This window comes from Gallinula chloropus, assembly GCF_964237585.1.
Source record: "Gallinula chloropus genome assembly, chromosome: 2".
Lineage (NCBI taxonomy): Eukaryota > Metazoa > Chordata > Aves > Gruiformes > Rallidae > Gallinula > Gallinula chloropus.
In genome coordinates this window covers 154,654,756-154,798,934 of record NC_140086.1, presented here as the reverse complement: position 1 = coordinate 154,798,934, position 144,179 = coordinate 154,654,756, and the positions used below count along the sequence as shown (strand labels likewise).

The following is a 144,179-nucleotide window of genomic DNA, read 5'->3' as shown; positions in this document are numbered from 1 at the left end:
GAACTGGTATCGGATTTATTTTCACTGGAAAGCAAAAGGTCTCCCTGCTCTCACAGCACTACTCCCATCACACGGGTGGCAGCACTCAGCGGTGTTCCCAGCGAAGCTGCTGTCCTCCGGGAAGACCCAAGGCAGCAGCAGGAGCAGCAAAGTGGCTCTCTGAGGATGAGGAAGCACTTCTGAAGCTGGTGGACATACCAGAGTCTGTCTGAAATCTAAACCCCCAAAAAGGTAGTTTTTCCCACCAATGTCAGAAGATCTTCCCTCTCTGCCCCCAGCACCGCTCTCAGCTGTGTTTGGTACTCGGCCCTTATGCAAACCTGCTTTCCAAGCTCAGCCCTGGGATGCTGCCTTGGGAGGCAGCATTTTGGGGTAGCAGTGCACATCACTTCTTAGAAAAGCCTGGTTGGCCTCAGCGAACACAGTTCCCCAACTGAGCCCCTCACCTCTGCAAAGCTCCACAGCATCCTGCTCCCCATGCCCACTGTGGTTGGGCTCCATGGACCAGCAGATACAGGTGAGGTGGCCCCAGCTTCAGGAGGACCAGGCAGCAGCCCTAGGAGCCACTGGGGTCTTGGAGGTGCCACTGAGAAGTTTGGGGGCACCAAATGACTAACACTTGCCCATCCTGGATTTTTATAACCAAACACAACTTTTGACTGATGTCCAGCTCATACAGCCAGAAGGCTGATGCTCTATGCACCGATTTCAGTGGTACTTACTATAGGCTCCTTCCTCCCGTCTCACACTGTAGGATTGGGACTTTATTTACCAAGTGATGTAACCAAATAAACAATTTAAAGCACTTTAATACAGCGTGACCAATGGAAAGCATACCTTAATTTACAGATACCTCCTCTACTTCTGCCATAATTTCAGTTTGCTCATGCCCATGAGAAAAGCCAACAATGCTTTGTGCAACAATTCCCAAATAAACAGATATATTATGCACAGAAGATCTCTGAGGCATGTACAACCTTGTACCTAAAGCAACCTCCAGCGGAGCTCTGCCTGTCACGAACTCTCAGCAGGGACTGCCCGCGTGCATTTATTTTGAGTGTCCATGTATAACACCTGCATCTCTGATGGCACAGAAAGGAGACAGCTGGCAGGCTTAGGGATGATTCAGCCATGGACCAAGTTCATCAGCCCTGAAAAAGAAGACTGAGAGGGGTTCTGATCAATGTTTATAAATATCTGAAGTGTGGGACACAGGGGAGAATGGCCAGCCTCTTTTCAATGGTCTGTGGGGACAGGACAAGGGGCAATGGCTTCAAGTTGGAGCACAGGAAGTTCCGCACCAATATGGGGAAGAACTTTTTCACAGTGAGGGTGACAGAGCCCTGGGACAGGCTGCCCGGGAGGGTTGTGGAGTCTCCTTCTCTGGAGATATTCAAGACCTGTCTGGATGCTTCCCCATGCAACCTGTCCTAGGGAACCTGCTTTGTCAGGGGGGTTGGACTTGATGATCTCTTGAGGTCCCTTCCAACCCCTACTGTTCTGTGATTCTGTGATTTCTTGAGGTCCCTTCCAACCCTTACAATTCCATGATTCTGTGATTATGTGGAGCTCCATGTAGCCAAAATTTTTCTCCACGTCTCTTACAACTGGGAGGCTGCCAGTGCTACATCTGCCTCTACAAGTTACGAGTCCTGCAACAAATATTTGGACTCAAAAAACAGGGCCCCAGGAGAGAAAGGATTAGCCACAACCCTTAAAAAAAAAAAGAAGTCTTTGTGTTTTAATATCCGCATTCATATCTCAACCTCTGTCAAGCTTTTCACACAGTGCTTTGGGTGGGGGGCAGCCAAGAGTCATGGCACCTTGGAGGGATCTGCTGGTTGAGGGAGCGTGTCCTTAGGCACCAGGAAGGGCAGTAACAATGCAGACCTTCGAGAGGAGAAACACTTGCTCCTTTCTGCACCTGTATAATTCCCCAGATGGACACCCACTAGGGTTGACAGATTTAAAATCTGAAAATACAAGATGCAGCCGCCGCAGCAGCTGGAGGAAGCTGTAGGGAACTATTTTTCCATCATGTCAGTGGGAAAAAAATATAATGAAAAAATGGGAAATGGAAGAGAAGATGGACTAGAAATAGGAAAAAAAATAGAAAGGAAAAGTAAAAGCTGTGGGGAGGCCAGAATGGAAAGGACTAGAAGGGAAAAAAAACAACTGCTGGAATACTGAAAATGAACAAATTTGGAGAGATAACAATTCCACTTTTACAGAAAATTGCAAAAAAAACCCAACCCCAAACACGAACTCCTGAATGAATAAAAGTGGCCCAAATAAAACCTCAGGATTTCCTCAATGTTTTAGGCAAATGACCAACAACATGGCAACTTTTGTGCATCGATCCTTAGGAAACAGCACTCCCCCCGACTCCTGTCAAGAAGGACAAGGGATTAACTCAGGCACTGAGGAGCTGACATAGTTAAACACTGCTGCTGGCAGATACAATCCAGTTTATGACTGAGGTTGTAAAAACACACATGAAAGCAAATTTGTAAGAAAGATACTCTAATGAAGATGTATAGAAGGGCTGTAATGCCGTGTAGCCTCTTGATAGCTAAGGCCCTGATCCTGCAAATTAAACTAAGCGGTGAAGTTAATCAGATGCATAAGTGTTTGCAACATCAGTGGGTTTTTTTTTTTTCCCTTCCCCAAATGAGCTACATTCAAAAAGCCTTGGTTTAAATTACACGAAGATATTAGCAACATTGGTTCTTTATTAGAAGCAGTTTATTCATTCAGGGTGTACAGTACGGAGCAACACGCCTGGCATGGTTAGTGATGCGTGAACCTGAAGGGGAAGAAATCCCTTTGCATTCCCTTCACAGCCAAGTTGCACAACAATTCAGGCTGCTGCCTCAGCAGCCAAATGGGCAATTTTCCAAACCGAAAAGTCAGCAACGAACCCAAGTGTTAAAGCAGCTTTGTTCTCCCTTAAAGCTGACCAGATACCCTTGGAAAGCTCCCTCGGATCATTCTTCCTCCTCCCCATCTTCTCCCTGACAGCCTCTTTCACTAGGAGAATACAACCCTAATGTTGCGCTTCCCAGCCCTCTGCTCCGAAGCAAGGGATGAAAACCTCACGTGGCTTCACAGGGTCAACAGCAAAGCCTTTGGCTCGTGGCAGAGCTCTAAACGTGCTGATGAGGATGACAAAATGAGCACAACACACCTGAGGGAAAGGGAAAAGAAAAAAAATCCAGGCTTTCCAACAGCTCATCTCCTATCTCGGAGGTAAGTCTAACGCTGTGGCAAACGTGTGTTAGCGGCAGGCATGGCAGGGTAACCCTCAGGAGCTGTCTTGCGCTTGTCTTCATGGCAGGCAATGCAATACTAACTCAAAGCAGCAAATCCTGCTTACAATTTGCTCACCTCAAAGACATTGCTAAAGTAATCTCTTTTTTTACAATGCAGGATGTCACATTCAATGAGAGACAAACACTGTGGGAAGCTGAATAGGCGAAGGAGAGTGAGAAGCCATCCCCACAAGCAGAGCATCTTTGGGATCATAATATAATGTGACCCAAGGCTGGGAGGCCAGGGGGGGACCTTGTCATCCTCTCAGCACACTCATCAGCATCTCACTAAGATGTTTTTGAGTTGATCAGTTGAGCACTAGCAGTTTCTCATCACAAAGCACCCAAGCAGCAGCCATCAGGTACACTCATGAGATATGGGGCTGTGGGTGGTCAGCGAAGAACACGTGATGTCAGGATGGGATGTTTAAGCTTTGCAGTAACATACCACAATGCTGCATGAAGGGGAAAATGGTATAAAACCTTTTAGAAAGAAATTCCTTTCTTCAGGGAGAAATACAACACCGAGGGGAAAGAGGGACACAAAAAGAACAAGTGAACAAATGGCTTTTGCTTTTCTCCAACATTTTTAAGAAGCTTCAGTGAAAATTTCTAAACATATTTTTGAGTTCATTTCCAATTTTTCTCACACACCAGCCATTATCTGTCTCTAATAAAATTAATTTCTCATCCAAGCATTCCAGCAAACTCCTTGACTAACACTGTCTGTCTGACAAATATTTCCATCCCACACCATGGCTGTATTCAGGTCTTTCATAGCCAGTCTGTGCTGAGTAGCCACCACACATTTAGAAACCTACAACATCTACAAATACTCTACTGTGCATGACTTGAAATTTCAGGGGATGTCTGTCCCACCAGTTCGATGGTCACTTGTGGTTGTTCATGACTTCAGTTTTGCAAAGGAGCAAAGGATCTAACCTTGTCTTTGAACCTTGGTCCAAGTGAAAAGGTAGAAGGCCATGACAAGAGTGAGACAGTATTATAGGCCAAGGCCTCATTTCTAGTCCCCCAGCCACAAATATCTAGAAATATACGTTGAGTACATGTAACTGTTCTTGCTCCCTTTTTTGCTCTTGGCTCTGCATACCTCTTACTGATCATTCTTGGAGATAAATACTGTGCCAGGTCAACTTTGGTTTGGACCTGGTACACAAATTCTTAACATGGTTGCAGGATCAAGACCCAGATTTTCTAAATTTCACAGGTTTGGAAGTGTTTCAAAGGGAAAAAGAGAATAGAAAAAGAAATGCCATCAATCTAGTTACACTTTTTAACGTGTGGGTTTTTTCCGTTCTTCCCTGCACCACTTGAAATAACCAGACAATATTAAATACTTACAGAAAAGCAGATGGAAAAGGAAAAAGAAAAGTCCCTAGTATCTCTTGTTAATTCCTACAAGGCAAAAAGAGATGAAGCAAGTATTAAAATTACCTTCAGAAGTGAAAACAAATGCTAAGAATGATTAGAAAACCAAAAAGTTGCTTAATTTCAAATCTGCAAGAGAAAATCTGCACCCTTTTTTGTTGGTTTATTTACTTCATTTAAAATGAATTAAATTAATTCAGTTAATTCATGAGGTAACCTCTTCATTTCAGTCTAACCCCTCCACATCAGAGTGCCGGATGAAGGGGACATGGAAGGAAAAGAAGAGGGGGCTTCCTGGAGTGCTTTGTGCTGAGGCCATTTTGGGTTGCATAGCAGCTGGTGGGCAACTGTGGGCAGCATCTATAAGCTATAGCAACGCTTGGGGTGATGGCTGGAAGCTGTGCCAGCCCTTGGATCAGTCCCGAGGCCCAGAAATGCAAAGACATCATGAAGCCATTTTCCTCTCTTGTCTTGTGTCGAGCCTCCTGGGAGGCACAAGACAAAACCTGGCGTCGACATTCCTCTTGATTTCTATCAGCCAGTGCTTCCACACCCAGAACCTGCAGACATCCACCCTGTGTGCATCTGCAGAATCTGTCCAATGTGTTCCAGAGATCTCCCTTTTCTTACAGTCCGAGTGGTAACAAACCAGATACACGTCAGCTCTTTGGAGTAAGTGCTGGAACAAGATCAAATTGGTAGGCGGGATGTTTAGTCCAGCAAAGCATGGCTTTCAAGCCAGAAACATTTCGTAACAGCGCTCCCTTTGCCTGCTGCAGAAGATCCCTTTAGCTAAACTCAGGCATTAACCAGCACTTAACCTCTTCTGTTTATGGAATACCTGGCGTGGTGCAAAAGCACTTTCTGGAATAATCAGTCTAACACAACTCCACAGCTGCTGTGTAAATTTAAGGACTGAACACGAGCTTGTGCAACCGCTGACCAAGACATTTGCTCCTGAGCTGATTCACACTGAAGATGTAAATCAAACAGGCTCTGGGAGGTACCATTCAAAGTCAATGCAATCAGTACAGGAGCAAGCAGCATTGGTTCCTGGCTGTAAGCAAACATGCATTTGATGTAGCTTCTGCTGGAAACAGAGGAACACGACTGTTAATCCTTGGCTTCTGAATAATTAAACATAAAATGCTCATTAAAAAACCCCCAAACAACAAAATTAATCTTTTCTCCAGGTGGTTGCTAAACCTGACAGAGAGAAAGCATCATGCAGGTGAAAGATGCTGCAGTTCTCCCTTCAAATCTCTAACTGCAGAAAGCACTTGGCCACGGCTCTCTCCCAGATTAGCGAGAAGGTCATCGGCTCCCATCAAAGAGCAGCCTTTGCTCTGCAGCTGCAGCCTGACACCTGTCAGCTTCATCAGCTGGAATTGAAACCTTTCCCAAACCCTCTGGCTCTGCCTGGGAGCAGACAGCCCGACCTGAGCTCAGCCTGGACTCATTCAGAGTCCAATGGCGATCGATAAGTGTCCTTCCTCCCACTGGCATCTGCAATCTGGTGCCTAGGCTGGAGAGAAACACCACGTGCAGGCATGTCACAGGTCTGCTCCAAGGGCTATCAGCTACTGCCGCCACCCCAGGAGGTGACACCAGGGACATAAATGAATGGAGAACTGGGGACCCTCAGTGGCAGAGCCTTCTGCTTTGCTGGCACAAAGCTCCAGCCAGGTAGCCCAAGTGCGAGGCTGGAATTGGAGTCACTGTGGTGACCCACTCGGCATGAAATGACCCACTGGGGATTTGCTCCTTACAGGATTCTGGGGAATGCAGTAAAGCTGACTGTAATGCTAATTTTCTTACAGGACTGCAGTACTGTGCTTATGTTGGGTGCTAAACATTGCTGGTTGCAGGAGTGGTCCCCTCCTCCTCAGGGACTGGGAATTCTGCTCTGTGTCATCAGTAAAAACACAGTTTCACTAATCCCCAGATGGTTGCATCACACACAGAGTATCACACACAGAGAGCAGTGTGTGCCAGAGAGACCCAAAGTGAAGATTTTAGGGCTGTAGGGAGGTTTGGGCTGCAGCCTGAAATGGCTTCAGCACTGGTGGCTCAAGTCAACTCCCTGTTCTTCAAGATAAAGTTCATACAAATGCTCTCATATGAAGCTGTGTCTCCTCACCCCATGGCAGAGGTGAAAGCTGCTTCCAAAGTGTGTGTGTGAAGGGATGTATATGGCACATATATAGTCTCTGCCTCCCCTCAAGGTACTTAGGATTTAGACTTCTGCTCGTGAGGAAGCCCCCCACATTTCTAGGTATAGGCACATATGTATGTCTATGTGCACACACACTTCTCTTTGAGATGACAGCATTTACAGATTTTCCCAACAGGAATGAGCCAAGAAGGTCCAATCCAGGAAAGAACTGTGAGATAAGCTTCTATAGTTAACTGAAATACAGATATGCAATCTATAGTGAAAGCCCACTTCTGATGTTGCTCACTAAGTAATGGGTGGAATGAGTGAGTGGGGTCCCATTTGTTAGGAACGGTGTCTCTGGCACACAGCTATCAGCAGGGCTCCCTCTTCTCCAATGGTGGATGCAGAACTGCTTCCTATCATGAAAAAACAATTCAGTTCAAATGAGCTACATTATCCAGAACAATCATAGAGTTACAGAGGAGCAAGGAAAAAAATAATCTATTGAATTTACTTGACATAATCTAGCAATTTAGACTATCTAAAAATCTTGTTCCTGGAACCAAGAGCGAGATCCAAGAGATACGCAAAGACGTCAAAGCTGTTTTTTACTTGAAAAGTAAATCACCTGCATCCATGGGAAGGCTAAGTGAGAGCTCACAGCTCATCCAGGGAGAAGCTGGACATAGTATCTAAGCAGGTGCATAACTACCAAATTGGCTGGATTGCACAAGCTGTAGCATTTCTTGGAGAAAATAAATCTTACGTTAGCCAGGTGGATTTGGTTGGGAAAATATTATACATTTTGGCTTCCAGAAAATCTTGAGTTCATGCACCTAGGTTGAGACCTCTGTTAACCTGTTCACGTGGTCCATGTTTAGATCACTCTGTTATCTTATTTGGGAGGATTACTCATTTAGATCTACACAGAAGATCCTTACAGCACCCTCAGTTTATCTGCAAACATGACCATACCACACGTAGGGTACCTTCAAATTCTCCCACAAATCCTCATAGTATCTACACCAAGGCACCTTCACCTCTTGCTACTCCCTCAGGTCATCCACTTCACTCTCCAGACCTGCTACTTTGCTCATGTATTTATATCTCCCTGTGATTGCATCATCCAGCAGCACCGTGCAGAGCTGCAGCTCATCAGAGCAAGGGACAGAGCAAGTGTCCTGACAGCTCCACACACTGCACAGGAAGCCAGTCACTGTATTTCTCAGCGCTACAACCTGTGCTAGTATGCCACTCTTCAGGATTCCAAGAGGATATTTCAACAGGACATGATGCAAATCTCCAGCACACATTGGTAAGACATCCTTCCCCTTCTGACACCAGGGGGCTGCTGATATCAGGCTGTAAGATGCCTTCCCTGTCATACAGTTTTAGATGTCTGCTTAGTACAGACTGGAAGAGCTCTACTGGCTCAGAACAAACCACCTCCAGATGTTCCTTACAGTGAAAAGCATGGAGAGTGCTGGGTGAATCTGGCTTATATTTTGTCATAGATGTTAGTGCTACTTAGCCCTACATGTTTGTTGCTTCAAGGGTGTTTCACCTTTAATATTTAACAGACTACTCAGTCCTGGTGGGGTCACATGTGGACTGTCACGTCCAGTTCTGGCTCCCCAGTACAAGAGACACGGGGAACTACTGGACAGAGTCCAATGAAGGGCTGTGAAGATGATGAAGGGGCTGTAGCATCTCCTATGAGGAAAGGCTGAGAAAGCTGGGACTGCTTAGCCTGGAGGAAAGAAGGCTCAGGGGAGACCTTACCAATGTCTGTCATCTGCAGGACAAAGAGGTGAGAGCCAGGCTCTTTTCAGTGACACCCAGTGACAGGGGCACAGGCAATGAGCACAGACTGAAACTAGAGAAAGGTCTGCTATCATCAGGAAACATTTCTTACTACGGAGGTAACTGAGTGCTGGAGCAGGTTGCTCGGGGAGGTTGTGGAGTCTCTATCCTTGGGGACATCCAAAAGTGGTCTGGACATGCTCCTGGGTAACTTGATCTTGAGTTATCTTTTAGACTGTCCTGTTGTTGGGACAGGAGGTACCTTATCCTGAGCATGTGCAGCACCCAATCATCTTTGTAGCCCTTCACTGGACTCTTTCCAGGAGATCCCTGTCTTTTTTTATACCAGGGAGCCCAGAACTGGACATACTGGCCTGACCAGGGCAGAGTAGAAGGGGAGGATCACCTCCTTTGACCTGCTGGCCATGCTCCTTTTGATGCACCCCAGGATCCCATTGGCTCTCTTAGGCACCAGGGCACACTGCTGGCTCATTGCCAACCTGTCATCCACCAGGATCCCCAGGTCCTTCTCCCCAGAGCTCCTCTTCTGCAGGTCACCCCCCAGCCTGTACTGATTCAAGCAGTTATTCCTTCCCAGGTGCAAGTTGCTATGCTTGCTTTTATTAAATCTCATCTGGTTTCCTAAAATGGTGTGTGTGGAGAGTTGTTGTTTTTTCTAACAGGTAAAAATCAAGCTTGTTCCATGCTGTTAGAAGAATTTTTAACTGTCATGTAGCTATTGAAAAGAACATTCAACGTATTTTAACATTTGAGGTTGAAAAGTGTTCTTGTCTTGAAATATTTTGTCTAAGCTTAGTTTCTTTGTCTAACTGAATCAGTAAACTGATGTGTGACCCAAACATAATGACTGCATTTTTACATCAGTGAAAACTTCAAAGGAGCATGTTCACTGCAGACTACAAAACCGTCCTAGAATATTTACTGGCATACTCTACATCAGGAAACATATACATATTCATTAGCAGTTTTTATTTATCTTCAAAACACTGCAGTTCTGAAAGAGCAAATCAAGCAGAAGTCTAAAAAGCCTTTGTATTTAGCCAAGATTCTTTCACAGCTTCTCAGGCAATGATTAGTATTACTGCAGTTGTACTGAGTAGACAGGATTATTAAGACATATTGGTTTGCTCTGGTGTGCTTTATCCTCAGCAGAAGATATGTCAAGTTACTGTAGTTTGTAGGAAAGTTTTCTCCCTGTACCATTTCTTATGTTTTCTAAAATGAAAACTCACTCGAGGTCTCCACGCTTTCTGACTTCTCAGGGCTATATTCACTAAAAATAATGGCAAAATTCCTACAGACTCAATCTAGAAATATATTTGTTACAGATTTAAAAGTATCTTGCTGTCCCCCCCAGTAGATAACCACAGAATTTATTTTATGGGCCTTCAAGTCTGGGAACAACCGCCAGCAGTTGTGGAACAATGGCCTGCTGGAGACTTGTGTTTGATTTGCTACAGAAATGAAATCTCATCATCTAAGGAGAGGAACAATGAGGCAACAGTCCTGTAAAAGGCTGAGCTCTAGGGCAGAGGGTTCAATTTTGCCACAATGTCAAACTTCTGGTGTGATCTTGGACAGCGCCCTTGTGAAGGTCTATACTGCAGTGTCTGGGAAGTAGTCTGACTGTGATGAGCTGGTGTACCTGGAGCCTCACGCTGTTGTGGCTGTCACCCTATTTCTGGGTCCGTAAATCTGCAGTCACAGACCTGAGAAGACAAGAATTAGCCAACATTGAGTCTTGAGACATTAGACATCTAGCAATAGCCGAGGTAGCTCAAATACCTCTGTAGACCAATTAGTTTTCCTGTAAAATTTTATTCTTCATTTAAAAATGGGGATGGTAGGGCTGAGTGGTGAGGTGAGAATAAGTACCCTGACATGTGTCAAGTAACAGGGCAATGTAAAGCAGATCCAAAGCATTACAAGTGACTTTTTGTGCACAAGCTACTTCTCAGGTAGGACTTTCCTTGCAATGATGTCAGGTACTGAGAGCTTCAGGTGCACTATTACGTATGTGTATGTACAGATAGGGACAAGGAAGAGCGTATTTGGAAACGTGGGTCTTCAGCATCTCTTCTATCTGTCTCAGTTTCCTTGTCCATTGACTAGATATAATAGCTTGCCTGTGTCATAACATTCAAAATATTTAAATTAAAAGAGGGGTTTTTGTTCCCTGAGTGAGAATGAGCTGCATTTTTAAAACAGACACTGCAGAATCACCAGATCTATCTACACTTACAAAATGAATGGGGCCAACACTGGAGCCTGGGCCTGTCCCTGGTATTTCTTACGGTCTCTGTTGACCAGTCCTCACCCAAACACTGCCCAGGCACCACTGGGAAGTTAGCAGATGCCAAACACCACTCACACAAGGTTGCATGAGTCTGGCCACCCTGTTTTGGGGGTTATGGAGTTCAGGGAGCTGGACCAGAGTGTTACCTCTGATCTCTTTACTGATAGACTGTTCATTCTAGAACTCATTTGCTTTTTAAATAATGATCCTACAGTAAATGGGGTGAAGCAGGATCACATTAACTGAATAAATGGCCTGGGCACGTATCACAATTTCAACACTTCCTGACAGTATTAATGCCTAACAGACTCTATTTTCCCTAAGCCAAAACAGCAATGAACTGGAAGAGGCCTACTTGTAATATAAGTAAATTTGACCCAGACTTCACCAAAATGCAGTAAGCAAGGTATTTCAGCTGATTCTCAAGCTTTTTCAGGAGCTGCTCAGAGCAGCTCTGCATACTGATTCCTGATCTCCTTCAAGTTCTGATGAAACTGATGCTCTTGAGGCTTCTGTGTGTCATTACACCTGGAGTTACTGAGAGCGGGGCCTGCCTTTTCCTAGCCTTTCTGACTGTCCCCACCTCAAAGACCTCACAAAGCAAACGTACAAAGCAGAACAACTAATACATGTTAAAAAAAACAGTCCTGAGGATCATAAAGGAACAGAGGGGCAACTACGAGAAGCAAAACAGCCACTGTCACAGCAGGCAAACTCCACATACAGCAAGCTGCATGGCTGCATGCCACTTCAGTATTGTGCAAAGGTGCCCTTCTCAGATGAGCACAGGTCACAGCAGCTCGTCTTCTACCCACCAGTGCTCAATCCACAGTCCTCGTCATGTTCAAGGCTGCAGACTGCATTAGCAAAACCTTCCTGCAACTGCCAATTAAAACTGGTTTTCTTAAAAAGTATTCCACGTGGAAATTTCACAGATAATATTTTCTCAAGAAGATGAGCATCAAATGCCTTTAAGAGGATTTTTTTTCATTCTTCCCTCAAAATTAAGAAGAACATTTTGGTCTCAATGGCAAATATCAAAGTGTTTAATTAATATTCTTATCCTTTCTCTGTCAAGTAGACATTGCTGGATTCAGCCCAAATCCCTGTGTCCAGCAAAGCCTGAATTATCATCAACAACCTGACATGACTATCTATGGCTTTAGTTCTGTTGTGCTTAGCCAGACTTCTCTTCATTTTACAGTTTTTATAGTTCTTTCTATACATTTTTTCCCTGCCAACTCTCCTTACTCCACAGGTCTTGTAGGCATATTTTCCTTCCTTTATTTTCTCTCTGAGACATACGGAGACTCATACCCTGCAGTGGGACAACATACACACAGAACTGTTACACTTCCAGCTCCTCTGAGTCTGCCAGCATGGAAGCTCACTCTGTGATACAGGTCATCTCTGAAACAGGGAAAGCTTGAGCCTAGATGGATGCTGTGAATCATTCCACGGAAAATCCCATGACTTTTCTATTAAGATATGTATTCTTCATACTTGAGCTAGCAGAAGGAGTGAGACTTGAATTTTGGCTTTATTGAAAGGCTCTTTGCAGATATTAGGGGCTTGTTTGTGCTGAGGTAATGTAAAATTCTTTTCTACTTCAGCAGATGGGGAGTTGAGCTGTAAAAGCAAAGTGATACCTGCAGTGATGAGGAGCTTAATGCAGAGCTTCCTACAGTGAACAGTCTTGGGGACTCCTCTGGTGATGGGTTGCATGGCTGGTGCTAAAGATTTGCACCAAACAAAAAATAATCATTGCTTTGAAAGGATGAAAGCATTTAAAATTCTTTTGGATAATAATATTAAGAGTTCACAACATATGCACACACAAGGATGGGAAGGAAACGCAAGCAGAGGAAGGTGATGTGTCATGAGGAAGGTCACAGTAATGATGGGTCACAAGACCCACCTGGCAGCGTTGTGACTGGGGCTGCCGTAACACGACAAAGCTGAAGTAACTGCTGGGGGGCCCTGTAAAGCCAAGCATCACCCAGCCACCTTTTCCAGTAAGGAAACTCGTAGAAATTTTGGCAGGCACCTACCATGGTGTGAAACGACCTCCACCCCAGAGCACAGCACAAACATATGGTTGTGACACATGCAACACCGCGGCGTTGTATCGGCAATACCTGGCAATGTCCTTTGAAAGATTAGCTCGTGTAAGATGGCACAGTCAGAGCCACACAACTTCAAAAGCAGCAGTTACAACAGCAACAACTGTACATCAGCCCTGATGGACCGGGCATTTCCTACAGAACTCTTTTACCTATTGCCAGCGTTTTTTCTTTAGTACTTGTTTAAAGACTAAAGGACTTTCCCCTCATTATTTTCTCATATTGTACAAGGTATTCTAACAGCTGCTGGAAGCCCAATACCATGTTAACAATACGTAATTTAGTAAATATATGCCCATATTGACACCGAAAGAAAACCTGAGATTGCACCACCGTACTGTGTGTTTTTATTATACTGTAAGTACAGTTTCAAACATAATAGGATTTATTCATAGCATATTTACTCCGCTGAAGTGAGCATAAATATGTAAATGTCTGAGGCTTAGGCTGGGAATTGCCTACTGCTGCTTTCAAGTCATGCAGCCCTCTCCACACTCTAAATGCAGGCTGACAGCAGAAACGGCAGAACTGTACTTCCAAGGAAAGTATTACAGAAGGATCAAGCTTGCATATCATTACCTTACCCCTGACTTCTAATACAGAATGACAGTGGACACACAGTTGTAGCTTTCACACTACTTTAATGGAACAACTACACAGAGCGAGGGAGAGAGCACACGTTGCTGGCTGGGGCAGCTCCCTCCGGAGTGTGATGTGAGGGAAGAAAAATCCCTTTTTGTAAGATATCATTCAGATGTACAAAGCAAAATAATTTCGTGTTGAGGTACATGTAAGAGAAAGGGGCTGATTTTGTTCCCAAGTTGTCAGGGAAGGGGAGGACAGGAGAGTGCCAGCTAGCAGCATGCAGCAAAAAGCCTTTTTCTGAGAGAAAGAAGCATGAAGTACAAGTATGTGGTGGGCAAGTTACTCTGCTGAAGCCAGTGGATGCAGCTCTGTTGGCTTCTCTGGAGTACGAACCATGAGAGACCTGCTTCAAAGGCTTGCAGGCAGGAGAGGCTACACCAAGGTGAGGGAACTCTATATGGGGTATATTAAGGTGAGGGACCATGCTTATAGCTTTCTCTGAGGCAGAAACCTCAATCAGTTTTCAAAGCTGCAAATAAATAAGTAAAAAGACACAGCAGAAGAATTGCTCACGAGGCAATTACCGAAGGGCAGCTGGAGCAGGAGAGAATAATCCCAGCTTCGCAGTTGGGATTTCAGGCCTATCTGAGTCTTTAGGTGTGTACCTTTTCATTCACACCTTTCCACTCACTCACTGATCCTGTGCCAGGTACTTTTTTAAAAAAGAAGTGAATCAATTGCCCACGAAAGGTGTCAGATCATTAACAATGGAAATGAAATCCCCTGGTTACCCAACAAACGGGCCAGGAGCCGCACTACAAACTTCCGCTCACCGCAGAGGCAATTTGCCTCTCGTGTAACCTGGAGGGTATCTCTCATTATAATTGCTACTCGGTCCTGGCTTGAATTGCTCCAAGCACTTCTAATACAATCTGATCCCTTCAGACCCTGCTTTACTGCCCTTGTTCAAGCATGAAGAATTCAAGCTGGAACAGGTGCAGAGCAGGATGATTAATACAGGCTGGGGAACAGGGAGCCTTTCACAAGCAGAGCTGCCAACGCTATCAATTTATGTGGTAGACAACTGCTTTGGGCAGTAACCTACTGGATTTCCAGTATCTGGCAGCTTAGGTTCTTGGGTGCCTGGAAATTCAGGAGAATTTCACAGAGAACACACAAAGCAACTTGAGGTGGAATGAACGGTGAGTCTGATACGTTCCCGGTCCCCAAAGCGTTACAGAGTCAATTTGTGGTTGTTACTTCTGGACCTGCAAAGACAGAACAGTACGAGGGGGGCTGGGTTTACGTAGTGCAGTGAAGGCTGACATGGGGACAGAATGTCCAGGAAGGAAAAACACTGGGAAGGAAGAAATGTGACTTATGCTAAAAGATAATATCAGCACGTAAGAACAAACACGTATGGACTGGCCTGGGATACAGCCCCACTGTAAACTGGAACATCTCAGGTAACTATTTGCATAAGGACATTGCACAACAGCCGCCTTCTAAGGGAGCAGGAGGGAACAGCCCAGCTTCTCCTAAAAAAAAAAAGCTTGATCCTTTATGGAAGGATACTATTAAAACAAGTAATTTTAGCATTAGGGATTAAATCTGCTAAATCCAAATATCCTGTCCTGTTTTCCATCTTATAGAAGCCCTTATGTGCCTTTCTCATAAAATCCATATGATCTTCTCTTCTTTCTCTGGAATTTCCTCTGTGTTCTTCTCCACTGAGCATTAGCAGCAGTATTGTTTTCTGTTTTCCAGTGTGTTCATCCTACATTAAGTGCCAGTTCTTAGCCTTAATTTCTTTGCATGTTTTCAGCTTACATGTCTTTATATCACACAGATAAATTACTAGAGATTTTGGCATCATTTAGCTTAGCTGACAACACAGTCATTAAAAGAACTGTCCGGAAATTATCTGCCTCCTTCATTTTCTTCTATTGTATAATCCCATTTTTCTAAACTTTACAACATAATCACAATTGTAGCCCTCTGAGATTGGCAATGAAATAATCTCTTTTATGGCCATGGCATCATGGAGTCACTGGAAAATCTCCTGCAGATCAGAGGCTAAATTTCTGCTTGAGCTGAGAGCTGGTGCATTGTGAATAAAAACTATATAAATCCTATTAATTTCACCCAGTGAAAGCCACTGGTGACATTCTTCCTGCTATAACCTCCCTTATAAAAGTGCATCTGAATCTTTAATGCTAAGGCATGAGGAAAAGACAACAACCTAGAACTTAAAAAATAAGGTCTTTTCAATTAACGATTTAAAAACAGGGGAAGGCACCTTATGTACATTTTTCTTATCTCCCAGATAAAGACCTCCTGGGTAAGCTTGGCAAATCCTTATCTGCTAGATAAAGGACCACTATGATGGGCCTTATCGCTTAATTAAATCCTAGTACTATGTACAATGAAGTCAATAATTTGTTATACAAGATAGCACTTCAAGCTGGGGCTGCATTGGCTAATGCATCTCTATCCGTTCCCTGCACCATGGCACGCTGTAACGGGTCGTGTTCCATAACCCGCTCCTGGGCTGCAAGGAACTCATTACAGCAAAGGTGCCCAGATTCATGTGGAGGGGCTGTGATAAATAAATCTGTTGGATCGACTAGATAAACTAAGGTCCCTGGATGACACTGGCTTGATACGTAGGGTCTAATTCTGTCAGTCTTCCTTGTAAGGAAATGAGGTGAATGTGAAAGGTTTGTGGATTTTGGCCCAAATAATACACTGATGTTGTCAATCACTATGATGGAAAAATAGTATAACCAAACTTAATGTTAGAAGATGTTGTGAAACCCGTGGAATAAAGACAACTACTGAAAAAAAATACATGATAAGGTCTATATTTTACTCATTAAGGTTCATGTCACTCAATACATTTACATCCACGTGTATTAGGGTGAAAAAAGAAACTGGTCAACAATAGCTATAGCAGCTATCACCAGGTATCATGCTGGCACAAGGTCTTCCTGAATACTAAACCCAGTCCAAATTATTCTCTTTCCACACAGACAAACATATTAGCATAAAGAAGTCTAATAATTGCAATGCTTCATTTCACTAATTGGCTTATTGGTAATGTGCTAGAGTGATCTGTTCCTGAGTTTGTTTGGCAACAACACTTTTGTACAGATGGATAATCCATAAAATCAGGTGCATTGTATCTCTGAGTCTCTGAGGGACACCATCAGAGCCTAAACCCGTTACCTATTAGGCTCAGCCAACACAGAAGTGGCTTGATCCTGCAATATGCACTGAAGCTGTAAAAGCCAGGAGTCTTTTCCTGGTAAACGCCTTAGACTTGAGATCCGCTACCGGCTCCAATCTTGCTCAGCACTATCAAAATAAACTCTGTGGTAGTGATTTATTTCCTTTCACTTTTATAAAGACAGCTGTCCCTTAGCTAAGAGCCACTCTTCAGCCCATCTAATAAAACTAAAGGGAGGAGGGTCACACAATGAGTTTAGATTAAATATTTAATCTTTTGGCCAACCAGAGCTTGAGAACATTTATTATTTCCTTAGAAAGACTCCCTGAGGAGTGTCTGAGCAGTGCTACAACACTGCTGTCTGTCCGCGTAGGATGCAGCATCAAAACTCTTGGCTGCTCAGTAAGACAAAAGGTCCAGATGCAGATCTTGCTTGTACTGAAGATGGTGATTCCTTTGAAGTGTGTTATCTTTACTTGTTTATGCTAATAATAAGCAGAGACAACACCTGGCCACCAGGATAAACAGAAGTAACCATAAAATGATTCTAGATTATGCCAACCAAAGTCATCCTTGTTAGGGCTATTCTATAAACTCAGCATTTCCACACCATTTCCTGGGTTTGTTACAACCACATTCATGTTTTCATAAAGCTGAGGGCACAAAAACTGCTCCCAGGAACCACTGGTATCAAGGCCGGGCTATATAGTCTCTAAGTTGCTAGAGCTGTGTGCAGGAGTTCCTGGATTTCACAGCTGGGTACTTCGAGCAAATTGTACTCCTTTCTGTGCGTGGTCCCCAAGGATTTCCCCATAAATGCATAGAACTACTTCTCACATGTCTGGCAAACTCCTCCTGTACACTTGCCAAGTTTTAAAGGGCAAGGAATCAACAGCTGATAATTTATGCCAGGAACCTACAATGATCCAAATGCACCCCTTGTGTAATTCTGGTAAAGCCAGCAGAGTTCCAGGGGAGAAGTTGTTGGCTTAGCAAAGTAAATTTTCACTGACATTTGAGGAATGCACAGTATCAATTAAAGCAGAGCTAATTATTGCTACTATTATTTGCATTGCAGTAGTTCCCAGAGGCTTTTAACAGGATTATAGCCTTCTGGTACAAGAAGTTCTTAGGAACGTAAGCTCTGGACTGGAAGTCCACATACAATAGCTGACATTTGCTACCTGTGCCCAACGGATCTCTGGTCAGTGTGGCTCCACAGAGCATGGGGCTTTGCTTGCAGGTGTGGGGCACAAGCTCTGCTTGTGATGCTCTGAGGTTTTCCAAGAGCCATCATATGACTCTCTGCTCTTTATAGAGCGGAAAGGGCCAGCCTGGCCTGTGTCCAGAGCGCAAGTTCTTCCCAAAACTCAGCATTCAGGCAAGGCCAACGATGCTGTGCATCGGTTCCTTGTGAGGAGACCTTGGGAAACACTCCTAACTTTTACTTATTCTGATATGTTTATCATGGGGTACCCTTTGCCTAAGAATGGGCATCTTAGACATTTACCACTATATTCTGAGATATCCATGACAGGAAGGATTGCCTGACATTTGTCAGCTTCACCGCGATTCCCCTGCTGCCCCACGCTAGATGGGCTTCCTGGTGAAACAAAGCAAATCTCAGACAATAAGACTTCCAGCATTCATCCTGGAAAACAAGTAATTACATAGAAAATGCTTTAAAACTTGGATTCCTCTGGTGTTTCTTGATTTCTTTCCCCTAGACCCCTAAATTACATCGCAAGGACCGGCATCCAGGGCAAAACCCAGACTTCTGCTTGCATTAAAGCTACAGCCCAAACCTCCCTGAAGCCAGTTGGAGCTGGTAATAGTTTATGTATTCTACTCTATAGTTCAACAATACAAACATTCTGTTGAGATTTTGGTCTTTGGTGGGTGACCAGCTTTGTAGGGACTCCCCATGTGACACATTGCTAGTTTAGCCCATTTCCCAGCACAGAAGTTCTCCTGTTCTCCACCCCAGCAGCTGTTCCCGGGGTCCTTAGGTCAGGTTGCTCTAGAGAAATTAGAGCTGTAATAAGATGCATCAAGTGGATTGCAGACAACAAGGCAGATCAGCTGCAATAAGTGGATAAATAAGTAATAAGAACGACAAAGGAAACAGAAAGAAAAAAATACGGTCATAAAAGTTGATACACATAACCATTGCCTGCAGCTCTGAAAATGTAGTTAGAACTCAGGCTATAAAACACTGTTCCAAGTTTATCACACCAGTGGTTTTCATATATTTTAATTGTTTTACTCTCATATCGTTCTCTTTCCTGAAGTAAGATATTTATTAGTCCTTAAAGTCTTTCTCATTTCCTCTGCCTTTGCCTTTCTGAGGAACATGGCAGAGAAAGCGCCTTTCACCTGTTGATGCCTTTAAGAGCTACTGCTGCTCCTAAGATGTCTGCCACTCTCAACAGGTCGTATAAATCAGACCAAGTGACAGCTGCAAAAACATGAATTTGCTTTTGCACCCCTCACTTATACACTTTAATTCCAGATTTTCCTATCATCAGGTGTGACAGAACATTTGCTGCATCACAGGATAATGCTGAAACAACCCAAGATCTGTTTAGTGTCTGATTTGGAGGCACTTGGCCGAAGACAGGCTTAACTTTGAATGTAAGACAATGCCTTGGAGTTAGCTGACACTTTGAGAGGAACCCACACTGGAGCAGGTGGATGCCATGAAGGAGTCTGTGACCCCATGGGAAGCCTGTGCTGGAGCAGGCTCCTGGCAGGACCTGCAGCCCATGGAGAGAGGAGCTCTTGTAGTTTTGCATGGTTGGGTTCTGGAGGAGGAGGGGGGCTGCCGGGGTGGCTTCTGCAAGAAGCAGCCAGAAGCTCTCTGCAGGCCCCACAGAGCAACCACCAGCTGGCTCAAGTCTGGAATTGTTGCTGATCAAGGCTGAGCCCATCAGCGATGGTCACAGCGCCTCTGGGAATTCCATTTAAAAGAAAAAAACTGCAAGCAGCTGCTTTTTGCCCCCAGAGATGGGAGTGAGATGTAAGAAACTGTGCAGACACCAAGGCCAGGGAAGGGGGGAGGAGGTGCTCCAGGTGCTGTAGAGAAAGATGCCCCTGAAGCCTGTGGAGAGACCCGTGGTGGAGCGGATGTTCCCCTGCAGCCCATGGAAAAGGCCGAGACCCCCACCTGCAGTTTGTGGAGAGGCCCCATGCTGGAGCAGGTGGGGACATACAGGAGACGCTGTGACCCGTGTTGGAGCAAGACTCTGCCAGCACTTGCAGCCCGTGGAGACCCAGAGATGAGCAAGAGAGAGGTCTCTGCTGGAGCAGGTTTGCGGCGGGGGCTGGGAAGGGTCCTTGTGACTCCACGAAGGACCAGGCTGGAGCAGTCTGGGCCTGAGAGACTGAGAGACATTTTATCCTTTCTGATTGCACCCCGTAGAAGTGCCCCACGCTGGGGCAGCTGGTGAAGAGCTGAAACCCCGTGGGAAAGGACTCACATTGGAGAAGTTTGTGGAGGACTGTCTCCTGTGGGTGGGACCCCACGGTGCAGCAGGGGAAGGGTGTGAGGAATGCTCCCCCTGGGCCAGAAGGAAACCCCCATTCCCCCAGTCCCTGCCCCTTCCTGTGCCACGGGGCGGGGGAGGGAGAAGGGAGCAAAATCTTAACTGCAGTGAGGTCCGCGAAAGAGGGAGGGGTGAGGTGAGGTGTTTTAAGGTCTGGTCACACTTCTCATTACCCGACCCTAGTGTCACTGGATGTGCAGGGCAGTGTCATAAATCAGAGAGTTTTCTTTCCTTTATTCTGTGTTGAGTCTGTTTTGCCCATGACACTAGTTGTGGAATGGTCTCTCCCTGTCCTTATCTTGACACTTGCCTCTTGATATATATTTTCTCCCCTGTCCAGCTGTAAAGGTGTGATGGAGCAACTTTAGTGGGCATCTGGACTCCAGCCAGGGCCAAACCACCACAGGAGCCAATGTTGGAGCAGGTTTGCTGGGAGGACTTGTAACCTCATCAGGGACCCACTCCAGAGCAGTCTGGTCGTGAAGGTCTGCACCTTGTGGAAGGGTCCCATGCTGGAGCAGTTAAGGAAGAACTGCAGCCCATGGGAAGGACTCACTTTGGAGAAGTTCATGGAGGACTTTCTGCCGTGGGAGGGACCCCAGGCTGGAGCAGGGGCAGAGTGTGAGGAGTCCTCCCCTGAGGAGGAAGGAGTGGCAGAGACAATGTGTGATGAACTGATCTCAACCCCCATTCCTGTCTGTTTGGGAAGATGGGAAGGGTGGGGGGTTAAGATTTAGTTTTGATTTCTCATTATCCCACTCTGAATTGATAGGTAATAGATTAATTTTCCCCAAGTTGAGTCTGTTTTGCCCATGATGGTAATTGGTGAGTGATCTCTCCTTGTCCTTATCTCAACCCAGGAGCCTCTTGTTATATTTTCTCTCCATGGAATCAAGAGTATTATCTATTAAAGAGCAGGGGAGAGTTGTTAATGAGAATGTATAAATCTTGGGTAAATGTTGGATATAAATATGCAGTTTAAGCTGTAAGTGTTGGTATGAAGGGATTTCAGAAATGAGAATTAAAAAAATAGAAAATATATACATGTATTAAATTATATGGATCCTGAGCATGTAGCATTGAGTACAGGTTGGGAGTTTTTACTACAGAATCCAGAGCATCCATAGTTTCTGGAATTTGAAAACTCATGGAAAATCCTAAGTGCTGGCAAGCAGTCACTGTACCTGTCTCTGTCATCATGGTTTAGGTTCCTGTTCCACAGCTGCTGATGTTCAGGATGCTATGCTAAGTGGCTGAAGGGTCTGTACATTAACAGAGCAATAGGGGACTATCCTGCTATTCCTCTTTGGCATCGGATCGCTGTTTAAGCAAATGGTGACTTGATTTGTGTTTGGACTGTCAGTCATAGAAATCAAATCACCTATTAAAATGAGCAAAACCATAAAGCATAAAGTACCCATAAAACAGTCTCCTACATATCCAAATGCCACAAAGATGCTCATTGTGAATAATGCTTAGGTTTCATGTGTTGTTTCCCAGCCTCGAAGAGAAAGGATACAGAGAACCATGACAAGAGAGCTGTGAATTGTAACAGGCTGCTTCCGAGACTGGCTGAGACTCACCCCACACACTTCTGCTCCATCCAGCTTTGAAGAGTCCAGAAAACTCCCTCCCTTGCTCGGAAATCCTTCTGTGTGTCAAACCAGCTACCAAAACCAGAGACTGGTACCAAGGAGCAATGGCTGAAGACCTGGTCCCGCTGGTATCATCAACAGTAATAGCGTTCACTCTACTTACCACCTCCACATAAGGCAATCAGAGCTGGACTGATGGACCAGGTATTAAATTACCAGCGAGCATCGTCTACTGATGGTCTGTTCCCTAAATTCAAGTCTGAATTTGGCTGCGAGTTTGTAGGAATATGCAAAGAATAAATCTCTAGCTGTACAGTTGTGAAGAAAACCTAAAAAATGAGACCAAATGCAATGCAGAGATAAGTCTGCAGGGAGCGGGGAACAAAGTGACATGAGAACTTCCCTATTCTCATAGCGAGGGTTTAATCAGATAACGCTGATAATTTAAATACTAACATTGTTAATTATTTCCATGAGGACTTGTCCACTTGGGAAAGTTTTGCCGTTTACTTGAACTAGTCTCGTTATAGTAGGCTCTGTTAAACTGTTTCAGATTAGATTGTGCTTCTTCCCAAGTAGCATAACCTAAAAGCTTGTTTTGAATCAAGGCACAATTTCATCCCATGTTTAACCCGGTCTGTGCAGAACTGCCAAAGTCCTGATTCCTCTGGTAAAAGCAAAACTAGGAAAAGGTGAGAAGGAAACTCCAAAGGAAATCTTTTTTTTTTTTTTGTGAATTACTTATCTGTGGTATAAGCAGTCTAAACGGACCTACTGTGCAGCCACAGGTCACCTGAAAAGGAGACGGGGACACAGATCTAAGCAGCCAGGAGTGAAATGCTTAGAGAAGGGGCTAGCAAAAGACTTTTAGCTTTCAGAAAAAAAATGATTTAGCACATTATGGTAGTGATCCTGTCATGTATGCACTGAGGTCAAGTTTGAGTGGGGAAGCGAGAACCACACAGCCTCAACAGTTTCATTTAAGATTATGCATGTGTAAGCCCCCTACAAAGTCAAGCCTTAAAAGATGGGGGACTCCAGACCCAACACAGCCCAAAACATCCCTTTCACAGTCTATTTTGATGAGGGAATAGTGTCCAGCCTCAGCAGGTCCACCAATGATACAAAGCTGGGAGGAGTAGCTGACACATGGGAATACTGCACTGCAATTCAGTGAGACCTGGACAGGCTGGGGAGCTGGGCAGTAAGAAGCCAGATGAGGTTTAATAAAAGCAAGTGTAGAGTCTTGCACATGGGAAGAAATAACTGCTTGAATCAGTACAGGCTGGGGGATGACCTGTTGGAGAACAGCTCTGTGGAGAAGGACCTGGGGGTCCTGGTAGATGACAGGTTGGCAATGAGCCAGCAGTGTGCCTTGGTAGCTAAGAGAGCCAATGGGATCCTGGAATGCATCAGGAGTGTGGCCAGCAGGTCAAAGGAGGTGATCCTCCCCCTCTACTCTGCCCTGCTCAGGCCCCACCTGGAGTATTGTGTCCAATTCTGGGCTCCCTGGTACAAAAAAGACAGGGATCTCCTGGAGAGAGTCCTAGAGAGAGGGCTACAAAGATGATTAAAAGACTGGAGCATCTCCCCTATGAGAAAAGGCTGAGTGAGCTGGGACTGTTCAGCCTTGAGAAAAGAAAACTGAGAGGGGATCTGATCAGTGTTTGTAAGTATCTCAAGCGTGGGATACAGAGGGAAATGGCCAACCTTTTTTCAGTGGTCTGTGGGGACAGGACAAGGGGCAATGGCCTCAAGCTGGAGCACAGGAAGTTCCGCACCAACATGCAGAACTTTTTCCCAGTGAGGGTGACAGAGCCCTGGGACAGGCTGCCCAGGGGTGATGTGGAGTCTCCTCTGGAGACATTCAAGACCTGTCTGGATGCCTCCCTGTGTGATTTGTCCTAAGGAACCTGCTTTGTCAGGGGGGTTGGACTCGATGCTCTCTGGAGGTCCCTTCCAACCTGTACAACTCCATGACTGTGTGATTTTAACAGCGCTAACTCATGGGATTTTGTTTCTCCCATACACGGGGCAGCTGAACTCGGGGGTTTAAGCCAGACTCGGGGCCTACTGAAGCCTCAATGCAGCCCAGGGCGAGCATTTCAAGTGGTGTGAGCTGCTTTCCGCTTTGCCAAGGGACATCTGCGGATCCCTGCCAGGGAGGGGCGGGAGCGCTGAACAGCAGCGCCGCCTCCTCCCCACTGCGTGCCCGGCCAAGCCAAAGCACCGCAGTCGGCTCGGCCGCCTGCGCACGCAGCCAGGCCGGAGCAGCGGCCTCCTTCAGGGCTGGAATATCTGTTTCCCTGCCAAGGGAAGGCAAGGCCCAGGCACCCCGGACACTCGCAGCGGCAAGAGAGGGCCACTCGGGAGCAACTCCGCGGCTCTCGCCCAAGGCGGCCCCGCGCTGCCATTGCTCCCGCCCGGCGCTGCTGCCTTGGCGCGCTCTGCGCGTGTGGGTCCCCGCCCCTTCGCTGGAGCACATGCGCACTCCCTCTCGGCCCGCCCCGCAGGCACGAGCGGGCGGAGGCCTTTCGGCGCATGCGCAGAGGGCGCTGACGTTGGCCGGCGTGCGGTGCGGCTGGGCCCTGGCTGGCCAACCAGCGGCGCCCGCTGCCCGCCCTCCCTCGCGGGGAGGGACCGGTCCTCCGCCATCCCATGATGCAACGCGGGGGCGGCGGCGACGACAGCGACGGTGGTGGCGGCGGCGGTAGCCGCCATGTTGTGATAGTTTGTTGTTCTCCTGCGGCGGGTGCGAGCGGAGGGGCGGCGGGAGGGCGAGCAGTCGGGCGCTGAATCCGAGCCTTTCCCCGTCCCCCCGCTCCCCGCCGGTCCTAGGGGCGGCACGGGGTCGCTGCTGGGAGCCGCCGCCGCCTGGGCGAGACGAAGAGCCATGGCTGCCGCCTTGGGTGGAGGCGCAGGTGGGTGCCGCGGCTCCGAAGGGCCCCGCTTGGGATCATGCGGGGGACTCGGGGTTCCTCGGCCTCGCCCGAGTGAGCGGGGCCGGTTGTAGCCGCAGCGCGGGGCCTGGTTGGGGGCGGAGCAGCTGGTGGGGCTGAGGGGGGCCGTGGCCTTGCCGGGCCTTCCTGGGGCGGTGCCGCTGCCGACCCCCGCCGCCTCCGTTTCCTGCCTGGGCGGGGGTAGCGGGTTCTGCCTGCACGGGGCTGCCGGCGGGGCGCGGAGTGGTTGGGCCCTGGCCTCCCGGGGGGGAGCAGGGAGCTCCCCTGGCACCGCAAGACCCCAGGGGCTTCTCTATTGCTCCTGGGAGCCGGCGTCGTGCGGCCCTTGGAATTCTTATCTCCCCTTTATCGGGACAAGGCCGGGAAGGGGCAGTAGCTTCATCACTCACTGTGGGTGTGGGACCTCCGTGTGGGTATTTAGAGACACTAATTCCTGTATTTTTTGCGGCTACAGTATGTGCCCTGTTTGAATAACTTATCTTTCATCTGGGGAGTAGTTCTAATTTATTTTACAGACTGCCCAGAAGCAGAAGGTCTTACTTGGAAAATCTAAATTGAAGTTAGTGCTTGACCCCAGGACTCTCAGGCGTGCCACTGCTCCTCTTCTTGACTAAGGACACTTCTCTCACAGCATTTTAAATGACAAGCTAAACTCCTCTGTAATTCTAAATGGTATATTAATCAAACTTTAAAATGACAATATTTGGTTGAGTGATTAAAAGAAAGACTTGCAGGGGTCATACGGTGGTGTTTGAGAGAGATGCAGTTAAGAAAAGATTTTTTTTCTGGTGCTCTGGGCCTTGCTTTCACTAGGAATAACAAGCTTATCTGATAAAGACTGGTCCGAGTTGTCAGTTGACCCACTTGTCCTTTTCTTTACAAAAGCTTGTGATGATTTTAGTCAGTGTTTGTTCTGTAAGTGTCACAGAGAAGAGTGTGACTTGACCTTGGTTATAACTCACCTGAGTGGTCAGGCTGTTCACCTTTGCTAGCTGAATTGGTAACGCAGTATGTAAACACAAGTGTCTTAGTGAAGTTAGATGTTACAAAGACTTTCCAAGTTTAGGAGTTGAAAGGTTTGGTATGATGGCTAGGAAGGAGAGCACTGATTGATAACATAATAAATATATTAATATTTCAGACATTGTTGTAATGGTGTTGAATATATTGTACCATTTAAATGACTTACAGAAACCTTGCTGACAGTTTCTGTGGTTCAGATCAGTTATTTGTGATGCAGAAGTAAACTTTGCACGCATGTTCTATCTGGAAGTTTTCCTCCAGTATGAGGATGGAGTCATTTAAAGAAAGTGACAGACAGCCTTCAACTAAGTGATGAAATCACAGTTTCAAGACTAGTGTTTTGTTGTGGGGTGCTGTTTTGTGTCTAGCTGTGTACTGCTATGTGGGCACAGGCAGTTGTTTGTTCAGCATTAACACTGTGATCGCCCATAAATGATCCTTGCCACGTATGAACAGTGTTTGCTCAGTCTAGATGATAACTGGGTAGCACGTGCCTGAATGAAGAAACCCAGAGGTGTCACACACTTGTGTTGGTACGAATAGCCAAGGACAATTCCTGGTTGAAGCTGTTGGATACACTTCTAAAACCCAGTAGAAAAGCCTGGAACTTACAGGAATGTTGTATGCAACTCCCTTTAGAAGGGGACTACTATCCAAAGTCAATAGCTGTAACAGATGGGAAAGGAGGCATACAGGGTGAAAAGTCCAGGACTAAGTGGTTGTTTGGTTTAAATGTTTTTTGCCAATTAAAAGTTTTAAACTGTTGGGACTTAGATTTTGGATCTTTTGGGGGGAGGAGAAAACAGCTGTAAAATATGGAGGTAACAGCACCCCAGTGTTTTCTTGAAGGTGAGGGGAGGCTGTAATGCTTGGTAAAGTAGTATGAGTAGGTCTTGGAAAAATAAATGGAGTGTTAATTTGATGGCATTGCAGGGTAGCAGTTGTCAGTGCAAGAGTTTTGACTTTGAAAGTTTAAATATTCTGTGAGGATCTGACACAGGGCTGAAAAATGAAATGTGAAATGTCTGTGTCGACTGATGTTTTACATATATTCCACAGGATGGAAGGAAGCTGATTTGTTTGTTGGACAGTTTGTGTGGTCTCATCACTCACATAATATTTTAGATTCTGGGGAAATACTGGCTTGAATCATAAGAGTAAAATATTCATATGTGCTTTTGTGACCAGGTACTTGAGTTGGTGCAGCTAAGCTTCCTAAGGATGAAGGTAAAGGCTCTTTTAATGATGGGCTCCACAAACATAAACTGCAAAGTTTTCAAGTGGTGGTCAGTGAGGTCTCTCAGGAAGTGATTCACAGCTTCATATTACTTCACTAATTCCTATGCATCCTGATTCAACTTTCTTCTAATTCTGGAGTGGCTGTATTGAAACACAGAAGTTAAAGGTGGCTGTGCTAGTGATTATGAGGGACTGTGAGGGCTTGTAGTTGCTCCTTAGTCCATTGACGTGGTTAGGACAATGGTTCCCAAAGTTTGAATCAAACTCTCATGCAAAAACAAAACCAGAGCAAGCACACTGAATGTTAAATTGATTTTACTTAGAGGGCAGCTTCAAGGAGGACAGAGGCCCTTCCTTCACAGGGAACCCCATGGACAAGACAAGGGGCAGTAGCTACAAGTTTCACCAGGAGAGGCTTCTGTGATCATCTGCTTGTAATGTAAAGTAACAACTGTGTTGTACAGATGCTGATTTTTATTTTACTGGTATTTTAAAATCTAGCTGTAAATTCATTATAGTAATCTCATTTAGGGAGAAATGGTTACAGGGTAGACAGCAGACCATGACTAAAACAAAGCAAGGAGCAGTTCTAGTCTTGATTGTCTACCATACTGAAGTACTACAAGTTTTTGGTCAGATCATTTCAGACCTCTGGTGAATTTGGTGGTCTAGAAGATTTTGAATGTAGATATCCATGGGGTGTGAATCACGACAGTGGATGGGTGGAGGAGGAGGAGCCAAAGAGGGTCCTATCTGTACGTGTCTACCCCGTGTTCCTGTCCTGTGCCGAGAGCAGCCAGATGGGTGTTTCTCTACCTCTGAGACTGTTACTTCTCCAGTTTGAACTTAAGTTCTCTCAATTTAATTTCATTTGCAGTAATCTGATGGCCACTGTTGTGCTCTCAGCAGTGTAGTGGCTTTAAAAAGTTCTAAAATTGTTGATAAAAAAATTGAAAACGTATACTTCTGTAACACCTGGACTCATATTACTGGTCACTGTAACTTATGTTGGAATACATACTGCAACTCCTCTTAAATATCGAAGTCCTGTGGAGTCTGCAGTATATCATCGTGGGCTATTGTACCAGCTAAGGACGTGCCAGAAAACATTATTACTTGAATGTGCTCATGACAGGCAGGTTTGCTCTAAAGCATAGCAGTTCTTAATCTCTTTGTGCTTCTTTGACAAGCTTTCACTGAAAGTCGCATTATTCTGAATGTTCTTTTCATTTCAGGTCCTCTAAATTAAACATAACCTGAGTATTGTTTGTTTTTACAAAAGCCAAACCATGCTTTATTTATGCTTTTAGGTCACATAGATCTACTTATCCAGAATAACTTAAGATGATGGTTGTCACTGACTTGACTGAAAAGCCTCCATATAAATAATGTGATTTGTCCTGTGATATAGTCTGTAGTAATGCCGACCTCAGTTTTACCTGTAACATTTGGTGGCTGTGGAAGATGGTGGAGAATTTCTGGAGAGATGTTTTCTCGTTGGTGTCCAAAGGCATTTGGGAACTGAGTTTATATGTATTTCCTTTAAAGCCTTGGCCTTCATTCACTGCTCAGCATTTCTATGAGGCAAGGACTATGACATTTGAAAAATACTTTTACAAAGCAATTATATTTTCAAATACAAGCAGACTTTGGAAATGTTTGGGCTTCTTTGTGGCTTGGTGGTTTGGTGTTTAGATTGAGGTTATATATAGATATATATAAAGATGGTATTTCTTTCAAGCACTGATTAGAGAGAGAACTGCAGTTCCTGACAGAATATAGTAATTAGATCTGTTCTTGGTTAAAAACTTCTGAGACGGTAAAAATAACTCCTGTAGAAATTAATTTCTGTATTTCTTTGAAGAAACTAAACAGTATCCTGTGGGAGTAATTTGGAAAGAAAACATGAAATACAGTAGTTGAGGGGCATGTTATGCAATTGTTACATTGTTCTAAGTACTTACTCACTGCTTAAGTCTTCTATGAGTAATTGTTTACGAATATAAGACTCCCATGATGTCTGTCCTTGAACTAAACTGTTCATGTTTGAGAGTGGTGTATTTCTGCATGTGTTTTCTTGTGCATAATGTAGCAGGAGTGAAAGTGATTTTTATGATGGGGTAGAGAGCTTCATTACTTGTAATAAAAGAGACTGGATTTGAAGTATGCTTCATGATGCTAGGTTTAAATCACAGACTTGTTTTCAGGAGTTCCTGTTGACCTTGTCCTTTCTTCCCTAGATGTTGTGTGATTTGTTACCACAGGTTTTCATTCAACTGGTGTTAATTCAACAGTTCTGTTGCCAGACTGTGTCTTAGGCATGGCTGCCTGTCATGAAACCTGTTACTGTTCTGTATCACGTAGCAAGAGATACTGAAATTCAGTTCACTTTTGGGTAGAAACGTAGGTCTCCTTTGAATTGTATGACATACCTATGTGTCCTATAACCTTTTGCAATGGAGTATGAGGAAAAATACTCCATAGAAATTAACTACTGCATGCAGATAAACTGGTAAGCTGTTTTTAATCTTGGGACTTGTGCTTGAAATTCTGTCAAGTTGTCACGTTGAGTGCTTTACATATGATGCCGGCGAATGAGATAGATCAAGATGGGCTTGTTATGTTCAGTATTAAATCTGTGCATAGAGAAGGGGTTTTTTTATGTAGTAAATGACACTCAAGTTTTTTTAATTTTTGTTTGTGGGTTTTTTGTTTGTTTTTTAAATAGCTCCCTTACCTGTTCTTCCCAAAAGCAATGAAGGTTGGTTACTTTGGGAAAAGACCTATTGAGCAAACAGTGTGTAATAATTTATTTTAATCCCTTGAACTATTGGATCATTGTGGAATCTCCATCTTGGCTTGGATAAGATGAAACCTTCGATGCTTTTCCGATGCCTGAAACAGTATGTTTGATATTCATGATAGTGTAATATTGAAGCAAACCCAGATGCAAGATTTTGAACTGTTAGGGTTTATAAGGCAGCCTGTGGTTAGTGGTCCAGAAAGTGTGCAGGTGCAATTGCAGGAAGACAAATGATGCAGTCATCAAATGTTTTTCCTAGTCAAGAAGTCTTGGCTATCTCACTGCAGTAAAATACTCCCTCTTAGCAACAGTTGCTATGTAGGGACTACCTTTTTAGGCTACGTTGGTACCATTTTAAGATGTTAAGAGCTCTGCAGTGTTCCTGCTGATTCACCTCCTACGTGTGTGAGACTTGACTGTAGCTTAGGACTTCCATTTTACATAGAAAATAATCAGTGGAGGTTTTATTGAAAGGGTATCCACAGAGTCCACAGAGTTAGAAACGGCCATCAGCACGGCCAAAGAGGAAATGTGGGTTGTATCTTGTGGGTTTCTAGTAGGGGTGATCTGTTCTTATTAAACAGGAAAAAAGATAACAGCTCTGGGTATATATCATAAAACTAAAAAATAAGCTGCATAGAACAGCTTATGGCCCTACTTGTGCTACACCAGGGTACACATAAAGTAAATAGGAACCCTTTACTGTGTGGAACCAAGCGTGACTGTCCTTATTCTGATTCACTGTTAGCAGAACAACCAGCATTAATCTCTGCAGCATCCTGCACTGTTTCTGTGGCTTTGGTAATGGCTGTTTTCATAGAGCTGCAGTAGGAAGAGCCAAGTCGTGGAATATTTGTTTTCCTGTATAACTGGTCTGTCCTGCTTCCTTATTCAGTTAGTGCTTTTTTGGTATTTGATCTACCTGTTGATACCCAGCTACGGGGCACATGTCTTGGTGAGCTTTGCGGTGAGAGCCTTGAATTGGAACAAGGAGCCATAGCCCTTGTGTTTCCAGTGCTAGCAACAGTTGCTATGTATGACTACCTTTCTGGCTGCACTGATGCTGCTGGAAGAAACACAAAACCTCTTCCAGCTCCTATAACGAACATTTTCCTGCTTAAAAAGCTTATGTTCATGGATTTCCACCCTCCCCCTTTTTCTGTTCTCACCTCCCACACAGTAGTACTGAGAACTATAAAAAAAATACTCTTGGGCTGTTGCTCTTCGTGGTTGTGTGCTGATGCTGAGTGTGCCTCTTTCTGTACAAATTAATGTTTTACAGACACTTAACCACACAAACATTGACTGATGAGCATTTCTCAAGGAGAAACATCCATAAATGTTGTACTGATTCTTGTTTACTTGTATTTTCCAATGTGCCAAGACAGGGAGAAGAAAAATAGAAATATGTGTAGTTTCAGAAATGGAAAGAAAACATGTTTCACTGAGGTTTGCTAGGTATCACATCACACTGCAGGTGTAAGGCCTGTTGCTGTTTCAGTGCTTGCTCTCTCACAAACAGTGAAGCTGCCAATGAATGCTGCTTGGAGATGTGTGATTCTTGTTGACCTCCTTTTCTAAAGGAGAACTGCAACCTGCGTTGGGCTCTGACAGCATTTAATATGTCAAAATTTGTAATGCTCATTGTCAGTGTCAGCTATCACTGAACAATCAAGCATAAAAAAGAATGTCTGGTTCCTTGTGTCCCAAAGATCTTTGTATCATGAGTGTGTTATGAGACAAGAGGAGAGGAGATGAGAACAAGGAGGTGGTGAGGACCAGTGGAAGCAGTTCTTAGAAGCTGCAGTCACCACGCATAGTTTGACCAGTCATTTCTGAGAGGCTTTTACAGAATGTCAGATTCACAGAACAGTAGGGCTTGGAAGGGACCTCTGAAGATCATTTGGTCCACCCCCTGGCTAAAGCAGGATCACCTGCAGCAGGTTGCACAGTATTGTTTGTGTCCATGTGGGTCTTGAATCCAGAGAAGGACACTCCACAACCTCTCAGGGCAGCCAGTCCCAGTGCTGCATCACCCTCAGAGTGAAAAAGGTGGAGGTTTTCTTCATGTTCAGACAGAACTTCCTGTGTTCCAGCTTGTGCCCATTACCCCTTGTCCTGTCACTGGGCACCATTGAAAAGAGTCTGGCTCCATCCTCTTGATGCTTGTTCTCTATATATTTTTTAATACTGATGAGATTCTACACCCACACCCACCCACCCACCCGCCCAACCCCCTTCCCTGGTCTTGTCTTCTCCAGACTAAACAGTCCCAGCTTTCTCAGCCATCTCCCTTGACCTGCTGGCTATGCATCCCAGGTTACAATTGGCCTTCTTGGCCATGAGGGCAGATTGCTGGCTCGTGGAGAACTTGTCCACCAGGAATCATTCAACTGGAGGAGGCTGTTGAAAAGTGCTTTGCATGGTTGTAGTTCAACTTTGGATTTTGGTAGGAGTTGCTCACAGATAAGGAATAGGATGTGAGAAATTTGGAGGGGTTTGAAGAGCTGGAGAGTTGAGGTTCAGGGCTACACTAGAAACTTGGACTTTCTTTTGGTATTCAGTGGCAGTAGTATTAGGTTAAAGCACTTTTATGGCCTGGAAAAGTACTGTGAAATACACTGAACAGCGTTTTCTTTTTCCTCTACAAGAGATCTCAACAGAGCAAAAGGATTTGGCATGTAGCTTTGTGTTTTCTGGATTAAAACCTAGCTGACATGAAGGTTTGTATGTGTAAGAATTGTGTGCTGAAGAGCTATGGTTTTGTCTTCAAGTGGTGCTGACTTGTTTACAGCTCTCTGGAGTTCTAAAAGTGGTGACCAGCATGAAAGGATGTATTGCATGTGAGCAGGCGCAATTTATAAAGAAGCCACTGTTTTCCTGATGATGGTCGCTGTCTTGACCTGTGTTAGTATGTGGACACTCAGAATTTGGGTTGCTGCAGAACCAGTGGCATCACCTTAAAAAAACCCGAACAAACCAAATGATGTTAGATTTGATTACATCAAGTTAGTGGATGACTGCAGTCATGCTCTGATATGTGTGCCCTTAAAATCACAGTGCGCTAAGATATCACTGCAGCCAGGTTTTGAATGACCATAAGGAGAGCAATGTTGGGGTTATTCTTTAATTAATTTTTTTTCCAGAGACCACAAAATTGGGTAATTTAGTGTTCAGGAGGAAGATAGTAAACAATTTGGCTTTCCCTTGTGGGTTAAATAGGAATTTGAACCGAAGAAGGTTGCAATATGTAGAAGTTTAAGCAGAGAAATGTAAGCCATCTGTTTGTTTCAATGGCATTGGCTCATGTAACTAGTTAAAATACAGAAGATTAAATATAAAAGTATCTGTTAGACATAAAGGGAGGAACCTGGTCAAGGGGAATTGTTTTTACCCACTGTTTCAGAACAAGACTTGTCAGGCTTGACTTGTGCTACACTGTGATTTATGCTGAACAGTCTTATTTTCATAGCTATTTATGGTGGAAATTTCTGGCTTGAAAGCTCTTAATTTAGTGACATTGCAAGAACTGAATTTCTTTTAATGTTTTTACCTCCTTTAACACCTGTATTTTGTTTCTATGAGGTAAGAAGTGAATTTGTCATTGCATGTGGGGAATATTCACTTGGTTGAGTTTAAAGAGCTGAAGACAGATTTGGTTTGAAGGTTCATTTTAAAAAAAACCCAACCAAACAACCACAAAGCAAAACAGCCACAACTAACACACCCCCACCCCACCCGATTTGATCTTTGGCATTGTACATGGTCAAAGAGTTGTATGCATGTAGGTCAGGAGAATGATCGGATATATGGCGTCTTGGTGATCACAGATTTGGACTGTAAGCCCTGGATTGCTCAACCTCCCGCGTTTGGCAGAGTCTCAAGCTGCAACCAGTTTCCCTGTGTCTTGACCCCACTTGTTTGACTCTTTCACATATTTTAATAACTTTTGTTAAAAACACTAATTCCAGGTGAGAATTCTCTGTTAGGCTGTAGCCACAGGTGGGAGAGTGAGCACTGAGTATTTCTGAAGGCATGTGCTTCCAGTTTACAGATGATCAGTTCTGGATGTTTGAACAAAGCATCTGAGCTTTGCATTTCTTTTGTAGATATATGGAAGTTTGAATTTTTTAAGTAGTGAAATTGTCATTTATACGCTGTGTTACGCAAGAGAAATTTGTCATTTAATAGGCAAATTGAGGGTATGTGTTGAGAGAATTGTACTGAGCACCAGTTTTATCTTGGAAGGGATATGCATACTCAGGTACACAGTGTAACCTGTCTCAATGATTTCTGGTGTGTTTAATGCCCTGGTTGAGGTAATTGAGGGTGGATTACACCTGACTTCTCTCTTTGTTCTGGGTTGTTGGTATCATCCTGCCTTGTGCTGACCTGTGGTTTACTCCTGTTTTTTGAAGTGCCTTTCCTGATTCAGTATGGGGTAGATAAACTTGTGGCCCCCAGGGCAAGCAGAGGTCTGGCAGATGCAGTTCCCTTCACCTCCATTGGGCCTCAGTTTCATGTATGTCTAGGGAGCTCCTGTCTCTGGATGACCTTCTTTGGCAACATTTCCCAGTGATTTATCTCATCCTCTTAGCTGTTTTCCTCAGGTCATCCTCACCTCAACAGTAAAAAGCGGGAAAACTGTGTAGTACATTGTTATTATTGTTGAAGCATGTTGGTGTTTACCAGTTTTCATCATGTTAAAATGGGAAGTAGAAAAAGATCTTTTTGCATCTTCTAAAAAACAATACCCTCCAAAATTTCCACCTAAATGGTTGCTTCAGAAAGCTTTCGCTCATTTCAGTATGAATTATTTAATATAGTCACCTTCTTTACAGATGACGACTTTGATCAGTTTGATAAGCCCGGTGCAGAAAGGTCTTGGAGAAGAAGAGCAGGAGATGACGACTGGGACAGGTAGGTGGGATATTTTCATGTTCAGTTTCTGTATGTTGAATTAACATTGCTCTGTTTTCCCATTCTGCATTTTGTATTCTAACCTTGAGTAGCGCACATGTAGATACTAATGAAGATGTTGGTTGTTACGTGTGTGTCAGCCGATGCTAGATTGTGCCAAACATACTTGCCTTGAGGAATATAGAGCGCTCTGTGAAGAGCTACCATTTAAAATTGAATAAATACAAAGTGTTTGTGGTGTGTAATTACCTTTGCAATTAACGTCCTGGTTTTCCTTGTAAATATTTAGAAGATCTCAATTGTTTAAGTAGTTAGCTTTTACTAGTACTTGAATTTGCTCTACTTAAATTTTTTTAACTGGATATGTAAATTCTTATCCTCAAAGTCTTACTTCACATTGCATTGGAGCTTAGGCTCCAATTAGGCTTCTGATGAAAAACTATGACTCCGGTAAAGATGTAGAAGTATGTCTGAATTTTGTTATGTTGGGGGAGAATAAGAGTGTGTTCTTGCCTGCAAAGGCACTCTAGTTGGGAAAGACTTGAATTGAGCTGATAGCTATGCTTGGCTGTTCTTTCTGGGTGGAAAATTTTCACTTTCTTGTGGGATTGCTTTTTTAAATTTTTTACTAACAGAGATAGTTGTTCAGACTTTGACAGTAGTTTTCACTGTAAAAATGGGAAAAAACATTCCAGACATATCTTTGTCTTTTCTAATAAACATTCAAGTGATTGTAGTAAACAAATTTTACCCTAAGTAGTTTTCCACTGAGCTGAGCCCTCAGAGTGAATCATCAACATTTATCATCATTCCAGAGGGATTAGTTTCTTCCTCTATGCTTTTCTGCTAGGCTAAGCAGGTAGTTTTCATTGCTCTAGGAGATGAGTAAGAGTTAATAAGGAATTTGGACAATAGCTTTAGTATACAGGGTGTTTTGCTGTATACTGGAGAGGGGTGTCTGTGCTCTCTCATGCCAGCGCATCTCTGTGTGGGTTGGTTGAACTGCATCAAGGGACTGATGTGGTTTGAGAGTAATTAAAATAACTTGTTAGGCTGCGTCACTACCGTGCTGCCTCCCAGCCCCAGCTCTGGGCATTCAGAAAAACAGAAGCTGATATTACAGGCAAATGGTTAGTATTAGAATATTTCCTGACCTTTTTACTGTGTTGTGGTGTGCATGATGTGAATAGGTGGGCTCTTAGATGCTGGCCAATCACAGGTGTTTTTAGCTGTCCTACTCTTACCACTTCAGAAAATTCAGAAGTCACAAACAGCTGTTGAATGGGAGGTTACAAGCTTATTGCTAATGGTAAACTCTCTGTGGCAAAGTTATTTTTATTGGACTTGAGAAAGGGTGCAGAGTATTGTGGTGTTTTGGCCCTGGCTGGAGGCCAGATGCCTACCAAAGTCATGCAATTACTCTCCTTTTCAGCTGGACAGGGAAGAAAATATATATTGAGAGGCTTAGGATTTGAGGTAAAGATGGGGCTTCAGCTCCTCACCAGCTGCCCCAGTGTGGGTTACTTTTATGGGGTGCAGTCATAAATCATAGGATGTCTCTCAGGGCCAGACGGCTCCAGCCTGATCTCACACAGAGTCACAAGCCCCCCTCAAACCTGCTCTGGCCTGGATAGCGCTCTCTGTGTCTCTTAGCTCTCTCCATGTGCTGCAGGTGCTTGCAAGTATACCTCAAGTATTTTCATTGAGACTTAGGATTGCATAAGGGTTTGCATTTAGAAAAAAGTTTTTGTTTATGTTTATTGTTAACTGTATGTAACTTAAGATGATTTAAAAAATTAATTTGTTTCCTCTTTAGTGGAATTGTATGGGAAGTAGCTTCAGGTGCAGAGCTGGACATTCCAGAGTTTCATCTTGATTATTTAAAAAAAGTTTTGGTTTGTTTTTTTCAACTGTATCTGATAGAATTTTATTTTCTTTGCCTATAGGTCTTCTCTTTGTTGTTCTTATATTCTTAATTCTTTTTAGATTGCCAAGCTGACTTTGGAATTGTTAAGACCTGTGGCTGGCTGGGCAACTACAAATGCTGTGCAAATGTGCTAAGTTGTTGCCTAGTAAATGCTTGATCTCACTACTGGCCTAATTCAGTATAGAACAGTTTCTTGAAGATGGAAATAAAGCTGAATTAACACAGTAGACTTGTTTTTTTATTAACCTTCGTGCTTTGTTTTGCAACCTAAATAACTTTTTTATGGAGAAGGGTGAAGGAGTTATGCTGCTAGTCATGCATTTTGATCTACCATCAGTTCTTACTGTGGTGCTACTTAACTGAGTCTCCAGTAATTTCAATAATTTTGAATGTCCAGATCTCTTTCCTATCTCAATTGCTGGAGGGTGATAACTGAGCATTGGAAGGTCCCTGTTATTTGGGAGTACAACGATAACATTGTTCTTGGAGAATTTTTCCCATTACTTTTTTTTAAAACAAATTCTTTTCCTGAAACACTTGTGTCCTTGCTACTGCTCATGTTTAATGAGGCATGCTTGTGAAATTGGAGGCCAGAAAGGGCCAGTCTGACGTCTTTATCACGGACGGTTAATTTATACATTTATATCTGTAAATAGCTCAAAGCTTGGCTTTGGGAAAAACATGCAGATCTGGTGCTACCCTGTGATATGACAGGGCAGATTTAGCCATTGACTTTTTCTGAAATTTGATTGTTCTGACCCTTCTCTGAATTTAGTTGTTTCTTTACACTGGCAGAGAACTTGCAATTTTTTGTTGTTCTTTTTCATGGTTAATTTCTCTTCCTCATTTGGTGAGCTGAATATATTCCATTTGGGGGATGTTGGGGATTGGGAGGTGAGGAATGAGAGGAAATGGCTCCATCTCTTCAGAGAGCAGTGAACTCTTAGGTTATCTTAATCCTAGTTTCCTAGAATTGTAATTTTGGAAAGACCTTTGTGTCTTGCTGCTAGTGAGGATGAGTTGCTTTTGGAACTATTACAGATGTGTACTTTTATTCCAGTTGATTTTGTGTAGCTTTGTGTGGTATCAGATTGCAACCATTCATTTTTGTCTGTTTTTCTCAGCCTGAGATCTTTTATTATCTGGGGTTTTATCTTTTTTTATATTTTTTTTCTTCTGTGTTCAGGTTTGGGTTTTTTTTTAATCGTTACCTTTAGTACTTCTGATCCCTCTTCTTTCTGACAGATAAATTCAGATTTGGCTTTTAAAGAAATGCAAGCTTTCCACTGTTACTTTTTTTTTTATTCAAGAATTTACCAACTGTGACTGCTTTTAATTTTATCAATGAAAATGTTGAATGGCATTGACTATTTAATAGGTTTCGAGGGGCATTCTGTGAAACACTTTTGTTTGCTTCATTTATATGTTAACGCTGGTTTTTTGACTGTCAAGTAATAAGCCAAAGCTTTTAAAAATCTAGAGTGTGTAATGCAATTACTTCTATTGTGTAAATATTTAATATTTTTATTTTAAAAAAATCACATTGAGGATTGTTTTAGTAATGTGTTGAGTAGCCCTGTGTTTAGATAATTAACTTTATCTTTTGCTTTCTTTTCCATTCATTTTTGATCACAGTTTCTTACTATCTGAGCCTTATTTTTGTCTTCAGATGCTGCTGTAACACACTCTTGCTGCCCTCCGGAATTTCTCTAGTACAGTTCCATTAAAAGCTGTCAGTGTTGGGAAATATTTTCAAATCTTGTGGTGCACTTGTCAGATTACTGGCAGCTGAAGAGATTAGTGACTTTTTCCTACTTCAGTTCTTACTCTAAATTCTTCTGAAACAATTTCTGTTACGTAAAGCTTTCTGTGTCTCGAAAAAGGGATTAAATTCTGGTTATAGAACCACAGACTGGTTTGGGTTGGAAGGGTCCGCAAAGCCCATCTGGTCTCACCCCCTGCCATGGGTAGGGATACTCTCCACTAGCCCAGGTTGCCCAAAGCCCCATCAAGCCTGGCCTTGAACACTTCTCTGGGTAGCCTGTGCCAGGGCCTTGCCTCCCTAACAGGGAGGAGTTTTTTTTTTTCTTTTAATATCTAACCTAAATCAATCCTTTTTCAGCCTAAAGCCATTACCCCTTGTCCTATCACTGGTCAGTTTGCTCTTTGAGTTTATGATGAGTCATGTCCCAATTTTTGTTTAATATTGCAGTGAGCCTGAAAAACTGCTATTTGTTAATGTTCAGCCATTCTTGGAACTGGTTGAGATTAGTAACTATGGACAAATACTGTGTACTGATGATAACGTCCTGTTTAGTGCCCACAAGATTTTAATTCCCCCCTGCATTATGTGTACAGTAACCAGCTCTGCAATAGATGTATCAATCAGCAAAACCAACTTGGAGCTCTGATTTATGTCTTGGCATTTGCTTCCCCATTTTTAAGTATTTGCAGCGTAGCCCTAAGAAATTCATATACCTATTCCCATTCTATTCATATAGTGCATTCTCATGTGGGGGTGTTTATTTTTTATGTAATATCTAAGGCGTGGGGGTTTCAGTGTTTTAAGGTGTGGAGGTAGAAATAGGTTCACATTCTTGAAACACAGTTTGTCTCTGATCTGTGCCATGTCACGTGAGTATTAGGATGTGCATGTTCTAATACAGCCATTTGTCAGTAACGAGTGTTTATTATGGAAGGAGGAATCTGTTTATTCCTGTCACTGAAGGAAGAATAAGATTAAGCAGTTGTCTTAAATCTTAACTAATCAGGACTAGCTCTTTGTGTTGCATCCTATTTATAGGGCACATACTATGTAATGGCAGAAATTTTGTAAGGCAGTCGTTTCTATGCTTCCTGAATTCTTAGCCACACTTACAAAGATGGGGAAACATTCACTTGATTTTTATCATCCCACAAAATATCTATTTGACTTATTCCCTCCTCAAGTTGAGGGTAAGGTGTTTATGGAAGATCTAAGCTGAAGTGGCTCCCAAATCAGCTGGCCTCCCAGTGCCTCCTCACTGTGGTGACCTGTAGACTGAGTCTTGCCCACAAGACATTACTGATTCACTTCTTCCCTGGGGAGGTGGGAAACAGCAGTTTGGACAATATGGCCAAACAGCCTTGAAGGATCTAGAGTGGAGACCTAGCTAACTGTTTAAAATGCCTGTGTGTTGTCTAGGCTTATCTGCTGTGTTACAGTTGGAGGGATATGGAAAGGAGAGCATGTGGAAGTGAAATGACTGTGCAACAACGGTCGTACTTAATATGCACCGTCTGTTGTATCGTTTAAAACATCTCCTTTTTCAACTTGCTAAGTGCTTTGCTAAAAAGAGAGCTTTGTGCAGACATGGGGACGGTTCTCAAGTTAGTTTTCTTCAGTGTACACCCTATGGAGTGTTTGTTTCTATCTCCTAATAAGGTTCAGCTTTTAAAATTTGTTATTGTTTTCCAGTGAACTTGATGATGACTTGCTTGGAGAGGATTTGCTAACTGGCAAAAAGGTAAGATACATGTGTTAAACTGAATCATTATAGATAATAGAAAGTGAATATTGTTCAACTTGCCATCCCCATTTTTTTGGTGTGGCCTTCTGTGTATTTTACAGTCACCTCCCCAGACCCTGGCAGCCATGGGTACCTGATGTCTACCCTGTTGCCAGAGTGCTTGGCACCCAAAACTGTTTCATTTCATGAAGTACCTCCAAGCATTGTAAAATAAAACTTGTAGAAAAATTTTTTTTTCTAAGATAATATTTCTTCTCATAACTCCCTGTTCAAAATGGAGATGGTTCTTAAATCAGTTTCTCTGTAGCTCCTATTGATTTAACAATTAAATAAAACAAAAGGACAAAAAAACCCAGTTATGCCTCCTGAGTGCTGATTAGCATTCTGGAGAATTCACTTCAACTGCCAGTTTCCTGGCTATTAAAAGTTACTCATCAAAATACCAGCAGTATTTATTAGAGAGTAAATAAAAAAGCAATCAGTGGTGTCTATTAAAGATCCACTCACTGCACACAATCCGTTACTCCTTTGTCTAATGAGAAGGCAGATGATTTCTCCTTCTGCAGTGAGCTAAGAATATGGGAGCAGCTAGCACTGGAGAACATAACCAAGTCCCCTACAAGACTCCTCACTCCAATACACGTTTCCAAAATTGAACATTATGAAAAGAATTAAATGTATGTTTGGGTTTGCCGGATATCTGCAGAAGGCAGAGCTTCCGTTTTGAAATCTTTCTTCACTTGATCTGCTAAATGAATTAATTTAGAAAATAGTTTTTAAAGTTTTAGTTGGAGGTGAATAGGTTTGTTAAGAAACCCAGATCAGGTAAAAGCCGAGTTTTAGTTGGTGTAGGTTTGTTTGTAATCACACTCTAAAGGTTAGAAGTTAGCTTCCTGAAATTACTCTGTAGGTGATCACTGTTAAAGAAAGGAAGTTCCTTTGTCTTGTGTACTGATTTTTAAAAAAAAATTGCCACTAAGATGGGAACTGCAGATGTGCATTATGCAGTTAGCAAAAATATAAGCCGTTTTTGTGGTTGAAAAGTGAGTTGATAAAGCTACTTGATGATCTGTTTATAAAAATTGATTACCTGAATACTAACTGATCCTAGATTTCTCCAATGCATTATGTGGTCTTGTGCTTTTTCTATGCCTGTTTTCAGTTTTCCCTTTACAGGGAACTGAGCAGTGTCTGTGGGTGTGGACTCATGTGGTGGAGTAACAATAGATTTCTCAGGAAGTTTTCCCTGAGCTATTTAGGCTAAACTTGTTTCTGCTTAATCACATCCCAGTACTTTTAGATAAATCTACCCTTGTATAACCTTTCTGCCCCTATTACTTTAGGGGATGGAAATAATGTTGCTGAGCAAAACTGCAGATATCTCTTCCTAGTGGGTAATTATGGAAAAAAAAAAGGGGGGGGGGTCAGGGGGAAGAAACAACTGAAAGTATGACAGACAAATTAAGAGGAGTTTGGGAAAGGCATGATATTTTCTTCTCTTTTTTCTATACTTGCAAACTAATAATGTGTTTTCAATTTTCATCATATCCTTTCCTCTGGTCTCCTAAGTATCTGCTGTATAGAAATTACATAGGTTTTTCTTGACTTGCCTAATGCATCAAGGTCACAGTGCAGTTAATTAAGAGCTAACAAAGCTAACCTTTCTTACTGGTATTTAAGTGAGTTATTTTCTTTGGCTATATTTGGGAATGCATCAGTGGGAAGTGTTGATAGCTAGGCAAATCTGAGCCTTTTTAGGTTCTGTAAGACTGTCACAACATTTATTTTCCAGTGCTGTCTTGCATAGTGTGGGATTCTTTTCCTGGAATCAAGTACTGATGATACTACCTAGTCTGGAATGCATTCTTCATAAAAAATACTCAGAAGTTTCAGTACCTGGTTAATTAAAAGTTTATATCCTTTTTTATGTTCATGATTGACTTTTTCTGAAACCTAGAATCAGTCAGACTTGTCAGATGAAGAGCTGAATGATGATCTTCTGCAGAGTGACAATGAAGAGGAACAAGAATTTCGGTATCTCTTTTTAAAATTTTGTTTTTTGGATATCTCAAAGCTATTAATGACTGCTACTACTGATAACTGCTAGTCTAAAACTATTGCTATATACTTAAAATAGTTTTGCTCTTTACTTAGTCACCTTCTTAATATGCATTCATAGTGTGTTCAGTAGCGTTGTTAGCATTTCAGTAAAATGATTTTTATTTTAATCTAATAAATGTAACTCAGTCTATTACAAAAACTTATAAAGAAGAAACCATGTTGACTCCTGTGCATTTAGACTGATAACACAAATGCTTAGACCTTGTTATTCTATAAAGTCCTTTTCTGCCATCTTTCTTTTAAAAATATACCTTAAATCTGAAGAACCTGCAGAAGGGAGCCTCATAGCTGGCAAGGCTGGATTTGGGGCTTAACTATTCGTGCAGAGTTACATGGCAGAAAAGTTTGGACAGAGTTTATAGGTTTGAGCAGATGCTTCCATGGGAATTTACCGAGGATCCTGCCCAGTGAATACTGTGGTGATACAGCTCCTCAACTAAATTATGGGCATTACAGGTCAAAATGAGTCTTGACATTTTTTGCTTTTCAAAAGCTGGACAGAAGGGGGAATCAATCTGCCTGTGATGCAGAAGTGATGTGGTACCACAGCTGCTTTTAAATGGCATGTATGTTTTGCTAGCTTTCCCTTTACTTGTGGCATGCTACACAAGCATGTCATCTGAAGGGGTAAGAATATATATGTGTAACATGAGTATGACATGTATATGTGCATATATATGTGTGTGTGCTGCTCTCAGATCTCCTTTCTGTCCTTGGCTGGAATTAGGAGAGAGTCCTGTCTCTGTGTTGGACTGATGAGGGTGTGGTGAAATACCTCAGACCATCAGTCTCTCCTTTGGCTGGAGGAGTGAGGGCTGGATTGTTCCCCTCAAAATCCCAGATACAATCCTTGCTGTTCCTTCTCTGGATTCCCTCCTCCTGAGCCCTGGGTAGCAGGGATGGCAGTGTGACTGCATGAGTGATGAGAAGGTGTCTGAAGTGTGATTGTAGTCCTCAGTGGAAGCAGGTTTCTGTCCTCAAGTTTTGCATTTTTAGCAGTTTTTTTGCCAGGGAGTGAGAGCTGTGCTTGACTGTTTTCCTCTTCTTCCTTTATTTCCATTCAAACTCATGTATGCCTCTGTAGTTGGGATGATAATGACAATCCTGCATAATGACTTTGTTTCATGTTAAATCTGCTCTGCCTTATAGATGTGTATACCTCAAGCTGTATGGATCTTGTTCCTCCAAATTTAGGAAAATAGTGAATAATAGGAATATAATTAAAACAATAAATAAAATTTTTGTTACCCTTGTACCCAGTGTCCTCAAATCAAGAAGGCCTTCCCCCCCTTCTTTTTTAACTAGTTTGCTGTTGGTTGGTCAGGTTTTTATGTGTTGATGACACTAGCTGTTGTAAATAGTGTTTTGCTTTTTGTCCAGAGGATAAACTTGGGATTTCTATTGATTGTTTCAGTGTTGGTGCCAGTGCTATTACTGAGTTAGAATAAGTCTTAGCATTTAAATAATAGTTCTTGAGTATATCAGTTACACTATTTTAAGTGGAACATTAGATCTGTCATAAAAATGTAAGTTTGAATTCAGGATCATCAAGAAGGAACAATATTAATACACAATACAAATCCGATTTACTAGCTTATTCTGCAAATAACAGATGCAGTTATAGTAATTTTGTGTATATTTCTGTTAGTCTTTGAATCTAAATTGAATCCAGTCTGCTTTGGTTACCGAGCAGGACTTTTGCCAGTTTGACCTGCTAAACCATCTGGTTGGTTTGATTCCCCTGGTCAAATAGCCTGCAGCTGGTGATAAGCTGCAGTACAGTATGCATTATGAGAGTATGGCATGGATTCAGATAGCGTGTGAGGTGTAATTTTGTCCACCAAGTTAGAGAATTTGTATTTTCTGGCTTTGTTTTGTAAATCTCTGCAAATAGTTGACTGTTATGCTTCAACCCCTGAATTTTCCCCCCTCTGTACTGTAGCTCCCAAGGTGTCACAGTTAGCCTCAATGCTTCATCGGGCATTCTTACATCATATGAACTCTCTGAGACCATCAACAATCGATCAATAGAACATGAGTCAGAGTATGACCAAGGGGAAGATGAAATTATTTATGACAAATCTGAAGCACCTGAAGTATATGCTTCAGAGTATGCAGAGGAAGGACATTATGAAGGCAATGATCCTGAACTGACAGAAGACCAAATAGAATATGGGGAAGAGCCTGGAGAAGAAGATGAAGTGCTAGACCTCGAAATCAATGAACCCCTAGATGAATTTCCAGTGAGTTTCTTTCTATTGTATCTTCAAAGATAACATTGCTTCACTTGCATAGGGTTTTAGACTGATTTGAAATCTGTTTACCTCCCTAGGGAGGAGGGGAAATTAGACCTATTATCACTGTCTGCCAGTTTCTTTATCTAGGCTGTGACAAAGTTTGTGTTGACAGCTTGTTTGGCGGTAGGTAATGCTCCTTTGTCATGCTGGAAGGCAGTTGAGAATCATGACCTTGAGGATTGTATCCTTAAGGAAGAAAACAGCTTTGTGTGGTGGAGATACACTGCCAATTGTTAGAAGTACTTAATGCAAAAGCTTTTATCCAGGCTTTAGACAAGATCTGATAAAGTCCTTCGAAGGTGAAAAGATTATTGACCTGCTAAAGACATCTTTAAGGTGCTAATATCCGAAAGTGATTGATGTCCTGCTTGTTCATCCTTTTTGTAACTGAGAACTGTCTAAACCTGAATAAAGAGATTGGAGGTTAGTTCAGAAAATGTCACCTGCATAATTCGATATAATTTAAGCAGTGTACTAGAAAACATGCACTGGCTTTAATTGCTACTGAAATGATTTAATCTTAATTACAAGTGTATATGATCAGTGAGATGTTTTAAAATACAAGCGAATTTAGGAAATGTTTTGTTCTCAGTTTTTGTTCATAATTGTTCATAATTGAACCCATTCATATGTAAGCATTTGCAGACTGTTTTAAAAATGTTACTGGTTTTGTTGGGGTAAAGTATGTTAGTGTTTGTGTGCTAAGGGTGCACGTTTCCTTTAGTAGGAAAGTACTGCAGTGTTTGCTTTGTGAATTTGTAACAAAAGCATGTAGAAGGACAGTAGTATATCTTCATGATGATGTTGTTGGAATCTGAATAGAAACTGTTCTGATTATGGTTTTGATAATACTGAAATTACTGTCTAGTTAAAAGCCCTACTAATTGTGCGTCACATGATATGTCACTTACAATTAACGGTTCTGATAGATACAATACTTGTCTTCCAGTTCTGGAGGCAGTAATGATGTATGCACACCCAATCTCGTAACTGGTTTATGATTCTGTAAAGTCGGCGTGTGTCTTTTCACCACCTTTTGTTACTGTTTTAGGATGAAGATTACATGCAGTCATACAATGAGCAAGGAATGGATGAACAAGAAGAATACACAGCTGATGAGGAGCTGGAAGAATCTCAGACAATAGCAAATGAATCTGAAGAGGTATGATGTGAATTTAATGGCAATGTAAAATGGCTGGTTGTTTCACAATTTGAATGGTGGTGTCCATCTTGCTGGGTGAGGTCTGATGCAGCTTTGCCAGTGGTGATATTGGTGTTACTATTTCTGTAAGACGAATTGTAATAAAGTCTATATTATCAGGTATTTCAGATCTCCTCTCCCCTTTGGGATGATTGTCATAAGGTAGAGCTCAAAATGTCTGTATTTAATCTTAAGTGTTAAAAACTGCAGGGGCCTTTTTGGCTAGGAGAATGATTGTAATACTGTGTGCTGCCTGTCTGATAGCTGTTACCTCACTTTCCAGATGGATAGTTTGATGCTGTTGGGAGTGTAGATGTGGTTCTTGGGTATCCTACTTCTAGAGATGTGAGCATGGAAGGTTCTGTATGTTAGAAAGCCAAAGGCCAGGTGGTTGTTTTGAAAGAAGTTGCCTTGGGACTGAAATTTCCATGAAGTTTATCCTAATTCTTCAATTAGGAAAATAATTAGTTTGTTTGTTTTTCAGAAGAAAGCTTATGCCAAACACTCTCAAGTATAGTTCACTAGTTACTGCCTGGACCAGTGGTATCATACCTGTTAGTAATTTGCAGCAAGTTTTTGATGTGGTATTTTTTCCTTTCCCCACCAGGAATCTACTTTAATATTACTTTTATTCCAGTTCTTAATTAAATAGGATTGAATGGATTACCTGCTGAGAAGTGTAGTCAGAGTGTGCTCCCTCATCGGAGCTTTAACTCATCAGGAAATGAGTTCCTCAGAGACACAGCAGTGGTGTTCTATGAAACTTCTGACAAGTGGGTGTGCTGTGATACTCTCATATCAAACTTATGGTAATACAACATTCATTGGTGGGTGAAGAGAGATGCACTGAAAGAGGCCACCTGTATTATTCAATTTTTGCTGTTACAGGCATGACATCTTATATTAACGTAGTTAACTTCTTCCTATTTCTTCCAAAGTATTGCATCCACCTTCCCAAACAACTGTGAAACACTTCCAAAGCTTTTTTTTTTTTTTTTTTATTCATTGAATTATATATCCTGCCCTTCTGGTGTTTTAAAAGACTGATTCATTTTTGTGTTCTGCAGCGACAGTCTGTATGGGAGGACAAAAGCACTGTACATCATTTACCACTTAAACATAGTTGAGATTCATTGTCAAACTTGCCACTCTAAAAAAGCACAGCTTCATTTCTAGAGTGTGAACTAGTGAGAATTCTGTAATAATCATGTTGTCTGTAATTGTCCAATTCAGAATTGAATTCCCTTCATCCAAAAGATGACAATGCAAGTTTTTAATGGATTTTGTTAATTTAGCTTTTAAGGACTTTGCTTGTCATGTAATGTGAACATTTTGGCCACATGTTTATTCAGTTAATCTACATTCTGGCTTTATTCTGGTGGCTTGCAGATTGCCACAGGTTTGTTTTTTCCAAAACAGCTCCATCTTTTTTGTTTCTTTATATGTAGCTTGTTTGTAGATAGACTCATAACTGCACTCTCCAAATGAGAATACCACCAAGAGAGATAACCTTTGTAGAGTATATACTTCAGTTTATTATGTGGTTAGATGTGTACTTCCAGCTCCTGAGTAGCTTTGCACTTTATTCCAGTATTTTATAACAGCACTTCTCCTTAAATTCAGTAACACTCACTGCTTGTAAACAAGGGTAGTTGTTGGCATTCTCCTGTAGAAAATGCAAGACAAGAACAGAGCTGTAATATATATGGTACAAATTAATAACAGTATTTCTTGACTGAAATTTGGCATGAGTAACTGAGAGCAAGCTGATACAGAAAATTGGTTGTGTTTATTCAGAGCAGTTTCCAAAGTAAATAAAGCCTCTTATATTGCATGAAGAAATTTGGTAAACCAAAAGAAAAGGTGACTGGTTTGGAACATGATGAGGGGAACTTGGTGAAAAAGGGAAGTGAGAGACCTCTTAAGAGTAACCACCCGCTCAGGTGGGAGATGTGAAGAAGAGATGTGAAGAAAAGTTGTTTGTCCTGGGACAGATTGGGTTCAGGGAATGCCTTTTCACTTGATCCTCAATTTGAAACGGCGCTTAGAACTTGGATTTTGAATAAATAACACTTTTTGTGGAGCTTCTTTGAAAAATGTAGCAATGATTCAGAAAATATTTTTGCCTTCCTAAGGTACAAAGCATGACCCAATACCCAGAAGTTTCAGCAGCAAGTAATACACTTACTTGTGTAACACTATCAGTTACATGAGTTACCATGCCCTAAATATTTTTGGGAGATGTTTCTATAAAGTGTTAAAATGTAACCTTCTAAAATTAGAATTTAAATTTTATTTATTTTATATTGGAACTAATCTCCCATGAATTCTTTAACAGGGGGGTTCCTCATTGCATACACTTCAATCATGTTTCAGGTTATGCTGATGAAAACTGGAGAGTATTTTAGTCAAGAACACATTTCATGAAGTGCTGCATGCTGGTTTTTCTTTGAAAAACCCCACGCTTGGGGGTGGAAAGGCCAGTTTGTCTGAAACATTGTTCCATCTGTGTTTAGCCATTTTACTTCTTCAGTTCAAGTCTGAAGACACAACCTCTCAGCCTAGAGAAAAATGATGAAAAGAGTGCAGATCTAAACAGTCAAGTTTTAAATGTATTTATAAGCTCTTAGATTTATTTTTATTCCCTTTTTTCATCTGTGGAGTGGAGATGCCCTTAGAGTAGATGTAACATTCTCTTACTTGCCTCTTTTTTTCCTTGATCCCTTAGGATTGAGCAATTGCTGCTGCTTCAGTGTTAGCCTCTGGTAGAAACCTCCACTGCTTATTTTCTAGCTAGTTAATAAAAGTTCTTTGTTTCATCTTCGTAATGTTTACATGGATGAGATCTGATTTAGCCTTTGCAGTGCTTACCTATTCTGTACATCTGAGCAATCTCTGGCACGGAGCTCTGCAGAATGCCTGACAGTCCCGTGTTTAGGAGGATCCTGTGCCAGAATCAGTGTTTATCATGCTGACTACTGTTTTCTCCTGCCTTCCTTGGGCTATGTCTGTTATCAGTTCTGCAACTGCCTGGTAAGCTGTTCGGGGCAGGAGCACTCGCTTTTGCTCTATAGCAGATCATAACCCAGCATGGGGAGTTCTGGTCAGTGACTGGGATTTCTGCCATAATTATTTAACGAGGATGATAGAAAACTCTGACCTTGTGATAGAAGAAAGGTCGTTATTTTTCTTTGTAAGGAAGAGTCAACAAAGCTCTTCGGTAGTTTTGAGCAAGGTGTCATAATGGGAACTAGTAAGCTCCCTTTGAGGAGAGCTGCCAGGAAGCCTTGGCTGGCTTACCCAGTCAGGTGACCTCAGGTGATTGTTCACGGACTGTTTATGTGTATTAGTATTAAATAGAACCTTGAAAGTATTAATAGTTTGCAATTGTCTTTTCCTGTATAAATTTCTTTAAGACTCTCTTCATATACTGTAATCTTGGCAAAACAACTCAGCCTGGTGGGCTGGAAGTTGGAAAAGATGTTTCTAAAGAAGCTTTGCATGCTACAACTGTGGAACATATTGAGGGGGAGGGTGTATGCTCCTACGCAGCTCAGATAACCTTTCCTGGAGCTACACGTAGAGAAGAGCATGGCTTGGCTGTCAGACATGGTTGTTTCTCCATCACAACTAATACAGATTCCTCAATCATGTGAGAAGAGTTAGACCTGGGTCAGTCAGCATTCTCATGCTCTGCCTTTCCTTGGTGCCTGCTTTGTCATTAGTTACTTTGATTTATTTTATTTTTGTCTTTATTTAATGCTTTTACAGCTGTTTTCAATAGGTGGCATGAGCATTATACTGAGGAATAAAGTGAGTTAAACCCAAAATACTGCAGAAGTGGTATAAGTGGCTAAGAGGAAGATACTGCTGATGTAGAAAAGTTTGGGAAGTACTTTTTATTGCTACATAGGAAAGTAGATTTTTTTTCCCAGAATAATTACCAAAGGAAACAAAGCCTCCACGTGTGTTTTTTTTTGTAGCATTTCATTAAAGCATTGCAAAATTTTTCAGGACAATGCAGACTGCATTAGTCATTCCGGTCCTGATTCTGCAGTCTGAGTCACATACAGCCTTGCACGATTAGGTTTTGCATTCACATATGAGATAACATGGCTGAGATCAGTATGTGATGAATAAAACCTGAAACTTCAATGTAGCTTTTAAGGGCTATGGACATAGAGAGCCAATGTGCCTGGCGTTTATGCCAGAGGCTCAGTGTAGTGAGAGAACACGTCTCACAGAACAGCCACTCCACTCTTTTGAGAGTCCCTCTTTTGAAAGTAAAATGCTAACTATCTTTCTCCCCTGTTTTTATTTGTTAAACCATCTGAGCATCTTTTTCCTTGCTAAAGCCCCTCCTCTGTTTCATGAGTCTCAACTGCCTTTCTTCAGAGGTGCTTTCATTGTATGTCCGTATGTTAATCAGACCAGTTGTGCTCCATTTGGGTTGCTTTTGAGGTTTCGATTTCTTTTGGTCTTGAAGGTTGTTGGGTTTTTTTGGTGTATGGTGTTTTGGGTTTTTTTTTTTTTTTTTGAGTTTTATGTTGTGGGGTTTTTTGCCTGCTATCCTGTCTGTTGTTTTTAGCTGTATTTTTGTAAAGTTGTTATGTAACAAGTAAATACCTTCAAAAAATATAAGTCTTAAAGCTTTTATAAAATTTAGCTAATCTCATAGCTCTATCTTTAAGCATTTGTTTAAGGTTGGGACATCTAGCACTTGAATGTTTGCCTGGAATGGATAAAGTTTGTTCTGAGACAGGGATGATAGATGATAAAATGACAATAACTTGGGATCAGTAGACCGTTAAAGCCCAGTAACTGTATACAGATCATTTATTCACCAAAGTGGGAGTTGCTCTGAGCTTGAGTTCATACAATGTGTTGTCTTTTAAAGTAGAAACCTTCTTGCCAAATCCTGTCTTGATTCCTATGTCTGTCTTTGATTTTGGCTGAAGTTGGGCTCCTGGAAAATGAACTTTGTCATCTCTTACACGATTCAACCACTAGTTCTTTATCTTGTTTTGTGATTTCTACCAGGTGGACAGATACTACTTGCTGTGCCTTTTTCATATAAATCACTACACCAATATAGTTAATTAGAAGATTAAACTATGTTATTTCACTAACCTTTTAACTGTCCTCAATCATCTAAAAGTTTTGATGTACTCAGTAGCTTTGCCAAAAATTGAAATGCATGTGCAGGCTCTAAGAAATGAGCAAGTAGGGTTGTACAAAAAATAACCAAATACACAGTAACCAGATAGTTCATGGGAAATCTTACTATATTAGAACAATTCTAATTCTCAACTCTAGAAATAAAATATAACTTCTGTAATGCTCTGAACATCAACTTTATCATGTCAGCATAGGAAAATGAAATTGATTTTTTTTTTTTTAATTTGAAGGAGGGTGATCCAGCGTTTTCATTTGGGCCATTGCCTTAGCTAAATAAATGTTCTCTTTTAGAGAAAGAATGGGAAAGTAAACAAGGACAAGGGAGTAACATTCCTAGATACAGTTTTAATATATTGACATTTTTTCCAATCCTGTTTTCCATTCTCTTTATCAGTTGCTGAATTGAAATTGGGAAATATTTAAGGAATAGGAATAAAGCTGAGATGTAAGGTTGTCTCATTTTTTTATTGTTAGTTTTATAAAAAATCATGCTACTGGCAGTTGCTAACAAACATGGGGGGAAAAAATGTAATGTTTGTTTTACTTGGAAGCCTGACATACTACCAGATTCATCTCAGCCAATTCAGTGGTAAATTATCACTACATGTGCAAAAGCAGCTACTAATCAGATGGTGGTTCTAACTGAGGTTTCCATATTCTCTTAAATATTGCAGCAAAATGGGTTTTCTCAATAATTTTGCTATATAGTTTATTATTAATTCATGCCTTTATATTAAAAAAAACCTCACACCAAGCTCTTAAAAGTGTGCAGAGTTATTTATGGAAATAACATGTAATGTTATTACATGTAATAACATGTAATGCCAGCAACATTTGCAGAAAGGGACCTTTAAAGAAAGCTTTATCTCTTTGCACTCACTGATCAGAAGAAAGTAGATTTCAGTTTGCATGTCCTCTATTTTGTGATTCAGGCAGCTATTGAATCTCTGGAACTTCAAGAAGAAACAAAAGAAGAATCTGATGAAGAGGAGGATGATGACGAAGAGTCTGGACGATTACGTTTCAAAACTGAGCGGAAAGAAGGAACAATAATTAGGCTCTCGGATGTGACAAGAGAAAGGAGAAACATTCCAGAAACTTTGGGTGAGGTTTTATGGCAGTAGCCCATTTTTAAGAGCTATAGTAAATGAAAGTGAAACACAGGCATGCCAAAACTTCTAGAAAACAGTTTAATGTCAAAAGATACTACAGTTGCCTTCTAACCTAGACTGGCCTACGTCCCAGTTGTCCAAAGTCATATGTAGTCTGTGTAGTGTCTGTCTCCTTGGGAATAATGTTTAAGCATATCATGTTTTGAGAACCAGCACATTTGTTCATTGAGATTTTTGTGATGTCCTTAAAGGCTTTCCTGTTTTCAAGCAGCAGCAATCTGATCTGTGTTTCACTACGTGTTGTGGTGGAATACATTTCAAGGAATTCCTTTGAACTTCTATCCTTGGAAGATTTTCAATTGATAACACAAATCTTGTTACTTGTGTTCTGTTCTGAAATGCCTGCATGTTTGCTCTTTTCCCCTAGGAACATAAATGTGCTGTGAACCTGTTGTGCTCTTACTGTTGGATTGGTCTAGAGAAATTGTAGTTTGCTGGGGAGTGTGTTAGAAAAAGATGAAAATTCTTATTTTCTGGGTTCAGATTTTCTAATGTGGAATAATTGTGATCTCTTAGAGCACCATGATTCTTTAGACAGTGTCTAAAAGGGTGTATTAACTTCCTGTTTGAGTAGCCTAACACAAGTGTCCACTGTTTCATGTAGTTAAGGAATTTGCCACTGCTAGTTCAGAAGAAGCAGTTGATTTGCAATATACCCACAGCCTCTCTGTTTTAATCTTGAAATAAAATCATATTTTCTGGTTTTCAGAGTTAACTTCAAGAGCCCTCAGGTGCCATGGGTACTTGGGTATCTGATACTGTTGTGTTGTACCTGTCCCACTGGGGATAACTGGTGCCTCTTCATAGAATCATAGAATGGTCTGGGTTGGAAGGGACCCCAAGGATCACAGAGTTTCAACCCCCCTGCCACAGGCAGGGCCACCAATCTCCAGGCATGATCTAGACAAGGTTGCCCAGGGCTCCATCCAACCTGGCTTTGAACACCCCCAGGGATGGGGCATCCACCACCTCTCTGGGCAGCCTGTTCCAGCACCTCACCACTCTCTCTGTAAAGAACTCCCACCTAATATCTAATCTAAACTTTCCCTCCTTTAGCTTCAATCCATTCCCCATTGTCCTGCCAGTGTCTACCCTTCTAAAAAGTTATTTCCCTTCATGTTTCTCTGCTCCCTTCAGGTACTGGAAGGCTGCAATGAGGTCTTCCCGCAGCCTTCTCTTCTCTAGGCTGAACAAGCCCAGCTCTCTCAACCTCTCTTCATAGGCGAGGTGTTCCAGCCCTTTGATAATCTTCATGGCTTCCTCTGAACACTCTCCAACGCTTCTACATCTTTCTTGTATTGGGGACCCCAGCTCTGGACACAGGACTCCATCTGGGGCCTCACAAGGGCAGAGTAGAGAGGGACAATCCCCTCCCTGTCCCTGCTGGTCACCCCTTTTCTGATGGAGCCCAGGACACCATTGACCTTCCAAGCTGCAAGAGCACACTGCTGGGTCATATTAAGTTTCTCATCTGCCATGAGTTTCTCTTCATGTTGGGCTTGTGGTGGTAATAACAATAAGTCAAACTTAAAAGGTGGCATTAGGGAGAGGGGCTCACAAAATTTTTGCTTTCAGAAAGGTGTACCATTCTCATAGTTCTGATACCAAAATATCAATTCAAACCGTGGTGAAAACATCCTGATCTTTAGAAGAGTCAAGATATTCAAGAGAGGTGAGCTGGTAATGAAGACAAATTGTCAGATACTGTTGGCTAATTGTCAGATACCACTGGGTGAAGATGTATGTTTTGATGATACTTCAAATTTTCCTAGGCTGTAAGGATGGATTCTTCACATGGGATTGCTGTTAAGATGGATACCATGCAGTGTGAGCTGGGAAACTGGGTCTTTCTGCTTTCCTTCCAGACAAGTCAGTGTCTTTGGTACAACAGGGCATTTTAGAATTACATTCCCAGAGCATGTACCTAGATTGCCAGAAGCTGTCCTGATGAAATTTCTCTTTAGCTTAAAAACCTTGCTTTGCAAAGGACATCAGTTTTAAGGACTTCTCTCTTGAGTTGCGTAGCCTGTTAATATTTTAAGTCAGTTGCAAGAAATTTGGGCTTTCGCTGTGCCTGCAGAAATTGAGAAGCCTTATTTCCATCACACAAACATTATGGCCTAAGAGGACTTGTTTGTGAGCAGTGAGGAGTTGGCTGTAGAGGCTGAACCAGCTGTTCACAGTGGAATTCATGTAGGCCATGTTGTGCGGCCAGAGAAGTGTCAGCACAATATTTTGAATCAAGCTCTCTTCTCATCTTTTGGTCGTGTTTAGCAAATAGCTCTTTGTACTTGCAACTTCGGGCAGAGGGTGTATTAGGGGCCTTTATTTAGCGTTGGTTTAATGATCAGGGATTGGTTTTGATTAGAATAAATCTGAAGGGAACACTCTAGAGGCACAGTGCAGTCTGTACAGGCAAGGAATATTTTAGCTGAGATGCATTTCAAATGTGTTTTCAATCCTAAGACCGTATTTTACATACCACATACAGATCTGATCTTAGTGATACAGAAGGTGCTGGTGGCATTATAAACCAGGCTATTTTAAAGCAGGAGTGTATGGGGATAGTTAAATCTCTGCATGTAATTGCAAGCTAAATGACAGTTGCATCTGTTTTCATTCGTCTATAGTTTAATGTAAAGACAAAACCAGCCAATGAGGAGAAAACATGGGGAGCTTGACTGTTAAAGGATCAGTGGTTTGAATTAGATTAATTTAAAAGTGTAATTCTAAGTAATTTGGGATGTAGCTTTGAGATACAAAGAAAATGTGATGCAAATGTGGATTTATCTACAAACTAAGGAGGTTTTTTTTTTAAACTAAACTAAAAGTACAATCTTGATGAGAAGCGCTTTTTGTTCATACTAATTTTTCATGTTAATTTTTTGATAGAGACCCAATGATTGACCATATGGTGGAAAGTTAAACAGCAAAAAATACTTGTTTGCATATAAATATCTGCTTGTTTTTGAGATGATAGAGCAACTTTTTACAGATGCTACTGGTTTAAAAAAGAAATTTCATTGCAGAGCTACATCTCCTTACTTTAAAATCTGAACATAGTTGAGGAAATACTTAAAAAGGAATTAACATTTCAGTTGAAGTTACAAACGTAATTTCCATCCTGTCACATTTTGGTGACCTTTTGTGACAGCTTGTCTCTATTGGATGAGTGCATTCTTACTTGCTGATTAAAGATGTCATTTGAAACCATTTTATTACCAGCGATAGTGAAATTAATCTTGACACTTAGAGACACTAGAAAAATAATTGCTGATTCACTGCATTAACTGTGTGTGTGAGAACTGTACCTTCAAGATGAGAGCGTGGTGATAAAAATATGTAAAAATATGGAGTATTGCTATGAACGTAGCTGAGATCATTCCTAAACGTTTCATTATCCAAGATAATCTAAGTAGTGGGTTTCAGAAGTTCAGAGGAGGGGTGTTGTAAGACAACTATGCAGTTGATTTTGAGCGAGATTTCTAGTTTGTCACCTTCTTTCAGTGCATGTGGTTGAAGTCTTCCCAGAGCTGGACTTGTCATTATGTTCTGGATTTAGGTACCTGTTTCCCTGTTGTCCTGTTGCAGTATGTGTGGAAGCATGTAGTGTTGCCAGGTTCAAGTCTGGATGATGGGGAGAAGTTAGACCAAAGGATAACATTTGCTCTCGCAGTTTAGAGTGCATATGTATGTAAATGCATATGTATATTTTTTATAGCTGTTCTGGAATGTGACTTATGTTGTAAATAATAGGGATTCTGGGCTTCTCAGACCTGGGGATTTGAAGTGCTGGTGCTCTCAGGAGCTGCAGAGGCCTGTGCTCAGGGGTGGTGTAAGGCAGGAGCCAGTGGGTGTGTGCTGCAGCAGCCTGTGCACATTGTCTGAGGCATGGCAGCATCCAGTCTGGCTCAGGGTGCTTTGGTCACAACACACAGAAGCAGTGGAGAAGCAGTGGGTATGTGAATACCTGTTTGTGCCTTGTAGGAGTCATGGGAGGGAAAGATGATCACTTCAGCTGCTCATCACCTCTTTTCCAGTTAGCAGCCTGATTCAGCTTTCAGAGAAGGGAGGAAATACTTCCCTTGCTCCCCTCCCTGCAAAACCACCTTCTGTGCTATTTCTCCTTCATCTGTGTGGCACGATGCTCTCAAGTTCAATGAACCTAATACTCGAGCTGACTATATTTTGCTACGTGATGACTGATAGAAGTGTAGAGCACTTGAAGTATTTGAGTTTAGTTCCCTGTCTCTGAGGCTCTGAACCTGCAGTTACGTGTGTGAGCAAAGTTCTGCACAAGTAGGACACCATTGCCTTCAGTGGCATGTTGTATGAAATATGTTTGTTTAGTCTAATCTTACTTACATTCTTAATTTTAAATCAAATGTTTATATTGTACTTCTGTGGCCATAGATGTGGTATGAATGTAATGATGCTTTCTGAAGTGCCGATGTGGGGGTTCTTGTATCGGTTAGGGTATTTGTTCTAAGGTTGGTGTTACACACAGTTTCATTTTTCAGTTTGAAAAACTGAATATGCAGACTGTGCCTTTAAGGACACGGTCTCTAAAGTTTGAGGACTTCTGTGTACAGTGAGTAGGAAAGCAATTCCTTGGTTTTTGTTTTAGAGAGAGTGAAAATAACCTGCATATCAAAGATTGTCAGGACTGACTTTGGCCTGGATGCTATCAACCCTTCCCAAGCTTAATCAGCAGAGCCCTCTGAAGTAATTTTGTTTTGAGCAGCCTATTCGTTCTTATAAAGTTGTTTCTACTCAGTGCCCTTCAATACGTGCTGAAGATGCTGAGGGACTCAGACAAGATCTTGCCTTGTAGGAAGCCTAGTTCTATTGACTTCTGGTCTGTTTTAATAGGAAATAGCTTCTTATCTTGAATGAATATCAGTGGTAGGTACTTGTTGCAGTGACTGAATTCTGCTTTCCAAGTTACCTTCCTGAATTCAGGGTTGCATGTGGAGGATGGCAGAAAAATTTCCCTGCCTGTCCAACTCCCCACAAAATCTTTCCAACTAGGAGTGTACCCAGGATGCCCTCCAGGATTTGGGCTCTCTTTGATTAGAGGGAGGAGAGCTTGGCTTTACAATCTGACAACACCATTTCTTCACATGAGTATATGGGAGTTAGTGGTCTGTCTTTCCTGCATGCCAGCTAAAAGCCCATGTTAGCTGGTCCGCACTTGCAAGCCTGTGAAGAAACTGAACGTGCTGCAGCTGTGAACAGGAAGGCGGCTTGACATCAGAGCTCTGGTTTTCATCTGAAACCAGCTTTTTACATCCCTGACAGCTAAGCATGGATAAGGTGGTTTGTTTAGTCATATCTAATGCTTTTGATTGCTGCAGACAAGAGTTGATTTGTCTTAATTTTCTGCAGAAATGCATACTGTGCACACTTAATACCATACTAAGACTTGAGGGAGTGTGATTCCTTTCTAAGCATGCAGTGAGGTTTTCTTGATGAAGCCTGATTGTCTTGGACCCTGTCAGTCTCATGAGGCAGGTGCTGGGGCAAAGGTAGGATTTCATAAGAATATCTAGTGTGGCTGTAAATTTAGGCCTTATGCCACGTAATTGCGGTGTCAGAGAGGAGGGAGAAAAGGAGGTAGAGAAACTTGTCTCATCACCGTCATGCAAAAAACAGAATAGGAAACTATACAACAGATCCTGGATTTTGTCATATTTTCTGTGTTCTGAAGACAGCAATTTCTTTTAAAAATGACACGCACACCCCACACACCTTTCTGGAGGTGCTGAGTACCTCTGAAACCTGGGACATGCAAATTTATGGTCTTTGCAGTTGTGCAGGTGCTTTCCTGTAGCCCAGTAAGTGCAACTGCTGCAGTGGGAATACACGGCGCTCACCCTTTTCTGCCCTTATGTCGATCCTCAACTTCAAAGACTAATTGAGATTACTTATGAAGATGTTTAAGATGGTGGTTTAAGTAGCTTCTGCTATTAGACTTGCAAGAAATGAAGTCTTTTAATTGCTTTAGTTATCTATTCATGATGGAGGTTATGAAGTGATGTGGAGATGTAGCAGGGTCTCAGCTGCCAGGTGCAAACTATTTTGTTCTGATCTTCAGATATTATAGCCACCATGTGTATATAATATTAACAGGTAAAATCACTTAGTCCTGAAAAGCAGTCTCTGTGTCCAGTCTCCTTTAAGAGCAGACTTTTTAAATGGAAAAATGCAATTCTTGCACTAATTGCCATTTACATAAACTTGAAATATGCTTTTGTTTGTCAGGAGTGTGCTTCCTGTGCCCTGTTAGGGGCAGAAGTCACTTCTAGAGGTACCAAGGGATCTGACTGGCACATGGCAAGATTCTCAGCTGCACATTTGGTTTAAAGTTTTATCCCTTTAAGCAACTGAAACCTGTTGGAAGGCACTGCTCATACTGTCACAGTGTGTTCTCTGGAGGTTGTTGTAGACTTTTCTCTGTATTTCCAAGTGATTGGATTACCTGGGCCTGTTCCTACACGAGCTTCTCTGTTACCAGCATTGTCCCAGATTTTTAAGCAAATTTGGCACTCTTCGTTGAGTACCATCTGTTCTCTGGTGTTTAGTTGCTATGTAAACTGGGTGGGTGTTATCAGTGTCTGTGTATTTGACTTGAGTAACACATTTTCAAGTATGCTCTCTTAGGTGTAATTATTGTATGTAAAGTACAGCTGGTACTTAAACCACATACACTAGAATAAATATTAAATAGTTCCATGCTGGACAAACACTTTAGTGACCAGAAGGTCCTCCTTTGGAATGGACTGATATGCAAGAGAGTGTAGGGGGTAAAACTTGTTTACATGGAAAAAATCATATATATGATCTGCTTTACTGTGAAGTTCACTGGGGGTTTCATTACACTGCCTGACATCTCTGCAGATAAGTGAGATGTTGCTTAAGATAACACAGCATGAGAGAATCCACAGTCTCCATAAGGCTAACTTCAATAACATAATAAACCAAACCTTTTTGTTCATGTTTGTTTCGTGTACCTGCTGCTTTTTGCCTGTGCAACAGACACAAGTATCTGTGTGCCTTTTCCTTTTAAAGATGTCTTTAATGAAATGTTAACATGCCACCTAAAGGACATCAAAGTGCCTGCAAATTTTATATTAGTTATGGGATGTTTCTGTCGTTCTAGTGACTGTTCTTTAAATGATGTTTTTCATCTTTTCAGCACGAAGCTAATTTTTTTTCCCCCTCCACATTTTCTTAACAGAACTTTCTGCAGAAGCCAAAGCAGCATTACTTGAATTTGAAGAGAGGGAAAGACAGCTCAAACAGGGACGTTATGGCTCAAGGAGAGGGGGCCGAAGAGGAGGCTCAGTTATGTGCCACGGAATGGGAGAACAAAGGCGAGACAATAACGATAGGGGAAGAATGAAGGATCACAGGTCTGCACTGCTGCCAAACCAGCCATCGACAATGGTACCTGTAATCCTTAGTATTCTTTGAACATACTTTGAGGAAATTACAGCAAAATGCATTCTAAACTGTGAATCTCTACAAAGGTGGAATATATTCCAACATAGGCTTTTTGATCTTGCAGGGCATTGCGCAAAGCCCATCTTGCTTAACAATGTGGTGATTGTGAAAGTATGTGCATAGTCCTGTTACCGACCTCAACCTGAGGAATCTTTAGGCCTCTGAATGAAAAACAAATTTCAATTCACGCAATGCAGTCAGGCTTACCTACTGGTTTGCATAGGGAGGAAAAAGTCCCTCTGAGAAGTCCTCTGCATGCAACATGGAAGCATGTTGAGTCCTGCATCATTAATAGTAATTCAGTGTATTTTCTTAATTTGATTTTTTAAAAAAACTAATGGTTTGTTGTTACTTAAAAAAAAATCTATTTGTGTACCTGCCATGCTACTATGGAGACAATTAAAACACTAGAAAGGTAATCGCCACTAAACTAGTAATCTGAGATTTCAGGTGAAATTTAGCTTTGTTGCCTTTTTTTTTCTCTTCTGTTATTGTATCACAAATTACTTTTTTTTTTTTTTTAAAAAAAAAGGCAAAACAACAAACCAGCAAGTGTGTGATCAAGACTAAGCCCACATTTATTTTTCTTAACTCATGAAGTGTTCTGGAAGCTGAGACTGTAGAACAAAGCCTGTGTATGTCTTTGCAGGACAAGGTCATCTGTATTAAACAAAGGGGCTTTTTACCAACAGCAGTGACTCTAGGTGCTGAGCACTAGCAGGAGTCGGTGGATATCTCAGCGGTTGAGAGCCAGCCCTGCAGTAGAATATTTCGTGCTTTTAAAACAGTGAAGGTGGAATAATATATATTTTTCCCTGTATTGCTGCAGTCTTTGCTAGTTATTTTGATCTTAAATGTTGTAAATATATTGTGGTCATTACAATATTCTGTGCACATGTAGCTGCTTTGCTTTATGTATATGGCTGCTGAAAAATATGACATGTCACGTCCTTGTTACTAAAGGTTGCCTGTTAGGGACTGCTCTTGTACTACTGTTTGGAAGTTACTGGGCTAGGACTGATGTCTAGTATCAGTGAATTCCAGAAGCAGGCGAATGTCTGAAGAGAAATGTGGGTTTTGTTTTTTGGGTTTTTTTTTTGTTGTTTTTTTTTTTAATTAAAACTGGTTTTAGCCAAATGACTTCTAAAGTGTTGAGCAGCAGGACGCTTTCTTCTATGTTACAATAGGTATGAAGTAGTTTTTTCTTCAAGCAGTATGAATAGATGGGCTGCTCTGATTATCTTAGGAGTGTAGCTTAATATTTTGATTTCTGTTGCTAGTCAGGTATGGGTTGTTTTCAGAGAAGCTCTTTATATGTGAGACAAAACATAGTGGGTTTGTTTTGATACTGGGATTCAGATGTCTAGTGATCATTGCACACATATGCAGATGATGGTTTCCAGTGACATATGCAGAGCCCTACACATGAAACTAGACAGTTTCACTGTTAAAAATAAGTGAATGAATGTCTGCATTCCCTCTGTGCTGCTTTGCCATCCTTTCCTTCACGTGACTGTCTTGGATTGTTCCTTTGCTTTCCTGTGCTGATGGTCCTTAACAGTTCTAGTTGATGATATGGAAAAGCAGATTTTATGTTCAATTTTATGAGTTTTTTGGCTTAAATTGTTCTCCAAATGTGTCTTAGTTTTGTGCTTTTTTATGTTTATTTTAATTTTAAAGCCTATTGACTTTATTTTTTTGTCTGACTTTAGACTCATTCACAGAGGTTAATTCCAACACACCAGCAACCTGTTAGGAGTCTGTTCCAGCAGCAACACCAACAGCAGCAGCAACAGCAGCAACAACAACAACAGCAGCAGCAACAGCAGCAACAACAGCAGCAGCAGCAACAGTTACAATCTCTGCTTCCTTTACAGCATCAGCATCATTCTTCTCCTCCTCCAGGGCTACATATGCCCCCTCAGATAGAAACGCCTAGAATAATGATGACTCCACCTCCAGTGACACCTCAACAACCGAAGAACATACACATAAATCCGCATTTCAAGGGGACAGTAGTGACGCCTGTACAAGGTGAGCTTTCTGAACACCTTCCCAGTCATGCGAGCGTGACTCATCTTACTCTTTGCCAGGGATGCCACAGTTTGTTTATCGCTTCATGGAGATATGCTTCAGGCTGATATTTTCTTCCTTAAACTCGAAACAAATGTTTTGCCTAAAGTAAGACATAATGTTGTTGGACTGTGGCCAGCTGAAATAGCAAAGCTGTTTCAGCTGCTTTGTCATCTTTGTAACTCTACTGTAAAGCTTGCAAAAAGCAGTAAAATGGAAACTGAAAAGAGAATGTGTTTTTTAAAAGTAGCAAATATCAGTTTTCAAAATTAGGTAAGTACTGCAGTTTATTGTAATTTCCCACATCATTCCAGCCTCAGCCAGCCATTCAGAGAATGACCACCCAGCTATTTCAGAGAGTATACTGAGGCAGTCCTTACCCTGTAATTATTCTCTGAAAGGTACCAGCTGCTCCCCTTACTTGACAAGATACATACCTTCAGTTCTCCTTTCAGTGCCACTTTATGATTGTTTGATCACAGCCTGCAAGTACACTTTTTCTGTAACTTAACAAAAGCATTCTTTAGGCTGCACTTTTAAGGGTGGCTCTCAGTTAGCGTTACTGCTCATTTGGAAAGTGTTAAATCCCTAAGAGGATTAAAAAAAATACAGCTCTGATTTGTGATTCTGTTGGAACTAGACAAATTAAAGAAATATGTATATATTTATATGTATTCACTGTTAGGCTTTCTGTATTTTCTCCCTTCAAATCAGCAGAAATCCAAGCCAGTGCTATCTTTGCTTCATTTATTTGACTACTGAAAGGTAGGAATTTGGCAGGGATCGGATATTGCCAGCTGATAGAGACCTGTTAAGTTTCTCACAGATGGCTTTGTAGTAACTGCTGTATAAAGACTATTTTGCTTTTTCCTGTCTAATAAAATCAGTGCTTCCTACCAAATTATGCATCAGGACAAATTATCTGGAAGCAATCCAAAAGGTCCTTTATTCTTGGATGTATGCCTTCTGGGCATTTTCCTAACATTTCTGAAGCAACTGTTATTGTTGTGAAAAGCAAAAATTGGTTTTAGTCTATTCTGGATGCCTCTCTCCTCATAAGACAGTCAACACATCTTCTACATCTAGGTGAACAAGTTTCCTCCTAGTGCCAGCAGTGCTTACTGAGGACTTTTGCCTAATGTTGGAAGTATACCAGTGTAACTTCTTTTTTTCTGAGGATTTGGGTTTTTTTCCTTGCATTATCAAGTGGCTTCAGGCTTGTCTTAGCCTTACTGCCAGATCTGTGGCACTGTGGGTGTTCTAGTCTGTAAGACCTTTATTGCAGTGAGGAAGATCTTTGCTGCGTGTATTGGTGGCAACTAGCTCATATGAAATACCTTTGTGCTGTCCATTTTACTGAAGGAATGCTCAGCAAAGCTAATGATAGTTTCTAGCAATAGGTGTGTGATGTACTATTAAATGCAGTCTTTTACATCACTGTAGAATTTCAGTCGTCTTGTTTAGATAATGTGTATGGGAAGCTGACTCTTCTGTGGCTGAGAGTAGTGACCATCTCTGTCTTAGTCTTCATCAGTGCAGTTATGTTATATGAAAATACACATTTGCACACCTAAGGAAAATGTGTAGGAACTCAGTCTTCTTCAGGGAAGATGAACGTAATTCTAAAATATTTAATGGCATTTACATATTAAGATGAATTTTTAAACAGTTGCTGCAGGCAAACAGTAGACAGAAGTTCCAGAGGAGGGAGAGCTCTTCTGAACTTCGTCTTAAAATGTGTCTTCGGTTTAATCTGTCTGCTTGAGGCCTCAGTAAGGAGAGCCTTGTAGTTGACTTCATGTTCTTGATGTCCTGCCCCTTTTTGGCTGAGTGTGTTTCCAGATGCATGAGATTTTTTGCATGTTTGAGAATACAGTCAGATAAGTGCAAAGTTTATTGGGATTCTGTTGTTGAAAATGTGATGCCTGGAAGCTAAAAATGCCATGTCTGGGAGTGCATGATATGCACACTTAGGTTCTGGTAATTGTAATGGTGTGCTGTCATGTTTTAGTGTAGACTGGCGTTTTTTCCCCTCTCTAATTTTATGGCAGGATTAAGCTCACATACTTCTAATTGTCAGCACCAGGGACACTTTTTCTAACTGCAAATCACTGAAATATAGTTTCTCAACATATTTTTTGTTTAGCTAGTCGAAATGCGTCGAGTATATCTATATTTTCTAGAATAGACTCAAATCTGTGTTTTAAAATTTACATGTGAATGAAATGACATGTATAAGAGCTCTAGTGGCCAGCTACCTGGAAATAAGTTGAAGCACTCTGGAAAAATCCTGTCATTGGCTTATTCCTTTGGTATCTGAAAGACAGTTCTATTACAGTGGCCACCATCTCCCTGCCCAGCATTGAATCTTGGTTCCAAAAAATAGCTCAATTCCCTTCTGTGATTCTGTGAGAAGTGGAAGGACCTCAAAGCCCATCTAGTTCTGCTCTCCTGCCATGGGCAGGGGCACTCTGCTAGCCCAAGGTGCCCCAAGGCCCATCCAGCCTGGCCTTGAACACTGCCAGGGAGGGGTCAGTCCTTTGTGAGCCTCTGTGCAAACCTGCTGCAGGGGCTGTTCCGTTCAGCTGTGTCTTTTGTGGCATTTGAACCCAATGTCTTTTAATTTCATTTTCATAGTTTTCTCTCTTCTTTATGTCCTATTCTGTAAATTAATTTTGAGTTGCAAGTAGGAATTATTGGCCGAATGCATGTCCAACTTGAGTGTAATCAGTTTACAAATATTGGAGGACTGTACATAGTTTATACCACAAATAACTATTTCAGGGATACTGTGGTGCTGCCAAAAGTGAAGTGGTGAGTAGTTTATGGCCACTTGGTAGATTAGTATGCTATTTACTTTTCAAAAACTGTTCGGTGTCTTGGGAAAAATTGTGTTATAATATTCCTAAATAATAAATATGGGAATTGCTTCTCCATCTTTTCAGGTATAGCATTGGAATTACAGCCAAAAGCAATTTAACCTTCTTAAAATAGTGTATAATAACTTACTGTGTATTATGTTTGAAACATACTTTCATACCCATGGATGACTGGACATCAGGAAAATGAATGCTTACTTGAGACTTCTTTGCTGCTTCAGCAAGTGCCCAAAGATTGAAAGGGCACAGAGTTTGAACTACTATCTTTGAGTATTAAATGGGTTTGCTTAATATATATATATCTCTCTATACATTACTGCCAGAGGCAGGATACTGAAATAGAAGCGAGTGCCCTGTTCAGTTGACATTTCTCTCCATTTCCCACCTTACGCGATTTTTCTCAGTGCCTCTCTGACCCGTGATACCTGAGCTATTTTAGTCCTCAGTCTGTCAGGAGCACCCTGTCAATTTTTTCCAGGTGGCTGTGGCTGTTCGATATCGACAGATGTTCATTAGAAGCCAAGAGGAGAATTATTCAACGAATTTTCTTGTGTAACCTGATATAAAATTTGCACGCTGTTCTTCGGTGCTGAAAGACTGGTGCAATTAGTTTACCCCATCAGTCCCTGAGCTACTAAACCACAAGTACTTAACAAAAGTGGATAGAAGCCAGGCGTGGATGTGAACTAAAAATAACCACTAATGCATTAGTTCTTGTGCCTCGGTTACCAAGGAAAAAGAGATTTTTGAAGCATCTCAGCAAATGCCCGTGTTGGGAAATGCATCTGAGTTCTCCCGTAAGCTAGCTGCATTTCTTGACATCTTTCCTGCTCTGAAGTGTAATACAGTGGTTGTTTACAGAGTTGATGTTTAACCCTGTGTGGGAAGTGTTTTCCTGTCACTTTCAGAAGTGCTAAAACCAGACAGAAGCAAAGCAACCTTATCCCAAGTTTTTAGTAAATGAGCAAGCATGTTCAGTGCTGTTTGAAGTGCTTTATTTAATTTTTTTAAAGGCTTTCCTTTAATACTGAAACATTTGTATTTTGAACCATTTAGACAACTCAGGAAATAAAGTGCACTGGAAAATGGAAAATGTGTATTGGTGGTTCAAATACAAATTTGGTCCCCAGGTGATCCAGCTGTAGGAGATTTGGGCATTTTGCCATAATATTAAATGAATATTTTTGGAATATATTTTTTTGAAATGCAGGTGTATGGATGATTTGCCCCTGGTAATCCTCCTGAAATCCTAATTTTGGAGGTTATTTTTCAGGAAGAGTGTCTCCTAATTCTTCTTGGTACCCTTGATGAAATGGCAGTCATCCACCTGAGATCAGCAGTGTTGCAGTTACGCAGTGATCACAGTTGCACAGTCAGATTAAGTAGTTTTTGCTTACTGTTAATTGCCACTACCTGCCTCATGTTTCCCTCCAAAGAGCAGTGATTTATACTGCCCATGCTTCTTGAGGGAAGTTGGTGGCAAGACTGGGAGATGTCTAGGGAATCTTGAGGGATGTGAAGTTGAGAAGGCAAATTAATCATGTATCCTTCTATTTGAAACGTGAAATTATTGTTAGAGTCTGTCAGCTTTGTCTAAGAGAGATCGTTGGCTGAATAAGTATTCTAGTTTTCCTTCCTGCAACAAGGATCAATTTGATTCTAGAAAATGTGGAATTAAATTATGTAAATTAACTAGGGGAATCCTAATTGCCCTGTTGCATGTTGCAAGGGAGGGAATGGTTGCTTAAAGTGAATTGTAGGAACTGTGACATGCGAGGGTAAGTGTAGCAGATATTTAATCATTGCTTCTTACTGCAACTGCTTTTGGAAATAACAGCAACAACTGTTAGTTAAAACAAATGGTGTTAAAAGGTGCTTCTTGTTTCAGTGCCCTTGCTGCCAGTTCCAGCCCAGCCAAGACCTGCTGTAGGACCCCAGAGGTTTCCCGTGAGTAGCAGCTGTTTCTTCTTCTCTGATATGGATAAGCATACATTTGCAAGGAAATATTAATATAGCAAATAAAAGCTGTTCTAGTGAAATATAATTTTAAGGATTTGTAAATATTGACAATACACTCTGCAGTTGAAAATGTTTGTTAAAAGCTTAAGGTCAATGGATTTTTGAGAGTAGAATTAATTCTGTTTAACTGTAAAATTGTTGAACCAGTCTCTCCAGTGGGAGAGGCGTGAATGCATCTTGTCTTAAGGAATATGGGCTTCATTTTATTACTTGACTCTTTCTGTATAAATAAAATCCTTATTTTATTTGATATGATAAAAGGCTATTGGAAATAATCCCTAAGCTTAAAAAGCAGTAACACACATATATATTGTAAAAATCAGCAATCATTTTTATCACTTTGGGCATTTAAATGCCCTTGTGTTTTCTGTATAAAGAATTGGAATGGCATCTGTGACCTTGCTTTCTCTGATGTTTCTAACTTGTGAAACAAACAAGGCACTTAGCTGCTTCACTAGGCTAATTTCTCTTTATTTTAATTCTGTGAACAGAGAGATTGTGTGCTTCGAGACCTTTTCTCATCGTTTCAGTTTTGTTGTCCTAAATTTTTAGTTCACATTGTTTGCAATGTATCAAAATAAGTAAAAGGAAAAACAGTTCATGCAATATTTTCAAATAAAGACCCCTGTATGATCTTTTGCACACAATAATTATCTGCTGTTAATATATGCACAGTATTGAAGGAGAGAAGTAGATGTGTGAGTATCTGTGTGTTACCACACAGTAGATTTGTGTAGAGATCAGATGTATTTGAAAGAAGTGGATTTCAGGAATCTGCTGTGACTTCTGCCATGTGTATACCTGGTTGGTTTTGACATATATTTTTTGTATGGAATATACAGCCAAGGAATTGTGATGTTGGTATTTTGTGCAGTAGCTGAGTTGTTAAATTGCTGTTTCTTCTGTGAAGTATAGAAAGGTTAAGCAATAAAACCATAGTTTCATTAAGTAAATTCATGTTCTATAATTTTATCAACACTAATGAGATTTTTCTATTAAAAATACAGCATTTTTCAGGGAAAATAGCTTTCTTCAGCAGCCTTTACTATTTTGTGGAGGCTTTATTAACCTTTTAAAAGTAATTCTAAAATTTTTAAAGAAAACAAGTCTCTCGCACTTGTTTCCCTTTGACAGTAAGTTGCTTTGCCAATAAGCACAATTTGGGGTGGAAAGGAAATTGGAGGACAAGGAGCATCTGTAAAGGCATTGTAATTGACATCTTTGAAGTGTGTTTACACCAGTGTAGAAAAATTAGAAATTAATTTTTTTTAAATTGACTGTGAAATTAGATTTTAATTCTGTTCACTTTTGGTTTTGCAAGTTGAGAAGTACTGCAAACCCTGCTACTCTTGTATGCAGCAGTTTTTAAAAAGAAATAAAATAGATTGAATGTTTCTGGTAGGACCCTTGCTGCTTTTGCCTGAAGGAAAACACTTGACTGGATGTTGTCTTTTTATGTGAGCAACGCACTACCAAAAAGTCAGAGCAATTCTTTTCCCATCAAGAGGAGAATGGCTAGTTGAACTAAGAGGATCCAGTACTGTGATTTGCTTGCCCTGAGTGTGTGGGCTTTTTTTCCTACTTCAGCTAGTAACGTGCTGTACGACCCTGAGAAAGTTACTTCATCTTTCCATGACTTGCTGAGTTATAAAACGTGTATAATAGGGACTTCCCTTATGAAGTACTTTATAAATTTTGCATAGGTTATCAGTCATATTAGGATTAGGAATTAAGTGTCACTGTGTACATATCTCCTGTTTGTTTTATTAAATGTAGTATGTTAGCTCTTGAGCTGAAGACAAATTTACTTTGACTTGAATGTTTTATCTTGCAGAGCTACCTTTTTGCTCTGTTACATGTCAAATGCTTTTGGGCCATTAAAATTCACTTGTTTATGTATAAATGTTGACTTATAGCAATACAGCAATGGCTAGACAACTTTGACAAGCCATTTGAAAAGGATCAAAGAAATATTTGAGACTAGAGTCTGTTTATTCTTTTCCTTGCTGTAGAAAGAATCTCTGGATATGTAATAACTTGAAGTTTCTCAGGTTTAGAGTTGCCTAATCAAAGGATAATACTAAAGTGTTTTTTCTAATAGTTTTATTTCTGAAAACCTGTGGGGTTAGAATTAAGTATTTTATAGCCTCTTTTCCCCTTTAACTTTGAACTGGATGGTATATTTTGATTGTGGCAGAGGTGGAAACATTAAAAGTACTGAAATTATTGCAAGGAGAGACCTAAAAGGGGCCAGTGCCCTAAATGAAGGGCAGATTGTGTTCTTACCTTCTCTAGAAGGGAAACCTCTCGACACAGAGAGCCTGTGTGTGCTCTGAACACAGGAATAGCTTCAATCAGAGCTAATCAATTGCAAGCCATAAATCCATTGGAAACCAGGTGTTATTAATTTAGGGCTAATGAAGGGACTTGTAACCATGTAATGGTTAATTCCTACAACCTTCTGCAGAAGGATGTAATTGAGGAGTTGAACAAAGTTGTAATGAGTGTGTTAGCATATTGGTGTGAGTTTGAAGTTAGGAGAAATAACATGGTACTAAGTCTGGGTTGATCAAGGTTGAACCTGGAGTTGGGACTGATTAAATGAATTTATCCTAGAACCTGAATTTTATTATTTCAGGGTAGGGCCCAATGTTCAATTATTTCTTACCTAAAGCTTACCTGAAATGTTTAGAGAGGAAGTATTAGTGGAATAACATGATGGAATGAATCTATGTTCCCTACTTAGAGTTTTTTTTAACATTTACAGTAATCTTGAATCAAGTGGGGATGTTTTAGGTCTCTTAGCCTGTAAGGTCTCTTAGCCTGTAAGGGTTTGAGGGCCATATTCAGCTGATGAGGACTGAATAAGCCAGTGGATCCTGAGGCATGTTACAGCTGAGAAACATGGTGTGAACTCATGGCAAGTGGGAGTTAAGGGACAGAGTTCTGTGGAGGTTTCTGTGCTTATATAAATTGAGCAGTACTCTTTGGGTGGCTGTAGGTGATGATAATCCTATCTTAAGCATAGCCAGTCCTAGTATTTTCCCAGATATTTGAATTAATCTGGACCTGTGCAAGTGCCAACTGCATGCTTTCTTTAAACTGTTCAAAGAACAGCTTAGATAACCTCTTTGGCAGAGTCCTTCTGGAGATCGAGCTTTATCATCTGCCTTTGCTTTAAAATGGGTGGGAGGCCTTTTCTGAGCACCTGTGTCAGCATGACAGTTGGTATTTCACAGGTGTCTGCTTTGGGGACTGATCTGGTTAAAGGAAGGTGACAGAAAACTATTCCTAGACTAGTTGTATGGATTGCCTGAATTTCTCACATGTTTTCTGGCCAAATTATTAATTCTTGAGGATGCCCCAGTGCAGATACGGAGCCTGTGACTTTTCTCGTTACACAAAAGAGGGACCATTGTGGTTTCTTCCCTCTGGTGTTTGTCTTGGCTAATTTCTCTTTCAACCATTGTCTTCAAAGAACGATGGGGTGAAACAAGGGAAGAAGAAAATGAATATATAATTGAAGAGGTGTTTGTAGACATTGTGTGTTGTTACTGACTGACTACTTAATAGGGATCTAGGAGCTAAGTTGATGGTCCAGATCTTTTAATCACTTACTTGAGTTCACCAACATATTCTGTGTCTGAAATATTTCAGTGTTTGCCTGAAGAAAAATGTATAAAGACCTCTTGCTTCAAACATGTACTTCAGTGTTAAGTTAAATAATACTCCGGTGTGCAACTTCTTAAGGAGGTGTGGAAAAGGAAAGAGAGTTGTTATGCCTACTTCAAAATGGAGCTTTGCAGAGGAAAAGTGTTGTCACTGTCAGCATTCTTCAGCCAGAAATTGCGAGAGGTGCCTAGCTTCAAAATTTGGGACTGGAGTGGAGCATTTGGAGAGAGGAGGAAGTCAGGGATGCCTCACACTGCTCAAGGCAGAAGTGGAGTCATTCGGATCTGAGGCCATTCCCCCTCTGCCTCTGCCCTGGATCCTTCTGTGAAGCCTCTGCAGAGAGCAGAGTCTGTTAAGGCAGCTTTATACCTTATGCCAGGAGAATTTTCAGGAAATAGGTATAAATTCCGATTCAGCCACTGTCCTTAATGTGACACTGTGGGTGTGGTGCAAGCTGGGCTGGTGGCCATCCCACAGATGTGTTTGATTAACTTCGGTCAACTTGCGTTTCAGAGCTGAAGTTAGGAATGGGCTGAAGTGGCTCGAAGCACCAGAGGAGCTGGCACTGTCTGCCTGACTGATTTATGCCAGGAATGCTTGGATTTTTTTTTTTTTAAAGCAAAAACCGTTTTCTCTTTTGGTAAGACACCTTAGTGCACTGGGTGTATAAGATAAAGTATGTTTTACTCAGCATAAAAATAATACTTTAATAGGGCAACTTGTCCTCAGGCCCCTGTGAATATTCTACATAACATGTCTTTTTGGTTCCCCGGGGTTTTGACATGAATCGATTTGGGAACATGCCTTACAATTCCTTTCAAAAGCATCTTTATTCCAAAGAACACTTTACTTTTATTTTTACTCCTTAAACTGCAAGAATCTTTGTAAACTTTCTTTATATTCTCATTCCACATTTCTCCATTTCATCACCAGGACATCATACGTTGTCTTAAATAGATGCTGTGAAGGGCAGCTAAGTTGTTATTAATTTTTTTCACCTTTTAAAACTCTAGTTCAAATTCTGACCTTTGGAGTGCTGTGTGCATGTTTCTGATCACTTCTTCTTACTTTATTCTGTGAGATTTTTAAACAGGTGCCCAGTCATTGCTGAAAGCAGAGGTTGCTGTCCTTCATTGCCACTTGCTTGATAAATTTATTTATTTACATTATTTAAGCAGTATATTCATGCTGTACAAATTAATTTTAAAAGGTAAATGAGAATGCAGTTTACTACTTTTGTTTTTTCTTGAAAGCAGGCTGCCTTGGATCAGCTACAACACCATTTTAGCAAACTTGGGTTGATTTAGTGGAGATGAGTGTACCTGGGGCTGTGGGTTGCCTTCATGTAAAGACCTCTTACAGCGTGTAGAAATTTTCTGTGCTTTTGAAAACAAAACTTGTTACAGTGTTTGCTGTTTGTGGGAAATGCAAATAGGGAGTTAAACTTTTTTCCATCATTTCAAATTCAGTGGTGAGTTACTACCTGTGAAGAAGGGTTTAGTAACTGTTCTAAGGTCATGGCTCATAATCCGCTAGTACTCATAGAACGGACAATTTAGTCTTAAATCTCAAGAACAGACAATTGTTTTAAACTGATATTTAGTAAGTAATGATATTTAGTAACTAGTACATGTTTGCAACAATATGTAGTAGGACATAAACTGTTAATGGAAATAAAAAGCCACTGGTGCAAATGATTCTACTGCCTCACAATTATTCTGCTTTAGCTATGGATTTACTATAATGAGTAACAGTAAATGAAATTTTCACTCTATTACTGTGTAGCAGTGGCAGATCACAGGTAGTGTAGAAAGCATTTTGTTTTCCTTTAATAGGATACATGGTATCAGGTGGTGTTGATTGACATTTCTTGGATACTGCTTTATACAGCATTTCATGCAAATCATGTTTGAATGAGACTGCTGCATCAAATTACATTTCTTTCAGATTATGGCCCTTGCAGATCTGAGGCAGAGCTTGTTCAGCAGCTAGCAAAAAGCTTTCGTTTTTAACAGTGTTTTCACAACTTGACTGCAAAGCCCTATAATTACAGCACTTAAGATAGTGAAGGAATGATGGGCACTTTCTCGGATCAGATCTATAAGTAGTAGCAAGCAGATGCAGCATGAGATCCCTCCAGCTGTCAAATATTGTCAGGCTGGCATAGAGGGAATGCAGTTTAAAATGCAGGTGACATAATACCCAACATCCTCCATTTGCTAGTGGGCTTCTGATTAATCACGATTACCATACATTATCATACCATCAAATTTAATCATATCAGTGAATTCCCATCTGCAGGAGGAGCAGCAGCAGCTAAACATGATGGTAACAGCTATTAAATAAGGGAGAAATAGATGGTTTCTAAATGCAGTAACCCTTTAACGTGTCATGCCAGCTCCAGTGTGCACATGCTCTGTAGATAGGAAAATTAAGCAGAAAACTTGTGCATTTATATTTTATAGTTATTTACCTTTCTGTTAAGCAATTGCTTTTTAGTGTTGCCAGTAAGACCGGAGTTGTAGAATTTGTAATCATTGTTTTTTCCTCTCATAATGATGCCAAATTGTCTTCAGTCTCAGCTTTAGTACAAGATAAATAAAGGATCACAGCATAGTTGAGATTGGTAGGGGTCTCTGGAGGTCATCTTGTGCCCTCCCTCCCTGGTTCAAGCTGGGACACCTAGAGCCAGTTGCCCAGGATGTGTGTCCAGACGGCTTTTGAGTGTCTTCAAGGATGCAGTTTCTGCAGCCTCTGTGGACAACCTGTGCCAGTCCTCACTCACCCTCATAGTAAAAAAGTTTTGATTTAGATATATTTGTAATAAATGTGGGCATATACGTTGGTTTTTATATATTTGTATGAATGAGGATTATTTTTTTTAAGCGTTGTAAACAGAGGACTATGTTTTACTGGGACAAAGAGGAAGTAGTATTGTGTCTGTAGCTATGTAGCCATTAATTAGGCATTGCTAAAGAGATGCTTTGCAGAAGTGGAGACTCATAAAGCAATCTAATTAAAATATACAATTGGCCTCCTACTACAATGCAGTAAGAGTAATCTAGTGCTTGAATATTGAATGGAGAAGTAAAATATATTTATCACAATAGTATAGAGTCCCAGGTGATGGTGTAGTTCTCTTAAGCTGTTTTCACTGAGCTGAGAAAATGTCCTGTTAAAAGGTAACTCAGTAAATTTGTGTCATCACAATGCAGAGGAAAATCTATAAACTGTTTTTATTAACCTTCTGCATCTTCAGTTCTTCCGAATTCTGTAGAATATGAAAGGATAAAAATGCTTCATTGTAGAACAGCAAGAAATATAACTGTTTGCAGTGAAATGAGGTAATTTAGAGGCTGTAGGATACTCAAAAAGGGAAAAACGTTCAGGCCTTCACACACAGCATGAGAGTAGTGCCTGCAGGCACAGTGGGAGCTTGGGGTATGTAAGGTTCTTGCATCAGTGTGTTTGCAAGGTCAGAGATATGTAAAACATCTCAAAAATGAGATTTCCTTACAGAATTAAAAACCAGGGATCAAATAATTAACTACTAAATAGTCAGGTGTTTCCTAATACAGATAAAAGTTGCAGTTTAGGAGCAGTTTAATATTAGCCTTCTATAAAGCTGGTGGCTTCTTGACTTTTTGTAGCAAAAAGTCATTTGAGCCGTTGTTTTTGTTGAAGGGAGAAGTACCATCCATAAAGTCACATGTATTTATCTTTGATGTTCTCGGTTTCTAAATTAACCATAACTGCACCTTCAAGCTTGGAGTGTAATGTAGAAATTCTGACTTTTGATATTCAATGGCCCAGTTTAGTTCTGACCTCAGAGTTATTTCTAATTGTCAGTGACTTGCAGGTCACCAGATGCTGTAGGAGTTTTTGTGTGGAGCAGTCTCTGGTCAAAGTCCAGGGATAAGGTATGGGTTTTGTTACATGTTTTATCTTAGCAGTGCTGAAAGCAGAGGATATCCAAAACTTCTCCGTCCCTAATTCTTTTACACATCCCTAGAACGTAGCTTTCAGCACAAAAAAAAAGTAAAGAGAAAAAAGCAGAAGTATTTTAGTGTCTTTTAAAATGATTATGAAATTCTCGACTTCTAGGGAGAGTCCGCCGTTCTACATGGTGCTAATGTCCCTTATACTCTTTCTCCAATCTCTATTTGTATTGAACTTAATCTTAAAAAGTTAGAGGGCACCAAACAAAAACACTGCACCCCTGAGAAGGATTACAAACTAAAGTGAAACTGAATCTTCCAGATGAATTAGTTGAAAACATCTGTTTAAGGAAAACACTTAGCTTTGGGTTTACTCTTCCTTCAGGCAGCCCAGGCTGCTACAGCTCATCTGTCACACTATTCCATATCACAGCCTGCCTCTGCTTGCTGGGCACACTCTGTCTTCATCCATACCAAACAGATGGACAGGAGCATGGCTTTGCTGCACATCAGCACTGTTAAACATTTAAAGCTGGACTTGGGATTTAGATAATAATACCTTCCCTGTGGCCATGTTTCACCTAGGAGTATTTTCTGAGAGCTGCTCTTAGATGGGACTGCTTGTCCTGCAGATTTTCCAACACCCAACCCTTGATGGTATAGGCAGATGGAGGTTCAAGAAACGCATCTGTGAAGCAGTCCTCCTGGCTAGAACTGGTTGGCTGTGGGCTGTTCTGATTTGTTTCTTCTCTTACAAAAACATGCTGAAGATGGGAGTATTTACAAGAAGAACGTGCCCCTGCTTAATGTATTACCCTGATTGATGTATGTGGGGGATGTCCTGAACCTTGCTGAAAAGGGGTAACTTTACTATACAGTGAATCATCTAATTTTTAGCTGTAGTCCCCTGAACTGTTTGGGACTGTGTTAGTATACTGGGAGTATCCTTCTTTTTCTTTGCCTGTGTCCCTCCTTTAGCTATTTGATCATGGGTTGACTTAAATAACAAGGGATTTTGTTATTCTTTCTATCCTTGTAATGGTTTTTCATGATGGTTGAATTCTGTTTTGGGACCTTAAACTGTGAAATCAGGCATTGGTGATTTCTCCTGGACTTGTTCCTTAACCCCATCCCAACACACTTCCTTATTTCTTGGAGATGTGTAGTATCAGAGAGAAACCTGTCCACCTTGGGTGGTGCACTTCAACATTGAAAAAATCACTTTTGCCTTAGTTGAGGAAAATAACAACCCATTCTCTCTTGGACTTGATCTGTCACACTAGGATCTGTGCAGTCCATGTACTTCAACCAACACTTGCCATCTCCTTGCATTCTCCCCTCAGAAAATATATTCCAGAAGCTTTGAAAAGATAAGAACCATGCAATAGGTACCTTGTTTTATGATCACTCTGAACTTTAATTTTTGTCCTTGAACAAAATGTACTTAAAGCATGAATTTTTATATAAGGTCATCTCAATACTAAATCTTTTAGGAAAATCATGGTGCTTGCTAGGTTTCAGTTCACCTTAATGGAATTACATGATTGTCATGTCACATCACAGGGACACCACTGAGCTATTTAGGGAAATATCAAAGTAAGTTTTATTATAATACTTGAGTGAATCATTCCCTTTCTGTATGCTGTGCACAGTAAATGAGAATATTATGAAACTTGAATGTGAAGTGCCATGGTTTGGGGGATATATACATTTCTACTTGGAGATTTTTGAGCCATATATAAGATACATGAAGCAGAGATTCCTACACAAGAGGATGAAAAGTCAATTCTTTGCACTGGAAAGGTAGGCATTTTAGGAAAGCTTTTCAAAAAGTCTAGTAGCTGATGAAATAAGAGGATTAACATCTTGTGACAGATGGCTATAGTTTTAATTGTCGTAGGTTATAGTGGTCATTATTCTTTGCATTTAAACCATATAAGAAGAATTAACTGAGTGGCCCTGCTTAACTGTCAATGGGGTTCTACTGTCTCTTTGCATTTTAAGTGAGATTAATAAATGAAAACATGTTGTAGAGGCAGGGTGTATTTTATTGAAAGATTCATGAAGTTTCAACGACATTGTTAAGGTATTTAATTAGTCTCATGAAAAAAAAAGTAGAGTGACCCTTTTAGAGAAGCCGGTAAGTCATATAATAGCTGTTAGATCCTCTTTATTCCTTGCTTTATAAGATTAACTTTGTGCTAAGCAATTTATGCTAAGTTTTCCCTTTTATTGGTAACCAAAGTTATCTGTGCTTCATGAATAGATTATTGGAGATAACATCATGTAATTAACCAGAGATGCAGAAAAGTAAAAGTACAATTTGTGTAAGAATTGTATGAGAGAGAATGTTAATTTCTTAACTAGGAAGGATATTTAAAGGGATAAAAGGAAGGCAAAATAGTGCAGTTCTTTGAAAGGATTAAAGTAACCTTATCTCGTGTTCTTTCAGAAGGTGGGATTGCCAGAGTGTGTGAAAGTCATGTTCAATGAGCTATTCACAACTCTAATGAATTGTAGACACAAGTTTGCATTGCTCTCCCCCCAACCCCCCCAAAATAAAGATTGATAAGGTGTTATTATGCCTTAGCTATATTGAATAATGGCAGTTGGTAAAAGGGGAAATTGTACAACCTGCAGGCATGAGGAATTGTATGAAATGCCATTCTGAGATGCTGTAAATTTATAGTGCAAGGAGGGGAGAAAGAGTAGGATATTCTTTTTTTTGGTAGACTTCAGAAATTTAAGACAATAAAAAGCCTGTCAGGACCTCCTTTGAAGTGGACTCTTCGGAAACCCACACAGAACCCTTTCAAATGTAATTTCATTCTGGACTCTATTTCTTGTATTAAAAAAAAAAAGCTATATAAGGATTTTCAAAGTGAAAATTCCCTGAGGATATATTAAATTCTACAGTTCCACATGTAACTTAAAAGCAGGAAAAAGTACAGACCAAAACTGACCAACTTTCTTTGGTAGTTAAAGAAAAATGTTATGTCCAGTACCTTGCTTTGATTAGGTGCTGATGTGTTTTGGTTTTCAGGGTAGAAAGAATGGCCAGAGCTCTGTCATCTTGTAGCCCACAAAGCCCAAAGCCTCGCAGTTAGCTTTAAATGTAGCTTCAAAACTCTATTTTAGGAGTATTTCTTTGCAGTTTGTTGCACGACTTCTAAGTAATCAATCTGATAATGATACTAAATCATCAGTAATGATACTATATAATCCAATAACAGTGAGAAGGGAGGAAAACACCTCTAGAAAGCTGCTGTATGTGCTCTGCTGGGTATTTCTCATATGGATATTTGGGAACTCAGTCTTTGTAAACCAGCCTTGTGAGATCTCTCTGGAAAGGCACATAAATGTTTTATATGTTCCCCTGGTGTCAGAGTTGGCCACGGTGTTGGACTGAAATGTAGAACCTCGCAGCCTTGGCTGATGGCATGAATTTAGAATTCTCCCTTTTGTTAGTTGAAACCTGTTAACTTCAAAATAGGTATTTTCAAGACTGATTTTTTTTTTTTAAATAGGGATGTTTCCTAGAGGGTTTAATAATGGTGAACCCAGAGTTAAAATTATTTGTCTCAGGGATTTTTGGTTGATGTATGTCCTGAATAGTTGGTTGTAACTTGAAACTGTCTGGATAGCAAAACCATGAAAAATGGGAGTAACCACTGGGCATATAAAGATTTATAGTGCATCTATGTTACAATATGCTTATTTTATCAAAACAGGACTGTTAGGAAAACTGCCGGTTTGCACCTGCTCTTCATTAATTTTTCCAGTTAAATCATTTTGCTTGGTCTTTTCTTCAAAATACCAGTGGGTGCTTGGGGGTTATTAGCACCAAATACTTGCTGAATGTAGAGTTTAACACTAATGGTCAAGTAATCCACTCCTAGTATTATAGTTTACTGTTAAGCAAAACAACCATCCAAAACACCAGCCCCAAAAACCTCAAGTAATGGAGAACTGTTACATTAATTTGTATCATTTTTAACACAATTAGAATTCTGCTTAAGTAAAAGTTGAAGTTGTGGTATTAGTGTATTCCTGTGAAATTTGAAAAGTCACAAAAATATAATGGTATTTCAGAATAATACACAAGCACCTTGTAACTTAGAAAAATATCCACCATGGTTTACATATTTTATTATTGAAGAAAAGTGAATTTGTGACTGTAATTAGCAGCTATGGCCAAACCTTAGAGTTTTAGTCTCACATGTAGTAGATGACATTAATCCATCCACAACCAAATTCCTGGTGGAATTGCCCCGAAAGCTTTTTCAGAAGAAAAAAATAACAGCAGTGTAAATTTTGAAAATACAAGTTAGCCCCCACCTGTGTTACTGTAACTTTGGTTGACAATTGTATTTCTTTTTTTAGAGATAGTGGAAGTAAAGCTAGTTTAGGAAAAAAGTGAAGGTCAGTCTTTCATGGAAATTAGAAGGAAAAGAATCAGTCTAATTTATTATATATATTTTTAGAAGCAAATATTGGTTTTCCAGTTTTTGGCAAATAACAAATGTCTTTGCAATTAATTTTGCATGATTGGCCTTTGGTTATCAGCCAAGAAATGTGATCAGTCATATTTTAGTAGTTCTTCAGAATGTCACATACATAAAGTTAAAATCTGTTCAATGGTCAAATAAGTAGGTATTTCTTAGTGATACTCACTTATCTTCATGGCTTGCAGCTTTACTGTGATGTGGTTTGTATCAGCTGTGCTTGTGCAGTTTAGCCATATTTTAAACATTTTGGTTTCAAAAATCCCAACCCTTCTGTTCCTTCGTGTGTGGAGTAAGTGTCTTTTCAGCACTAATGAATCCTTAGATTCATGGACAACTCGTGTTCCTTGTGTGATGTAAAAAGGATCTTTTATTTACTTTAAATGCAAGCAGGAGGGTTGGCATTAGGATTGGAAAATATTTCTTATCTATAAACCTTGAGGTTGTCAAGTTTTTAACTGGAATCTTACTTAAAAAGTGTGTGGGGGGGAAAAACCCCAAACACAAATTTTAACCCAGAGGAGTGGGGAAAAGAAGGGAAGAGGTCTAAACTTTAAATTCTTCCTTCTTGCTCTGATTGTCTTGGAGTGTTTTGGAGTTATTTTCACCCAAACTTGGGGGAGATACTTGTATGACATACACAGCTCATAAAACTAGAGAAAAAAAAAAAACACAACACATTTTCTCATTGTATCTTGGTGGGCATTTGTTGGGATTTTGGGGTATCATCTTTTGCATAAGAGATGGATACCTGTCTTCAAATCCAGTAAAAATATTTGGAGGACAGTAAACGTCTGCTTCTTAAACTAAGCCAGTTGGTTGGTACCAAAAGGAGCTTGAAATCAGTATTGCTTGTATTTTTAAGAGTAAAATATCTTGCTGGTTATTTGTTTCTGTAAGTATTTATATAGGTTTTTACATAAGACTATAGTTTATAACCTTGTATTACTCAGTTCTAAAGCTTTTTTTGTAAGGGTTTAAAGTTTCCTTATGAAGGGGAATACAAAGCTGCTGTCAGGATGTATTAGTACCACCAGACTACTGTGGCCTGGACCAAGATGTGCTGGTTGCCTGCCTCATTTTTAAATCATTCTGGTTGAAATTTTGCAAATTCCTTTCATTCCGAGATTAGAGCAGTGGAAAAATACTGTTATGCCCAAGTGAGTTATTTAGAAATGTTTTTATTATTGCTCCATTTTTCAAGGAAGAAAATTGACTGCACAATACGTTAGAAGTGTGTGAAATTCAATATTTTCCATGTGTTTGCAGTTCAGGGTTGCTTTGGGATGAAGTAGGTTTGGGCTTAATAACAGGGGTATGGCTTGGCAGGAGAGGGAGAGCTGGTACAAAGAAGTGTTAATTTTAAATACAAGTAGATGGACTTTTTCAACTTGTTCTTTCATTTGTTTCTCCTTCCCTGGCAGGAAAAAGATGGGGAATTGTATGTACTAAGTGTATGGACAAGAAGGGCAGGGTCTGGGGGTGTAAATGGGGGCTCCTGATCAGCTGACACAAGACAAGACCACTATCTTTCTGTCAAGGAGCTGGGAGGCTGGATCCATGCTGGGATTAGGAGCTACTGAGTGGATTGAAATACATGGTGGAGATGAGAGAATGTGTCTGAAGAGCAAACAGGGACAGAACAGCAAGATTAATTGGGCAAAGAATTAATACTGGGGACAGGTGCTTGAGACTAGGGTACAAATTTTGGGGTATAGGAGAGAAACATACTTATTTTGTGGCCTAAGCCTGTATTTTGTAGCCTATCCTTAAAGCCAAAGTTTGGAAGTGAGGGGAGAAACTGATGGATCTGTTGACTAGACCAGTGCAGAATATGTTGAGTTTGAGTTTGTTTTTCTGCTGGCTGTGTTTAGTACTGAGATACCTGTAAACACGTATCCTGTCTGGAGAAAAATTCTGGGAGAATTTCAGAGCTTCCATGTCAAGCTCTGTGGAATTAGGGAAAAGCAGGGTGTCTGTTGAGATTTCTTTTTCTCCCCAGCTGCAGTATGCTCAGGTGATTATATGCTGTAAATAAGATGTAAGATAAAAACCATCTTGTGTGAACAGTGCCCTGATAAACTAGTTTTTCCCCTGCCTCCGTTGCAGTGACCTTCTGAGTTATCTAGTGATAAACTAAACACCCAACAGTGAAATACCAGTTGTTTTGCTAGGTGCCTCCCTTGAGGCCTCTCTGTGTTCCCCAGGGTGACCTATGACTGTACGAGCGATGTTTTGAGAAATGCCCTTTTATCTCCAAGGCTCCCACGATGAGGGAGCGCATTTAACCTTAGTTTGAAAGTACCTCTGGCAGCTCCTGCGTGCGGTGATGGTAGAGGTGCATTTTGGGAGCGAAGGGTCAGGATCCTCGAGGTCTGTGCTCAGTTGCTCTTCTGGCAGGCAGCCAGCACTGTCCTGTTCAACACAAGGGAAGGGCAATGCAGCTTAACAGCCTCATTCAGCTAAACCAGAACAGATTTTGATGGGACAAATAAATGTCACTTTCTCCATCAGATATTGCTCCCTCTTCTTCCAGCTGCTGCTGTCTGCAGATGGCCTGTGAAATTTAGAGGTGTTTGTATCTTCTGAGGTGGTGAGACTGTTTTATGTTGGTAACTGTTCACTTGGAGAAGTGTAGCAGCTCCTCCTCCAAAAGAGTATGTGTGTTATGAGGGCTGTCATGCTTGAGCGCAATAGATGTCTTTCCACTGAATGAAATGCCCCCAGGCTGACTAGGAGCACTGGCAATGGGATGCAGCCCCTTTCATCTCTGGGAATGGTGAAGTGTTTACAGTTGATGGCTGTATAATGGCATGAAATAAGTAGTAACAGTCAAACTTCCATATGAGAGGTCCTAGTAACTCGTATATCCCCACAGGAAAACCCCAGATTTAATAATGGCTGTGATCCTCAGTGCCTCTCATGGACTTGTTTGGGCCTTGCTAGTCCCAGTTGTAGCCTGCTAGTAGAAGGCTGTGAAGCAGCTTACTCTCATGCTACTTCAGTTGCAAGTAGACTTCCGTTTCCAGGGCAAATAGCTGTTTTTTCTGTGTGAGAAGTTCTTTTGCAGAAATGCAAATAGCTGTGCCATACAGGCAAGGTGGGGTGAGACTGTGTGTACTGCTGGTGAGGGCAGCTCAGTGAGTGGTGTGGTCCTTCACTGGTGACTGACCATGTTTCAGTCTGTGGTCTGAAAGCTGTTTAGAAAAGCCTCTTTTGAGCAGTGGCAGATTTTAAGCTTTAAGGTGAGTGCCAGGTGTAGGCAGAACAAATGCCATCACTAATTTCAGAATTTGTATGAGGAGGAAAACAAGGATGTTCTTAGATTATTTTTATTACTGATTTGACTTCCTCATAATAAAGAAATGCTTGTGAGTATAATGATTTCTGTGAGGCAGAGCTGCTTCAAGTTACCAGGGGTTGTTAACGTATTTTGTTAACTTTTGATAGAAAGGAAAAAATGATAATAGGGCAAATTACTTCATTAATGTGGCTTCTGCAAAGATCTGCTTTTGGATTAACATCATGCTTTCTGAAGTATGTAAAGGCTCACTTCACATTTCAAAAAAAAACCCAACTTAGTGGAGGAAAGATAATGTTGCCCTCCTCTTCAGATGCAAAGTTGTAAATGTGACTGTTAGTCCTGTGTTACTTCTTTTGAAAGATGATTTCTTTAATTTTCTGGATGCCATAAACTCTATTTCCCCCCACCCTCCCAACCCAGCTGCCTTTTATAAGTAAAGCTGCTTCACTTCTGTAGCTTACCTTGTACTAAATTGATGGTGAAGAATAGTACAGTTTAAGAAGATAAATGTCAGGAATGTCTCCTAAAGTAGACATTCAGATTTTTTTGGATTAATGGGAAAGAAGGTCAATAATTGCATGGATTTCAATAAGCTTGAGAAGAAATGGCATTCCTGCGGTGCTAGTGATTATTAAAACATTGTGAATTCATTTCAATATACTGTACTGAGGTTTAATAGATCTTCCATTGTGAAAGAACGACTCTGTAAGGGCTGCCAGTCTGTACAGGTGATAGGAAATAATTCATAAAGCAATTGTATTTTTAAAAGAAAAAAGTTAACAGCAGGCAATAACTGAATTCCTGTGTGGTAGTATTAATCTTAGTTCTGCCTTATTAAATAGGGCCCTCCAGACTTCCAGCAGCATACACCTGGACCAGTTCCTACTAACTTCTCCCAAGCCCCAAGGCTGCCAATCCAGGACCAGTGGAGAGGGCCACCACCACCGCCACCACCACTCCCTCCTCCGCCTCCTCAGGACAGAGATCCTTTCTTTATAGCAGGTAAGTATTTTCATCTCCATTAACAGAAAATGCTCTTTTTGTTAAGTGGCTGTGCAGTCCCAAGTGTGTATCATGACATGTTTGGAAAAGCCTGAAAGGCCACAAGAGCCTGTTTGAGGTAGCCAGGTCAACATAGGTCAAAAATTCCAGTGGTCTGGTATTTTTGTCCCTCTGTAACTACCATCAACCTGTTTATTTTGATAAGTACAAAATAAAATCAGTATCTTAACGTGTTTGTTGCAATGAAAGTTGTAAATTTGTTGCATTTTAGATAACTGGCACTCTCCATCCACTTGGGTTTCAACTATTAAGTCTTTAAACCACCTGGGCTATGTGTGTACTGTAATAAATCTGTTAATGTTGGCTGAAATGATACAGCATAGCAAACAAAATAGGTAGCGAGTGTGTTTGTGTACGCAGATATATATATTTACCACACATATGTTATTCTCTATGTATATTGTACCTGTTGTAGACATTTTACACGCATGATACGCAAAACATTGCTTAATATATGGTCAGCAAACTGTGTCAATGTTTTATGAATTCTTGTGTGGTTTAAACTCTAATCCCTGGAATCCTTCATTGATTTTATTAGACTGGAACTTGTAGAAGGTATTCCTAGTTCCGGTGAATTACCAGTTGTGCTGATCTTTCAAGCATCAATTCCTTTTATGCAGAGATAGTGGAAGTAATAGAAATGTAACCTCGAGGGTTGCTTTTAAAGTATCTCATACAAATTTTGGGTTACTTTTCTGAACCAAAACAGAATTTTGTGTTTTGAAAGTGTGTTTGTGTCCCAAGGAAGCTGTCATTTAACTGCTTACCCCATTCACACAGATCCAAGGTTTCCAAGCCACCACTTGTTTGAGCAGCGGAGCCCCCCACCACCGCCACCTCCCCAACTTCTTAATAGTGCACATCCTGTCCCTACCCAAAGTCCAATGCCGTTCAGCCAGCCTGGGCCAGCCTTTAATCAGCAGGGACAGCAACCCGTGTTTCCCAGAGAGCGGCCGGTACGGCCCAACATGCAGCCTCAAGGTCCTGTGGGGATTCTCCACTTCAACCAGCCGGGTTCTGCAAATCCCCGGCCGTTCATCCCTCCGAGACAGCAGTTCCTGCAGGCCCCCGGACAGCCCTTCCTCACCGCGCACACACAGCCCAACATGCAGGTACGGATGGGGCTGCACTGGGAAGGGGCCCACAAGAGATGCGTGCGGTGGCCGGTGCTGCCACGTAGGCTGGTAGGACTGATGTCACCAAAGTGGAGTTACTTGAGTCTAGAGGTGTGAGGTAGATTGCTGCGCCTGAGGAAGTGGTTACAGCGAGCCTGCAGCCTGGCCCTGGCTTCTGAACGTGCTTTAGCTCCGAGGGGGCCGGGAGAGCAGCCCAGGCAGCGGCGGGGCGGGAGCGCCCTCTGCCGCTCAGCTGCGCCCGGCAGGGAGCCGGGGCCGCCTGCGCACCGGGGGGTGCTGCACCGCCGCTTCGGTGGGGAAAGGTTTCCGGGGTTTGTTGTGGGAGCTTTTCCTCCTGTCTGTGCTTTGAACATGGGGAAATCACTTGAAGTCTGGTGATGTTGGGAGTGGGGGGAATCTCCCCCCCCCCCCAAGAAGCTAACGGTTTAAGTCATTAGAAAAAGGGGCAGAGGGCAGGAACCCTTGCATTTATCTCTTTCCACGTAAACTATTGTTGTAGTTTTTAAGTGTAAAATTTCCTTGCATGGCTTCTCTTAGTCTTTTTTTCTTACTCAGTGTATCCTTGGTTTAGTTAGCCTGGTTCATAGCTGTTCACAGGTGTTTTGAGGACTTTGGAGGCTGGAGCTACTTTTCGGGAGTTTTATTATTGTTAAACTAAAACCAAATAATCTTTCTCTTCCTGTGAAGGGTCCTTTGCATCCTCCGTTACAGCCTCAGCCACAACCTCAGCCTCAGCAGCACCATCATCAGCAGCCTCAGCAGCATCATCACCAGCAGCCTCAACAGCAACACCATCATCATCTCCAAGGGCCACCGCAGCCCTTGATGCCCATGAACCAGCCACAGTTCAGGCCTCACATGCAGGCCACACAGCAGCAGCCAAATAACAACAGGATGCAGTGTCAGCCACGACAGGGTCCAATGAAGCCAAGGCATGTAAGTACTACATGCATCAGTGTTGCCTTACATAGCTGTTCAAGGGTCTAAGGCAGGTAAGCGCAGGTTACAAAACTCACCAGTGTAGTTTTTCAGTCCTGTGTGTTTCATCCCGCTCTGACATCTTTTTCACCATTTCTTGCTTTCTTCATTATTTTATAAAGTACATCCAAAAATAACACGTGTATCTTTCAGTTTTTCCTTTCTCCTCCAGTCTTCAGTGTGTTTCTTCATCTGGGTCCAATCAAAGATGATAAAGTTGGCCATAGAAGGGTTTTGGAGGATATGTTTGCTTAGTAAGATTTTTAAAGCAGCTGGTAGCCTATGGTTGTGTGGGAGCCCAGTTCTCTGACGCTGTCTCTCAATTTGAAGGCCTCTCAATACCACTTCTGATAGGCTTTCTGGTTCAGACAGTGCCATTCACATCTTGGGAGTTTCAGTGCAGAATGTTCTGTTGCTTGGTAGGGTGGGGTAGCACACCAGTGCTCAAGACAACGTGACTGCAGTTCAGCATAATTGTTTAGGTTAGGAAAACAAACCAAACAGTGAGCCCAATTTCTGAGGAAGATCTTAAACAAGTGAGATTCAGCTTTGCTTTTAGTTTGTGAAAAATAAAAACCACAGTTAAAATATCTCACCTTTCTGGTTTTTTCTTTTCACATTAAAAAATATTGTCCTTGTTTGAAAAGTGTTTTTTCCCCAAACTTAACTAAATCATGAAAATGTGGAATAAGAAACACTTTAGTCTGGTTTGTTGTGAAAGTCTGCAGGGTTGGTTTTTTTTTCCATTTTCTGCTTTTCAGAATACACCATCACAGAACATTGTCAAGCGTCCGAATCAACAGCTACAGTCAACTGCTCCAAGGAATAGTAACTTGCGGGAGTTGCCAATAGCACCGTCACATGCTATGGAAATGAGCAACAACAGGCGAACCTCCACCCCAGCAGCTCAGGTCAAACCCATTACCAGCACGATGTCTGCCACCAAGTCTGTAGCTGGTGTTGGAAACTCACAGGGACGGCCTGAGATGAAAGCTAAAACCATCACACCAGTGGGTCAAGCAAAATCAGAAGCAAAATCTGAACCAGAGGTAAGGTATTTTCTTAAAATAAAGAACTCACAGAAAAAAAACCCGAACAACCCCAAGGACCAAAGCCAGTAGCAAACAAAAAATATCCCACCTTTTAAAAACTTTCCTAGTCTGAGTTGTGAAGTAGAAGTGTGCTTAATGTTAACAGTTCACTCAGTATTTTTGGTGCCACTAGAGGCCTCCCTTTTGAATCAGAATCACACTTTACTATTCAATAGCAAAAGTGGTTACCACTAACAAAAAAATAAAAGGAAGGTTGGCAGGGTTGTGGCAAATCTGTTTTGCAGGAGGAGTGGCCGTTTTTACTATGAAAAGGCAGAGGTTGAGTAAAGGTCATCAATGATACAAGCATCTGAAATACCCATTGTGCTAATTTTGATCTTCCAGGATATTATCCTTTTTAATTTCCTTCCAGGTAATCTTATTCTTTTAAGTCATAAAACGCCTTCTCTTCCATTTGCAATGATACTGTATAGCCAAAAAACCCACCCCAAGCTTCTCCAAGTAGTCTTTATTTTTTAATCTTCTTCATGCTGTTTTCATTTAGGCTGCCCAGTCTCCTCTGTGGTCTTTAGCATTTTTGTAGGCGGCTGCAGCTGCATTGTCCATGAAGTTTCTTGTTCTTGAGCAAGGAAATCTCTCCTTCAGAAAATCTTTTGGCATAAACTTGAGAGCATTTCCTATTGTCCCTTTTCAGTTTTGGAAAAAGAGATAAGTTGCTCTGCTAGTACTCTGCACAGTGCAAAAAGTGAGATGCCAGTATTTTGGGCTGTTCATACTGCATGACCTAGTGGAGATGATTCTGCACAGAATCTCCTGCACAGCTGCTCCTGGAAGCTAGAAGAACTCTCCATGAGCACTGTTAGTTTGAGAATGAGAGTAGGATTGTGCTGATGTTGCTGTTAATCCTGCACATCAGGAGGTGCTAGAGAAACGTGATGGGTAAGTGTTCCCTGTATGGTTTCTGAGTGTCAGGTTATTCTGAGTAGAACTGTAAATCTTGATAGTTGAGTTGAACTATGAATCTTGTCTCAAGGACCAGGTTTTCTTCAACAACTGGTGGAAAGCTTTAATGGTGATAATACTGTCTTCCATTTAAGCTGCTTGTGATTAGCCTTTCATCTTGTTCTTGAATTAGGGATGGTCATAACTAATTTTCACAAATGAGGCACAAAAGAAACCCATAGCTAGCAGTGTTTGACCTCCTGTGCACTTGCTCTGCAATGGGAATATGAAAAAAAAGAAGAAGAAATTCTTATTTCAGGTTTTCAGCTTTTAATTTTGATCTTTTTTGGGGGGGAAAAAAGGTTTAACCAATCTCCTTCCCATTATTTCAGTCAGAAAGTCACAGAAAATGCAGTCAGTGCCTCTTAGAGAAGTCTCTTGTCTTTCAGACTGTTAACTCTTCAAAACTTACCTTTACTATGCAGAGGCCTCCCCACCTGAAACATCTTGTAGTTCTTTTGTAGTTGTGAAATTTAAGGCACTAGGTCTGAAATACCTTTGGCAGTGTTTAGGAATATGAATGAGTGGGTTTTCACTTTTCTTAATCAAATGATTTTTTTGAAAAGTAACTAAGTCACCGTGTTCTTTCCATTTTAATTTCTAAATGTATTCTAACCTTTATTTCTGAGATTAGTCTAACTCTTGTGAATTCTTGGTTTAAAAATAAAGCTTGCTTTTAATTTCTATGCCAAAGTTATCATTGAGAACAGTTTGATACCTGTTTCATGTAAGTTTTTACAAAACAGTATACAAAAGCAGTCTCCTAGTGTTTCCTATTAACCATAAAAGTAAAGTCTTTGTAGATATACTTGACAAGTACTAGAAAGTGGGTGAATGTGTGTGCACGTGGAACACTTCTCCTTTCAGAGTGAGTTTGACATAGAGCCTCGTGCTGCAAGCAGCGGTACAGTAGCAGTTGTTCCCTTTCAGCCGTGCTGCTGGGTAGTCCTGTTCCCTCATGCTGCTTGGTGTCACAGAAATCACAGAAATCACAGAATTATCAAGGTTGGAAAAGACCTAAAAGATCATCCAGTCCAACCATTCACCTATTACTACTAGTGTCAGTTCCCCAGGCAGCATTGCTGCACTAGTGATGCTCATTTCCAAGCAGTTAATTGTATTCTTTGCTGTTGTTGTACTGAGGGTCATTACATTTCTCTCCTGTATTGCGTTCCAGGGGGGTTTGTGTGTTTGCTAGTAAATAGCTAACTTTGTCCTGTTCTTGTACTTTCTGTGAAGATGAGAAGTGGTGAAGTTCAATTATCTTCTCAGGCTTTATTGCTCATAACTGACTCGGGTGGGCTATGTTTCAGGTGTCTTCAACTAGAAAATTATTAAGACTTTCCTTACATCCTTCCTCCTGAAGAGTCAGTGGCCATATTTATGAAGGGCCTATCCTTCAGGAAGCACCAAAAGGAGCAACATTGGCTATTAAAGGTTTTGCTCACCTTCAAAACACACTTGAAAGGTTTGCAGCCTGAGTGACTAGAAGATTAAAAACTGTATTTCTACTTTACTAATGATATGCTTGTGTTCTTGTTCCTGTGAGGCTGTGAGGTACTGACTTTTAATGCCTTTGATTAGATCTTGGAGAGTAACAGCTGTTCTAAACTTGCATATCCTCAATCTGAAAAAAAATTTTGGGAATGAAATTGGGAAGTCTGGGTGACGACTGTGGGCCTAACTCTTCTCGTGTTAAGGTCGGTTTAGGATAAGATGAATGAAGGCTCTATTAAACATTTTTTACCTCAAAGGAGGAGGAGAATCACAGAATCCTAGAATGGTTTGTGTTAAGAGACCTCAAAGCCCATCTAGTCCCACCTCCTGCCATGGGCAGGGGCACCCTGCACTAGCCCAGGTTGCCCAAAGCCCCATCCAGCCTGGGTTAGAACGCTGCCATGGAGGGAGCAGCCACAGCTTCTCTGGGCAGCCTGTGCCAGGGCCTCACACAGGGAAGAATTTCTAATACCTAAATGTCCACTCCTTCAGTTTAAAGTCATTGCCCCTAGTCCTGTCACTCTGCCCCTGTAACCAGTCCCTCTCCAGCTTTCCTGTAGCCCCTTCAGGTACTGGCAGACTGCTAGAAGGTCTCCCATGAGCCTTCTCTTCTTCAGGCTGAACAAGCCCAACTCTGAGTCTGGTTCAAAGGAGAGTCCAGCCCTCTGGTCATCTTTGTGGCTGTGGCATGTAGAGAGGTGATAATAATCTCTTCAGAAGAAAGTGATACTGGAATTCCAAATAGGAGAGAAATTAGTAGGGCACAGCATGATCGTAGGTGTACTGATATTCCTGCTTATACTGCACTTCATGTCCCTGATACACTCACTAAAAGAAAACCTTTTCTGTTCTCCCTAGTCCAGTAAATTTTGAAGTTGGATTGTTGAATTTAATTTGCAATATGAAAAATAGTTGCTGCATTAAGATGTTAGAGCAAATGTATTTAAATCTTTTTGGAGATGAGCTACCTGTAAGCTGTACATGTCTTAATTTGAGTTTTCTTCAGTGTATATATAGGTTTAACTTCCAGATTTCGAGAACGGTGCCTCTTGTGCTTGGGAGATTCTTCTTATCAGTCTTTTTCTAGTTGGAAGATTGCAAGAGGGCAGTGTGCTTCAGAATAACTTTGTAACTTTTAAATTCTTGTCCTGTTTGTCCAAGAAGGTACAGGAACTGTGTTGTGTATGGTAACTCATACCTTGCTAGGATTCAGGAACTGATGTCCTCAGTCAGTGAAATGTCAATGTATGTAGGTTTCTCTAAGATACTTTATGGCTTTGAACACAAGCAGACAAATGATGTAATTGGGATCTGGCCTTGCCTTTTATGAAGACTAGTGATTTTTTGATGAAATACTTAACCCCTTTTGTTGTTATTGTTGCAACTGAAAAAAATGAAGATAAATCTGCTGAGTAGACTTTGTGTGTATGCCACAGATCAGACCATGTTGAGGGGCACAACTGAGCCTGGTTTTATGATTCCTTATTTTTTTCTTGATAGCAAACCAGAACACTCATAACGTCTGGTTCTTATGATGACATTTAATTCTATTAGCTAGTAATAAAGCCTGCAGACCTCTGAAATGGTGTGGGGTTGGTATTTTTCATTCACTATATGGGAAGAAAGGTACTGATGCTGGGACATAATTACAGTAGAAGAGTTTACACTCTTGTTTTAGAGCATGTCTGTTGTCTTCTCAGTCAGCAGTGCCATTCTCCTGGAGAATGATGGACTTGCTGCTTCTCTAACACTGCCCTTCAGACTCGGAAAATCAACCTGTAATTTATTTTTTATTTATAGCAATGAAATATGTTCTGGTAAAGAACTGTTAAGACAGGTGAAATTTCCACTTGAAAACCACCTAAAAAACTCTAAACAACAAAAAACTAACAAAACTGATCCAACAAAAAACCCAAACAAAAAAACCCTCCACAAACCAAGGGAACTGTTTTACATCTCTGCCCTTGTTCTCTGTAGCCTCCTGTAAATGGAGGATCCATATCCACATCCACTACTGTTTCTTCATGTGATGGAGTTTTCTATGGAGAAAAAAAATGGGAAGTGACAAGAGTTTATTAAGGAAAGAGTTTATTAAGGAAAAAGGCAGTAGTTCTGCTTTTTGACCTGTAGATAATGTTGCTTTTGGCAGGAAACGTCCAAATACAAGCTGTGAACTTTGACATCTTTAAAGGATGTTTACTTTTTTCCAGTCCTTTTTTTTCTTTTTTTTTTTTTGGCAGTGCTGTTGCTTGTTGGCAAAACCTCTGCTGGGTTTATTAAGCCAATGGGATGAAAACTGACTTCATATCATCTGTACTGATATCCTAAGTACTGAGCTGAGTTCCTAAAAGGAAAAATGAGGATTACACTTGAGATCAAGTTGTCTGAGTTTCTGCTAAGCATTCATCTAACTTCATATGTGTTGGTACAAGAGTTTCTCAGTTGTCTTCTGTGTTTAATGCTAGTAGTGGTAAATCGGTGTCTACTGCTATCTGCTGGTAGTAGTTGAAATCAGTGTATCTGTACTGCACGGATGTATTGGTCAGAGTCCCTCGGGATGTTCAGTCCTTGTCTGTTGGTGAGATTCCCTTGAGTGTCATGAAGTACACATCTCTGCTGCTGTATGTAGCCTTTGAGTTAGTGTTTTGTACTTCCTAGATCGTGATTTACATCTTCCAAGGCCTTCAGAACTGGTTAGATGATAATATGAGCAGACAGGTCCATCACAATAAAGGACAGCTAATAGAAGAGCTGGTTTTATGCAGATTCTTGCTGGTATTGACATCCTCAGTTGAACATTAAAAAAAAAAAAATAGGGCTGCCTATGACGGTAGATGTGGCACTGGCTCCCTGGCATCCATCAAACCCATTTAGATAAAATCTGGAATATTCTGTTCTAAAGCAAAGCAAGGGAATAAACTCACATGGAAGAGGTTTTGTCTTTGGAGAATTTTAGTAATTGAGATATTTACTGCCTCTGAAAGTGACTGAAAAATGTATTTATTGCATCAGGATCTGCATAATGGAACATCCCCCTAGCTTATCTGTATTGTGTCGTCCTGCACAAAATGTATTTAAGGCTCTTACCCTTTTACTGTATTCTGCAAGGCCCTTGTTCTTTTTTTTGTTTGTTTTTGCTACAATCCAGCATCTGTAGTTTTCAATTTCAGATGAAAATGATCGAGTTAACTACTACTGCCCATTTTACAGCATGGAAGTACCTTCCTGTTACCTGCTATCAGTGAAGTTCTGTAATATAGTTGATACAATGATTAGCCATTAGTCACCACCACTGTAGTCTAAAAAGTATGGAGGAAGATCAGAACCTGAAGCATATGAAACATTCTCCTAAAAAGGACAGTGTTAGACCTCATCTCAGAACAGTCTGTAGTAAAATAAAGTTAGAAATCCATTTTTGTTGAAGACTTTATTTTAGCTATTGCTTAGGCTGGAATTCTAATGTGAAGCATGCAGCTATTTCTTGGTCACTCTGGGAATTAAAATCATCAGTTAGGTGCTCAGGGAAGAAGCAGATCTGAAGGAAATAAACATTCAGGGTATGTGCATCTGGATCCTACGAGTACAGATACCGTTCTACTGGGCTTCTGTATCTGGTTGGATCTGTACTGCTTTGTTTCCTTAGGTTGGGGGTGGTTTCTGGAATGTAGCAGGGATAAAAGCATTGAAGTAAATTAATAAACATTGTTGCACATTTGGGTCCAATACATGTGAAAAATGGCATTTGTGTTGAATATATGTGCAAGAACTGGCATTGCTGTTAAGAGCTTGCACCCAGGTACTGTAAATAATGTCATCAAGGCTTCCCATTATCTGATAAATTTTTTAGCATTCTTTATGATGTAACTTGCCAAAATGCAAAGTATTGTTACTTTGAGAGCCAGGTTTTGTTAGGGGTGATGATTATCTCTCGAGCAGAACGTCATGCTCGTTACCATCTGTAAGTGGTCTCTACAAGTCTCTAACTTAATATTACAAACAGCGGGAAACAAACAATAATGGAATGAAAGTGTCTTTTGTAACTTTGAAAAAATGCCCGTGAGTGTATCACAAGAACAATTTGCTTTCTTTTCTGTGATGATAAGAATCTCCGTTTCCTTGACTTTCACCCATTTCATACAGCTTTTCTTAAGAACCCATTGTGCCAAAGTTGAAGAATCTTTAGAAAGGTTATTTGATGATGTGCAATACTTTCAGAAGGGCCAAGGCTGGAATATTAAAGGCGTTCTCTATATACCATTAATATTCCAACACTGCATTTGGCAACATTTTGATTCTGAAGAGAGTGCACGAGTTCAAGGTCAGAGAGATTGACTTGTGCTGTTCATTATAACCAATTATTGTGTGACAAATGAGTTTGAGATCAGGCTGAAAATTCTGAGAGAAAAATCAATAGTTCTAATCAGGGCCTTTCAGGTCATTTACCACCCTACCTTTTGTTACTTTGTCAGAAAAGAGCAAGATAAAACCTGTGTGACAGTGGGTTGCCTCCGTATTGTTACTTTCCATTTGAAACATATTTTGATATCTTGAATTATATTAATAGTTTAATTGGTTTTAGAAACTTCTAAATGAGTTCCAATTTGTAAAACTTGGTATTATTTTTCCTTTAGTATTCTGATAAGATTTCTCAACTGGTATTAAAGCTCTTTTTCTTTTTTTCCCCTCTTTTGCCTCCTGTCTAGGAAGTAGTATATCTAAGTCCTAAACCAGATTTGAGCTGTCTGTTTGTAATGAATAGCAAATAAACCTTACTAGCAGTTATACTCTGCTAATAGCCATAGTTTGGTATTTGGGGTAATTGAAAAAGCTCTTCAGAGAGTTGTAGCTTCACAGCATCTGAAACCACAGTTTAATGTTGTTTTGAGCAAGTTGGGCATTTGAGAATTTTATGAATTCGTGTTTTCCTTTGTAGTATCCAGATGAAGATGAAGAAACTAGATTGTATCGCTTGAAGATAGAAGAGCAGAAGCGTCTGAGAGAAGAAATCCTGAAACAAAAGGAGCTGAGACGGCAGCAGCAGGCTGGTGCTAGGAAGAGAGAGTTGCTTGAAAGACTTGCACAGCAGCAGCAGCAACCTTCTACACAACAGTCCTACATGCAGCAGGACGACGACTCCTCCGAGTTCCCCACCAATGGTAGCCCCTACATACCCCACTCTGGCTTACAGACCAGGCAAAATGTGAAAAACAGACTCCTTGTTAAAAAGCAAGATACGGTATTTCCAAATATCCAACCCAAACCCACAGATTTCCCCCAAGTCGGCACGAATATGCAGTATCAAGGACAGCAGATGAAGCCAGTGAAGCAGCTGAGGCAGACAAGGACAGTACCCCCGAGTCAGCCTCAGACGCCGCAGAAAGTATTACAGACAAAACCTGCTGCAGCATCACTGCCCACATCACAGACTGCTCGAGTGGCTTCGGTACCAGCAAGGCCCCAGGAAGTGAAACCTGGCGTGAAAAGGACTGTCATGCAGCGGACAAACAGTGGTAGTGATGGGCCTCATGTCGGCAGCAAAGTCAGGGTGATTAAGTTGTCAGGAGGGGTAAGTTTCCAAGGCTCATCTTGTATGTGTGTGTTGTCATGGTTTGTTTCTGTGTGTTTCATCCTGTGTAATCTCAAAATAAAAAATGGGCCTGAGCTGACAGGGGAAGTAGCAGGTCTAGCAGACCTCATGGTCAATATTTTGTACTTTCAGAACCGTGAGTTATTAGTGGTTATTCAGAAATTAATATTTCCTGTAATGCTTTATGGTCAGTTAGGTACCACTGAAATCACGTTGAAATAATACTCCTCTCTTTTAGGTTTAAGTTGTAACTTGAGTCTGAAAGACTCATCAGTGGAGCTACCTCCTTTTGCTTAAGGCTGATAGAATCCAAGAAAAGGATTTGGATGGCTGTTTTTAAGGTTCAGTTGAAGCCACCTAATTTAGTTGTGCACAGATGCTGGTGTGAGCGTGGTTTCTGTGCTCAGGGGAAGATTGTTTTTATTTTCTTGGGAAGTGTGTTGTGAAATGAATTTAAGCAGTATATTGGAGGGGGATGTTTTCTGTTAGAGGCTGGGTTTAAAACGTTACCGTTTCACTTCTGCATCTAAATGAGATTTCCTTATCTTTTGATGAGGGGTCTATTATCTGCAGAGTGTCCCTGGAGCATGGGTGTTGTGGAGAACTCACAATGCTGGTCTTGATGGCAGTGTGCATATTTAAGATCTGGGGCTTTCGTTGGAAGGTATCTCTACCGAATTTCTTGTCTTAATGAAAAGACAAGTTAATTTCTTAGGGTTCTAAAGAAACTTAGTTGAGGGACATAGTGTTGTCAGGGCAAAGCCTGTCCTCAGGTTTATGCTGGAAAGGAAAGAACAGTGTAATGAGGTTTAATGCTGTGGCACATCAGGTTGGGTATTTTTTGAAGAATGCTTCTTAAATTATTTGGAAAATTATTTAGGGAAACTTGAGAACTGCGGTAATCTGTAATGAATTGAAGCATATCTTAACAGGGCGGGGACTGAACAAGCCCTTGGAGGCTAGGCTTTACTATGTAGAAATGGGGAGGAAGTTGAAACGCCAAAGACTTAACTACTTGTTGTAGATGTTTTTTTCCTACAGCTCATAAAACTTAAATACACTTAAAATAGTGAACTGTGTAATGACCATGTGGTCTTTCAGAATATTAACATAAAGGGCCTTAGTGACGACACAGAGCTGACAAGAACCTGGGTAGGAGGAATGCTAATTCCTCAGACATGGTACTTAAGTACAGAAGAATAAAGTACAGGAAGTTGAAAGAATTTAATTCTGCTGGGCTAAAAATATTTATATGTAAACATGTCTGCAGGAATCCCAGTGGCCTGCAAGAGGTGTGACAGGTTTGTTATTCGTGAATAACTGAATAAAGCAGTCATGCACAACTTCTTTTCTGATGTGGTAAAACAAAACAATGCCACTCACCACTGTGTACAGCCCTTCATAACAAATGGTTATCAGTGCCCACAGCAGTACTTGGAACAAAGTAGTTTTTATACTCTATATCACAAAACCGTAAATGATCTGTTTCAGATAAGCCTCATGGTAAGCAAGAGCAGTTAGCTTTATTAAATACATATGTAACCCTTTTTCATTGTGTACAGAAGTAGAGTTGCTCTGGTCTCCTTAACTCTGAGATACCAAGTTTTGAGCAAGGTAAAGCAGGTTCATAATGTGTATGCTACTTTTTCATATTGCCATGGGCATTTTAAGTTTTTCTTCCAACTGGGGAAGAAGAAAAGCAAGTATTGCAATTAGCTGTTTAATGCTGATCAAGATAGTTGATTAATTTTTAATCATTTAGTGATAAGCTGCATCTATGACTTGGTTTCTTTGACCACACAAGGAAAAAGAAAAAAAAAAAAAGCAGCAGGGGAGCTAATCTTGTCCATTTTGACAGGATTTTAAAGAGGAATTAAAAGCTGCTTGGACTCTGAATACTGTAAAGATCACATTGAGTTTCCATTTCTACTGTTAAGTCCTGCCACGTGCTTTATTTAATATTTTCACAACTTTCTGCCTCAGCCTTTTTTTTCTGAGCTGTTCTTCTGAGCACATAATAATTCTTCCCTCAAGCTCCCTGCCTGTGGCCAAAGGGGCGGCTGGCATCTCTCCTCTAACTTGATCCTGCAGTTAAGCAGCCTGGCTGCTGATCACAGTCTAATCGCTTGTACCCTTTTTCCTTTCTAGAGCTCTTTTGTGGGGAGGTGTTTTGAATAGCCAGGTATGGGTGAGATGGCTGAGGATTATACACAATGCAGGTTCCTTTTCCAAGCTCTCTTGATTCATGTTGGTAAAGGCTTGGAAAGTCCCTTGTCTTTTAGCCTGCCAGCCATGGCAGCACAGTAGCAGAGCTGCCACTTGGAGTGGCTGATGGGGGCCAGTGCCATACTGTCTAGAGCAAATTGACCTAAACCAGGAGCTGGTAACAAGGGCTGTTCTACATTTAGTAGGACCATCCAGAGAACAGGATTCAGTGGTATTGTGTTGCTAGTGATTTTGTGTAACAATTAAGGAGATGTACTTGGTGTATTGGTGAGATTCATGATGTATAAGTACTGTCAGAAGAGAAGAATTTTTCTTCTCTTGAAGGCAGTATCTTTTCCAGTCTAAGCTTTTAACTGCATTTGTGTTGCTGGGCACTGCAGTACTACTGAGGCTCTCTGACCTCCAGGGAGGTTACTAGAACAAGGTATCCCTTGTTATTTCAAAACGGTCTTTCATGTGCTTCCCCAATATATGTTTATGGAATTGTAATTACTAATTAATTCCAAGAAATATTGTTGTCTGCTTTATCTGATGCATAAGATGCCTTAATTTATGGCTTCTTGTACTTACAGGGGAAGTAGAAAATGATTCAGCATTTTCTGCATGCCAAACTAAGTGCATATCAAGGTGACACTAGGTACTGTCATTTAATGATTTTTGTCTGTTGATGATATTTTTTTTAACAAATCCCACCCTCTACTTCCCCCAATAGCAATGTGCCCACCCCTTTCTAAAATTCCTGTAACTTATACAGGAATGGCATTACAGCAAGTAGTTTCCCATTTTAATTATTCCTTTAAATATTATGTTCTGAGAAAACAAGGCAGTACTTAGTGTTTAGCAGATAAACTTAGATTTTTTTGGTGCTTCTTTTATGTTTATGGAGGTCCAAATATCTTTGGATCCAGTGTGCCTTATGGTTTGTGTGGCATGTCTTCAGAGCCATCCTTTCTAGATAGAGCAGCTCAGTGTATTTACTGAGGATTCATACTAGTTTATTTTACTAAGAAAACATCTGAGGTTTGCATGGCTTTAGTGAGGAGCCTGAAGTCAATCCTAAAGATACTTATAAGAAAACTCAGACTGTAGAATATAGGGAAGAAACACCCTAACAAATCACTTGAAAATGTGCTCGTAAATTATACAAAATAGGAGGGAAAGGACCATAGAAATATTTTATTCTGTCTTGGGGGGGAAAACTGCAGCATTCCTGACAGGTTTGTCCAACCTTTTTCTGAGGTCTTGTTATTGGAGATTGCTTTGGCCATCTATTCCAGCAGATAACCAAACAGGTACATTCAGGAGAATTTTCTTAGTGACCAAACCACATTTTCTTGTTGCAGTTTTGAATCTATGACTGTTTGCATTATACTTTGAGAGATGGCAAAGAATTTATATCCCTCTTTGTGGCTGTCTCTCATCTTAAAGATCCTGTGACTTTCTGAGCAATAATAACCTTCACTCCCTCCTGATGGGGCATGTTTTCTAATACCTTGGCTGTTTGTGATGGTTGTCTTTGGGCTCTGTGATCAGTCTGTCGGTAAATAGTTCTAGTACTAAGTGCACTTGAATTGCTTAAGCCAATGTATTAGAAGTGGATTTAGTCCTGGAAGAACAGGTTTGTGCCAGCTACAGCTTTAAATATTTTTAAGATTATACAAAATGTGCTGAGTTTTTTTTTTTCATATGGTTGGAGGTTCCATGGGTAATGTTAGTATCTTAAAATCTCTGTGTCATTCAGTCGTCTTATATTGTTGTTGGGTGATTTCTCTCTAGCCAGAAAATGGCCTGCCATGATCAGAGATGTGTGTCTGTCCCAAAACCCTGAAAACGCTGGTTCTTACGCTGCACCAAGAACACACCAATCTTTGTCTCTGTGGAATGCTGCACAATGAGCTTTTTTCATAAATGCACATATATAAAAATACACAAAAATCTCAGTGTTCCCTGTTGGATTAGAGGCAGTATCTTGCTAACGATCATAATTCCTGAAAACCTGAGATGATGCTTCATCTGAAAAGCTTGAAGAAAGATTTGGCAAGTTCTTTTGTTTGAAAAGTCTGTCACAAAAGATGTTCTCAGATTGTAAAAAGAAAAGGATAATTGGAATGGAAGATAGACAACTTCATTCGTATTTATAACAACTGAGAAGTGCAAGAGATGAATATGGAGTTCAAAATGTGGAAAAAAATACTGATTGAGATGATTCTTGTTTGATAATGTAACCATATCAACCAATTTTGCTTAATGTTTGTACTTGTATCTACTTGCTTTTGTATGTTCAAGTTTAATTAAAAATATTTGACTTGAAAGCTCTATAGCGCCTTTCATCTCAATGTGTCAGGAATTACAAACACTAAGATTTTTGGCATCTGCATGACAAGTTCTTGAGGGAGCCCTTCTCCCAGCTCCACAGAAACAACATGGGAACTCTCACTACAGACCATACTGTTACTTTTAAGAAGCGGGAGAATGGTGTTGTGGTTTATTCGTGTCCCAGTATTTGAAGGAAGTATGAATAACATCCATATTCTGTCAGCAGAGGATTGAACGAGCTGCAGAAAATGTGATGTCTGAATGCTCAGCTACCATGGTAGTAGTAGTCATTTAGAGTGTCCGTGTGGGCACAGACCTTTCAAGCAATACCAATGTAAATGGTGTTGAAAAAGGACTCTGCCTGCCACAGCCTGAAAGATTTCACTCTGGAAATATTTCACTAATGGACATTAATTTTAAAATTTTGCTTCAAAACCAACAAAACAAACCCATCAAAAATACCCATATTTTTAAAAAAAAATGGTCAGGGAGCCCTGTGGTATTGTGGTTATGAGAGGGTCGTACTATTTTGAAACATTTCAAAATTAGCACTAAAACCTGCCCTCCCAGACCTCCAGTGAGGATGGTCCTTGTAGCAGCAGAGGATTTCATGGCTTGGTGATAGTAAGGTGGGCTGTGCTTTACTGGTTGGGGCATGTTTGGTTACTGGGAAAATGAAATACAAGGCCATGTGTGGTCACACTTGGCAACAAGGGGGTCTGACAACCAAGCCAGATACAGATAGTACTCCTTTTGTTCTGTCATCAAATCCTTGAAAAGGGAAAAGGCATATCTGCCTAAACTGAATTTAACTTTACTGTGGGTATCTTGGCTGTAAAGTGCAATGAAGTATCTCCTTGTCCTAGATTGGAGAACAGGTTTCCCCTTTTCCTCAGGAGACTTTCAAATTGTATGTTGGAGTGCTGCTTCCTCCTGAACACCCTGAAAGCAAGGCGTTGCGTATTGCTTGTTGCTCTTGTCAGTCTCAAAGGAGTGTTTTTCTGCAGTAGTGTTGCAGTTTAAATTCATATTGATACCATGTTGGTGTAACAGAGTATCTGGTATCCTGGTTTCCTGATAGAAGATGCCTAAAGGCAACTGTAACACAGTTGAAATGCATTACAGAGAGAAAGGGATGGTTTTCTAATGAAAACTAATAGAATGCCATCTCTTAACTTGTGAGGAGCAGCATGTGGGTTTGTCCAACTTGAACTGAACGTTTCCACAAGTCACCAGTGCATTTGTTAAATAGTATGTCAGGTTTGATGACTTGGAGTAGACATTTAGTACAGAGGTGTGCTTCTGAGCTGGGAGAATCCTGACATGAAGTGGTTGGAAGGAGGTGATGTGGATTTTCCACGTTGAGACTCTACTAGGAGCTTAGGACAGCACAACAGTGGGATTCAATTTGCCATTACTTTTTAAGCATTAAGGAACATGAAGTAGAAAAACTAGACTTGACGCAGGAGGGGAAGCTTCAGTTGCACTGGTTTCTGGTATCCAGTACTGGCTTTCTGTGCCATAGCTGGTGTCTGGCTGAGAAGGGTTTCAGAAGCTTTGGGCTGTCGGAAGTTTTGAGTTGCTGCTGTTTTCCAACAGGACCCTTTTCTCTTGGTGATTTCTCTGCATGTCCAGTCTTGGCTAAAATTCTCCGAACAAAAAAGTTATCCCAGAGATTTACAACTGAAAAGGGAACTGGGAAATTTTGCCCAAAAACTTGTTCATTGACATCTACATTAAACTTCATGTCTGTCGCTCCTGGTGAAACTTGTGAAGCGTGGGTATCTCTAATGCCTTTGGCCAGTCCTTCTCCATGCCTTAGTTCTCCTCTTAGGCAAACTAGGAGATTTGTATGGTAAGAATTCTGTTAGTAGGTGGGATTAAATGGAATTATCTGCTCTTTTTACAAGACATCTTCTCCTGGCTCTTCTGACTTTTCTGTGCCTAATGGTGTATGAAGAGATAGTTGTCACATTGTGGCTTGCTAAAGCATTTTAGCAGCGTCTTTTTATCACAGGAAGGGAACTGTGTCTGCATTTTATTCATTGCTTAGTCTGGATGCTCTTGTTTGAGGTAAGTTTGCTACATGCATATGTTAGACTGAGAAAAATAACCCAACATTCACTGACCAGCACCAGAAGTGTCTTCTGTTCTGCCACCTCTGTAGTCTGCTGTAGCTTATTTCTGTGCATACTGAGTCAAACTAGGTCATTAGCGTGCCTTAAGATAGTTGTTAATGATGAGTTGTCTGTTGATAGTGTATTCTAGCCTGGCTGGAGAGCCGGAGGGGATTTTTATATACTGCTCTTCTTGAATTCAAAAAAAGAATACACATAAAGGTCTTAAAAGGCCCTTTAAAAAAAGGTGTTTCTCATTGGCATTTGACAGATTGAAAACAGATCTTCAGCTGGTCAGAAATAGTGTTTGGTCATGTCACTTGGTTGTGGGATGTTCAGCAAGAGGTGATGCTTCCTATTCCCAGCCCAGTCTGTCAGCCGGCCATATCATAGTGATAAAGCATTTGGAGCACCAGTCGAAGAGAGAGTTCATTGTGAGGGGTTGCCTTTGATTTCTTTATGGCAATTGTAAGGAGAAAATACTCATATATATTAGATATCTTGTTCTACATGGTTTTGGCTTTACTGTTGTTTCTCTATGTCACATTTCATAGTTGGCTGTGTAAGTGTCTGTTACCTTTAGTCAGTCAGTGCAGGCTGAGACAGTTGGGCTTTTTCAGCCTGGAGAAGAGAAGGTGCCAGGGAGACTTTCTAGCAGCCTGACGGAGCTACAGGAAAGCTGGTTACAAGGACACGGAGTGACAGGACAAGGGGCAATGGCTTTAAACTGAAAGAGGGGATTTTAAATTTGATTTAGATTTTATGTTAGAGGCCCTGGCACAGGCTGCCCAGAGAAGCTGTGGCCGCCCCCTCCCTGGCAGGGTTCAAGGTTAGGTTGGATGGGGGCTTTGAGCACCCTGGGCTAGTGGAGGGTGTCCCTGCCCATGGCAGGGAGTTGGACTAGATGGGCTTTGAGGTCCCTTCCAACCCAAACCAGTCTGTGATTCATTCTATGATGAGCAAACTACAAATTTACGAATTAAAACCTATATAATTGATAAACAGTAATTTCTTTTGTCCCTAAAATGAAGATAAGTTTAGTAACCCAAAGGATGTTTTGGGGTTCCCTTGCTGACTCCTGTGATACCGTAGAGGTACTAATTTCTAGCAATACTCACTTAAACTGGTAACAGATGAGGGGTTTCTCCTGTCTTAAAGGAAATCAATTGCAAGACGTTTTTGGATTGAGATTTCCCTGCAAGATTTAAGCCTTCATCACTCTATGGAGAATTTGAGTTATAGTACATGGAAGAAAAGATGAAAACGTTTTGTTCCTCTGTGTTATTTTTACACAAATCAACCAGAGTTTATTTCCTCTAAGCGCTTCATCCGACATGCGCATCCCTTTACTGTGGGTGATTTTTGAATTAGCTTTATAAAGATTATATGGATAGACACAGCATTGTCGTGGTTAATAGAAACCTGTGCAGTGAGGTCTGTGGGCTGCGAGATCCCTAACAGTGCCAATGACAGTGAAGTATGGCCTTATCGAAAGGAGAATTCATAAGAGGCTGCCCTGGGACACTGCACCACTGTCCTTCTGTGTATCCTGACAATGTTATCTGTCCTCTCAGTACGGAGTATCAAATGTCTGTCACGAGTACAGAAATTAATTTAATGTCACCTGAAGACATGCAATTAATCTTTTAGAGGTTTTCATAATACCTTTACAGAAAGAGTTGCCAGTTTGGCGGATTTGGATTTTGGGGTTTAGCAGAAGATAAGGAAAATTAATTTTTCATCAGGGTTAATACAAGCTAGCAGGGCCACAAAGGCTGAGAAAAATGGTTTGGGAATTTGTCAAGTGTTGTCACTCTAGAATAATGCTGCTTAACGTCTGATAGGTGTAATCAAGAGTTGAGATTTCTATAGAGGGGGATTAATCAATTTGCTCACTACAGAATGCAAGTTGGTGATACCATTCCTTCATGGGGTTTAAGAATGAAAATAAGATTTGATCTGTCAAATTGCAAGCAGCTCTGACAGTATCAATAGGCGTTTTTATCAGTACATTTTAAAGCATTTGTTATAAATAAATTTGTCCTGCTAATGTTGGTGGCAAATAAACTTCATCGTGATTGTAAAACTGTCATAACGATTATGATAGAGAGTTTCAGCTTGCTAAATTCTCATAAAATTCTGCTTTTAGACGTTGTGATCTCATATTTGATAGATCAGTCTTTGTTTCTCAAAACACAACACTGACTGTATATATATATATAGTGAGAGAGCCTCACTATTGAAAAACAGCCTCGATAAGTATCAGGGAGCTACTTGTCAAATTCACAGCCACTGAATGGCATCATTTTTCTTTTTGGTCAGGCCAGTTTTGGATCGAACTGTGCAGACTCTTCCACAGTAGAAATGTGAAAACCATTCCCTGTGCAGATGGAATCCTTTTGCCTCAACCTTTTGAGTTTGGATTAATTCCACACAGTATTTGAAATTAACTTGTTTTGGTACTGCTAACAGTCTCCTGGTACTTGAAATTTGAAAGAGGAGTTTTATACTTTTCCCTCAACAGAACTCCTGCCACTGAAAAAAAGGTGTTTCCGTTACTCTGATATGAACTGAATAATGGTAAAGCTTCGTGCAGGAGAACTCTCTCCTGGCTATATGTTAGGAAGACCTTGGAGGTTGGAATGATTTGTACTACAGAAATTAAGCAGTAGATGGTAACAGGAAAGCATTCTTCCTTTATTGTTTTGCAGAGAAATAAAGCATGGGAATTCAGTTTTCCACAGAGGACTTAGAGGAAATTTGCAGTATAAAATCAAAGCTTTTATCAATCTCAGGTCTCTGCTGGACTGAGAAGTCTACCTGTTTCTGGCACTCTGTGCATCGAATGGTATGAGGCAGGTCAAGGTGATGAATAGATACATCTCCGAAAAATTTTGGTTTTCCCTGTACATCCCAAAATGCTAGATGCAGATAAAAATTACTTTAACAATGGAAGACTTAAATTTTAACACCTCCTGTTGCTACCTGTTGCAGTTTGGAGAGGACAGTGATATAAGCTAATGAAAAATTAGCAACACAGATGTCTTTAGGAAAAGCAATGAGCTAGAACTGAGACATTGTAAGTAGAAGAGATGCTAGCAGCTTAGCTTCTGTGACTTAGACATCTGCTTGGGTAGCTTCTGCAATACAGCTTCAGTTCACTTACCTGTTTGCCTGTAGCTTTGCTGTGTGTTTGATTTACCTTTGGAGCACCAGCTTATTGTGCACCTTGTGAGTGGAAATCTGATGTCAGAATACTCACTGCCTTGTTTCATGTGTTGGAGGAAGAGAGGTATGATTGTAATGTCCTTGTAGGAGCGTGTAAGTACCTGTAAGTAATGTTCCATAGCTTTAAGTCCAGATGTTAAAAGCTCTCTGTGGGTGTTTTGCTCAACTTGGTTTTCGTTGGCATTCCTCAAAATGCTGCTAGTTATCTTGGATAGAAGTAGTTTAAAGGACAATGTTGGTGTTGGGTCTGATTTGCCACTAAATAGTACTGCGTGGGTGCTCTGTTCTGGCTCAGACAGTGCTTGGCCTTCCTCTGTCGTGTCTGCAGCTGGTGAAAAAGGAATTGGAGCTAAAATTTGTATCTGAGCCTGCTTGTTAGGTGCATGGTGACCTAGGAGTCGTGTTTAATTTTAATTTCCCTATGAAACCACTGAACACTGTCTTTAGTTGAAGCCAGGGCTACTTGTAAGGGGAAACAATGTATTGCTGACTTGCAGGGAACATGTCCTTGAGCACCAAGCTGCTCACTTGTGGATCTCATTTTAGAAATGGTGCTGGAAGTTCATTGCTGCTTCCCCTCTTCAGGTCATCTGGAAGAGCAGTAGATGTTCAGAGCAGTAGTGTAAAGAAAGGGCTTGATCCAGTTGCCCTTTCTCCCTTCTTGTTGCAGGAAATATTAGACCTTGCTCCATCCCTTCTCACCCTATGGACTTATTTATTGCTCTGTATAGGTTTTCTTATTTCTGAAATTTATTAATTCATTAAAAAGTCCTGGGACAGTTCTACCGTTTCAGGGTTTTGCAGGAGCATCATACTAGCAGTAAAGCCCACAGGTGGTACTTGAGACCCAGCAGGGAGCAAACCCCATCACGTTTTTTATAAATATAAACCAGTGATGTGTGCTTATGCTTTTGACCCCATTACAGTCGTGCACTTAGTTTATACAGGTTTATTTGGTGCTAATTGGGTGTGGTAGTTAAATATTGGGTGGTTGTTGGCCTTCCTACCCTTTCATGGGAAATGATTGCTTCTGAAGTTTTGGTAATGAGTATGTTTGATGTGATTTGTACCTGAGGGCTTCACTCTCAGATGTTCTCCCTATGTGCTGGATCAGTTTTTGGTTTGGAAAGAGATTGTTGCAAATATTTATGGTTGTTTTTCACAGCAGGCAGTTAGCAGAGATTAGATTTTTTTTAAGTCCCAATTAATGCGTTTAAATTCCTCCTAGATTTTTTTTTTTTGTTCCTTGTAGCTTCATCATCTTCCAGCTGCTGTAGGGTTGAATAAAAGAAATTATCTGATCAAGGCATAGGGCTTATGGTGATGCTGATACTGGAACTAATATTAAAATGAGGATTTAATGCAATTCTCATAAGGTTTCGCTTGGGTTTTTCAGGAGAAGAGAGCTGTTGCTTTTATATTTTTGAGCAGTGATCGAAGAGGGAAACTCTGAAAGAAGGGCTTTAGAATTTCTCACCAGTTACTGCTCTCAAGGCTTTATATACAAATCTTTGTGAAGCGATGGTGCCATTCAGTTTTTGCAGAGAAAAAGCTTGTATGTGGTTAAGGTGGAAAAACCAAATGCAGTTCTCTGTTGCTTTCTTGCTTCGGACACTGTGGGCAAAAGCCCTTAAGTGGGAAGAGCTTCAAGACTTTCCTTATCACAGGTTGTGCTCATGAAGCGTAGATGGTGCAGGGGGGTGATGAAGCTGATTTGACTGGCATTTAAGTAGCTGATTTGTAAGAATCTGCATATACGTGGTAATAAAGAGAACTTGATTTGGGGGTGTGAGTAATGAACTAGTGAGCTTCGAACATGAGGCTAATCCTACATATCACCAGTACCGGACTACTTCTCTTCAAATGATAGTGAAGAGACTTAGTAACCAACTGGTCCTCAGTAGATCTTTCTCTTTCTTTTGTTTAATCCAAGTAGAGGCAATGATCTGTGTTTTCAGTCAATATAATCTCAGTTTCAGACCATAAACCATTCAGCCTTGTATTTTGTCCCCTTATCTGTGAGAAACATGCCAGGTAGTATGAAACCCTCTGGTTTGTGCCGTGTGTAAAGGAGTTTTGACTTGTGAATGTTTAAAGAAAGGGGAAAACCCCCACTGTAAATAAAGATACCTTCCTCGGTAATTTTTCCACTTCTGGACATGCTTTTGATGTGAGAGCTTTTGCAGTGTTACCTGAGGGTGGGTGGGACTTAGACAAAGCCTTCCCCTTGCAGGTAGAATATTTGCTAGTATCTGAGTTGGAAAGATGCAGTCCAGTCAAGGTACAGATACTGATGTTGGAACCACATAATAATACGATGAGCTTTGTTGATACAAAACTACCTGATCTTTTGTTGGGCTCTGCTGTCTCTTGCTTCATGGGATGTTTTTCAGGGATTGATCTGATCTGGACAGTCAGACACAAAGTGAAGACGCACTCGTGTGTCCGTAGAAAGAACAAGAGCTGTTTGGGTAGAGGCAGTGGAAGAGAATAGTTTCTCTTGGTGCTTTCAGCTTATGCTCCTGGTGCCATGGAGAGGTGCAGTGGGAAGAGCTGCCTCGGCCAAGAGAGGCACTGAGGTGGTGTTTCGTTGTGCTGGTGATTATGAATATCTATAATAAGAACTTTATAAAACAAAGCCTTGGGGAAGAACTGTTCCGGGTTCCAGTAGTTGAGGAAGGAGACTGCTTAAAAGGCTGCTGATGTACAAGTTGGCAGAATACTTCTGTGCTTCAATGTAAATACCAGGTTTTAGCTAAAGAGAGGTTGGAGCTGTAACTACGAGCAGAGTATTTACCTGGCTCTTTGCTCCTTCGTAAAAGAAAATTTATAAAATAAATAACACAGGCTGTAGTTCATGTGTAACCCTGGAAGAATGATTAGCAAGCAGAAGGGAAAACATCTCACCCCTTTGCATATGCAAAGGCATTATTGAACGTGGTAATTAGAGTAAAGTCTGACCCAAGTAAGCTGTGCTTCAGGTGCCATGGATGTATTTCGGACTGAAGCAGGATTTCCAGGCTGAGCCCTTGCCCGTGCCTGCTGCAGCCGAGGGTTGGCAGGCAGGCCCGATGGGCGCTGTCTGTGCCCTGAGGAGCTGGATGCGGCAGGAGGCTGCTCAGGGTGAGGGTTTGTGGTGCCTGGACACTGAGCCGCCTGTTGTGTTGTTGATTTCAGCAGGGGGGAGAGGATGCTGGCTTTTTTCACTCAGAGGGCCAGCCCCAGCGGCCTCAACAACCCCCGGAGCCGAAACAGCAGCCAGTGCGGAAGGTCACATTGACAAAGGGAATGCAACAGCAGCAGCACCAACAGCAGCAGCAGGCACAGATCCATTCACCTGCTCCTCAAGGAGTCAAAAACATCCAGGGAATCCATCAACCTAAAAAGGTGATTTATTTTTTGTTTTAGATGCATATTGCTGCTAGAAGTTCTCCTGTCTAGCTGTGTTGCTCCGTTAATAACGAGCATTCTGTTTGTCAGTTGCTAGCACAGGGCTGTATGACCCAGGAGATGCATAATTGCATATAAACCTTTTAATCTGGAGAGGCCTGTTTGTACCCAGCACAGACTGGAGATGTCTGCAAGTTGTTTCATCTGCTGACTTTCTGGCCAGCACCATATTCCCTGGGGGAAATGTGCGTGCCCTGAGATACCATCTCCTGCAGTAGCTATCCAATGTGTTTTCTGGCTTTAAAATCAAGAGTTTTTCTGAAGTTGTGCTTAAGCTTTTATTCCGGCTGTTTCTGCATCCGTAGGAGCACACAGCAACTGTTTCAGGATGCTCTTTGGTTGATCCTCAAAGTTGGTATCGCTCAAAACCATTGGTGATCTTGTATAACTTGATTTGCACATGGGGAGGAGACAGGGAGAGGTTCGGGTGGCAGTGCTGTGTGCCTTCTCTTGTTTGCAAACTGGCACATTCCTCATAAATAGCTGGTATTCTGGTTTTTAAGTTATTTTGTGGTTTTGAAATGTTGGCCATAATCTTCCAGCTTCATGCAAGAATAAAGATTCCTTGCTGATGCAGAGGTGTGTGAAGTCATTACCCTCCGTAGGATTTACAAGTAGGAATCGAGAGACCGTGTTGAATGTTAACTCGATGTTAAGTGTTAACTCTGTTTAATGTTTGTGGCTGTTTCACTGTTATTTTTCCTCTCTCCCACTGTTTAACCTCTAATTTACTAGAATTAAACCCACATATATCTTGCTCCAGAGCATACTGTGGTGCCAGATCCTACAGGATTTGGGGAATAGAAACTTTGAAAAAAGTTGTTTTAAAGTTATTTAGCGTGAGTGCTCCATCCTGGGAACAGACCTAGACACTGGAGGTGCTTAAGCACACATTAATTTACCTCTGAGTTGAGAAGAGAGAAAGGAGAGGGATGACTGGGGGTTTTTTTGGCCAGAATTGAAATATGAGGCTGAACATATGCTGCCAATGTCATCAGTGTTGAAAACTAGGTTACGTATTTTGGTCTGAGCCCCTCCGCTGCGTGGTCGATCTGTGGTAAAGCTGAGGCTTTCAGCCTCAATGCCATACACATGGCTCAGTACATAACTGGCTCCCCTTTGAAGAGAGGTTCATATAAGCAGTGGATGAATATGTTAATAAGTGGCCTTTCAAACCAGCAAACAGCAACAAGCTGGTTTAAATCAACGTGTACTTTAATCAAGTCTTTAAGTAAATGGCCAACTTTTACATCGTCTGTCAGACACAGCGAGCGGAAGCACCGGGTAAGTAAATCAAAACACTGTTACTTTTGTTGTTGGCAGGTCATTATGCACGGCAGAGGCAGAGGAGTAGCAGGCCAGATGGGCCGAGGACGCTTGATGCCAAATAAACAGAACCTGCGAGTGGTGGAGTGCAAACCTCAGCCCTGTATTGTGTCAGTTGAAGGGCTTTCTTCATCAACTACTGATGTCCAACTGAAAAACCTGCTGATGTCAGTGGGACCCATTCAGGTAGGTCAACCTCGGTTTATCATTTTTGTGCCAAAAGGCTTTCATTCCAGAAAGCTCAATTAATTCCCTGACACTAAATACAATGTGTGTTTATTGGTAATTTATGTTTGAAGGCACCCACACAGGCACTACACCTGGTAGCAAAGACAAGCAGGGGATCACATTGCGGCATGGGAGGATTTTGCTAACAGTCACATTCCTGCTGCAAAAGTCTCTTTCATTTTGGGGTTCCTGTGCTATCTCTCTGATTTTCTTACACAATACAGGCCTGTCCATTCTGCTGGGTTGTTAAAGCCAGATGATCAGATCAAAGCAAGTGTATTTTTGGTTACTGTCCTTATTTTTATTGCTGATCACCTGCACCTACCCTCTTTTCTGACATTTGCCTTTCCCTGTCATTGCAGTCCTGGGGTAGGAGTGCTTAGTGACCACTGCCCAGTGGAGATTTGTGCCATGTAGCGCCAACGCCTTTTTCAGATGAAAACACAGCATCCTTTGAAGGACTTCCATTATCCTTTGTTTTTTTTGAGGGTTCTCTTTCAGAGGGACCTGTGAGCAAGGTGCATCACACACTGATAAATCTATTGCGAAGCTTCTGTTCCTAAACCACCTCCTGGAACCGATGAATCAGTTAAATTGACTTCAGGAAAACAAGAGGTTTTCAAAGCACTGAAGAGCTTAGGAGGCCCTGTCTGACTTACTGTTAGCACACTTGAAAATACTGGTCGATGAATAATGAAACATACAGATGAGGATAATTTTTTTTTTCCTTGATTTTATTTATTTTAAGTTTTGAATGCTCCTTCTGACAGGATGAACATGCTCAGACAGATGAAAGGCATGAATTGGAGTTTTCTGTGAGACTTCTTCACTAGCAGGCAGTGTGCCCTAGTGGATAAGAGGGCTAGTGGGATCCTGGGGTGCATTAAGAGGAGCGTGGCCAGCAGATCAAAGGAGATGATCCTCCTGCTCTACTCTGCCCTGGTCAGGCCTCACCTGAAGTACTGTGTCCAGTTCTGGGCTCCCAGCACAAAAAAGACAGGGATCTCCTGGAAAGAGTCCAGCGGAGGGCTGTGAAGATGATTAAGGACTTGTAGCATCTCCCCTGTAAGGAAAGGCTGAATATCTCTGGAGATAGTGAAGACCTGTCTGGACGCCGTCCTGTGCGACCTGTCCTAGGGAACCTGCTTTGTCGGGGGGGTGGACCCGATGATCTCTGGAGGTCCCTTCCAAGCCCTACAGTTCTGTGATCTCTCTGTAACAACACAAAGTGCTCTCCTAAAGATGTACACTCTGCCTCACTTTTTGCCAGTTTAGTAAATGGGATAATGCTGAATAATTTAAGTCGTCAATTCAGAGAGGTTTAATTTGTTTGTGAAAGCAAAAATACTTCCACAAAATACTTTGTCCCCTCGTGTTTGGTAGTACTCGAGGAAATTATTCATAGTTCCAAAGCACATTTATTCAGTGTTTACTTGCTAAATCTTGCATGAGGATATTAGAAGGAGATTAATAGAAACCCTGTTAGGAAATACTCACAATGGAGAGAAGTTATTGAGAATGTGCTAAAAAATTTATTCAGTACTTGCTTCTTCACGGCAGACTGCAAACTTTGGTCTCTCAATTCAATGTCACAGACCAATTTAGAAGGATGTAGTTGTAGGAAAAAAAACAAGAATTAGTTTTCCAGTGGGATTTGATACATCTCGCTGCCCTACAGAACTTGTGTTCTTGCAGCAGCTGTGCCTCTGGAATTTATTATTTCTAAATCATCGTCTATTTTCACTTTATCAGAGATCTAGAAGTAGTACTTGAAAGAGATGCTTGAGTTCAGCTAACGATGCAGAAGGCTTTTGTACTAATTCTGCACTTGAATTTTGTTGTGGTTTAGTCCCAGTGGCAGCTGAGTACCACACGGCCACCCGCTTGCTCTCCCCACAGTGGGGTGGGGAGGAGAATCAGAAGAAAAGCTAAAACTGGTGCGTTGGGATAAGGACAGTTTACTGGGACAGCAGAGGGAGAGGAAAATAACATCTCTTCATTCTGCCTTCAAACTGTGTTCTGTGTAAGTGACTTGCCATGAGGAGTGCAGAAGTGAGCTGCTGAAGGGCTCCTCACCATGCAGGCTCTGGGGCTTTCGTAAGGACAGTACATATGAGAGGCTCTCATCTTTCTAAGATGGAGTGTTCCGGCTTGGTGAACTGAAAGAGCAGGAATTTGGGAAGGTGGTTGTGAGAAAGCAGCAAAGTGAGAAACTCTAACTGCTGCTTGGGAAATTAAGCAAGGTGCCGAGTTCTTAGCTGGTTTGGATGGAGTTTAAGAGGCAGTAAGAGGAGGGAAAGGCAAGTCAATTGTAGCTGGCTCCATCTTTAAGATGTAGAATATCCCACCTCTTGCTGTTGTCTGTGTTCAACAAACCCTTTCTTAACGAACTGAACCGATCAGATAGTGGTTTCTTGAATTTTCTTTAACTTGCTGGGGGGTGGGGGGAGTGTTAGTGTGTGTGTCAAACACAGGCTTATGTTTTTCAATTGTAAAAGAAATTTCAAATCTGAATTGGAATGCAAGGAGTTACCTTCCTGCCTGTATAGTGGCTTGAAATGACACATGCCAATTATCCAACACACAAATCCCTGCTTAAAGGTAAAGGTTCCCAAGGTTACTCTAATGGTAAGCCTGCATCTGTCTTCAAAGCGACGTGTGAACTCAGCTCATAAATCTGAATATTGCCCTCTGTGTATCGATTTCAGCTGCAGTCAAGATGTGAACATGGAAATGGCTGCTCTGAGGCATAGCTCCCAGAGACAGGGAAGAAATGCTTCACAGTGATCTCTCTGCATTTGGGAAGGAGAATAGGAATTGATGGTGCAGGACCTTTGCTTAATCTGGATCTTCCATAATGCTCTGTAGAGCAATTGATCCCACACCAGCCTCTATTTCTGAATATGTAGTTTGGCTCTTGAATTTGTTGCGATGAGCTTATCCTACATGTACTTTCTCAGGACGAGGATCTCCACTGGCATAATTCCTTTTAATGGGTTAGGCTATAATTGGTTAATGGTGTAAATGAAGAGGAAGAGATTTCTTTGTTTTTCTCAGGACAAAAGGGTTGGATTTTTGGTTTGAACTTTCTCACGTCAGTGCCATTACAGAGGTACAAGTGCCTTGCACAAACCTCTGGAAATTGAAAACCTCCTTCAATTTATGATGTTCAGAGCTCCTAGCTTTGCCATCAGCTTGCCTTGAGGTGGTGGTTCTGTGGATCTGGTTTAGGGAATAGCTGGGCATGCATGAGAGAAGATGGAGGAGACTTTTACAGTTGAAGTTGAAAATCTGTCATTTTTTCCTTCCATAACCTAGAAGTGAAAAAAATTCTCATTTCCCATGTATTAGCTTTCAAACACCATTCATTGCCTAATGACTGAAAAATTCCTCGTTCTCATCCGTGCTTCATTAAAGCAGCTCTGTTAGGAGAAAAAGATAAAGGTTCTCAAGATGCTGAATAAAAGGAATTTTTTGGGGCTCTGTGAAACTGCCCCTTAGTCATAGCTGTGTTTCACAACTCAGACATGATTAAATTAGCAGGGGAAGCACTTCCTTTCAGCATACGCTTTGCAATCAGACTCTTTCTGGAGAGGACAAGCTTTCAGATACAAGTAACGTACCTGCAGTAAGATCCAAGTGCTGAATCTAAAATAGTTACATGCTATAAATAAAATTAGGCATTCCAAAGTGTTGGAAGGTACAGAAGATTTCTGAGCACACCACCAAAATAGAGCCTCCTGGGGGACCGCATTGGAGCAGTGACATTCAGTACACATCCATCCAGAACCACTTGCTAAAGTAGATTACTAATAAGTTGCAAAGGTCATGAAAAACCCAGTGCATTTTGTGGGTCCTCTGGAATCCATGTTTAATATTTATGCTGTGTAAAGAGGCTTGTGTTCAGCTAGTTATTGCCAACACCTCGTTATTTTGGGTTTTTTTTAAATTTAGTTTGGTGGCAGGTAGAGGGAGTCATTTGCTAGGTGCTCAGATAATTGGAGTACTGAGTGATCTCTGGAGGTATTCCATCATCATCCTTACTTGTATTTTCTTGCATCAAATGGCTGTAAACATAAAAACATCAGTGCAAGGTCTCAGTGTTGCTTTGTGAAGATTTAAGATTGTAAATTCTGATGAGTTAAAAACAAAATTTAACACACACACACACAACCCCCTCAAAAAACTCCCCTGTTGTGTGTCGGAGGTTCTGAGATGTTCTGGTTGTCGGTGTATTTTGAGTAGTTTTACAAATACGAGTTTTTCTCTGATAAAGTAATTTCTTGCCTGGTCTCAGAAAGGAAGAACAGTTGCCATGTTGTGTGCTTCTCTTTGCTTTCTTAGAGTGACAGTGCTACCTAGTGCTCGGTTAGGGTAAAGGCAGCTGTCCGTGCTGATGCTATTCAAAATCACCGAATGTCTTTTCGGTTTAAAGAGGTATGGGTGGAAATGAGAAGCACGCGTGGATCAGAGTGCCCACAACACGAGGTTCTCGGTGTGATCCATCACACAAGGTGCACAGGGCTGGCGTGGTGACCTCTGTGATCTTCCTACCTGTAAAAACGTTTTCAGCTGTTGTAGGAGCTGTGGTAGAAGGAACGGCTGGTCCTGCTACATCCTTGGGGCTGGGGGAAGAGAAGAGCAGCTCTGTAACGAGCCTGGCCAGTTCAGTTCTGCTGTAGAGAAATACGTGAGCTAGAGATGCCATCTCAAGATCTTCCCATATCATCTTGCAAACAGAGGTAGAAAGCCGAGCGCTTTTAGTGGCAGATAGTAGGAAGTCCAAGGTGGCAGAACAGCAGGAAGGAGGGACAGTTGATGGAAGAGATCAGTTGCAACAGCTGAGGATGAAATACATTCTGTGTCCATTGGTAATGGCTAGGAAGTGTCACTAGGAAAGATGCTTCAGGTGTCAGGAGACTGTGAGGCAGTGATAATGTGTCTGCAATTACTGAAGGGAGGGAAGGGTAAATAGAATTGGATCCTTCTTGTTAGAAAGGTAGAATGACAGCTGGACTAGATGATCTTGGAGGTCTTTTCCAACCTCAATGATTCTGTGAAAGTGCCTGCTGTGCTGCCGCTGGACTTGTTGCAGAGCAGCTTGGAGCACACACAGATGATGATGCTGGTTAGGAAAGTTTACACTGTCTTTTTGCACATACCTATTTTTAGCAGCTTCGTATGGACTGCCATTAGTCCCAGCTCACTCGTGAATGGAGTGTGGTGTCTATTAGGTAGTCCATTGACTTCAATGAAAGAAATTAAGTAAAGGAGGAAGCTTTTATTTCCCATGTGTCTCCTATAATCAAAATGAATGCTTACTCCAGTCTCACTCTTACCTGCTCGCTCTCCATCTCCCAATGCTCTGTTAATCTCCCTTTTAACTCCCTGTGTAACCTTGGAGAGTTTTGATGTCAGAGATGTTTGCTTTCTGCAAGCCGTCTCTTGCTGTTTGCCTGTGGATGCCCTGCTGCTTTGTCTCGGGGCTCTTGGTTTTGCAGGGAAGCTTAACTAGAGATTATTGTGCGCTGTTCTCATAGAGGCTGTTTCAACATTATTTTGACTAATATTGTAGATTTAATTACATGAGGAACTTGAAGGCAGTGCAGGTCTGCAGGCCTAAAGGAATGTCTGCAGAGGGAACAGTCCTTTTCTGATGCTCCAGTTGCCAAAAGTGACTCACTTGCAGAAAGAGCCAGAGCTGCTGTGCTGTTTTTTTTAACATGGTTGAATTAAATAGTAAGTTTCAAACCAGTTTGTAGGCAAACTCACGGTCAGAAGCGTGAGTGATCATGAAATACTGCTTTTGTTGCTTTCTCCTTTCAGCACGAGATCTGTTCCTTCCCATGGTAGTGCCTGGGGGAGCTGAAAAAGGAGATAAACAAGATCAGTATGAGCTCCGTGCTGCCTAAATCCTTTCTATTTAAAATATTTCTCCTCAGCCTGAACCAGTGTTTTATTTTTAATGCTGAGAATATATCAGAATGTAATTTCTGTTCTCCAGAGTCGAATGGGAACATGCCCAGAATACTTCTGACCTCAGATTGGTCTCGAAGTGCCGTATAGTAGATCTGTGCGCCCAAGTCCATGAAGTAACCAATCATTTGAAATCCCTTGGAAGTTATTGTGTGTATTGTCAATCCTTTACACCTGAGTGGATCCAGGAAGGGGTTTTCATCCTCTGGTGAACGTCTGACTAGGACAACTTAAAGAGAAGATGTGAATGAAGTTGTTTTCTCAGAGCTGTGACGTTTGGGAGGATTGTGATATTTCAGTTTAGCAATTCATGATAAAAGGAGATTCAAGTGGAGCGCAGAGGGACAACAGGGAAATCTCCTGTGAGGGAACATGAGTGTCCTCCCATTAAAGAGGAAGTCGAGTGATGCTCGATAGAGCCGGCCTGTCTCCAGAGGCCATGCTGCATGAGGGCTGGTCGTTCCTGCCTCCCCCGAATGGCCTTACAAAGCTAGTAGCTTACAGAATAATAATCCAGCTCAAATTCCTATTGAGGTATGATTCTTCAGGAAAGACAGACTCATTTCTATCATTCTAATGAAGACCATAAGACAAAGGATTATTGCATGTTCTTTGAAAACGGGAGAACAGCTGTCATCATGACTGTATAAAGACCTGTCTGATGCTTTTAGCTTCTTTGGGATAATTAACCTTAGGTCTAAAGTGAACACACTGAGTTACTTTTTCAGTGATCTGTATTGGGTTTTAGTGGCCAGGTTTTGGCAACTGTTGTGGGTAGTGATTTCAAATATCATTAATATCACAACTAAGCAGGTCTATAGATAAAAGTGTACCAATACTGGGTTAGGTGACTGCACTGTATAGAGACTCATACAAGAAGAGCTTTTGTTTAGTGAAACTTTTTTAAAACTTGCTGTAACAGCTTGTCCAGAAGTAGTTAGGCAGCATGAAATCACAAAAGGTTAAATCTGTCTTGGTGTACAGTACTGTGTTGGAAATAGAATTCAGATATATTGTGGGGAAACAATTTATACTGGAAACATAAGTGAGCATCTGTTTTTGTGCGAGCTCAAGGATATCTAAGGCAGTGCTTCAGATTTTACTTAAAAAATGAAAGGTGAATGCACGTGAAGGGATTTTCACATGAATGAAATACATTAGGCTGTGGTACCAATAATTTTGGAAACTTATTAGAGCGTTCATTGTAAGTAAGCTGGCTAATACGGTGGGTAGTGTGATCGGTGAGAGAGCGCGAGTGGAAAGAACAGCAATCGGGCAGTTTCAGGATCTCCTCGCAGTGAATGTGTGAGCACTCAGACTATCTGAGATTGTTATGGGTGCCAGAAATACTGAGTGTTATCCCTGAAAACAGTGGTTGCAAATTATTCAAGAAAGGGGGAAAAAAATGTGTGTTAAACTGGGAAGGTAGTGTAATTAAGGTATGCAGAATTAATTAATTTTGTACGTATTTTCCTAGCACGTGTATTTGGAATTGGCAAAAGCAGAAGCTGGTGAAGTACTAAGTCTTTTAAGAAAGTGCCTCGAACAACATTGAGTTAATAAAATTCCTCAGGTTTACACAAAAAAAAGGGATCTGCTTCAGACTGTCGCTGTTAACATCATCTAAATGCAGGATCAGCTCTAAACTGCGTATCATCCTGAATTCAGGGAGACAGAAATAATCCAGTAGGATGAGTATGCAGTTACTTTACTTCAGGTTTCCACCGAAGTGGAACACTGGTTTGTATGCCTGGCTGATAACCCATCTGCACAGGGTGGGGTAGCAGCAGCTCAGGTCCTACACACTCTGGCAAAACCGTACCGATGTGTTCTCTGCGTGACAGTCGGTGGTGGTAAGCGTAACGCTCGGCACTGAAATAGTAATGCAGGGAAATAGATGTGGTCCCAAAACCAGCACACAAATCTTCAAGAAGTCTTTGTTAGCAGGATGAATAGTGTTCATATTTGCAAGTCATGATAGATAAGGATTTGTTGAAAAACACAATCTAGATCAGGATTCGTGCTGAGATATTAAAAATGTCTGTCAGCAAAGATTTGTATGTTGCGGGCTATGATGCTTATATCATCAAAGTAATTTAGCTTAGTAATTGCTGGATTTCTTGTTTTCTTTAAAAAAAATGAAACTCTTGTTACACCTTAAAGAAGTGTACATACCTGACATACCTAAACATGCGTCATTTTCAGTCCCACAGTTTGAGTGCAATGAAGGCTGAGAGCTTCTATTAAAACCATTTGGAGTAATTTTTTTGGACAGTTTCCAACTAGAGAAGTGTTGTTCTTGTAGCAGTAGTTGATCCTGTCCTTAATCCTCTCCCTTGTTAAAGGCATAGGCACGTGTAACTGCAGTACTTGGGAAGACCCTGATGCTCAAAGTCACTGCTGTACCCTAGGTTGTGTCTTGGGTGGTGGTTTGGCAGATTGGCTTTTTGTTTCCACAGTTGTCTGTAGTAACAAGGGAAATTAAATCTGATTGAGATTAGGTTTACACAAGAATTGATGCCTTTGTTGCTAAAGCAATTGAGTATTAAAATTAAATTGTACTTAGTGGTTTTGATTGCAGTAGGTTTTGCTTTGGAAAATAAGGCAATAAGACAACGTAGGAACAGGCTGTGACATAATACCCAAACTAGTCAATAAACTTTATTGATTCACATGGAAGTATGAGTAAGTTGTCTCTAACAATATTTAGTCAATTTCTTATAGCTAATCACCGAGCAACTTGTTAATAATTTATTGTTATGGGAGTATAAACTGCAAAATGAAATTTTACTTTTGTGCATCCCAAGAATATTAATGCCTTAATAGCTCAGTTCTAATGGAAGAAAGTCTCTAAATGCAGCTTCTCTTCAGTTGACCACAACAGTGGTCTGGAACATAGAACATGGGGTGAGTCACCTGTGGTAGCTGTAAGACCTGGCGTTGTTGTGAGGATCACCTGTCAGGAGGAGGGCTGGAGATGGTTCAGGAGATGGGAGAGAAGCAGGTGACAGCAGGACATGCAGGGTACATTTGAAGGCATGCATCCCTGGGTTCTTTTCTAGCTCCTCTTGTCCAACTGTGCTCTGAGATACTTGTCCTTTCAGTGATTCAGACAGTTTTTTTCTCACATGAAGTGTGTCTAACTCTTTGAAAGGAGCAGATTTACTTCTTTCTTTTAATTGAAATTCAGATTATCTGTTTTTTCAACTCTTACGAGTATCTTGTTTCTAGGTCTTATTTCATGGTTTAGTCTCCAACCGTAGTCCTTAGTTACTTTCTAGCCAGAAAAATGATGTTGAGAACTTGTATTAGATATAGTTCTATAAATATAATAAAGTGACATCACTAAAGCAGGAGAACACAAACTTCAGCACCTCCTTCACCCACTCCAGCAGGTAACCTCTAGAAGAGCTGAGCTTTATATAAGGTCTTTCTGTGCACTTTCTGCAGTGTGACTGCATTCTCAGTAAAATGTGCTTAACATTGTCAGGACCTTTCTGATTTAAAAAAACCCCCACACCCAAAAGTCATTTGCTAAGTGTTTCCTTATTTTAAAGCTAAATCCCATCCCTACTAACTGAAAACCCAAGAAGGTACAGTGTTGTTGCTAAGCCTTTCCATCGTAGCAGCTTTCCAAAAACTATACAGTGCAAATTAACCTGCTGATGCTTATCAGATTTGCTGAATCCTTTAATTTTTCCTCAACTTTCACTTTGAAACCACAGGAGTGACTCAAGTATTAAACTTCTGTGATTTTCCTGGCGAGAGGGAAGTTTCCTGTCAGTTACATTAAGGTGCAAGGTGTAGCTACTGCCAAAATTAATTACTTCAAAATCACAGATAGGTAAGTTATAGGAAGAGCTGAATTGTCAGGCTTAGATACAGAGAAATATGATTATCAGGTGCCATGGCTCTTGTTACATAGGCATCTTATCAATGTGAGTGTTACCTGTTCAGAAAAGATACGACAGTTTTAATAGCATATCTCACCTGGGCGTTTGACATCTTGCTTAACGTGCTGCATTAGAGTGAGTGAACAGGGAGCACATTAGCTGGATTAAAAATTCTTCCACTGAGAGATCTCAAAGTCTGTCAGCCTTAAAGTGTATCAACAAGTGGGGTTGTATGTGGCTTCCCCAGGAATAGCTGTTTGTCTAGAGACACGTGGTGGTACTGTAATAGTCTTGATGATGACACAGAGCTTTTGCTATTGAACTTTAAAATCCTGGAGACTGACCTTCAGAGTGCTGGAGTCACCCAGATGTTGGGGGATGCTGCTGCATGCCAGGGAGGATGCAGGAGCAGAGAATTGTATTTATTCTTAACCATCAAGAAGTTGTAATGAAATTTCAAAAAGTTTCAAGGTGCCAGTGCATGTGTGTGTATTTAACTGTGTATGCATGTAAAAATATCTGTAAAGCTCAGTCCAGAGCTGGATTGTCTTGATATAGAAACTTAGGCACAGGAGGAAGAAAGTTAGTAATTCTTTAATTATGCATCCAAAGCCATAAGAACAACTGGAAGCTCAGTCAAAACACTTCTGGTTTGCAGGCACTGCAGCATAGGCCATTAAACACCTAAAACTTATTGTGGAATGTTGGAGCCACTGTGCCATGGAGCTCTAAAATTACAAACGAAGCTGTCAGAAGACCTGGTTTAATGCAGTTACTGTGTTCAGAGTCAGGAAAAGGACAGGACCATATTATTTCCACCCTGAACATTCTGTGGTGCTGAATACTTGTTGCGGGTTGTCTTCACTTGTTGGGTGTGTACCTACTTAATGTGTAAAATTTCAGCTTCTTGAATTTCTGGACCGTCTTTGGGAAAATGTGCTACTGTAACTAAAATACTGACTCAAAGCATCACCTTTAATCTTAGTAAGTCTGATAACTTCTCATCACCAAGGTTATGGGACAGCTTTCTGGGATCACCTTGGCATTGCCTGGATTTCCTGCTGTGGCAGAGAGTAAGGACATGAGTTCTCCAAAGCCCTGGCTGAGGCCTTGTGGAGATCTCAGTGTTACATAGGTGGTTTTTTTGGTAGTTACAGCATTGTGAAACACTCCTCTCATGGCATGGGAAGCATGTATCGGATGGGCTAATCTGGGTGGATGGGTGTTGCGTGGTTTCCAGTTACTAGGAGGACTCTGAAGTGGTGACCTAAGCCAGTTCATCAGTGTTGTGTGGTGGTCAGTGTCTATCAAAAGCTAGCCACTCCTTTTTGTTAGAGCAATGTGAGTGTACACAGTCTAGTTCTGTCCCACTTACCCTGTGAAAAGTCCTAATCCTTTAATGTACATCAAATGAGTGACTGCAGGTGCTTGTGTGTGAAGTTGAGCTCTGCCCAGTTAAATGTTCTTATTTCAGTTGGTGGGAGTTTGGCTGCCGGGTTTGCTTTGTCTGTGTGGATCAAATTGAGGAGCTGTCGCCTTTGCTTAATGAGTGTTGGTGTGGGTTTTCCAGCTCGTACAGCTGCTTAATGCACCAGCTCAGACACCTTCAGCTGGGTCCCTGGCTGCAGTCTCAGAAGTCACTTTCCATTCCCTGGACACCAATAAGTACTTCTGACAAAACTATGACAAAATCTCAACAGGTTTGATACCAAATTAGTTAAGGGAACTTTTAAGTGAATATTGAAAATATTTTTTTTGCTTTTTGTCTCTGCAGAGTTTACAGATGCTTCCTCAACAGCGGAAAGCCATAGCAAAATTCAAGGAGCCAGCACATGCTTTAGCATTTCAACAGAAATTCCACAGGTAAATAAATAATGCTGCCTCTGCCTCGGTTCCTTCCCTCCCTTCAAAAGATTAAATCACTCTGCTCAATGTTTCTCTTAAGCCAATCAAGCTCCTGTTTGTTAGTGACCTTCATAGGACCTCCTTGTCTGTTCTCCACCCCTGGAATCGGTTTAAATACCAGATATAAACTTCTTTTAACTTTTAACAGGCACATGATAGATCTGTCCCACATAAACGTGGCACTGATAGTTGAGTGATGTCTGCCAAGAGAATCCCTGACACTACCAGAAGCGTACTGTGGAGCTGCACGAGACGCAGAGGCAAAACCGTGGGGTTGTGAAACCTATCAGCTTAGTCTTTAACTGCTGCGTTGAACTACAGAGAGCAGCACGATGCCCTTCGGAAGAGCTGAACTGGAGAGGATCTGCAAAGGGTGGAATTTCTGTTGGGTTTGTTCACCTTCTGTTGTAACTGCGTGGAACTCCAGAATCTCTTTCAAAATGCTTTCAGTGCACGTAGACACTGTTCTTCGAGATCCGACTGTGTGGCCACAGTGACTTGAGAGAGAACGTTTACATCGAAAGATTGAAAAACTTTCTTCATAGCAAAGAATATTTGATAATGGTTGCCCTTATCTTCAGTGCGAGGTATTTGAGTGAAAACTCAACTTTTCTAAACAAAACCCATTTAGTTACGTTGCATATCTGAGCACAGAAGGTATTCTTGCATAGCTATAAGTGTGGTCTGCTTCACTGAGTAGCAGTATGCCGAGAAGCTTTGGAGGTGACACTGGAAAATTGTAGTTTTGATCTCTGTAAATGTGTTAAGTCTGTCTTTGCATTTTTCTATTCCAACGCAGACTTTCATCTTCTCCTTCCAATTCCACTTACTCCCTAAAACCCTGTGTAGGAATAACATTGCTGTGTTTTCCCTTGGTTTTTAAAAACAAGGATCGTTGCCCTTCAGTAGCATCATGGGGTAGAAAACTCCCAGTTGTAACTAGGTGGTTTTAAATGATGTTGCCAGATACAAGGAAAAAGAAATATTTAGTGACTTCAAAAATGTCACAGAGGACAAGTGGCACATTCCTTACAGTTCTTTTGGGTTAGTGTGTCATGATTGACTTATGCTTTATTTTGATTAGGGATTTTTTTTTTTCCCTTTTGAGTAGTAGTTTGTGACTAATGCTGAACCGTAAGAATCCCGTAACTGAAAGGACTTGGTTTGTGGTGTTCCCAATAAATACAGGACTACAAGGACATTGTGAATCTGCTGCTGAACCTGGCAGTTCCCTAAAATTACGTGCAAACATTAAGGAGCTTATATTTTATTCAAAGTAAAAACCTTTTTTCCTTTTGGTTGGAACCATCTAGATGGTGTTGCCAAAGGAACGATTTTTTTCAGTTACGTCTGAATAAAATTATTAAAATGTCATCTTTATATCGGATTCCAGTTTTTATGAACATTTCCTTAGCTTTTAGGCTGTGAGCTTTTGCTGCATCCTTTATTTTAGGAATACTTTTAAGTGCTCCACCTACTATTTGAAAGGGGGTGGGGGATGGGACTTACCGAACCCTTATAGGTTTGTTACCTGAGTGACAACAGAAGAACACTATTGGTATGTAATGAAACAGCTGTGAATGGGATCCAAAACAGGCATGCCAAGCATGGAAGGATGAACTAAGCAAGTTTATAGTAGCATAGATTTTTTTTTTAATTTTTTTTTTTTTTTAAATTAAGATTTAATGGTAACAGAGTCAGAGACCTAATTGGATTTCCTAAAGTTTTGGTCCAGATTTTCGATTAAGTAGAAATTACTAAAAACTTACAATTAATTAACAAATGCTGGTAAAAGGCTTCTAGGTAAAACTGCTCTTTGTTCATTGAAATAATATGGAATGATGTGGTACTCTGGAAATAACTGCGCTGGGGAAAAAATGGGAAGAATACTCCAGCCCATTTACAACTTAGTGATGAGATGCGGTAACATCATGAGAATTCTTGTGTGTAAGTGACTTTTATACCCATCTGTGTCGTTCCCCATTTATGCATAATATTTAATACCATCCAGCACAATTACTCTACCTTAAAAAGTGCTATTAGTGCTTCAGGGTAGACCCAAGCCCAGGACATAGAGACTGAGCCGCAGGTAGGAAGTTCCCGGTGGGAGCCGCCCTTGAAGAAGACTGATAGGAGGTGTCCTGCCCCGTGCTATTTAACTCCTTGCACCATGAGCGCCAGGACCGCTACGCTGCCTCCTCAGGTTATGTAATTTTTTATTTTTAAGGAATAAATGTTGGTCTTTAAAATGAGTCATTAAACAGTTATTCATCCCACCGTTAGGGACCAGCTTCTCTGCAATGAGAAGGATGGGACGACACATCGGAGGGGAGTGATAATAGTGCGTGCCTGGAAATCTGGGTTAGATGCAAATGCCAGACAGGCCAGCAGCTGAGTTCAGCAGTAGGAACATCTGCAGTTGATCAGCTGTCCTGTCAGAAGCAAATGTTATTGGGGTTAGAGGGTTTCTTGGAGCCTAAGAATATGGGTTTGATTCAAAAGTCAAAGAAGTTTGTAGAAATGCTCCTGCTTTGGGTTTTGAATCCATCCCAAAGAGGCTGAGGTTCAGCCAACTTAAGTTTTAAGAATTTTTATTCAGTTGGGTTTTTAAATTATTTTTTTTTCATGAAACAAATGTGTGGCTTTAGAATAAAGACCTGAAATAGCCTCATATCTATTTAAATGTAGGAGGCAATGCCTGTTTAATGACTAGTTGCATCCTCTTTAAAGGTGGTTGCAGTATATTATTGCTGGTGCATAGGCAGGGTACGGGTGAATCACTGGTGGTGATTTTAGCTGCTTATTGCAGTGGCTGAGTATCTTACTATATGTGAACATACCATATGTATGTATGTCTATATGCATTTTTCTTATACACATACATACATACTCACAGCCTGTGTTGTCACCATTCTCTAATACCTTAAACTCAGTAGCAGAAGTAGCAATTAGGTGAGTCATTGGTTAAAATGTTTGTATTTTGTTAGTTCTCATACCCTAACTCAAACGTGGGTCTCTTGACAATGGTCAGCTTGGAAAGTTCAGCTCCTTCAGATCCATTCGTTGTCTCCTCCCCAAAGCCCGCAAAGGAAGTAGAGGTAAAGCTAGACGGACGTGTTCTTGCCATGTTCTCTTTCAGCACATAGTTAAATCTGAGCATCTTAACGTTAACTTTATTGGAAGATCTGTTGCAACCATTATCTTGTTCTTTCTTTATCGTACATCCAAAATACAATGCATAATGCAACAACAACAACAGAAGTCATTTAATGTAGTATGTAAATATTGACCTTTTAAAATTAAAATGTTACTCAAAATGCTTACAGTCAACCACACCTTAGCTACTTGTTAGTTTTTTTTGTGTTGTCTTACCTAAGTTTAATGGATACAGTTCCATAAATGTTGATGTGTTTTTGTGTATATCTACAAATTTTTATAAAGATGCTAGTAAGTCAATACATGTATCCTGATCTGTGTATTATTTGTTCACAGTTTTTATTAGCATAGCTTTATAATGATTTTAAGAGGCAGCTCCAGTAGGTGATTATATGGAGCCAACGGTTTGTGATTTTTTTTTTCCTTCAAATTATTTTGTTTTCATCTTGTAGCACTGGAGAATTCACTTCATAACTAATCATATTTTACCTTGACTGAAAGATTGGATTGGCCATATGATCTGTGGTGTTTTAGTAGAATGTTCTACTTTTAATTTAAAAAAAAAAATATATATAAAAATCTGTGTCCTTTAACTTTTGAGGGGAAATACAGTGCACTGTCAGACCAAGCACGGGGGTGTTTAGGTTTGCTCCGCTGTGCTGTACAAGTGCAAATGAGGTCTGTCGTGTAATATTGTTCTCAAAAGTTTGGGATGTTGTGGTGTTACACCTAACGCGAGCCGGTCATGTAACACGTTGGTTCGTCGCAATGTTAGCGACTGGTGTGGCACGTGGACTGTGTGGGAGGACGATGTTTGAAAAGCTCGGTGTCATGAGTGCTAGGCAGGAGGAAGACAGGTCCCTTAGCATCTTCATAGCTGCAGGAGAAGCTGCCATGATGAAAATGAGTAGTGCTAGAGAATACATTAGGGATATTGTACTTGGCCCACATACATCTCCAATATAACTTTGTGAAAGAAGATTACTGGCACCTCACCTGTGATACGTATCTTCCCATACCTATTTACTCCCCAGTTTGATTTTGAAGATTCACTTCAAATTTCCAGATTCCCATTTAAAAAAAACCCACAAAACAACAAAAGTCCTCCTAGCCATTAACATGCCAGGCAGGCTGAGTGTTATTTCAGCTCTTTGATGTTAGGTTTCTACTGCAAGGATCCTAGAGAGGTATTTTTTACAGAACTCTAGGTTATATCAGAATTACTTTTGAGGCTCTTTGTCATTTTTTTCCCCTAACATTGTCCAGCTATTTGAAATAAGAAAAAACCCTTTTACTTGATGCTGCATTTTAAATGGATTTTCTTAAACATAGTATCTTTGATCTGTTGACCTTGAAATTGTGCAATTTCCCCAGAAGCCGCTGTAGGCGCTTCCCATAGTTACACACGGTAACTGCGAGTCTGTCTGTCTGTGTGGGTGTGTTGCCTTTACGGCAGGGGGTCAAAGGGTGGGTGTGGGCAGCCTGGGCGGGGGGATGTTCATTCCTTGGGTTGTTTTTTTTGTGGGGATTTTTTGGGGTGGTTTTGCCTGATTTTTGTCTAACTCTGGAGATATTTGTTCCCTGGTGTAGTACTGTGTTGTTCTTGTCTTCCGCGTAGTACTGTGTTTGTGTGGGTTGTGAGACTGGAAGGTGGAAACCTGGCTTCACCTGCTCACTGTCAAAAAGGCATTTTTGTTCACATACAAACCTTTATTTTTTTAAAGTTACAATTTTTTTGGTGCATTTTATATCTATATATTTTTTTTTAGCAGCTTGTTGGATGAGGAGTTAAATGTGAAGGAAACCTATGCTTAACAGATTGCAGAGAGTTAGCTATATGATAAAGGTCATTTAGGGTAACAGGGCTTTTTGTTACCTTAAATTGTGCCTTAACTTCTAATTAATTCATAAACATAATACTTGAAAGTATTTTCTTCAATTAATATCAAATCCTAAGGATTTTATGTAAGGTTTTTTTGTAACCTGATTTTTAAACCTGGAGATGACTACTTATCCACATGAGCCACAGGGTCTTGTGTATAAAACCATGGATTCATATTGGATCCTTACGTATACCAACTTCTGGTATGATATGGTTGGGAAGGATCATTTTGTTCTTTGTAACGCTGCAGGGATGGGGTTGTTTTTAATTAAAAAAAATACCCCAAAACCAGAACACCTCCATTTTCTATTTCTGTGCTTATTTTGGTGAAAAGTGTGGTCCTTGCTGCACTCAAGGAAATCTCGAGCGAGGGGAAAGTTAACCTCACTGGGTCTTTTAGGTGCTTTCTCACTTCTGGGTTGGATGCACTGATTTTTCTAACTAACTGGAAATGGGCTTTATATATACACAGTTTTTCAACAGGTGACATTGGGTTTATTTAACAGCACTGGAGCTAAGCGATTTTTAAAAAAAAATTTTTAAATGGTATTAGAGATTAAGAATATTTTTGTAAAAGAACCTGTGTACAGTTAAATGTGGCTGTATTGCAATGTTGTGTGTAGACACTTTAAAAGATCACAACTGAGAACGCTGCTGCATTAATGTTATGTTTGTTCAGTGGCCCAGGATTTTCTTTCTGTGCATATAATGCTTTTTAATATGCATTTAATTTTCCCCTAGTGCCTGTCAAGCTGACTTTGGAACCTTACAGTTTTATTTCCTTTTACATAGTAACAACCCATTTTTTGCAGGGCTTCTATTGCAGGTGTTGAAACTTCTTTTAACAGCTTAACTTCTAATTAATGAACGTTTTCACTTCCAGATACAGCAAAGAGAGGATGCTAACACTTGTTTGTTCACAGCTGGCCTTCCATACCATTGCATACAATTCCGATAGAGGCAAAGGGCCCTTAGAATTAAGTCAGCATTTTCTTTTCTCTCACAGTACCCTTTTCCTTTGCCCTCTGCTTTACCTCATTTCCATCTTATTTTTCCTCAGTTTTCCATTTCCACAAGGATATTTGTATCCTTATTAAGTTCCTGCTCCTTTCACTCCCTGTTCATCTCTCCAGACCTTCTCCTGAGTGGGTTGCGCTCAATCTTCCGCTCTATTTTCTGTCTGTATAGGCTCTCTTGAGGATACCTGAAGCCTAGATCTCCCACCCTGAAAGCCCATTTTGGTACATAAAGCTGAGGTTGCTTTTACAGGTATCACACCCTGGGAGATGCTGCCTGTCCCAGAGCGCTGGGGAAGCATCACTTAACGGTTTTGCTTTGCAGTTTTACCTGTGTTGGAGAATTAAAACATTTAACGTATGTGTTCTAGTGTTTGTGTCAAGCAAAACAGGATTAATGACTCGTTTTATCCTTTTCACTTTTCCAGGAGTTCTGTTCTTGAATTCAGTGATAGTAATAGCACTTTAATTTTTATTTATGGCCACGTAGAAATACGAACACTGTCGAGACAATTCTGCCTCCTATTACTATTACTGAATGTGATCCTTCCTAACCTGTAAAGTCTTAAACTCTCTATATATTTGGGTGTTTTTGAGAATCACTTCAAATGTATTGCTCTAATCTGGATTACAGAGTCTGTTTATTAGCAGTTCAGGATATAAAATCTACAGCCGACTGTATCATTCTGACTCCAGTGGGGGTTCGCCTGCCTCATGTGTTCTGCAGCATCATCCGCACACGGTGTTTTCCGCTAATTTCTTGAGTGTAATACTGAACCATCCCAAATCCTCCGCTCGTGTGAGAGCTCTTGCTGTCGTTCCTATTTAAGTGAATGTAAAAATGGAAACACAAAGATGATCTCATGTACGAGATTGTAATTCCCTGTTGAAAATGTCAGCATGTTAAATACGTTGTACCTAAAATATGTCTAGAAAACTGGATCTTCATCACGTTTCCTCTGTTGTTGCTTGATGTAAAACGTGAACATTAAACTTAACAGAAAAAGCTTTGTGTGCTGTGTTGTTTTACCATTTTGGTTATGGTAGCATCTCTAGGCCCTCTGCTTTTACATCAGCGTCGTGGTGTGGGGTTCTTGGAGCTGTGCAGAGTTGCACCAGATGGAAGAACGAGGGACTGAGGCTCGGTGATGGTAAAAGGGGGCTTGTGTGGCTAGTTCAGAGGCTAACAGGGATCTCGTATCACAGAGAGAGGAAGAAAAGTGTGTAGAAGCTTTTCTACTTCTTTTCAGCCTTGCTGACATGTCTAATAAAAGATTCTGCTTTCAAATATCACCCTTCTTAGTTTATGATGTGAAGAGTAGCTCTTGGCAAGCTCCATATGCTCACCATCAGTTACATTCTAAACACCATTATGTCCACATAAGCGAAGGCCAATTCCACTGGCATTCCATGTATCAGGAGAAGAGGTCAGTATCTGCTACCTTGCACTGTGCAGGGGTTTTTGATAGGTTGTTAAAATTATTCACAAAATCAAATGTAAAAAATCTGACTTACACTGGTATCACTCAAAGTGTTTGCCTGTGATCTGGCTCATGTTTTGGGTGAGCACAAGTAGCATGTCACACGTTACTGGGATAGAGCTCAAGAGAACGTTGCTACTTTGGGGCAGACAGATGATGCTCCAAGTTGTTCCTGACAGAGGACATAGACTTGACCAGCAACACCGGGACCTTACAAAGCTCAGTGGAGTAAAAGAGTTGCCTCTGATGTGATTTTTTACCATGAGCAATGTGAGAACAACCATCTTTGCTTACAAAGTTCCAACTTCGCTTTCCTCCCATGATTTTGTGTTGAATCAACAGGAGGAGCTCACTGTAATTATCCACCGGCTGCGGCATCACCACCTCCCCTACAGAAAGCTCCAAGCAAGAAGCCTCACTGAAACCCTTCAAATCCCAAACCCCATGAGCTATATCTCATTGCTTCTTTGTACCTTCTTTCCCTGTCTCTGTTGCCTGCCGTCTTAGGGCAGGAATTGTGTTTTAGGGAGGCTGATGCACCCCTGAGCACAACATCTGCTCTTGCAGGAAACTCACCAGCTTAATCACAGCGTGGCACAGGGGAAAACCAGTGTGCCTTTATGAGGGCACGGGTTAGGATCAGGTATGAGGCTTCATACTGTCTTGAGAAGTTAAAATCTCCAGATGATGAATGGTTAAAATGTTTAAGAGAATTAGAATTAGATTATTTGTTTTAGAATTAGAAGGCAAATCTAGTTACTGGAGAGGTGGAAACAAACCTTTAAAATCAGATGTTGAGATGCCTAATGCAGTACTTCAGACAGGGGTCTTAATTGACATTAATAAGTAACGATTTGGGCAGGAAGAGTTGGGCTGTGCTCACTGAGCATGGTGGGACACGTGTGAGGGTGGGCTCGAGGAGGAGGAATAGGAGGATCGGCACATCTTGGAGGAGCTGGATGAGATGGAGAATTAGAATAATAGAGGCAAGATTAAATTTAATCTTGCAAAGTGCAGGAGTGTGCTCTGTGCTATTAATAAATAAGGATTTTTGCTGTAAGAGTCACTGGGAAGAGGGAAGGAGCAGGGAATGAATTGCAGATAGCTGACCTAGGGATGTGGTGAACGATGAGAAAAAAGATGACTGTCTCTTTAGGATGGGTGATACATCAGGCACTTCCAGAATTGAACCATTAGTATGCGTACGTGTAGTATGAAGATTTAGTGCTGGACTTCAAAATAGCGACCTAATCAACCACCTCCTTGCTGCACTAAGTAGGAACCCCTGTGTGAATTTTTATCATGGGAGGTTTTTTGAATTGGTTCAGCTAGCAAAGATTTTTCTCTCCTCCTGCTCCACACGTTCAGCCTTTCAAAGACCCAGGGCTTAAGCTGCAGAAAACATCCTTAGCTGGGTTCAATGAGAATTGACTGGTCGCACGGTGCCACGGCTCCTTGGTTTCAAATGTTGAATATATGGTAAATAATTTCACCCGTCTGTGCTGTTTTGAAAAGATCCTGGGGAGGGGTGGGGGGAAGAAACACCTTCAGCTTCTGAAACAGGAAAGATGCTGACCTGGGAAAATCGGTCTGCGGAGTTGCTGTGGGCACTGGGAATGCTGCAGAAAGGACTTGAGAGCTGAACATTAGCATTTCTTCTGATTCTGGTCCTGTATTCCACTAATTAACAGCCAGAATTCATTAAATTACTGATGAAGGGACTCTACTTCCATAAAAAGGATTTTAAGACATCAGCAAGAGGATGGCCTACATGTATGGTCTGTCCTAAGGAACCTGCTTTGGCACGGGGTTGGACCTGATGATCTCTTGAGGTCCCTTCCAACCCCTACAATTCTGTGACTGAATAGCCCAGCAGCCTATTCCAGTCCTGTTCTCTTGGGCTGCTAACAAAGTAGGATGTGCCTTCTGAAACGTAGACATCCCTGACCAGCATCACACCATTTTCCCTCACAGCAAAGCAAGTAGAACAGGTGGAGAGTGTTTTTTGGAGGGTTTTTTCTTTCATTAGTCTCTGCAGCGAGTCAGGTGCTCAGCATGATGCTCTGTGCCGTCCTTCCACAGCCTTAGTTAATGCAGGGCTGGAGGGTTGAGGAATGACCAAAAGCTTCAAAAAAATGGTCAAAGGCAGTGATTCCCTTGGTTTTGATAGCAGTCAAACATATTCAGGGGGTGGGATGCTCTGGCTGCTCTGACAGCCCTCATGGCAGAGGAGGCTGCAGGCTCTTCAGGCTGTTTTTTCCAAGGTAGATCCCAGGGAGATTTTGGGCACCTTCTCAAGGAGGGATTGTCTGTTCAGCTCTGCAAAGAGCAAAATGGTCCCCAGGCCAGGTGCTCCTGAGAGTACAGTGCTCTCTGGGTCACATTGATGGTAGTAGCAGTAGCTGGTGTTGAGTGTTTTGTGTGCAGGCAAAATCTAGCTCACAAGCATGGCCTCATCATTAGAAACTGAGACTGTCCTGACATCTAGCACTAAGAAAAGTTGGTAGGAAATCAATTTACAAATGACTCATCATCTGAATCCCTGCTAGGTCTTTAACACAACAGAGGGTCTGCTGTGAATTTCTAGTCTGGAAGGTTGAGTAGTGAGGTGGGTTGAGAGCTGGTTGAAGGGAAGAAGCCAGTTTAGATCAATGGGACGGAGTCTGGCTGGAGGCCTGGGTCTAGTTGAGTCTCTCAGGGGTCATACTGGGACCTGTGCTATTCAATATATTCACTGATGACCTCTGGATGAGGGAATAGAGTGTACAGTCAGCAAGTTTGCTGACAACAGAGAACTGGGAGGGGTGACTGACACCCCAGAGGGCTGTGTTGCTGTTCAGCAAGAGTTAAAATGGAGAGTTGGGTGGGGAGCAGTTTAATGAGATTTAACAAGGGCAAGTGCATCTGGGGAAAACAACCCCAGGCACCAGTATGGGCTGGGGACTGGCCTGACGAAGAGCAGCGTAGGTGAGAGGGACCTGTGGACTTTGGGGCACAGCAGGATGACCATGAGCCAGCAATGGGCCCTCATGGCTAAGAAGGCCAATGGCATCCTGGGGTGTATTAGAAGGCGGGTGGTTAGTAGGTCAAGAGAGGTCCTTCTCCCCCTCCACTCTGCCCTGGTGAGACCACACCTGGAATATTGTGTCCAGTTCTGGGCCCCTCAGTTCAAGAAGGACATAGAACTCCCTGAAAGAGTCCAGTGCAGGGACACAAAGAAGATTAAGGGAGTGGAACACCTTCCTTATGAGGAGATGCTGAGGGAGCTGGGCCTCTAGCTTGGAGGAGACTGAAGGGGAGACCTCATTAATATTTATATATATGTAAAGGGTGAGACTCAGGAGGACAGACCCAGGAGGACAGAGCCAGGCTCTTCTCAGTGATGGCCAGTGACAGGACAAGGGGCATTGGGTGCAACCTGGAGCAGAGGAAGTTCCATGTGAATTTAAAGAGGAACTTTTTCACTGTAAGAGTGACAGAGCACTGGGACAGGCTGCCCAGAGAGGTTGTGGAGTCTCCTTCTCTGAAGACATTCAAACCCCACCTGGATGTGTTCCTGTGTGATTTAGTCTGGGTGATCCTGCTCTGGCAGGGGGGTTGGACTAGATCTGTCAAGGTCCCTTCCAACTCCTGACATTCTGTGATTCTGTGAATTTGATTCAGGATGGATTTAGGATTTCTCTGCAGATACTCAGCACCCCTGATATCTATCTGTTCTTTGTCATTCCCTATTGTTTGCTTTTCCTTTTATTCTTGTTATCATTATTAACCTTATTCTTGAACCGGGGCCATCTGCAGACAATGTCTGGATGCAAAATCTGGGTCCAGGGGAAACACCAGGGATGTAGTGGCTGGAGCCCAGGGTGCCATATGAGAACCCCTGCACTGTAAATATCTCCTATTTTCTTTTTCCAGCCCGGGTTTTTTTTGTGTGACAAACCCAGACCTGGCAGCCAAACCCCATTTACCTGAATGAAATCATTTATTTGTGTATTTTCCACCTCAAAGACCGACACAAACCAGCCTCTCTAAAAAGCAATACCTACAGCTCCTATTGCTAGAAACCTCCCGGATCATTTAAAGGTGACAGCTTATTGGAAAGGGCTTGTTTTCATTCACCAAGGTCCAGAAAATTCATGGATCACATCAAAACAGGGAAGAGGCGGTTGTTCCCGGGTCTTCCCTGCGTTACTGTTAATCAGCCGTATCCAAAGGGAGGGTGCATGTCGCCTTTAATGGGGGTGAGGAGCAGGAGGAATGTAATCATCCCTCATCAGCGAGACCCTCAATCACCGCGCTTCAAACAGCTGGGGGTACGTAACCTCATCTTCATTTGAAAATTTTAGTACCTTTTCTCTTAACCACCTCCATTTTCTGCCTTCACCCCTCCTCCCCCCCCCCCTTCCCCACCCTCTCCCTCCCAACCTCATAAATTTTTATGATTGTCTTTTTTTTTTTTAAAAGGAGAATTTATGGGCGAAGCGGGAGAGACCGTGTGAGATGCGCGAGAGGGAAAAGGCTATCGCGGTGGTAAATGAGGCTAAATGGTGCTCTGCCACCAGCTGCTCCGAGTGCAGTGATTGAGTCTGACTGACAAGAAATAATTACCCCCTCTCAGAGGGGTGAAATGGGCCCTCGTGCAGTGAATGCTGCTGATGAAGGGGCTGTCCCGGGAGAAGGCAGGATGGTTTCTATGCCTACATCTTGGTCGCTTAAACCCTTCGCGAGCATCCCGTGCTAAGGGGTATTTTTTCTTGTATGTGGTGATGTCCTGCAGTGACTCAGCGCATCTCTCCCATCTTTCTGGTCCCAGGGAGGTTCAAATCCTTGACACAACATCCTCTTGCAGGGATGAGCCCAGAGCTGATATATTCCCTGTGTTATTGATTAAAGCCAGTGAGCGTCTCCCAGCCCTTATAATTTCAAAGCAAGAGCCCTTGTGTTTCCTACTGCAAAGACGTGCATCAGGCTCTAAGAGAACCTTTTTTCTTCTTCTTCTTTTCTAATCAATTGCAGGGAATAAATATGATGAGTGTGTTTGCAGGCTGGAGAGGGTGAATACCTGGACTTAGATCTGGGAAGGAAAGGATGTGCAGTGTTGCACAGCAAAACCTGCGCCTACACAGGTCACACAGAAGCCAAATCCTTTTTGTTTTTCCTTTTCTTTTTCCTTGACACACATCAAACCTGAAACATTTTGAACATGCAAGAATCACAGAATCACAGAACATCAGGAGTTGGAAAGGACCTCGAACGATCATCTAGTCCAACCCCCCTGCCAGAGCAGGATCACCCAGACTAAAACACACAGGAAGGCATCCAGGTGGGGTTTGAATGTCTCCCTGTTTTCAAGGACTCATGCTGGGCATGATAGTACAAGAGCTTTTCTTCTTCTTCAATGTCATAAAGTTAAATAATTAAGTCTGGTATACGTCCTCAACCACACCTCTGCCTATTCCCCAGGCCAACAATTCATGATGCAATTCCCACAGGTGCGGGGAGAAATCCTGCCCCCAGGAAGACACCTCCCTCTCCCCTCCTGAACCCTCTGCCCCATCTGTGCTGCTTCTCCCAGCATGGGCGGTGGGATGGGGGGACCTCTGGCCCACCTGGGAAGAGATCCCTCAGTCCCAAGATCATCCTGAGCCCACCTCTAACCCATTTTTGCATCTGAAGTGCTTCCTCTTCCTCCTCCTGTCCCTACGTTACCTTTTTGTGATGGAGGAAATTGGACCCCCATGGAGGAAGGGGTGGGCAGAAACAATGCCATTGTGGTTTAGCCTGATGGGCAGCTAAACCAACAGTACAGCCCTTTGCTCACCCCCACGGTGGGATGGGGGGAGAACTGAAAAGGAAAGAACATGGTACAAAAGAATAAGATGGATCAACAGGACAGAAAACGAAGATGGCGATGATAACAATTATGTTAACTACATGAGAAGCAATTTCTCACCACCTGAAGCTGGTGGGGACACTCAGCTGCTTCTTCAGCCAAAGCAACTCCCAACCCACCTCCCAGCTACATAGGAACCATGACATCATATGGTAGGGAATATCCCTGTGGCTGGTTTGGGTCAGCTGTCCTGGCTCTGTCCCCTCCCAGCTTCTTGGATGCCCTCCACTTTCTCATTGGCAGGGCAGTGTGAGGAGCTGAGAAGTCCTTGACTGCTTGGCCACTGCTGAAAACATCAGTGTGGTACCAACATTGTTCTCACCCTGAATCCAAACACAGCACTACACCAGTTGCTAGAAAGAAAATTAACCCTGCTGAACCCAGGGCACTCATTTATGGGGACTAATTACAAGGGGATTGGGTGGAGATTTTTCTATTTCCCCCACCCCAGCATCTCCAACAAAGCCTTTGGAGAGAAGTATAACTACCAGACAGGGAAGCAACCAGCCCTGGAAATGGAATGTGCTGCAGCATAGGGCGGCAGGAAGGATGCTCCTTGCAGGACACATGTCCATGTCATGATCTGGAGCTGGCCACGTTCATGCCCCACACCAGGAAGCTGGGCATCTATGATGTGTAGAAGCCAAGCACAACACCTGGGGAAGCTGGTTCCTCAGCTCTTGTGCTGGTGGTGGCAGCAGGCTGGTGCCTGGTGACCTGTATGAGAAGTGGCCAGCTTGAGATGTTTAACCAAGGTAGTCCTGGAAGAAAACATTCAACTTGCCAACAAACTGAATTAAAAACTAAAAGTCTTGCATCAGGGCACGTGAGCCCAGGTACCCCATGTGTGCCACTCCACGATGGCAGAAGAGCTCAAGCCCCCCCCCAGCACTGGGATCATCCAGACTCAGCTTCATCCCCTGTGCTGCCCTGGCTGCCCACTACTGCAGGGCTGCAGCCTGTTGCTGGTGTTCAGCCCTCTCTGTTGCTGTCCTTGCTGTGGCCCAAGAAAGCCACAGCAAAATTTGTACATCCTCAGGCTTTTTACTGGGGTTTGGCCACAGGGGAGAAGGTTCCTCATGCTCTAGTGTCAGCCTTGCTGATGGAAGCAAGGACTTTTCTGGAGGTCTGAGTTGAAACAGCATCCAGCTCACAGCCCTCCTCCAGCGAGGACACCAAAGTAGCAGATTTATAGAGGAGATCAGGTATAAAACAAGAGTTCAACTCAATCTTGCTGCTCAGTTACAGTGTCTGAGGGATGCAGGAGCCTGGCTGATGTGTGGCAGAGGGGAAGGGTAACACAGGGAGAGGCGGGAGGAAAGGGAAGTGACTCCTGCCAGTGAAATCTCTTTAGCTGCTGGCAGACAGCAGGGAAAACCACAACACACCACGAACTGAGTCCACCGAGGCTGTTTCTCCTCTGTATTTGGCAGAGATGAAAATTCCCAGGCCCTGTACGAGGCTGTTTTTAGAACTGGTGTCGGCAGGTGGTGCTGGGAGGCTGGACAGGGTGGCAAAGCATCCCCTAGCCGCCAGCGTGACCACATGCAGGACAGGGGAGAGAAGTCCTGAACATCAGCCCAGCCTCAAATGGTAGCAGGAAAGAGGCATAAAGCCTGCAACGTGATCTCCATCCTGCTGGCTGCTTTTTAAATGAGCTTCATTATACACGTAATTAAAGGAAGAGATCTGAGTGATATTTAGCTGTGTTTTAAGGGTATTAATTTCAAGACTGAGGGCACCTGGAGATTAAATGAATTAACTCACAACTGAATCAGGTTAATTGTAATTTTCTTTACCTGGAGTGAGGCTGAGAAAGGGAAGGTTTGATTTGATAATAACAGTGGGTATATTAAAGAAGAGAGGGTTCTTGAACAGAAGGAAACTCACTGTAAGTGGTGAGCTGGGAACCAGAGAGGACATGAGCAAAGCTGGGTGGCAGCCTGCCCCCCGGTGCTGGTGGGGATGGAGTGGGTACCCTGGGTGGGCAGGGGGGCTGGGACTCAGCCAGCCTCATTCCTGGGAGGGGAAAGTTCCCCCAACACTCCCCTGCCCTCCCCGGTTCCTTTTGGTTGCCTCTTGCGTAGTCAGGCTGGAAGATCCCGGTTCCTTCCAGGCAGGGGTTGGGAAGGCTGTTAACACAGGGCTTGGACCCGCTGCCAGGCACATCGGTCCCAGGGGAAAAGCAGACACAGAGTCGGCTCTATGTGCCCAAACGTGGAGCCTGCGCTGGCCCCGGGTGCACCCTGCCCGCCGACCGAAGCACTAACCCAGAGAATCCAACAGAACATGAAGTGCCAGCATGACATGCAAATTCACCTTCAGGAATGAGGGGTTTGCAGTCCCAGCTCTCTCCATCAGCTGCTTCCAAGGGCTGCCCAGGCTCGGCACATCCCGCAGCAGGCTGTGGCACAGACACGCTGCGAAGCCGGCAGGGACCATGCTCAGTGTGGAGACCTGCTCAGGGATGGGGCAGATTTTGGGAGTGGGGTTTTTTTGCACTTGATAGTTTGGCCAGGAAATGGTCCCTTCATCACGCTGGGGAGAAACTGGGCTCTGCTCTGACCAGTGTGCTCTTTTTCTCCCTTCAGGACCAGCCCAAAATTAGACACTTTAGCAAGTGCTACCCTGTGTACACCCCTGTGGTGGGGTGATGCTCCTGGACAGGAGCAGAACTGGCCTGTCCCCACCCTGCAGAGGTCATCCCTTCACTTCCTAACCCAGCCCTTTCACTGCAGCCATCCAAAATAGCAGCAGCCATAAGCAAGGCCTCCCAGGCATCCCATCCAGGCTGTGGCTCTGCACATCCACCCACAGCTGAGTCTGGAGTTCTTGCCTGTCAAACAGCTAAGCTCTGGGTTTGGAGTGCCTAGTTCACTCCTGGGGCTGGGTTTGGCTGGGACAGAGTTAATTTTCTTCGCAGCAGCTGGTAGGGGGCTGTGGTTTGGTTTTGTGCTGAAAACAGTGCTGATGGCACAGGGGTGTTTTCATCACTGCTCAGCAGAGCTCACACAGAGCCAAGGCCTGTTCTGCTCATCACCCCACCAGTGAGGAGGCTGAGGGTGCACAAGGAGTTGTGAAGAGACACAGCCAGGACAGCTGACCCCAGTGACTGAAGGGATATCCCATCCTGTATGACATTGTGTTCAGCATATAAAGCTGGGGAAGAAGGAAGGGGGTGGGGGGAATGTTCATAGTGATGGCGTTTGTCTTCCCAAGTCACCGTTACACGTGATGGTGCCCTGCTGTCCTGGGGATGGCTGAGCACCTGCCTGCCATGGGAAGTGGGGAATGAATTCCTGGCTTTGTCTTTACCTGTGAAACTGTCTGTGTCTGTGTCTCAGCCCAGGAGTCTTCTCACTTTTGCTCTTCTGATTCTCTCCCCTATCCCATAGTGGGAAGCAGCTGCATGGGGCTCAGTTGCCAGCTGGGGTTAAACCACAAGTGCTTGAATCCGGCTGGATACTTTCAGTGTGACCTACGCATCTCTCCATCCCTTAATCACTGCTCCCACACCTTTAGGTCAGGCTTGTCAGCCCTGAAAGTCTGTTCCGACCTGTAAGTGCAAGCTCAACACCACTCTAAATTACAAGCAATTAGCTACAGTGATTTCTGTGAAACCTGATGAAGATCCTAGAGAGACGTGATGTATTGCTGAGGATGTGATGTATTGCTGAGTGCTTCTTTTTCCACAACTGGTGTGAGTGACCAGTGTTAATGTACGTGAAGGACAGGCAACCTTTCAGCAGGGGACCTGTCTCCAAGCCTTCATCTTTCAAAGTTCACAGCTCCCTGGGTTTCTTCCTACATCTCTGTCATCACCAGGCTCATTCTAATCCTAAGCAAAACTTAAACTGCAAAACCCCATCCTTCTTACGTGTATGTGCTGCTTCCCTAAGCTTTTCCCCAAATGTAGTTAAACCCCTCACCTGATCCTCCTAGCATCATACTAGTATTTTGCAATGGCATGCCACATTCCTGACAGTTACATGGAGGTGGCTAATGCATGTACCACTCATTTCTCCTCTCTTACCTCCGGTTCCTAACGGGAATAACTGGGCTTGCTCCGTACATGCCCAAGGAGCACTTTTTATTACTCATTTTCACATCATTGCTATTCAAATACTTTGATCACTTTTATTATCTTGGTCACCCACCACAGCATTCTCCCACACTTCTGCCCAGGGTACTGGAATAGATCAGAGACATGATCGATGCCTGAGGAAATCCATTTGACTCCTCCTCCCCTTTGCACAGTGGTCCCTTCCAGCCCCTCATTGCCCAGCCTGCAGCTCATACACTTGTTCCCATCTTCTAGCACATACTAATGTAGCATTGTAGCAAACTCTTCTTGGATCAATTGTTATGTCTAAAAATAAAATGACATCACTGACTTCATCAAAGAACCAGTCTACATTAACTGACCCAATCAATCTGGTACTACACACCCCATTTTCTGTTGGGGTCTTGGTCTTTGATGCTTCTTTCATCTAAACCTGTTCTGTTCTCTTGTGCAACACTGAGGTCAAGGTATTTGTCTGCAATTGCTCAGCTCCCTTCCTCCCAACACAACCTGGTGTTTCAGTTGGGCAGTCATCTGCCAACACAGCCAATTTGATGTTAAAACAATATTTGAGAAATGTTTTTAACATCATCCTTCCCGAACATGCCATCTCACATGTTGGTTCCCTCCTGTTCTTGGGTGGAGAGCAGCAAGGCTTCTTGTTTTAAGGGCATTAAAAACACAAGTCTCATTTCCGTGGTGGCTGGAGTAATTTTTTGGACACAGCTGTGTCACCATCAGCATCCTCCTCCAAACCATGGCATGGTACTTTTTAAGCCATACCTCAGTTACTTTGACCCCCTCCTCTCTGCAGGGTGAACAAAGTTACCCTTGCATGGCTTTATCTTTATCTGGGTGGTTCAAGATGCTTTAGCTTTTTCCTATGCAAAGCCAAGCTACAGCTTTTGGTTTGGGAATTCTTCCTTGTAAACCTTCAAAAAAATGGGTTTCTTTGCTGCTTGGTGGCTTCCCAGCTTGCATCCAGGAGAGCTATCTGCCTGCAGTTATGTCAATGTCTGCTTCTGCTCTGTGCAAGAGTGCCTGAAGAGGACTAGAAATAAATCTTCAACACTCTATTGCTATCACAAAACCAGCTAAAATACAAACATGGCCCAGGGAGACATGGAGCAAATGGCCATTGGTTTCAAAGCCTCCAAAGGGCTTCAGGATGCATTCAGGCAGCACATCAGGACATTGTTAACACAAGGTTTGGTTGGCAAACTCTCAGTTTTTTTGCTTTTGGCCCCCAAATGTGTTTAGCAGTTTGTGCAGCCCCATCAGAGCCAGGGAGCCTTGTGCTGTTATGATTTTGTGACTGGGTCCCCTCCAGTATGAGGGAAGTCAGGGAGGTTGGCTCCATGTGGATCTCCGTGTCAGGAGATGCTGGGGAGGTGGGAGCAGAGGGACCTCCCCAGCCCTGATGTTAGCCCTCCCGCTCACCTGCTCCCTTCTCTGTCATTTCTAAATGCACTCCTGGGTGCCAGGGCAGGAAAAACAAAACTCCAGGCACCATTGTGAAGGACCTGCAGGAATGCCTGATGCAGCTTTTATTTTTGCAGGTTATTTGAGTAATTGCTGTTTCTGCACTCCATCATTGCTCCCATTCAAAACCTGAGGAGACCTTTTCTAAGGAACGAGTTGTCAAACATACTTTCCTTTGGGAAACTTTCCTTCAGCCCCAGCAGTGACCCTTTTATAAGTTAACCCAATGCCATCACGTTTCACCTCCTTCAAACAAGTGCCCATGGAGGAGCAGGGTGACCTACTCTTCCATAGGCAGGCTGAGCTGGGTGGGCTGGCTTCCAGCTGGCTGGCTTGTACTTCTCTGTGGCCCCCAGGATCAGAGAATTTAAATGATCCACTGTGCTACTTTTGACTTGTCTCCTGATGCCAACTTCAACGGTGCAAACTTTACTATGACATATATACAAAATCATCTTAAGTGGTTTGGGGTTATTTTTCTCCCTCCAGGACTCCAGGGTTTCAGGTTCACCTTCTTAACGTCTGCAAATGCTGAAAGCTGGAAGCTAACTTGAAAAAAACCCCAACATAACCTGAAATTCACATGCAATTGCATGGCTCATGGAGTCAGAAATTTAAGAATGCCTCTAAGTATTGGGATATTCAAAACAAACAAAAAAGAGATTTAGAAAAAAACAGTCTAAAAAGTCCGACTATTATGCACTGTTGTTATCTAAAAGGCCCTGTCATCAAGATATTGCAGCAGCTTTAGACAGATGAGATTTCTAAAGGGGATTTCTAATTTGTATTTGTTTTTAATTTGAGGTTTGGATCGCAGCAGCAGCAACAATTTGTTTTGTTGTGTATTTATGGCTGCACATGTTTAAAATGGTAAATCTGCACTGACCTATTAGACCACAAAAGTGAAAACAGCTTCTGTATTCTCATTCCTTAGCTGGAAAAATAAACCCACAGCATGCATGTATAAAATAAATTATATTTTTTACAGCTTTCAGGTTTGGGACTCAAAGGCTGTGCAAGTATTCTGGATTATCATAGCCCTGGCTTTAAAAGTAAAGAAAAAGTTCTTCACCAGAAAGTGACTCTTTCAAGACAAAATGCATTTTTCTAACTGTTGCCTTTCATTAAAATGATATCATTTTATCCAAAATGAAAATAAAATTAATAAGGAACTTAATAAAATGTGCATGTTTCTTTCTTTGGGAAAGAAATGAACCAAAACACAGAACGATGCAGGTTTGGTTTAACACCCATGAAGATGACTCGGCCTAAAAGACAATTCAGAGGTAGCACCAGCTCATCCTGCCTTCAGCACCCTGCTTCTTTGTACCTGCCTGTTCTTATTGGATTCAGTTCTTACAACAAATAAGAATGTTTTCCTCCAGTCTGTAAGCCTCAAAAGCAAACACAGGTCGAGACATATTTGTCTTAACGGAGCAATGTGAATAGGAACTGTTACTTGGCCCCCCAAGATGCGGCACCCCCAAGGTGCACCCGAGCAGAGCAGGGAGCCTGGGCTGGGTCTCTCTAGTAGCCAGGTTCATTATTTTATGACAAATCCATCTTCTCTGGCTAATTTTTAAGTAAGTCCTGGACAAACATGTGTATAATTTCACTCATTCAAGTTACTTCATGCCCCAGGATGGAAGAGGCCGAATCCAGAAGATGATGCCGAGCAGCGGCAGGTGAAACCATAGGTTGACAATTAAAACCAGCCCAGGTCTGAGCTGAGTATTTTGGGGGTAGATAGCAGTGGTCACTGGGAACATGGCCTGGTTTTACACTGTGGAGCCCCCCAAGAGACAGGAGGGTCCCCCAGCATCCCTCGCAGGGCTGGCAGCATCCAAACAGGCAGGTCAAACACCACCAGTTGCAAAACTTCTCATTTCCATGAGAAGTCCTTCTGAAACCTATCATAGGAATGTCCTAAATATTATTTACTGGTAGGAGTGGAAGGTGCTGACAAATCTGGGCAAAAAGAAAAAACAAAAAGCAGCTTTATTGCAAATGGGTGATGAAAGTAGCACTGACCACAACAAGGGATCAGGTCTCATTACAGCCGCAGTGGCAGGGTGAAAATTAGAGGGAAGGCTCAGGCAGCCCTGGAAAGGATTCAAACAGCAATTTGCTGTCGGCGTGACCATTGCAGTGAGCTGGCAACAGGGAAAGAGAGCAAGAGGGAAACTATGTGCTTGCCATTCTTCCAGCAGATGCCAAACCTCCTGGTCTGTAATGGAGATGGGGAGGGAAAGAATCAAAGGGGAGGTTGGAGATGAACTTCTACGAAACTACAGGTGTTGGGTGATTGATTTTCTTTTTCCTGTCAGGAATAGTGTCCTGTTTTTCCCCCAGTTTTGGTTCCTGGTTTGACACACTTCACCTATGGAAGCTGTATTTTTTTTAATATCTGCATTCGGAGTCTCAGCAGAGCTCAGCATCTCCTTCCTGCCCATCCCTCTCTCCTCTGCCAAAGGATCGATGACTTCTGCTGCCTTCTCCAACCCTGAAATATCCCTGGGGAATATTAGGCTAGGGCACATCTTGCTGCTGACTGAGCTTCCCCCACATTGCCTCTGAATGATTACATCCCGTTTCTAACCCCCTTTTATATTGATTTTCACTGTAAACCAACATAATTGGGCTGATACGTATTTTTAGTTTCCCCACTTGCTGCTGAATTGCAACATCCTCTCTCTATACTTCCCCCCCCCAATATGATAGTTTGGGAGGAAAAAGATGACCTTGTAGGGGTGAAGGTCTCTCTCCTATTGTCCAGCCTGGTTGAGCCCAGGGATGAGCATGGCTTAGCCCCACAGGACCACTCCATGCTTGCTACACAACTGGTAATAATTTTGCCATCAGCCTGTGACTGTTCCAAAAAGTAGGAACAAATGAGTTAAATCACAAATCTAGTGCACTTCCTATCCTGCCTATTCCCAAAGAACAGCACGTCAGCAGTGCCAGAAGACACATGGATGATAAGTTCCTAATAAATTCATTGTGTTGCTTATTTTTAATGGGCTAATAAAAACAATCCCCCTCTTTTAACAGGGCAAGACTAGCATGAAAAGAAAGGGTAGAGTTTGGGAAAATGGTTTATCCTTGAATTGTAGCAATGCTCATCGTAAGGCTCATTAATCGCTATACTTTAGCTTTAAGCGGGTATTGATTGCATTTAGAGCAGATGAGAGAGCATCATCGCACAGTTGCACCACTCGTGCTGTGTGCTGGCAGCTGCTGAGCTGCATGGTTAACCGGGAATCACTAGAGGTCACTTTGATTCCACCTAAAATAACAAAGCCTGTAAGGTCTGGGGCTTTAGTTCTCCTTGCTTCTCTCTCTCTCTCTTATTTTTTCTCCACTGAGGTATTGTTTAAAACCCAACTCTCTCTCTTTTTTTTTGCACATATGCATAGTGGTTGTTTGTAGAAGCTCCTTGAGCTGAATTTTATTCTGGGTGTAAAGAGTGAAACTTGAAAGAGGTTTATAAAGCTGTGCCTATATTCATCGAGAAAATTTGGCCCCGAGTTTCTTTTTTAATATGAAACAGCTCCCACTGGATTTGATGTTCATGATAACAGATGTCACTATTTAACTCTTGATAAATACTTCTGTCCTGTTAGGATTCCTATAAATAGGAGAAGAATAGCTCTGATGTATAGAACTGCAAGAAGATATTCTAATTTTGCTGCTTATTCTGCTGTACCCAAAGGTGAAACAACTTCTAGGTGTGTTTCATTCTCAGCTTGGGCTGTGGACACTCTCCTGGCTTTGGTGCAGATATTTCCTTGATCTGAACACCTCGTGGTCAGGAGAAACGTTTTCCCGCTGCAAAGAGCTACCCCAAGGGGAGCCCAAACCTGACTTCTTTTACCTTAGTAAAGTGATAATTTACCTCCATGAGAGCCTGTAGAATGAAATCCAAC

General features: G+C 41.8%; 1 protein-coding gene across 1 annotated transcript; it reads left to right on the top strand.

Moving 5' to 3' along the window:
• Positions 1-24,948: 24,948 nt before the first annotated feature.
• On the top strand, positions 24,949-121,477 carry RBM33 (RNA binding motif protein 33; the record flags this gene model as incomplete). The annotated part of the gene is made up of 19 exons (XM_084279730.1): positions 24,949-24,976; positions 34,922-35,000; positions 40,385-40,433; positions 42,394-42,470; positions 44,500-44,800; positions 45,906-46,016; positions 52,166-52,337; positions 59,646-59,854; positions 61,624-61,945; positions 66,752-66,810; positions 83,144-83,303; positions 84,144-84,475; positions 85,187-85,435; positions 86,239-86,526; positions 93,962-94,594; positions 107,680-107,889; positions 109,276-109,464; positions 121,150-121,238; positions 121,429-121,477. The coding sequence occupies 19 exons, from the start codon at positions 24,949-24,951 to the stop codon at positions 121,475-121,477; spliced, it is 3,606 nt and encodes a 1,201-aa protein (XP_084135856.1).
• Between the last annotated feature and the right edge of the window lie 22,702 nt (positions 121,478-144,179).